Consider the following 144,179-nt stretch of genomic DNA (forward strand, 5'->3'; position numbering starts at 1 on the left):
TCTAGGTAGATGTGAAACTATAAATACTTTTGATTAAGTATATGCATTTTAAAAAATCTAATGCAAATTTTGGTTGTGATAAGGAAATATAAGATTCTATAGTTTTATATTTTGAAGCTTTTCTGGAATAGATATTAATGTCTATTTTGTAATGATTTATGTCCTTATGGAGATTAGTCATTTGTGAAAAGGTTTACATTGTGTCATTACAGTTTAAAATCCTATTGTTGTGGTTGAGAGAATTCAAATGGATAATAGAAAAAGTAAATTTTAAGTCATTTTCATTTATAGGGGTTAATCATGTGGATGATCTTGGTTGTTAAATTTGAATGGTTTTTCAATCTGCACATTCTTTTCTTTTTTATGAATTGATTGTTTAAGCTTTTCAGTACTTTTTTTGAAAATACTCATTGGGAAGGTTTTCCCTCAAAAGAGGAATTAATGAATATCTTTTTTAAAATGGTAGCTACAGCTAATAGTATTCCAAAGAAATACTAAGCAAAGAATTACTTACACCTTTGTGGGAATTCATATTTTTAGTATATCAAGGATTTCTCTCTTTATGGTTTAAAATCAAGGGAAAAAACTATTTACTAACATATACTACCAAAAAATTTCCAATATAGTACTTTAGGACTTCATTCATAAGTCTCATGAATGTAGATGGGGCATTGGATAGTCCAAATGGCATTACAAGCCACTCATACAAACCTTCTATAGTTTTGAAGGTTGTCTTCCATTCATCTCCCTCATTGATCCTAATTTGGTGGTATCCACTCTTTTGATCAATCTTAGTAAAGTATTTGGCTTCTCCTAGGCATTCCATTAGATCTTCTATCCTAGGAATAGGGAACCTATACCTAATGGTTATCATTTTTATAGCTCTTGAGTTAGTACATAGTCTCCAAGTTCCTTCCTTTTTCAATGGTAAAAAAGTGGGAATAACACAATGGATAATGCTTTTCCTAATGATTCCTTGGCTTAGGAGTTCTTGTAGTTGTTTGGAAATTTCCTCATTTTTTGATGGATAATCTTATAGGATGCCTAGTTAGGAAGGGTAGCTCTTGGGAAAAAATCAATTTGATGACTAACAACTCTCCTGGGGGGTAGGGTTGAAGGTTTTCCATCACTTACTCTACCTCCATACCTTTGCAACAATTCTTGCACTTCCTTTGGAAACTTTACCTTCTTGTCTATCTTGTATGCACTTTCTTATTTTGACTTCAACAAAAGTGCAAATCCTACTCCCTCACTTTCCTCCATGGTTTCCATAAACTCTTTTTCAGTGACCATCTAAACATTGGGACCTGATGAATTCATCTCTCCATCCTCTACCGATGATTGTATGTTGAAAGTCTCCTTGCCCTTCTTGAAAGAATAAGAATTCTTTACTCCATCATGCATGGCTTATCTATTAAATTTTTGTACTCGACCCAATAGTAGATGACCTGCATCCATAGGTAGGATGTCACACAATACTTTTTCTTTTTACTTCCCAATGGAAAACTTTTCCCATGCTTGTTCATTCACTAAGAAATGTTGTTCTTTGTTTAACCAAGTGACCTTGTATGGGTTGTTATGGGGTATCCTTGTCAATTTCAACTTGTTGACTGCCTCCTCTAACACTATACTATCAATAGACCCCGAGTCTATCATGAATCTACAAAATTTACCCATCATTATGCATTTCACTCTAAACAATGACCTTCTTTGACTAGGTTCCTCTTTTACTAGCTCCTTGATCAGTGTCCCCCTCCTCATCAAGATCTCTTCTTCTTTAGACACTAAGGGTACTTCAGGATAGTTACCTCCATGACTAGCCTCTTCTTGTATATAATTTACCCTCTTATCATCTCCATGAGAGGTAGAGCCTTTCTCTATACATCTGTATGTAGGGTGTCCCATTTGATTGCAGTGGTAACATTTCATAGTTGTAAAGTAAGATCCTCTTCCTTGACCACCATTTCTACCTCTCCAATTGTTATTAGAGTTCCTTCCTCTATTAGGACTACCTCTGTTTGAACTTCCTTCTTACTTCTTAGTAATTTTGGTCTCTCCTTGAGCCTTAGTCTCAAAAATTCTACCACCATAACCACCTCTTTGTCCTCTATTATCTCTTTCCTAACCTCTACCTCTAGTAGTTCTTGGATCTTTCTTTATCCTTCATTTTTCTTCAAACTTTACTTCTATTTGATGGCATTTCTAAACTATATCAGGAGACAAAAGACTCATCTCATCTTGTATAGTCCACTTGAGACCATTAAGATACCTTACTAATTTCACTTTCTCATCTTTTGCAACTCTTGACCTCATACACAATCTTTGAAACTCATTAGTATAAGAGTTCACATCCAAGTATTTTTGTCTAAGCCTTTGTCTCCTTTTATATAACTGAATTTCATAATCCTCAATCACATAAGCATCTTTGATTTTTGCAACCATAACCTCTTAATTTGGCCTTTGCAACTTTAAGTTTTTGAACTTCAATTATGCCATCACATTCAAAGTGATTTTCTAGTCCTTATATCCAATCTAGGAATACCTTGGGTTTCATCTTACCACTAAATATTGGAATGCCTTCTAGAGACTTGCCACTTAAGGATCTCAATTCTTTAAGGAATGGCTTTTCTACGAGTATAGGGTTTAGTTCAAGGACCTCATCCTCAATTGAAACCTCCTTACCTTTTTCTTCTCTAGATTGTTCCTTAATCTTATCCTTGACTTCTTCAACCTTCTCATCCACTTTTTGTTCCAATTGAGATAGCCTAGCTTTGAGAAAACTATTTTTTTCCTTCTTACCTTCTTAGAAATTCATGCATTGGTAAACATTTTTGATTCACCAACTAATTCTTCTCCTCCTAAAAATATTCACCACAAGCCCAATCTTAACTAGGCTTTGATACCAATATGATAGATACTCTCCAAGATGTGCTTGCACAATTGCTAACTGGGCTATTATAGACCTTGTCTCTTCTAGTCCCTAAGCTCACTTCTAGGGCCTCACAAGTCTTGAAATTTTTTTCCTAAGACTTCCCTAACTCAACACTATGAGTGATTTCCTTTGTGCTTCACCTTGAGGGATATCTATCAATAGGGTGTTTCAAGTCTTCAATCTTCCTTGGTTGATTCTAAAGGAAATTTCATCAAATGACCTTCACCAGTACAACAAGGGGTGTTTCCATCACTAAACCACTTTCTTGGCTCCCAAGAAAACTTCATTTGAATAGGGCATCTAGGGTTTTCCTATCACATTTAGGAATTGCTTTGGTTTTGGCCTAGTGGGCCTAATTGGTCAGTTAGCCCTAGTCAGTGGGTATTTCCCAATTCTTTCTCAAAACCTTCAAATAATTCCAAATATAAACTAGATATTCAGATACCCTTTTCAGAGACCTTAAGGATTTTGGTGATCTTAAGTCCCTAAGTAATTTTTATAATGGGTTCCTAAAATATAGTGCTAACATGTCTAAAATTGTGTTGATTTCTGATTTCTACTTAGAAATCTAACTTAGTGGATTGGAAAAGTCACAATCTCACTCCTAGTTGTCAACATGACCTCTAGGATTACAAAACCACACTTGGTTCAATTACCTCACTCCTTCCCCAACATAGACACATTAATTTGAATTGTCATGCACCTAGTTGGGCTTATTGATCTCACCAAGGGTAGGAGGTTAAAAATAGCTAATGTTTTTTTCAAAGCTCCTCCTTTCACACACATAACCTCCAATGGTCTCCCTAACATATCCCTTCGAGTCATACTGATTTTTATGGTATAAAACTAAAAATTTCCAACTACCGCCCGAGCAAACTATCTATTTACAAATCAATTTCTAAACCTACTCTAATGAACTCAAATCAACTTGACTATTGAATTGGAAAATGCTTGACCATTCCATAAGAAAACTTTTTCTCTTGATGCAAGAAGTTTTTCACAACAAAACTTCCACTATTCCATACTCTACCTCGGGAAATAGGATCCTAGAAGATTAAATATGCCTACCCTTGATTTTAGGTCATTATGGAAACTTCCCATAATTATTCCTGAAAGATAATCCAATCTTGTTGTTTGCTGTCATGCAATTTTCAACAATTGCAAAATGTTTGTCAAGCAAAATCCTGACAACTTTTACATCTTTTTACTATAATCATACTAAGGGTCTCAAATCAACTTAGAATGATGTAAAAAAATTCTAGGACCTATGTTAGGCATATTTCTACCCTTTCCTAAGCCTCAACATCTTTTAGACCTTCATTTCCCAATTTAGGCCTAATCTAGCATTAACAACATTTAAAGAAACCATCAACTAGTTTGGATTGATCCTAGTCTAATCCACTTATGAATACACAAAAAGGAACTTCCAAGGTAAAAAAAAATATCATTGACTTGGCTAAGGTTATTACAAAATTTGAACAAAGTTAAGGAAGGAGCCTAGGTGCTCCTACACTAGATATAGAAAATGTGTTTAAGAATTGATATATTGGAGCATTTAATTCAAGGAGGGGACTAGGTAAGATACCTAATAAATGGATTCTATTAGAATTTTCTAGAGAAGAGATAGAGATGAACAAATACAATGAATCTATTACATCAGATCATAAACCCTAAGATCTATGGTGATTGTGAGAAATGAAAATGGACCAAAATTATTTATTTAAGGAGGCTCATAGAAAAACTTAAGAAGAGTGAGATGTAAAGAAGAGAGTAGAGAATATGTTTGTGTTCAAAATATTTCCAGTGAAGATGGAACAAATCTACTGAGGTTGATACAAAAATCCAAGTAGAAGGCTTAAGTTTTTTATGAAGAGAAGGGTGAAAAATTGAAGGGTTACCAAGAAAATCAAGGATAAAGATGACAAGGAAGGATTATCAAGGATTCAACACATGAACTGAATTGAGATCTGAAGCTGCAAAGTGAGTTTCAATAATAAAGATCAAATCCTATTGTTTTCTTTCTAATAATTGTCAACAATTTGTGTTGAAATCCTTTTAATCAAAGGCTGACCTAATAGTCATTAAGCACTTAATAGTCTATATAAATCCTTTAAGTGGGTGACATTCTAATGGAATTTTCTAAAGTGCTCTAACAAGGCCACTCCTAACAGGGTGATTAAATCCTTTAACAAGGTCACATTTAATTGTGTGTATTATAACCTTGAACAATGTTGGCTCCTAATAGGGCTCACTTTAGAAGATTGAAAAAATGGTGACATGTTGCTGGTGGCTTTTCCCAAATTGGGCTTCCACATTAAATCCTAGTATCAAACTTGTGTTAAATGTTTTATGGTATTTTACAATTTAAATGTTTACATTTAGCAAGTCTATTTTATTAGGACAATAAACTACTAGTTGATATTGTTATGAAGACTACAATAGAGATTGAGTTACAATATCAACTAAAAAAATATTTTTTTAAGTGTTTGATTGTGTAAGAATTTGGTATATCTCTGATACCATGTAAGAATTTGTCTAAGGGAAAAATCACCTGAGATCAAGGAAATCAAGCACAAGCACAATAGTAGACCAAAAGAGTATGATTAGAATAATGATATCATATTCAATTCATTGTAATTGATATGAATTGATCCAAAATGTACACTAGAGGTGCCTGTATATAAAGGCCTCTATGATGCATCTAGAATGTCTAGGATTCATACAACTAGGTACATGTCCACCAAGTGTGGATTATCCTCCATTAAGCATAGTACTAAGTGTGATGATAAGAGGATAAGCCTACAGAGGTGTAGCACGCAAAATTATGTTGTATACACCATGTGCTAAAATAGGAGTGTGAATAACTATTTTGTCTACATGACAACTCAATTAATTATGCAAAATCTAGTGTTGTAGACACCATGTGTTGAATTAGAGTTGCTTACTTTAGTGTTTTCAACATGACAACTCATAAGAGTATGCAAACTCCTAAGTGTCTCACCTAAGAAATAATAAAATAATGCATAATAATAATAAAATGCATTGACCTAAGTAAACTTAAGTAAAGTGTAATAAGTAAATACTTATTTACACCAACACCCCCCCTTAAGTGCAACCTAGGGGAATGCACTTAAGCTTATGAAAGCTAGGATGAAATACAAGATGGGTCCTGGCTACTATGCCATGTTAGGTACCCATGAAAAAAATGCAATGTAATCTCTCATAAAGTGGAGAAAGATGGAAAACCTCATGGGAAAAACCCTCCCCCAAAAAGACAGATGAAAAGACAAGATGCATGGATGGATGGAGTAATCAAGACCTCCCCATTACAACATACATCAAGTATATACAATAGAGAAGTATGAGAAGGAAAAAACCCCATAAGAGGAAAAAGTTCGCCCCATAAAAGAGAAGAAGAAGAGAGACAAGGTAGTCCCCCCCCCCCCCCCCCCAAATGTAGAGTGCCAATCAGTGATAGCTACTCCAATGTAGAAGTTGATCCATGAGCATTGAATAATGTTCCTACCCTTTGGAAGAAACAATGGCAGAGGTACAAGTGAGATGCTTCCCCTATGTGTAGAAAGAATCCTGAAGATGAATGGTGTCTCTTAAACTTGCTCAAATGTCCCTGTGTCAATGTTGATGTTCACTCCTTCCAATAATGCTAAAAAGAACGAGTGCAGATCTAGCAAGGATGGATGTAAAACTTGTCCCAAAGAACCATCTCCTCAAATGATAAAGAGACCTTCTGCAATTTTTGTACATAAGGATCCACAATAATATCAACCTGTGAAGATTGATCATGTAGAGAATGGACAAGAGGGTTAAAGTGAGCCCTCATGACAACTAAAGAAGGATATGCTTCATCAAAGAGAAGCTGTATATCATAGATAATGTCTCCCAAATCTTCTATGTGGGACTCCAAAAAAAAACCTAAAATATCTATCAAGAAGTCACTGTTGATGCTAGAGCTGGAAGACAAGGTGTACCTTGTTGTTCTAGACCTATCACTATGGCTATGGATGAAAAATTCACCTCAACAAAGAGAATATGAATATCATTGATAATGTCTCTTGCATCTTCAATGTGAGACTCCATAAACAACATTGTAATGTCTGGAAGGAAGTCATCCCATGAAGTTGAAGTAGGAAGACATGGTATTTCCTACTGCACTAAATAAGAAGCATATATGGCTAGAATTGGATCAGTAGTAGCAATAGGAGCATTAGGAGGTGTGATCTCTTCTGGAGGTGAAGGAACCATAGCTAAAGTGACTAATGATAGAATTTTTTCTGGAAATGGAGGGACTCATGGATCTCCATATACTTCCCAAAGAGCCATCCAAACAGCATGAGGAAAACTTTCCATATGAAGAGGAGAAAAAGATTCCTTACTCATGTTATTATACATAAAGCGAATAAGAAGATGAAGATGATCTACCCAATTAGGATTAGGTGGTGATATCTTTGAGCAAAGATAAGGAAACACTTTGTGATGTTCTCTTAGATGATCAATGATTAAGGCACTATATTTCTGATAGTTCCTTGGTGTCAACTTTGGTCTTATACCAGACTAGCATATGTGACAAGACTCCATGAGATCAATGTATGTATGCACCCTCCAAAATGCAAGAGAGAATCAAAGAAATCTCCCCCCCCCCCAATGGATGATTCAGGCACTTTATAACCACTTGCCAATTTTGGGCTTATTTCTAAAAGTAGTATTTCTATACACACAAGCCTATAATCTGATTGTAGATCTAGAAAGTAGACAAAAAATTATGCACTTAAAAAAAATAAATCTAATTATGTGTCCAGGTGAGCCTATACTAAGCATTTGAAGTGGCAAAAATTAGGATTTGTGAGTTGCAAAAAATTTCAGGAACAAAGATCTCAAACCACCTGCACTAATGTGTAGATCATGAAGTTATACCCCCTAAAAAAAAAGTTCAAAAAAAAGAGTCTGTATGAGGAAGATATCGTTGTTTGAAAATCACCTCTATAACTATTTTCCCCTAATCATCGTTTTCACACCTCCAAAAATCAAATGACTCTAATTTTCATCTTAGATATCCAATTTTGGTGAAACAAAAGTCAATTTGGGAGTTTTTTGACCTTTTGAATATGATGCCAATATCTGATTAGCACCAACAAGCTCCAATATTTTCCTACAAAAAATCTCTCCTACAAGCCTAATGGCCAAAAAATTTCTAAAAAATAATGTAGATCTAAAAAATAGTAGAGATTCAAATGATAAAATATGTAGAACTAAAATTTAAATTCAGAGATCTGAAATGATCATACAAATTCTACAAATCAGGCCTTTAGGTGCAAGTTTGCAAAAAACAATTGCCTCAAAATCAAATATGGCCCACTATAGGAAAATTTATAATCGATTTTCACCGAATCAACATTCTGGATGTAATGGTGAGGTCCACTTTGGCTCTGGATGCTCCCAATATTTGTTGATACTCTAGATTTGGGTCAAGGTGTTGAAGCAAGAATGGTCTTATGGCTATTTAAAGAGAATCTCCCCAAGCTTTGATACCATTTAAGAATTTGGTATATCTCTAATACCATGTAAGAATTTTCCTTAGGGAAAAATCACCCAAGATCAAGGAACTTAAGCATAAGCACAATAGTAGACCAAAAGAGTATGGTCAGAATAATGATATGATATTCAATTCATTGTAATTGATATGAATTGATGTGAAATATACACTAGAGGTGCTTTAATATAAAGGCCTCTATGATGCATCTAGAATGTCTAGGAGTTAGCAACATGATAAGTCATACAACCAAGCCCATGTCCACTAGGTGTAGGTTATCCTCCATTGAGTACAGGAGTAAGTGTGATGGAGAGAGGATAAGTCTACAAAGGTGTATCACACAAAATTATGTTGTAGACACTATGTGCTAAAATAGGAGTGTGAATAATTGTGTTGTCTACATGACAATTCAGTTAATTATGCAAATTCTAGTGTTATAGACACCATGTGCTGAATTAGAGTTGCTTACTCTAGTGTTGTCAATATGACAACTCATAAGAGTAAGAAAACTCCTAAGTGTCTCACCTAAGAAATAATAAAATAATGCATCGACCTAAGAAAACTTAAGTAAAGTGTAATTAGTAAATACTTATTTACACCAACAGATTGTTCAATTGGTACTAATGGACCTTGAGTAACTGATTCACCCCCTCTCACCTTTCAGTTATTCTAAACATTATAACACTTGGTATTAGAACATTAATGCTTGGAAAGAAAAGTTTGAAGGTAGTCAAAGCTAAAGATCATGACTCACAAAAAGGAGGTACTAAAGCTAAACAAGGAGAACTTTCCTACATGGAAAATGCTAGTGAGATTACATATAGCCAGTATTGGTGATGCTGCAATTAACTTTGTGGAAAATGAATATGTGAAGACAACAACTATTCTTTTCACTACTCAACAACTAAAAGAAAAGAAAGAACATAAGAAAGAATATAATCAGACAATGTTGGAGATTGCTTCAGCCTTAAGCTCTACCGATTTCAATAACATAAAAGATTTTGATAGTGAAAATTAAATGTGGGACAAACTGAAGACCATATATGGAGAAGATGCCAATATTTTGAGAGTCAAATTAGAAAGCCTAAGGGGAAATTTTGATGAACTGAGAATGATAGAAGGTGAGAACATAGTGCAATATTGTACAAGAATCAAGGAAGTTGTAAATGTTATTCGAGGTGCAAATGGAATGATTGAAGATGAAACAATGATAAGCAAGGTACTAAGGACCCTATTTACTATATATGCCATTAGGGTTTCTACAAAACAAGAGCTAAGATGAACTCTAGATAACAAATTGACTTTGGAAGTTGTAAATGGTAGACTTGCTACTTTTGAGATTTCTAATTTTTATAATTATACACTTTCTACCATTGAATATTCTTTTAAGTCACAATTGGTTCTTAGCAAAAGAGAAGGAAAACATGTGAAGAATAACAGTGACACTTCTATTGAGCTTGAAGAACTTATTGCAAAAATATTTGGAAGAGGCAAAGGTAAATAAAAAGGTAAATTACCTAAAATTTGTTTTTCATGCAACAAGGTTGGTCATATTGCTGCAAGATGTCCTGATAAAGAAGACAAGGATGAGAGAAAAAATAGCAAGTACAAAGGAAGGAGACATGATTGAGACTACAAGAAGAACAAGGATGACAAAGGTAAGAAATCATGTTACATTGCAAAAGAAGAAACTAACATTGAATCTAAAAGTAATGATGATACATTTTGTATGTTGCTATGAAAGAATATTATGATGAAGATGAAAAAACTACTTTAATTTTATATGTGAACAAAAGTGACAGATGGATAATTGATAGTGGTTGTTCTAATCATATGATTAGTGATAAAAAAATTTGAGGAAATTGGACCATACAAGGGTGGTTGTGTTAAATTTGGTAATGATATTCCATGTGTTATGAAAGGTAAAGGGATTATTAAATTGACTAACAAAATCAAGTGTGATAATGTTGAATAGGTGGAAGAACTTAACTATAATCAATTGAGTTTTTCACAATTAAAAAAATTAGGATACAGAGTTGGATTCCATCATAGAAAGGTCAAGATATATGATGTTGGTGGTAAGTGTTAACCATTTTAGCCCCCCACCCTTTTAAAATGCCAACATTGACTAGTCTAATAATATTCAGGTGACAGTCATGTTCACATTCTTGATTATTCTTTATTTCCATGCAAGCCTAATATCAATATGACAAAAATCTTTGAATTTTCTCTTTTATTCCTAAGTCTTGAATCTTTTTCATATTTTCATGCTATATCCTTATGATGATTTCAAGTTGCAAGCTTTCAACTTCTCTTCATCTCTTAGTCATGAGTATTTAGCACTTAACCACTAAGATTGCTACGAGCATGTGAAATAGTTATCTCCATAGTCAACACAACATTGCAGGTGACTAAAGGCTTAAGCATATAAGGGTTGTGAGGTCGTGATCAAACCACACTATTTCAGATTCATTTTTTTTGCAAGATTGCAAGGAGTTAAGGTTAACTCCTAGTTCTGGTTGCAATGATGTGAAAGCCTATGTTTGCACAATTACAGGTTAACAATTTAAGTGGCGACATTGCGATCTTCCCTTTTTTGCATAGTCGCAAGAGGTTAAGGACTAACCAGAGTTCAGATTGTGAAGTGGCAATTTCTTTTGGGTGCATGTTCACAGAGTTTAAAAGATATGATCAGAGTTAAGGTATGATCATGTGATGGGCTGATGTGGTCATGGTGGGCCAAGAATATTTAAGGACACCTTTAGTCACAACATCAAAAGGGTCAATTTTGAAGGAGTTATTCATCAAAAGAAAGAGGACCAATTGAATCGATATCACTCAATCGATGAAGCTTCATTTTCAAGTTGCAACCACGTGAACCTGAACCCTAGTAGTTTAAAATTATGTGCTTTCACATAGTTGTGGGGCTAGATGTTGAACCTAGGGTTAAGGCTGCAATATGGTGAAAGATTTTAGTCACTTTGTAGCAAGGTTAGATTTCTAACCTATGGTCATGGAAGTGAAGCTGTGAAACTTATTGTTCACTCAGTTGTAGGGTTAGCATCAGAGTTAATGAGTTAAGTTGTAACTAGGTGATTAGCAGTTAGGGTGTGGTCTTCATGGTTTCATTGTGGTTTATGATGTAGTTAAGGATTATGTTGCAACCCAATGACACAACTAATTTCAAAACTTTGCATGGTCCCAATGGTTGGATGAATGAATCAAATGACAGTGATGGCTAGGTGATCATAGTCAAAGGTTGGTCATCAAATATTCCCAAGTATCAAGGATGCAATTAGGCTTTACATTACAATGACACAAATGGCAGTGCTGGTAGTTAGGGTTTTCAATGATCACAAGGTCATGAACACTTCATGCTAGCTAGAATTTAGGCTACTATAGGGTGATAAAGGTAAGATAACTACTTTTGCATCATAGCATAGTTAGAAGACTTTCAAGTCTAAACTATGGCGATGGTGCAAAGGGCCAATTCCATAATTTTTTAGGGTTGTGATAGTTAAGGAGACAACATGATTTCAATTTGTGACACAATGATCAAGCATAAACAAGGGAAGTTGTAGTTTTGCAAGGCCAAATAGTTAAAGAGAAATTCAAACTATGAAGCTGTGAACTTTGGCAAAGACATATGTCAACATAAAAATAGAAAGCTAGGTGAGGTGGAAAAATGTTGAAAGGACATTGGGCCATGTGGAAAGTTAGATGGTTGACTCTATTTGACTTGATGATATATCTAATTTGGCATGTTGAGAATAGAGGAAACCAGCTTGTTAATGGAAAATCAATAATTTTTATTGACCACAACTATCTATTGATGTTTTCCATGCCTGATAAATGAATTTTTCTTCTTCCCAGTACTTGTTTATCCATATACCCAACTAGAATAATGATGGTTGTCATTTCTATCCATTCAGAGCTAGATTTGTACGTAAAAGATTTGATTTCCTGTATGGAGGCATGCATTTGATCATGATTTCCTCTGCTTAAGAGTTATTGCTCCTCTACAATCTCAACTCTACCTAGTTAGAGTTTGAACTCAATGAAATATCAAAGTTATGCCTGAAATCTATAAAAGGCAGTTGTAAATATGTTTTAAAGGTTCTTCCATGTATGTATTTTGTAGTAGCATTACGCTCTACAACTTTTTCCTTTCATTAATGAAATCTTTATTCCTTACCTTCTCTTTTCATTTTGTTGTCTAATGCATGTATATGCCTTGTAGTAAATTTTTTCTTTTTCTTTTTATAGTTTTACATGTTGCGTTCAATCTGTTGGAAATCATTGCATAAGTGAATATTATCTTTCCTTTCAATGTTTCATTAGTTCTAGACCTGCATGTCGCTTTAGGGAATACACTAAAGTTAAGTCTAGTGTATTTTGGGTTTTCATTGATTTTTTGTGTAGTTGTAGATAGAGTTGTGACCATTCAATCTAGGTGCATAATCCCCTTTCGATTATACTAGGTAGTTTAATTTCATGCATCTCCTTCTCCATTTTCCTTCAAAGAGTAGTTAGGTGCATCCTGATTGTAAGGAAGCCGACCTTCTCTAGAGATTTCACCTCAGAATGCAAGTCCCACACTTGGAGGTCATTTCCATGTTACACAAGGTTGCTTGAGGGTCATACCTCAAGCAAGGGCGCAAACTTCTTTTTCAATGGCAAGTTGATTGGAAGTGGTGATTGGACAAGAGGTAACTTGTTATGTCTAGATTTATCTAATGAGACATGTTTATTTGCACAACAAGAAGATGTTTGGCACAAAAGGTTATGTCATGTAAATTTTTATAATTTAGTGAACATTAGTAAAATGAATAAAGTAAGAAGGTTTCCAAAACTAAAGAAGCTTGACAATGCTATGTGTAAACAATGTCAATTGGTGAAAATGACAAAGTCTAGTTTCAAGAGCAGAGCATACACATCCAGTGATATTTTTGAATTGGTTCATACTAAACTATGTGAACCTATTGATGTTAAAAATCATTAAGGATATAAGAATTTCATTCTATTTATTGATGATTACTCTAGGATGGTGATTGTTATGTTTCTAAAAAGTGATGCTTTTAAGTTATTTAAGTGGTATATGGCTAGAGTTGAAAAAGAAAAAGGGAAGAGTATGATGTGTCTAGGATTTGATAGAGGTGTTGAATTAATTTCCAATGAGTTCAATACATTCTGCAATGATAGAGGAATTAAGAGATAAATATCAACACCAAGGACCATCCTTAGAGGAGAAATAGATCAATCATGGATTGTGCTAAAACATTGATGATGGAGAATATTGTATCAAAAAAATATTGGAGAGAAGTTGTTAGTAATATTGTCTATACCTTGATTAGAGTGCAAGTTGAGAAAGGTACAAATGCTACACTTTTTGAACTATGATATTGATATGCTCCTAATGTGAAATATTTAAAAATATTTGGAAGAAAATGCTACATATTTAAAGATAATAGGAATGGAAAAAATAATGCTAAGAGTAATGAAGGTATATTCCTAGGATATTCAACCAAGAGTAAAGCTTACAAGTGTTTAAACTTTAACACTAAAAAATTTGTTGAAAGTGAAAATGTGAAAGTTGATGAATTTGTAGAAAGAAATGATGTGGAATGTAAGAAAGAACCTAAAGATTATAGTACATTCATATATGTGGATGATGGTATTGCAAGAACTCACACTAAACATAAAAATAAAGTTGTAGTTTCACAATAGACAAGGAATGTCGAGGTACAAAAATTGATTTCCAAGCAATAGGCAGTGGGTACCAAGCGATAGGAAGAGGACGTTGAGTCATAGTCAGATAATGTCAACCATCAGATAAGCAATGTTGATCATGCAAAACCTGAACCTAAACAAGAAAGAGATAATGAGTCTGAGATTATTTTTCAATATGAACCTATTGAAGAACATATAAGGAAACCACCTATGCTATCTAAGTATGTTAGAAGGAATCATAAACCTAAACAAATAATTGAGGATGCAAAATATAGTGTTATGAAAAGGAAAATAAATAGAAGTGATACATGCTTACTTTGAGAATTTTAGCCCAAATCAGTGAAATATGCTCTAAATAATGAAGATTGGATCCAAAGAATGAATGAATAAATTGAAAAAATTGAGAAGAAAAATGCTTGGACTCTAGTACCTAGACCAAAGGAAAAAAATGTTATTGGAAAAAAAGTGCATTTTTAGGAATAAGTTAAATAAAAAAGGCTAAGTTACAAGGAACAAGGCAAGATTGGTATGCAAAGGATATGCTCAAGAAGATGGAGTTTACTATGGAGAAACTTTTTTTCCCATAGAAAGATTGGAAGGAGTCAGAAATTTGGTTGCATATTCAGCCTATAAAAACTTTAAGGTATATCAAATGTATGTCAAATCTACATTTTTAAATGGTATACTTCAGGAAGAAGTATACATAGAACAACCTGAAGGATTTGTGGACCAAGAAAAGAAGAATATGGTATGTAAATTGCAAAAAATATCTATATGGATTGAGACAAGCTCCAAGAGCATGGTATGAAAGACTTCACAAATACTTGGTGAAGATTAGTATTGCAAGGACAAATGATAACATCAATCTATACTTGAAGACTAGTAAGAACAATGAGTGATGACGGGCCCTACCACCCGTACCAACTCACAACCAAAAATGAAATAATATGGAGACAAGAGAGATGACAAAATGCTTCATAAAACTTCCATTAATACTTGAAATTCATTAAAATATTCTCCAAATGGAAAAACTCCAAATTCTTACAATATAAGAGAGATTTCTCGCTAAGAGCTTCTACAAGAAATTACATCCGAAGAGCTTCTACTTGAAGAGCTTGTCTTGAAGGGCTTCTATTTCTCCAACTTCCATTAGAAGAGCTTCCATTTCTTGAACTTCCTTACAAATGATAATAGGCCTTTCTTAAATAGGCACTTACCACCCAAGGCATGATTTATCCACAACATTCTAGAATCTCCTCAACCTTCTACAATATCTACAACCTTCTAGAATTTCCACCTAAATACAACTAACCACCACTATGTGGCCCAATTCGAAAATTACATTTCTTTGTGGATCACAACAAATATTAAATGCATGCTGCCACCTACACACCTCAATTAATGGAATAACAACTATTTTTATTATTTTTCTATGCATGATGCCACCTACACACCTCAATTAATGGAATAACAACTATTTTTATTATTTTTCTATGCATGATGCCACCTACACACCTCAATTAATGGAATAACAACTATTTTTATTATTTTACTATTTACGCCACCTATGCATCTTGAAAATAGAAATTCCTCTTTTCTCCTTTTTCCCTTATTTTATTTTTAAATTATTTTTCCTTCTATTTTCGTCACTTTCTCTCTCCTCCACAAATTTATTTATTTATTTATTTATTTCCTCTCTCTCTTTTTTTTTTTTTCTAATAATTTAATTTTCCCATGCAAGGTGCTACTATCTAAAATATTTGTTGATGACATTATATTTGGAGGAATAGAAGCATTATGCAAATCATTTGCTGATGAAATGAAGAAGGAAATTGAAATCATAATGTTTGGTGAAATCAAATTCTTTTTTTGTTTGAAAGTATATCAAATAAAGTTAGGTATTTTCATTACTCAGTCCAAATATATCAAGGAGAAACTAATTTTTTTTGGAGTGGAAGAATGAAGACCAGTGAGCACACCTATGCCTATAAGATATAAGTTATCTAAAAATTATGAATATGTTGATGTGAACCAAACACTCTACATATCAATGATTGGAAAACTACAATATGTTGTTCATAGTAGACCTAATATTGCATTAGTTTTTGGAATAGTTGCTAGATTTTTAGAAAATCCTAAGGAGACACATATGATGGTAGTGAAAATGATATTGAGATATCTAAAAGGTATGGAAGATTTAGGATTGTATTACAATAGGAATGATAGATTTGACTTGAAGGTATTTACTGACTATGATTGGGTAGGAAATATTGATGACAAAAAAAAACTAGTGGAGGTGCATTCTTTCTAGGAAAGAGATTGGTGTCATGTACACACAAGAAATAAAACTATATTTCACAATCAACAACTGAAGTCGAGTATGTGGTAGCTATAGTGAACTATTCAAAGATTGTGTGGATCAAGTAATTACTAAATGAAATGAAAGAAGAAATTATAAATCTAATAGTTATCTATTGTGATAACAAAAGTTCTATAAACACATCAAAGAATCCTATGATCCACACAAAAACAAACCACATTGCTATCAAGTATCACTACTTGAGAGAACTAGTTCAATACAAAGAAGTGAAATTAGAATATGTACACACCAAAGAATAAATTGCTGACATATTCACTAAAGCCTTACCTAAAGATGCTCATGTATATCTTAAAGGTAAACTGGGGGTGATTCCCCTAAACAAAGCTACTTAAGCTACAAATAGGCATTGCATCAAATGTGCCAATCAAAATACCTTACACATTGATGCAAAAAAATCTACTTTAGGAGATGCCTAAGGTAGTGAAGTAAAGTAAGGATGAAGAACATCATAACAGATCAATCATATACAGATGTCATAATTTATCTTTGAGATGTAATTATCTACATAATCAAGATGTTTGAAGAAAATGAAGCCAAGGGAGATAGTTTCTTTGGCATTCTTGTCAAAGAGTGAGAGTATGTATAAAAGAGATAATAGGGAAATTATGCATACAAGATTACAATATGAATGAGAAAGATATAAAAGACATTGTATCCAATATGTAAGAGGGAGAATTTATAGAAGAAGATTGGCAGAAATATCTATGATAGAGGGAGTCTGAACTTAGAACTTAGAGGGAGTTTCAAAAAATTCATGAATGAGAATTAGAATGAAACTAAGGATAAAGGTTACTTGTGGAAGTAAAATCTTATGGATTTCAAGGTAACATAGGGGGAGATTGTATTCATAAAATAATATATTTGAGGTGTTATCATCAATGCCAAAGAGGGAGATTGTTGGAAACTACAATTGAAATAATTGTTATATTGTCATTGATGTCAAATCTACTAATGAATTTTTTTTTTATCTTATGTAAATGTCATATCTGTTTGATTGATGAAGAGGATATGAGAAATTGGTCATAGCAAAAGCACTTAGAGGAAAATTTGAGCTATGAAAAGGAAGCTAAAATAGACATTTGGTTAATTCAACTTTGACAAGATAATTTGATTGTTTACATTATGGAGACATGTGAAGAGACTGACAGATTGCATAAGATTGACTGAGCAACAAAGTGAAAGATCAAGGAATTTTGAAGTCTATGCCAAGTGATTCTATCATGAAATGAGCCACTATAAGTGTTGACCAAGCATCAATATCAACTAATTTATAGTGTTGATGTCAAGCTATAAGCTCTATAGTGATCAAGAAATTTAGTGATGACAAAGTGTCAGAACCTTAATGTTGGTTGAGGAACAATATTTTAATTTTTTGAGGAGACCAGAAGATGCTTGGTGAATGGACACCAAAGCACTCTGAAGGATTTTCCTAAGAATAAAAAATGATGATCATCTCATGGCACATTAGGGGCCTAAATGGTGCCCATAAATAGGAAATTATTAGTAATCTGATTAGAGACTAGAGACTTGACATTTTGATGATCCAAGAAACAAAAATGAAAAAGGATTCATTGAGAAATATTAACTTCAATAACTTGATGAGCGGGGAGGCATTGGACTTTGATGGAGCCTCTGGGGGTCTACTAACATTATTCAAGACCAAACTTTTCAGGGTGGAATTAGTCTTCAATGTAGGTAACATTCTTTTTTGTAAAGTGTTCCATATCCATTCTAATGAATTTTGGTTTTTGCTCAATATATATGCTCCCAATAACAAGAGAGATAGAAAGTCCTACTGGTCTAGAGCTAAAGGGCTGGTACAAAATAGCAACATGAAGAAAGGAATCATTATGGGAGACTTCAATACCCCTCTTCTGGACAAGGAGAAGAAGGATGGTTTGCCTTAGGATTGGGATAGCAAGCATGACCTTTCTAACTTCATCAATGGATTGGATTCTTTGGATTTGGACCTAATGGGAGGTGACTTCACTTGGTCCAATAAACACATAGGCAAGGATTGTATTTAGGTTAGATTGGATTGAGCTCTCATTTCTCCTGATTGGTTGTAGTCTTCCTCTTGCAAGTTAGCTCCTTTTCCTAGAGTTGGGTCTGACCACTCCCCTATCTCCCTCTCAATTGTTTCATCTAATCCCTTTAGACCTCCTCCCTTCCATTCTGAGAAAATGTGGACTTCACACCTTGAACTTTTAGAAAGAATTATGGTCTAGTGGAGTATGGAAGTGGAAGGCACTACAATGTTCAGGGTTTCTAGAAAACTCAGCAATGTTAAAAGGATGGTAAAAGCTTGGAATAAGTCATATTTTGGTCACATATTCTCTCTTAAAGAGGATCTCTCTGAAAATATCTCTTCTATCCAAGCCTCCATTTAGGAAAATGGGTATGATGCCTCAAATAGGGAAGAAGAGCTATCCATCCTGTCTAATTTACATGACATCATTAGCAAAGAGGAAAAGTTCTGGAGGCAAAGATCTAGAATCAACTGGCTCAAGGAAGGAGACTAGAACACAAAGTTTTTCCATTTAACTACTCTTAAACATAGAGAAAATAACAGGATTTTTGGCTTGAAGAAAGACCAACACATGCTGACAAAGGAAGAAGATATATCAAATGAAGTTGTTTCTTTTTTCTCCTCCTTACTGTCTTAGGATCCTTTGCTCTCTAAAGTGGACCAGGATGATATTGTTTCTTGTATTCCTTAGATCCTCTAACCGCACCATAATAATTTGCTCTGGGCCATTCCTTCTGATTTCGAAGTAAGAGAAGCTCTTTTTTCTCTTCTAGCAGATAAATCACCTGGCCCTAATGGTTTTCCCAACTTCTTTTTCCAAATGTATTGTCCTATCATTATGAAGGATGTTGTGAAGGTGGTTCGAGAATTCTTTGGAGCTAGAAGTATTTTGAAGGAAATAAACTCTACATTCTTAGTTCTTATTCCCAAAGTGCCAGGAGCAGACACTTTGGATAAGTTCAGACCCATTAGTTTATGCAACTCTTTTTATAAAATCATCTTGAAGGTGCTCACTTCGAGGCTGCTTAACCTTGTCCCCCTGATTATTTCTTAGCAACAATCTAGTTTTGTTCTGGGCAGACAGATTTTAGATTCAATTATTATGGTGCATGAAGTGATTCACTCTATGGAAGCTGGAAAGAGAGAAGGGATGTTACTCAAACTAGACATGTCCAAAGCTTATGATCGGGTTGATTGGTCTTTTTTGGATTTGGTGTTGAAGGCTTTTGGCTTTGATGTCAAATCATGTAAGCTAATCTCCCAGCTGGTCACCACTCCCTCTCTAACTATTTTAGTTAATGGATCCCCCTCTAATTTCTTCAAATCTACCAGAGGCCTATGTTAGGGGGATCCTCTATCGCCTATTCTCTTTATTATCCTGGCGGATTGCATTGGCAGACTCATGGAGAAGAAAAAGAAAGAAGGGAGGATCAAAGGTTTTAAACCTTCTTCCAAATGCACCCCCTTTATGCATCAACAATTTGTTGATGACACTATTATGGGTGGAGAGGCCTTAGTCAAGGAGGAAAAGGCTATGAAAGACACTTTGGACACCTATTCTAGAGGGTTGGGGCAGCTCATCAATTAGGACAAAAGTTCTATTTTCTTTATCAATACTTTGGAGGAAAGACAGAAGAGAATCTCTAGAATCCTGGGATGTCAGGTGGGGAAGCTTCCTTCTACCTAACTTGGTCTCCCCTTGGGAACAACCCCTTCATATTCCTTCTAGAATGGCATCATGAAAAGGTTCAGTAAGAAATTGGCAAGCTGGAAAGGAGCTATTCTTAGCCAAGCTGGAAAATGTCAACTAGTTAAATCCATCCTAGAAAACTTGTTGATATATTCTTTGAGCCTTTTTACCATACTGGTGAAATACGTTGAGAAGATGGAGAAAATCCAAAGGGATTTTTTGTGAACGGGAGATAAAAGGAATAAAAGGTACCCCCTTGTTGCATGGGACAAAGTTTTCCTCCCCAAGAAGAATGGAGGTCTAGGAATCAGGAAGCTCATTCACCTCAATAAGGCCCTCCTAGCAAAGCAAAACTGGTGCATTTTTAGTAGCACAGGGGAATGGAGAGACACTATAGTAAATAAGTATATAAAGAGGCCCTCTATTCAATTAACCCTCTTCAGTGAGGATATCCCAAGAGGTTCTATTGTTTGGAATGGTTTCTTAAAAGCCAGGGAATTGGCTATCTCAAAAGTCTCCTGGAAGTTGGGTAATGGGGAGGACATTCTATTTTGGTCTGACAGTTGGCTTTCTCAGGGCCCCCTTATGAACAACCCTAGCTATGGGTTTTGGGCTAATGATTGCATCAAACTTTATGGGCACAAAGTTAGCAATTACAGGTCCAAATAGGGTTGGAGGGACCTTTCCATTATCTCAGATGACCTCAAACCAATCATGATCATGCTTAATTCCTTGTCCCTTAGCAACAATAAGGATGAATTAGTTTGGAGGGATAATGCCAATGGGCTCTATTCAGTTGCCTCTAGGTACTCTACTTTATGGAGCTTAAAAGAGTCTCCCCCTTAGTCGAGGGCTTGGATCCCTGGCCTCACGCCAAAAGTCAACATGTTTTTTTGGTTGGCTCTTCAGGATAAAACTCTAACCCAAGAAAATCTCATCAAAAGAGGTCACACCATGCCCAAAAAATGTGTTATGTGTAAAGAAAGTTGGAGACAAGCAACCATATGTTCATTCACTATTCTTTCTCTAGGATAGTTTGGAGCATCCTCACCCAGGACTTAGGCCACAACTAGTGCTTTACTTCTAACCTTCTGGACTTTTTCTATCAATGGCATGGCTTGTCCAATGGGTCTGTCTTGCAAGAAATTAGCTCTTGGATCCTGTCCCATTTTTGTTGGAGCATAGGGAAGGAGAGAAACAATCAAATTTTCAGAGATAGGGAGGATCCAGCTTTAGTTGTTGGGAGAAATATTTTTAGTAACATAAAGGAAAAATTTTCTGTGAGGAAGGGGGGAGAATTTGAGATAGGAGGCAAGAAAAAGGAGAAGGTAAAAGATAGATCGAGGAAAAGACAAGAAGCCAAGTGGCTTCTCCCCTCTGAAGGCTGGCACAAAGCCAACTTTGACGGAGCCTCCAAGGGCAACCCTGGCTCCTCGGGTAGTGGAGGTGTGATAAGGAATGAAAATGGAGATAGTATTGTGGCTTTTTCTCTCTCACTCAGATTCCAAACCAATCATTTTGTGGAAGCAAACACCACATACAATGTTGTAAAACTGGCTTTTGAAATTGGTGTTACCAATTTATGGCTCGAAGGGGATTCAAATAACATTATAAAGTGCATCATTGGAAACTTACATCCATCATGGATGATTGAAAATATAATTGATGAGACACATGAGACCCTCACCAAATTTAATAGAATCCATGTCACTCATATTTTTCGTGAAGCAAACTTAGTTACTGATAGGTTTGCAAACATTGGGGTCGGTGTAGACCAAAAAATGACTTGGCATCCTAAAATTTGTTTACCGGTAGACGTTAAAAGTTTGATCAACTTGGACAAGATCCAAGGAAGTATGGAGAAAATCAAGCTATAATTATGATTATGAAGGTTTTAAGAAATAAGGGTACTTTTCAAAATGGAAGCATGGGAAATCGTAACTGCAGTGATTCATTATTGATTAATCAACACACTTTGTGGGTTGTTTTTCACACTCACTTCTGGAGCAATAGTAGGGCTATTTTTCTTTGGTTATTACTTACTCTTAGAGGTCCCTTTTAGTCATAGAGTGAGGAGCACATGAGTAAAGAGGGTGTATAGTGTGTAGAAATGGTAGGTGAAAGGTGCAGAAAGGAGCTGGTGGGAGATTTTGAGAAATGGAGAAGTAGGTAGAAAGTGTGGGAAAAGCTAGAAGAGGGTGGGGTTACCAATTATATCATGAAGTTGCATGGATTCGATCAAGAGGTGACCAAAAGTATGGTGGGGTCCTGGAAGGATGGCAAGGTGAAGGTGAATGGGGTCTACTTCCGAATAACAGAGGGGGTGATTGCGACTGTCACTAAAATCCCTGTCAAGGGTTTTAAATTCTTCAGGGATAAGAAGCTCTCGGCCAATGCAGTTAGGGACTTTGTGGAGAGTGAGAAAGAACTGAAGGTGCTAAGAAAGATTGACACTTACTATGTCCCTAACTCCATGAAGAAGCAGTGGAGGTATGTTTTGAGAGTTGTTATCAAGTACATCACATTGGAGCCTAGGTTTGATAGAGCTTGTGCACACCACTTCCTTTCCTTTCCATATTATCTGTTAACCTCTATGAGAAAGGCATTGGATAGCTTCAAAAAAAGCCCACCGTAAACCTAGCTTTGCACGAGGGGTTGCTACTCCTTATCCACGAGCACTTGAAGGCTCAGACTATAAGCATCGCTCCCCATTAGGTAGAGAATGTGGAGTCTAGTAGTTCTAGTTAATCCGCTAACTTAGATGAAATTCAGAGCCTTAGCTCTAAGGAAGGAAGGATCTCTTCTTTGGGGAAATTAGCGACTCACCAAGCTAAAAAATCACCCTCCCCCATAACCCCTAGCAAAAAAAGCCCTAGGGATCTTGGGCAGAAGCCTCCTAAGAAGGATGAGGAGGGGGACAACGATGATGAGGAGGAGCTAGAGTCTAAGGAGGTGGTTAACGAGACACAGGAGGAAATTAAGGTTGAAAGTGGAAGGAAGAAACACAAGAGGAAGAGTTTGGAGGAAGTGCGCTCTTAGTTTGAGGAGGCATCTGTGCTGCCCCTATCTCTTGTCCACCTCCAAGCCCAACCTGAGGAGCAGAAAGAGGAGAATGCAGGGTATGTGGAAGGGGAAGTGTAGGTCAATGATAGGAGGAAAGCTTGGATAAACTTTAATGTCAAGACTTTGAATATGGGCATCTTCAAGGAGGCCATGAATCCCCAAATCCTCATGGAAAATCAAGAGGAACAATGGCTAGAAGAACTCATTAACCTAGCAATAGTGGCTATTTTGGACAGAGCCAAGGAGATAGGGATGAACCTCTTGAATAATTCTCATAATAGTATGATTGACAATTTTAGATCAATCAAATGGCATTTCCACAAGCTAGAGGAGGTCAAAGAACAGGTGAGACATATTGAGGCAACAAGGAATGGGATGGATGCTAACAGGAGGACGGATTTGGCTGATAGGCTCAGTCTGGTAGAAAGAAGGATACACAACTTGGAGAACTACAATCACAACCTTTCGAATCAGATGTTCTCTTTTTTAAGCTCTATTAACAACAACATCATCTCTCTTATGGGCTGGATCAAAGATAGAGAAATGCAGGATGGTAAGGAAGGAAAAGATAGGGATGAAGCTAGAACGGAGGATGAATCTACAAAGGACAACACCATTCCTGATTAGGACCAGGGGGACCAAAGGGCGCAATAGCTGGAAGCAAAGTAGAATCAACTAGCCTTTGAGGCTACTCAAGTTATGCAAGAGCTGGAGCAAAAGAGCAAGGAATAGCTCTCGCCTATTCTTTTATTTTTCTTTGTCTTTTGGCTTTTGTTCTGGCTTTAGGCCATGGTATTACTTGTCTTTTTTTCTGGTCTTTTCTTAGAGCTTTACTTTTTGGATAGGCTTTATGCTTATTATCAGCCTCTAAACTTACACTTTTTTGGCTGGGCTTTCACGCTTATTATCAGCCTTATATGTTTGAACTATTGGATTTCAGGATCCCTGTAAAACCTGTTTATCTAATCAAAAACATTTTAATTTTTTGTGAGAAATTGTGATTTCCACCCAACTCGATTGATATCTTGGGATATGGATGTTAGTGTAGTTTTTTATTTTTCCTATTTTGCTAGGATTTTCCTACACTTTTAATAATCTCGCTTAGGTTAATAAAGCATGTCGTATTAGGTGAATGGTTGTGAGGTGTCACCTTCCTACATGTGAGCATCAATTAGCTATCTTGGGAAGATACTTTGCTATCTTTAGTCCGATAGATGGTTGCTCCTCATTGGTTGGTGTTGCCACCTTCTCCCTTCTTCCTAGCCTATATAAGCATGCTACCTGGCTTGTATTTGCATCTCTTATTTTTGCATCCTCTTAATGCTATTTTGCTTCCAGCATTTGCATTACTCTCTTGGAGACTAACTCTATGATGCTATTTTGATTTTGTATCATTTGCATTCATAGTTTATATATTTACTCTTTGAACTAGTTTTCTGGGTTATTAATCTTTTTAGATTCTAACATGGTATCAGAGCTAGCTTGCTGCTCACTGTTCGTGGTTTGTTGAAGCATTTCAGAAGCTGCATTTTTCGAAGCAGTGGGAGGCCGTACAGAGAAGCTTAAACAGACACTTCCATTGGATTCGGAAGGCCGTTTGCAGTCAAAATCTATATAAAATTTGTCCATTTTGGACACCATTGTTCTAGGAGGAAAATTTTGTCGTACAGGGCTATACGACCCCTTGCACGCATTTCGAGGCATCAAAAATCAAAAAAATAATAATTTGTGGCAGTTTTAGCCGCGGCGGTTATTTAACCGCAGCGGAGCCGCTAGCGGTCACCGCTGATGGCCATCGCTAGCGGAGCGGCCCGCAGCGGCTCCACCAGCGGCCACTGCCATAGCTCTGCCCCATGGCGGCCCTCCACCCTCCTGCTGCCCGGCCGCCGCTCCGCCGGCGGTGGAGATTTTTGTTTTTTTATTATTTTTTTACAAAAAAAAAATATTTTTTTGCATTTTCAGAGGCCCAGGAGGTTTTTTCTCCGTAACTTGAGCATACGAATGTATTTTTTCAATCTAAAAAATGCATCGAAAAGCTCTTTCTGAGACAGAGATGCTGGTATAGGTGTTTTTGAGTTTTGATGTAGTTTGGTTGCCTATTTTGGCAGTCAAAGCCAGATTTTTTTTTTGCACTCCGGGAGGCATATCTTGAGCTTTCGATCTCTGATTTTGGACTTCTTTATATTGCTGGAAAGCTCTTTCTGTGCTCTTTCCAGTGATGTTGGTTGCTGTTCCAGATTCTATTCCAGGCACATCCTATTTAGTCTTTTGCATTTTAGCATTCTGGTGGATATCTTGATTGTTTCAGGTTGAAGATAAGGATTGATGTGCTAGATCATTTAATTTAAGTAGAGGAATAGGTGAGATACCTAATAAATGGATTTTATGATAAGTTTCAAGAGAAGAGATAGAGATGATTAGATACAATGAATCAATATGTGAAAAATGTAAAAGGACCAAAATTATCTATTTAAGGAGGCATAGAGACAAACTTAAGAAGAGTGGGATGTAAATAAGAGATCAAAGAATATGTGCATATTCAAAATATTTTGATTGAAGATGGAACAAATTTCTGAGTTTGATAAGAAAATCCAAGAAGAAAGCTTAACTTTTTTGTGAAGAGAAGGGTGAATGCTTGAAGGGTTGCCAAGAAATTTGAGGATAGAGATGACATGGAAGGCTTATTAGGGATTCAACACATGAACTAAACAGAGATGTGAAATTTCAAAGTGAGTTGAAATCATATAGATTAAACCCTACTATTTTATTTCTAATAATTGTAAATAGTTTGTATTAAAATCCTTTTAATCAAAGGTTGACCTAATAGTCATTAAGGACTTAATAGCCTATATAAATCCTTTAACTGGGTGACATTATAATGGAATGCTCTAAAGTCCTCTAACAAGGCCACTCCTAATAGGGTGCTTAAATCCTTTAACTGGGTCACATTCAACAACGTGTATTGAAATCTTTAACAAGGTTGGCTCCTAATAGGGCTCACTTCAAAAGAGTGAAAAAGTAGTGAGATGTTGCTGGTGATTTTTCCCGTATTGGGTTTCCATGTTAAATCCTAGTGTCAAACTTGTGTTGAATGTTCAAATATTTACATTCAACAAGTATTCTATATTAGGATAGTAAAATACTAGTTGATATTTTTATTCAGACTACAGTAGAGACTGAGTTGTAGGATCAGTTGAACATAAAATGTTTAAGTATTTGATTGTTCAATTGGTACTAATAGACGTTGAGTAATTGATTCATCCCCCTAGTTATTCTAAACATTCTAATAGAGAGGACTGAGTAAGAAGTTACAAGCCAATTCAAGATTGCAATACACAAGCCACCCCAGACTATAGATGAACTTTTTTTTAACATTAGGGGGAGTCTAGGTATGATAGGTTTCAGATTTGTTAAGTATGATACATTGGATACTATAGATAAGGAAAAGATTGAAGAGGTAGTGCTTGAGATGATGAAAACATTTAAGTACACACCATTAGAGTTAGGTAATCTCATCCTAATGATATATATGGAAGAATTGATGAATGATGGCAATATGCCTTAAAGACTAAAAGGAATATTAGAGAAGGTACTCTAGAAAATGTTATTCCAAAGTTGAGAAGAAAAGAAGCTTCTAAAGCAATGAGTAAGTATAACAAGAAATTTATTCATTAGAGAAGAAATTTTTTTACATAGAAAGGTACAATATAGAATGTAATTGAAGAGAGAAAAATCATTTGGAAGAAATATGTTGGACTTATGATTAGTGATGAAAAGAAGGATGAGATTGAGAAAGTTGAGACTAAACATGTTGAGTTGGATAACAAAGAAGATTTCAACAATGATAATTTTCACTATTGAAGATCAAATGAAACAATCACAATTGAAGATGAGTCGAAGGTCATGCCAACTAAAGATGTGGAAAATGAAGAAAATTTAATGACTATACCTAAAAGAATTCCATGTTGACCAACTTAGAAAGGAAGGAGTAACCTCAACAATCTAAGTCAACACATGAAACTTTGTTGAATCCAAACCATATGATTGTACAAGTAAAGGACTATCATAATATTGATACACAAGTAATCACATCATAGGTAGATTTTACGCCTATTATATCTCCTATTTCTATTATTTCATTAAATCCAAAACTTCTTAAAATAGATCTAAATATTGGTGAAGCTGAGCAATAGAGTGTGTCAACCAATGAAGGTGAGAACACCCAAGAGATAAAAAGGAAAAATGATGCTACATAAGGAAATACAAATGTTAATACTAATGGAGAGAAGAATGAAAAGAGTTAGGAAGTTACAACAGATCAATTTGCTACTAGTACTAGATGGCATCCCTCAGAACCCTTACAAAGGGGATAAAAGGAGGTAGGACAATGAAGTTCAACTATTGAACTCAAACTTGCAATAAAAAGTAGAAGAATGATCAACCAACTCAAGAGGAAAGTAAAACTAAGAAGAATAATATATTTGAAGAGCCTAAGAAGGCCAAGGAGACAATAGAGGGGCCACAAAGGCTGAGTCTAGATGTTTGTATACAAGAACAATAATTTGAGTCAAGCTCCAACACACCAAATTCTAAAGGGAAGAGATTGAAGAAGAAGGTGAAGTAGTCATAACATGTCATTAAGGGTAAATGTGTTACTCTTGACGAGGAGATTGTGGTTCCTAATTGGAACAAAAATAATTTAAGTTATGATTAGATGATAATACTTAATGATTTTCTGCCAAGAAAGGTCAAACAAGAGGAGATGAGGAAAGAGCATCAACAAAGCAAAGTATTACATGACATTAGAGATATATATCTTAATACTATTGTTGTTGATCACTAGGATGAGAAAACCTCCTTAATTGATCAATTGATCAATTTTTTTGATAAGCTAAATGATCTTGCCATTGATACACATGAAACATTTATGCCATGATTATAGAGGAAATTTGAGAATAAAGTATTGGAGAAAGTTGCTAGTGAAAATTGTAATTAAGAAGGTTAAGATCTCCACTCTTGTTAGATATTTGGAGAAAATAGTTATTAGTGTCAATACATTGTTTGGAAAAATATGCAATGTTATAGGATTCACAAAGGAGATAAGGGAGAAAATGGTTAATACTGATGAAGATTTGCATAAATGTGGATAAGATCTTAACATGGATCCTAGTTCCAGTTTAGTTTATTTTTCAAAGATTAGATTTCTACATAGATTTTTTGCATGAGGAGTGTAACTCTAGAAATGAGGTCACTTCTATACAAGCCTTATTATTTCCTTATTTAGAGGTTATGCAAAGGTATTCATAGGTTGTAAAGGATCTCGTGTAAGGCCAAAAAGTGTCTATAGAAGAAAACATGGTGAATATTGCAGCTAGATTCAAGATTGAGAGGAAAGTTCTTAAGACACTCAAGAATAGCTAGGATAACAAAATATCTATGGTAATGAGATAGTACCTCCCTTTTTAAAAGAATTTGGTATTCCTAAGACCACAATTGAACATCACTACTTGGATTAAGTGACAAAAACAAGGGGGGAATGTTTATATTCTAAGTCTAAATATAAAGTAGAAAATGTATGAGGATTTTGAAATATATAATATGTCTAAGAAGAACAAGGGGAAATGGAGTAATACAAAGACAAAGTTGAACAAAAATATTTTTGGAAAAGGTTTTGCAAATAAAAGTTACATAGTATGATGACTGAGCTATAGGTATGGAGTGCACCCGAAGGGGGAGTAAATATTTTGATGTTTTTTTTTTTGTTATGTTAGATTTTGATCATGACAAGTGTTTTTTCCACTAATGCCAAAGGGGGAGATTGATGACCCCAAAGGAAATCTTAGTATTGTCAATTAGTGTGAAACACTTAGTCATTTACTAGGTAGAGTTGGTCAACCACCACTAGGACTAAGTCACTAAATAGGTAAAACTACATCAACAAAAAGTATACAAGTTTAGTGTGTGTTGAGGAAGATATAGTTATCAAGTTCATTAAAATCATCAATCATTTTAGCTATTATTGAATGATACATATGAGTTGACCAATTTAGAGGTTCAATCAATTGAAGTTGAGTATAATTTATATCGAGGGACAACATGAAGAACAAGCATAGATGAGCATCAAAAGCTATATGTGTTGAGTTATATCTTTGTATGAGTTTAGAATGACACAAAATCATATGTGAACCATTTTGCTGAGCTGGAAACATGCTTCTATGTTCAAGGAGATAATCAGGTAGATAATTAGACACGTGATTCTGCATCATTAATCTCTATGTGCTATGATCAACGAACCAAAAAAAGGAGGGACTGAGTGGAAAAAAGGATGAATCCTAATCATTGATCAAGATCTAGAAGCTTCATTAGATGATTATAAAATAAGGGTTTGAAGATAAAACAAGTTGTTGCAAGTGAGAGGAGTACATGAATGTGAGGCTGAAGGTGAATCAATGAGTTCATTGTTGAGGAGTAAGGTGAGAGAGAAGTGTAGTGAGGAGATATTGTAAATTAGTCATAAAGAGGTCATTACACATCAGATTATTATTCTTCAAGGGTTAAAATTGTTAGAATGTTTAGAATAACTGAGAGGTGGGGGTGAATTAATTACTTGAGGTCCATAAGTACCATTTGAACAGTCAAACATTAAACATTATCTACTCTAAATAAATTATTTTTTAGATTTGATTGTGTGTGTGTTTTTGCCATCAACACTTTGGATCATACTACATGATCCATCATCAGAATGAGAAAGTGCAAGAGTAGAGATATTTACAAATGGACTGTGGAAATATGATAATGTTAATTATCTACTCTGCTCATCCTATTGTATCTCGGTCTCTATTGTATATAGATAAACAAAATTACTAGTAGTTCACTATCCTATTATAACAAATTTTATTGAATATAAAAATTTAAATGTAAAACACCATAAAACATTCAACACAAGTTTGATACTAGGATTTAATGTGGAAACCCAATTTGGGAAAAACCACCAGCAATGTGTCACCACTTTTTCACTCTTTTGAAGTGAGCTCTATTAGGAGCCAACCTTGTTAAAGGTTACAATACACACTATTAAATGTGACCTAGTTAGAGGATTTAGTCACCTTGTTAGGAGTGGCCTTGTCAAAGGACTTTGATAATTTCATTTAGAATGTCACCTTGCTAAAGGATTTCCATAGAATGTTAAGTCCTTCAATGACTGTTAGGTCAAACTTTGATTAAAAGGATTTTAATATAAGCTATTTACAATTATTCGAAAGAAAACAATAAGGTTTTGATCTGTATGATTACAATTCACTTTGCAATTTCAAATCTTTGTTCAGTTCATGTGATGATTCCTTGATAAGCCTTCCTTTTCACCCCTATCTTTGATTCACTTATAAACTCTTCAAAAATTCATCCCTCTCTTCAAAAAAAACTTAAGCCTTCTACTTAGATTCTCTTATCAATCTCAATAGCTTTGTTTCCTCTTACTAGAAATATGCATAGGTTCTATGTTCTATGTCTTTGCTTCACACACTCAAGATCTTCTGGATTTTCCCTTATGCACTTTGCTCATAATAAAGTTAGGACTTGCACCTCCTTAAATAGTTAATTCTCAATTTTTTACTTTGCATGATCAACATAGATCTTAGGGTTTGTGATCTGATTCATACAGTTCATTGTATCTGTCCATCTTCCTTCTTTTCTAGAAACTTCTCACCCATCAAATTTGATCATTAGGTATGATACCTAATACTCTCCTTGAATTAAATGATCCAAATCATAAATCCTATCTTTAGTATGGTTTCCATATCCCAATACTTCAACTAAGTTGACTAGAAATCATGATTCCTCATATACATTCAAAATATTGTTACTCGGTCATTACTAAATTCAAAGAATCGGTCATCACTAAATTTTCTCAATTCTCATAGATCTTCTAGCTTGGCGTCAATACTATCACTTGTTAAATACTAATGCACAATTAATACTCAATTTTCTCAGCACTTATTGTGGCTTTTTTGACACTAGCATCGCTTGAAAATCCTTACTCTTGCACTTTTTTTCTTAGTCAAGCTTTACATAAGTGATATATCTTGACCTTTACTATAAAGACTTGAACATCAACATGATTTAAACAATCACTTTGTTTTGTTAAAATCTAACTAATCAAATGTCCATTGTAGCTTCCTTTTCATAACTCAACCTTTTCTCTAGGCACTTTTGTTGTGAGCAATCTCTCAAATCCTCTTCATCAATCAAATGACATTTATATCACATAGCAACATCCCTCATCAATAGATTTGACATCAATGACAAAACAACAATTTTTTTTTATTGTAGTTTCAACAATCTCCCTCTTTTCCATTGATGGAAACACCTCAATATCTCTTTCAAAATAATATGTTGCATTAAAGGAATACAATCTCTATTACTATTACCATGAAATTCAAAATATTCCACTTTCATGAGTGAACAATTTCCTTAGTTTCATTTTGATTCTCATCTCTGTAATTTAAGAAACTCATCTAAGTTCAAAAATCTTTCTCTCTTTCATTATGCTTCTCTTCCTCTTATATATCTCTTGCTCTAAGGTTTATCTCTCCACTTATGTAATGTATGTTCTCCCTCTTTGGTAATTATCTCCCTCTTTGACAACAATACCAAAGACACCAGCTTTTTGGACCTCGTTCACTTTATACATCTTTATTATGTAGATATTTACATAGCTGACTGAATTTTGTCATCTATCTATGACTAATCCATTATATTTTTCTCCTTCTTTAATAATCTTGACTACCTTAGGAATCTCCTAAGGTATAATTGTCTATATTAATACGTATGATATTTTGATTAGCACATTTGGTGCAATGCACCATATATCCTTAAGTTTCTTTTCTTAGGGAAATCACCCCCAATTTACCTTTAATATATTCATGAGCATCTTTAGATAAGGCTTTAGTGAAATATGTCGACAATTTGTTCTTTGGTGTGTACATATTCTAACTTCACTTCTTTGTCTTGAACTAATTCTCTCAAGTAGTGGTACTTGGTAGCAATGTGCTTTGTTTTGGTGTGCATCACTAGATTCTTTAATATGTTGATATCACTTGTGTTATCACAATAGATAATTACTAGGTCTATAATTTCTTCCTTCATTCCTTTCAACAATTTCTTGATCCACATAATGTTTGAATAGTTTACTATGGTAACCACATACTCAGCTTTAGTTGTTGATTGGGAAATAGAATTATGTTCCTTGCCTATCCATGAAACCAATCTCTTTCTTAGAAAGAATGCACCTCCACTAGTGTTTTTTCTATCATCAATATTTCCAACCCAATCGGAGCTAGTGAATACCTTCAGTTCAAATCTATCACTCCTTTTGAAATACAATCCATAACCTTATGTACCTTTTAGATATCTCAATATCCTTTTCACTACCATCATATGATTCTCCTTAGGATTTGTTGAAAATCTAGCAACTATCCCAATTGCTAATGCAATATCAAGTCTACTATGTACGACATATTATATTTTTCTAATCATTGAACTATATAGAATTTGGTTCACATAAGTAGATTCATCATTCTTAGATAACTTATGTCCTATAGACATAGGTGTGCTTATTGGTCTTGACTCTTCCATTCTGAAAAAAATAGTATCTCCTTGATATATTTGGACTGAGTAATAAAGATACCAAACTTCATTTTCTATACTTGCAAACCAACAAAAAATTTGATTTCACCAAACATTTACATTTCAAATTCCTTCTTCACTTCATCAAAAAATGATTTGCACAATGCTTCCTTTCCTTCAAATGTAATATCATCAATAAAAGTTTTAGATAGCAATACTTCATTGTTCTTGCCAATCTTCAAGTATAGATCAATGGTATCATTTTTCCTTTCAAAACCAATCTTCACTAAGTAATTATGAATTCTTTTCATGCCATGTTCTTGGGGCTTGTTTCAATCCATATAGAGTTTTATGTAATTTACATACCATATTCTTCTTGTTTGGGTCCACAAATTCTTCAACTTATTCAATGTACACTTCTATCTCAAGTATACCATTTAGAAATATAGATTTGACATCCATCTGATATACCTTGAAATTCATGTAGGTTGAATATGCAAGTAGAGTTCTGACTCCTAGTCTTGGAACAAGAGAAAAAAATTCTCCATAGTCAACTCCTTCTTCTTCAACATATCCTTTGCATACCAGCCTAACTTTTTTTCTTATAACTTCACCTTTCTGATTTAGCTTATTCCTAAAAACCCCCTTTGTTCCAATAACATTTTTATCTTTTTGTCTAGGTACTAAGGTCCAAGTATTGTTCTTCTCAATCTATTCAATTTCCTCATTCATTTCTTGGATTCAATCTTCATTTTTTAGGGCATCTTTTACTAATTTGGGATCAACTTCACAAAGTAAGCATGTAACATCTCTGAGTCTTTTTCTTGTCATAACACTTGATTCAGCATCACCAATTATTTGTTCAATTTTTTGATGTCTTCTTACATAATTTTCTAGCACAAGTGGTCTCCTTCTTTGTTTTTCAATAGGTTCATCTTGAAAAATAATTCCAGACTCATTAACTCTTTCTTGTTCAGGTTCAGGTTCGGATTTTGCATGCTCAACATTGTTAGTTTGATGGTCAACATTTTCTATTTGTGACTCAGAATCTTCTATATGTTTCTCAACATCCACTATCTAGAGCTTGATAACCTGTCATTGCATCTCATTATTTCTTATATATTGGGGAAGTACAACTTTATTTACTTGTTAAGTAGGAGATCTTGGAGCATCATCATCCACATAGATGAATGTACTATATTATTTAGGTCTTCATTACATATAATCTCATTACTTTCTATAAACTCATTAACTTTCACATTTGCACTTTCCACAACTTTTTTAGTGTTAGTGTTCAAATACTTAAAAGCTTTACTCTTAGTGGAATATCCTAGGATTATGCCTTCATCAATCTTTGCATCAAGTTTTCCATTACTATTGTCTCTAAATATATATAATTTTCTTCCAAATATTTTGAAATATTTCACATTAGGAGCATATCCATATCATAGTTCAAAAGGTGTAGCATTTGTGCCTTTCTTGACTTGTACTCTATTTAGGGTATAGACAACTGTACTAATAATTTCTCTCTAATATATTTGTGATACATTCTTCTCCATCATCAACATTCTAGAATAGTCCATTATTGGTCTATTTCTTCTTTTAGCTATCCCATTTTGAGGAGGGGTCCTTGCTGTTGACATCTATCTTTTAATTCTTCTATCATTACAGAATGTGTTGAACTCACTAGAACTAAATTTACCACCTCTGTCAGATCTCAAACACTTCAAACTCTTCCCTATTTCTCTTTTAACTCTATCCAAATACCACTTAAATAACTAAAAAGCATCATATTTATCTTTGAGAAACATCACAGTCATCACCCTAGAGTAGACATCGACAAATAGAATAAAATACTTATCTCCACAATAGCTTTGAATATCAATAGGTCCACATACATCAGTATGAACCAATTCAATAACATCACTAGATGTGCATGTTTTTCTCTTGAAACTAGACTTTATCATTTTCCACAATTAACATTGTTTACACATAGCATTTTTAGGCTTCTTTGGTTTTAGAAAACCTCTTGCTTTATTCATTTTAATAATATTCACCAAATTGTCAAAGTGTACATGACATAGCCTTTTGTGCCATAACCAAACATCTTCTTGTTGTGCAAACAAACATGTCTCATTAGATAAATCTAGATAGAACAAGTTTACTTTTGTCTGATCATCACTTCCAAATAGCTTACAATCAACATCATATATCTTGTCTTTTCTATGATGGAATTCAACTTTGTATTTGGATTTGTTCAGCTATGAAATACTCAACATATTATAGTTAAGTCCTTCCAACTAGTAAACATTGTCACACTTGACTTTATTAGTCAATTGAATAGTCCCTTTACCTTTCACAACACATGGAATATCATTACCAAATTTAACACAACCACCCTTGTATGGTCCAGTGTCCTCAAATTTTTTTTTCTATCACTAGTCATGTAATTAGAGAAACCACTATTAATTATCCATTTGTGACTTTTGTTCACATAAGAGATTAAAGTAGTTTGTCTCATCTTCATCAAAATTTTGTTTCATAGAAACACAAACAACTTCATCATCATTACTTTCAGATTCAATGCTAGTTTCTTCTTTAAAAATATAACAAGAATTCTTACCTTAGTCATCCTTTTCTTCTTGTAGTCTTAGTCATCTCTCCTTCCTTTGTACTTTCTTTCTTTTCTTTCATCCTTGTCTTCTCTATTAGGACATCTTGTAGCAATATGACCAACCTTGTTGAATGAAAAACAAATAATAGGTAATTTATCTTTGTATTTACCTCTGCCTCTTCCAAATAATTTTACAATAAGTGCTTCAAGTTCATAAGTTCATCATCATAAGTGTCACATTCACTCTTCACATGTTTTCCTTTCCTTTTGCTAAGAACCAATTGGGACTTAAAAGCATATTCAATAGTAGCAGGTGTCTAGTTATCAAAAAAGACATCTCAAAAGAAATGCATCTATCAATACACCTTCTAAAGTACACCTTCTAAAGTCAAAGTGTTACTTGGAGAACATCTCATCTCTTGTATTACAAAAACTCTAATGGCATATATAGGGAGTAGAGTTCTTAATACCTTGCTTATTACTGTTTCAGCTTTGATTTCTCCATTTTCACCTCAAATAGTATTGAAAACTTCCTTGACTCTTGTACAGCATTGTACTATGTTCTCACCTTCCATCATTCTCATTTTATCAAATTTACCTCTTATGCTCTCTGATTTGGCTCGTAGGACATTTTCATCTCCTCCATATATGGTCTTTAGTTTGTCCCACATCTTCTTTGCACTGTCATATTCTTTTATATCATAACTCTTGGAATAGTGTAGGGCTGAAGCAATCTCCAACATTGTCTAATTATGTTCTTGGTTTTCTTTTAACTACTGGTTAGTCATAGGAATAGAAGTTATCTTCACATTTTCATTTTCCATAAAGTTTATAGCAGCATCACTGATACTAGATATATGCAGCCTCATCAATGTTTTCCATCCAGGAAAGTTCTCATTGTTCAGTTTTGGTACCTCTCTTTTGTAAGTCATGATTTTTAGCTTCAAGTACCTTTAAAATTCCCTTTATAACCTAAATAGGAGAAAATATGTGTAGGGGGAAATATGATATGAGGGGAGATATAGGATCTATCTTGAACCCAAAATCCCAAAAGGAATGATCCAAATTGATTAACCACAAGGAAGTGATCAATGCACAAATGAATCAAACAACGGAGAATATGAAGAAAGGAGGAAATCCTATAATCTAATATATGAAATAAGTACTTGAAATCTTGAATGAATAAAAGAAAAATACTAACCTCAACATAGGTTGAATCTAGAAAATGCCAATTTATGATGTCTATGTACAGTTTTGGGGAATTCTACAACCTGCTTCGGACCAGAAAAGTTAAGACAGAGAAAATGCAAAAAAAATTGTTCTTCTGAGGGTAGGTCAACATTGACCCAAATAGTGGGGCACAATCTTACCCTAGGGCACAATTTTACCCCAAAAATTCAACGTTGACCTGCACTGCTCTAACAAAAATCTTGTTTGTGGATCTCACAAGTTTAGTGAAAAGGGTATCCAAATCTGCACTTTAATTCATTTTCCTGTACCTCTACCTAGAAGAAAATGGTGTTGTTGTTTGGATGAGGGGTTTGCCTTGGTCAAACCCTAGTTTGGAATCAACCTTAATAATGAAACTAAAATAGAGAATGCTAGCAAGTAGTAGAAGTAAAAATAAAAATGAAGCTATGTTATTCGATAGATATGCAATTATATTTGAAATGTAAATAAGTATGTTGATATGAAAGCTTGAACATAACATTACCAAATGTAAACCAAAACCTCCATGATTGTATGCTTGGAATCCACCTTGAAAAAGGAATGAATATATCTAGAAGATGAACAAAGGATCTTGAAGGAAGATCACAACACCATGATGGTTAGATCTATGGTTTTGAATGATGAATCTTGAATGCTTGAACCAAATCCCTTCAAAGGCTTGAATTCTTGAATCCTTGATATTCAATAAAGAACTTGAATAGAGACAATATCCTAGATGGTTCCTTGAAAATACTTGATGGAATTCTTTCTTGGAAATAATGGATCATTTGATATCTTCCCGTTCATGTGCATTCTTATGGTTAGAGAAAATGAGAGGAGAAAGCTTCCTTATATAATGATCCAGGGCATAAACTTCTAGAGAAAGACCCCTAGAAATGGACCTAGACTAAATGAAATTTAAGAGTGTACCATTCTAAAACCTAAAATAGTTGACCCAAAAGTGGGAAAATGAAACTTTTTGAAGCCCAACATCTCAAAACTCCTAGAAATTGAAAATCAGACCTAGAGTTAGTGATGAGGTCAACCCTACCCTAAGTCAAGGTTGAGCTCATCCTTGACCTAGGTCATGGTCGAGGTCAAATTTGACCCTTCAAGTCATCCTTGACCCAAAAAGTCAAAGTCTTTAGTTTAATAGAGATAATTGTCAAAAAGAGGCTTGAAATATGGAGAGAGAAGCATGACAGGGGGAAAACATCCATTGCATGCAAAGACCTATTTTAGGTGCTTGACATGACCCTAGACCACTTACTCAAAGAGATAAAAGCTCTTAACATGGAAATGCTTCCATTCTAAGATGATAAATTAAGCCCCCACTTTAGCAAGAGTATGGATTCAACGCAAAATCTTGGTAAAGGATAAGAAAGAAGAGATACAAGTGGATTCACAACAAGACAAAATAAAACTTAGCTAAGGACACAAGCCCCCAAGCTAAGGATTCTAACTCAACATACACCCACAAGGTTGTAAAAAATAAAAAACAAAACCACAACAACACAAAAGAAGGGTTAGTACTAAAAAAAACCCAAATCAACTAGCACAAGAACCCTTGCTAAGAAATATTTCTCATACTAATATCATATTTGGAAAGCTATCATAAATGCATAAATAATTACATAAGAAAAACAAGAGCAACATTATAAATAACATAGCTCCATGATCTAATCCTACCAGCATGAAAGTGAAAAGAAAGAAAAGAAAAAGTGATTACCTTGGCTAGTAAGATTTCCACATTACCATGAATCACCAAGAGGGAGGGCGAGTTCAATAGGTGTCCAAACCTAATAGTTTACCCATAAACTATGTTAGCAATCATAATGTGTCTTCTAACAACTTCTAGAATACCCATAGATCCACCTTCTTTTATCACTATGAATATGAAATGTGTGTCTCCTCGGGGTTTAGAAACTTATGTGCAATACCTTTAGAAGATTTTGCATATTGAAAATTAAAAAATGTGTATCTCTTTAGGATTTAGCAACTTATGTGCATTACCTTCCAAGATTTAGTATATTGAAAATTGAAAAATGTGTGTCTCTTCCAGATTTAGCAACTTATGTGTGTTACCTTCCGAGGATTTAGCATATAAATAAAAAATTGTAGTACAAGGGAGACCCTATATATGCCCCCCTCCATATCATAGTTTTCTACTAGACATGATAAGGAAGAGGAAGAGAATGCCTACTTCACAACATAGGGAGATATCATGTTAACAACAATGTACACTATGTTCTTAGTGAAGGGTATTGACCCTTATATCTAAGAGCATAGATAATCATGAAAAGAATATGTCACTTATGGAAAAATGATCCTCAAAGAAAGATCTTATCAACAAGACCCCCACCATAGAGGAGTTTTGTTAGATAAAATATCATCTTTCAAATATAAACTAAGCGGGAACAAAGATTCAATCATCAAGCCCCCTTATAAAGAAGAGAAAAGGAATCTTTGGAATGAGGAAAATAAATATAACACCAAAGCAAGGATAAGAGTTTCTAAAGAACATAATTTGAAACATAAGGAAGAGGTGATGACCTAGGACAACAACCTCTCACAAAAAATATTATCCATAGTCAAAACATCTATCAGAATGATGAAATAATATTGAAATATAAATAAGTACCACTAAGCTAAGGAAAGTAGTTCCCTAGACAAAGAGAAAGAAGGAAAAACCTTACCCCCCAAGGATGAAGAAAATGGATACCTTTGCAAAACAAATATCTTATAAAAATATATCTTGAATAGATTCTATAAATTATTATAAACATAATACAAAATCATAGAATAAATAGGAAGAAATGGTACCAATTAAGCCCAATAAAAGGCTTAATGGATTCTAGGAGACTAGATGGAAATGCACCTCTTGCCCCCCAATCCAGAGATAAGAGGAGAATAGATCTATATTATATCAAAATGAGGGGAATCATATATATATAAATTATGAATGAATTGTAAAACTACACGAGAGTGAGATATAATGACTAAAGAAACTCTTTTGCGAATGCATATAAGTTGAAATGTTTACAATCTGAAAGTAAGTGTGTATTATGATAATGAAAAGGACATCTATACTTGGATAAGGAATCTTTTGGTATAGGTTAAAAGATATCTTTTTTGGAATTCATTAATTCAACATATATCTTTTTAACCACCTCTTGACAAATTTCAAGGTTATCTAAGGTAGGTGTAGGAGAAGATTATGAAGAGGAGGAGGATATTTAACATCATCAACCTTAACTTGAGATTACGAACAACTAACACCATGAAAATCTAGTTTAGGGGGTATATGAAGTGGATACTTAATACCATGCTCATTAACTCCAAGACCTAAACCTCTATAACGTTGTTTAGGTATCATATTTTATCATGTAGTGTACATATCATGTAAAGCTTCTATAGGGGGTGGTTAGTTATAATGTTCATGAGTAAAGGTTGTATAAGGTGAAATAATAGGTTTTGAAGAAATTTATTTAACCTTTCCTTTAATATCGTCATGAATCAAAGGAGAAGGTAAATAAAAGAAGTCTTGTACATTTGCATCCTAAACTATAGCTTGAATTCCATCATAAGTATGGGAAAAATTAGGATTAACAGATGGATAATTAGGCATCAGATTAGGAATGATATGATTGAGATTAGAACTATTAAAAGATGGTGTATCATCTGCCAGATCATTCACATAATCTAAAAGAACAATATGTCTACCACATAAATTTTTAATGAAAGTTTTGAATGTAGGAAGACAAGTATTGACCAAATTCACAAAAGCATAAGTGAGAATAAAATGAAGGATCATGAACATAAAAAAGTGAATGATACTCTCATAAACATCATAGGTATGGTAAAGGTATGCTAAAAGAAGGTTAATAAGGAACATGTCCACACACCAAAGCATCTTATAATCTTCATAGTAATAAAATGCAAGATTTTTTTTGTATTTTATTAAATATATAGATTTTTTTGTATTTTTGAATTTAAAATGCAAGAGCATAAACTAAATCTAATCTTAATGCAAGAAAAGACCTAACAAATATGAAATGAAATTTAACAATGCAAAATACAATAGGGCACCTAATTCCACAAAAGATGGGGGTAAGTGTGTCAAGTTTACCAAAATGAATAGAAGAACATATGTGAAGGGGAAAATATGATATGAGAGGGAATAGAGGATCTATCCTTAACCCAAATTCCCAGAAGGAATGATCCAAATTGATTAACCACAAGGAAGTGATTAATGCATAAATCAATCAAACAATGGAGAATATGAAGAAAGGAGGAAATCCTATAATCTACTATAGAAAATAAGTACTTGAAACCTTGAATGAATAAAAGAAAAATACTAACCTCAAAATAGGGTGAATCTATAAAATGCTAATTTTTTATGTTTGTGTATAATTTTGAAGAATTATACAACCTAATCTGGACTAGAAATGTCAAGATGGAGAAACCTAGAAAATTGTATACTTCCAAGGGTAGGTTGACCTTGACCTAGATAGCGGGGCACAATCCTTCTCATACTGCTTAATAAATACTTGCAACTTGGGAATGAGGGGTCCCAAGCATGGAAAGTGGAATTTGGATGGATCGATCCAGCTTCTTGCCTTACCCTAGGGCACAATTGTACCCCAAAAAGTTGACCTTGACCTGCAATTCTTTGATGAAAATTATGTTCATCCACAAGTTCGATGAAAAGGGTATCCAAATCTACACTTCAATTCATTATACTATAGTTGTACCTACAAGAAAAATGGTTTTTTTTTTTTTGGATGAGGGGTTTGCCTTGGTCAAACCACAATTTGGAATCAATCTTAATAACGGAATTGAAATAGAGAATGCTAGAAAGTAGTAGAAGTAAATCTAACAATGAAGCTATGATATTCAATAGATATGCAATTGTATTTGAAATGTAAACAAGTATGTTGATATGAAATCTTGAACATAACATTAGAACATGTAAACCAAAACCTCCATGATTGTATGCTTAGAATCCATCTTGAGAAAGGAATGAATATATCTAGAAGATGAACAAAGGATCTTGAAGGAAGATCACACCACCATGATGGTTAGATCTAGGGTTTTGAATGATGAATCCTGAATGCTTGAACCAAATCCCTTCAAAGGATTGAATGCTTGAATCCTTGATCTTCAATTAAGAACTTGAATAGATACAATAGCTTGGATACTTCCTTGAAAATACTTGATAGAATGCTTGCTTGGAAATAATGGATCATTCGATATCTTCTCATTCATGTGTGTTCTTATGGTTAGAGAAAATAAGAGGAGGAGGCTTCCTTATATAGTGATCTAGGGCAAAAACTTCTAAAGAAGGCTAACATTGAAGAATTAAATCCCAATTAACCTTAACCCCTAGAAATGGACCTAGATTAAATGAAATTTAACAGTGTACCATTTTGAAACCTAAACAACCAACTAGGAAGCGGGAAAATGAAACTTTTTGAAGCCCAACATCTCAAAACTCTTGGAACTTGAAAATTGGATTTTTGGTCAAGGAGGAAGTCAACCCTACCCTAGATTAGGGTTGAGGTTGACCTTGAACCTTTAGGTCCTCCTTGACTCAAAAAGTCAAAGTCTTCAATTTTATAGAGAAAATTGTCAAACAGAGGTTGTAAATAGGGGGAGAGAAGAAAAATAGGGAGAAAACAACCAAATCCATGCAAAGACCTAGTCAAGGTGCTTGACATGACCCTAGACCACTTACTTGAAGGGCTAAATGCTCTTAACATGGAAGTGCTTCCATTTCCAGATGATACATAACCACTATGCTCTGATACCAATTGTTAGAATGTTTAGAATAACTGAAGGGTGGGGGAGTGAAGCAGTTACTTAAGGTCCATAAGTACCAATTGAACAATCAAACATTAAACATTATCTTCTCTTCTCATCCTGTTGTAGCTTGGTCTCTAATATATAATGATAAACAAAATTACTAGTAGTTTTTTGTCCTATTATAATAGAGTTTACTGAATGTAAACATTTAAATTTAAAACATCATAAAACATTCAACACAAGTTTGACATTAGGATTTAGTGTGGAAACCCAATTTGGGAAAAAACACTAGCAACATGTCACCACTTTTTCACTCTTTTGAAGTGAGCTTTGTTAGGATCCAACCCTATTAAAGGTTACAATACACACTATTAAATGTGACCTGGTTAGAGGATTTAGTCACCCTGTTAGGAGTGGCCTTGTTAGTGGACTTTGATCATTCCATTTAGAATATCACCTTGCTAAATGATTTACATAGAATGTTATGTCCTTCAATGATATAGATAAACATTTGAGTAAAATTATTTCAATACAAACTATTTACAATGATTAGAAAGAAAATAGCAAGGTTTTGATTTGTATGATTACTACTCACTTTGTAGCTTCAGATCTCTATTTAGTTCATGTGTTGATTCCTTGATAAGCTTTCATTGTCACCTCTATCTTTGATTCACTTGGAAACCCTTCAAGCATCCATCCCTTTCTTCACAATAAACTTAATCCTTATGCTTAAATTTGCTTATCAATCTCAGCATATATATTTCCTCTTACTAGAAACATGTACAAGTTCTCTATTTTCTCTTTGCTTCTCACACTTCAAATTCTTACGCATTCACCCTTGTGCACTTCACTCATAATAAAGTTTGGCCTTGCACCTTCTTAAATAGGTAATTCTAGTTTTTTTCATTTTCCATGATCACCATAGATCTTAGGATTTACGATCTGATTCATCAGGTTCATTGTATATGTCCATCTTGTTTCTTTTCTAGAAACTTCTCATCCATTGAATTTGGTCATTAGTTATGATACATGTTACCCATTTTTAGCCCTTTCCTAATTTTTCAATGTTGCTAGTCTCATGAGGCATCCAGGGTGATAACCATGACCACATTTTTTGAATTATTCATTTATTACCATTCAAGCATGTTAGGGATATGTAAAAAATTTATTCCTTCTTCTATATCCCTAAGTCTTTTAAATTATTCACATCAAATGAAAGATTTTAATTTGCAATGATGTGAAACCCCTTCATTTCCCTATCACTCTAGTTCTGTCTTAATAGTGACATAGGTTGCAAAATTGCAAAATAGTCAAAGTTCACCGTTAGCACAGCTTCACAACTGATGATGCTAGCATTCAAATCCAAGTCATGAAGGAGTGACTCAATATCAATCGTATGATCACATATTAGTTAAGCATTATGGGATCTTAAGTTGTGAAGTTGTGATTCAAGGAAGAAATAAAGTTTAATGGTCTTCACATCTTTGCTCCCAGTTAGGGTTAACCTAGAGTTATGGTGGCAATGATGTGATTTGTAATGCCTACCCCTAGTTTTATTTTTAGTTATTATTGTTGAACTCTTTTAGGTCAGCTTTATGTTTATTTTTAATGATAAGGGATATTTGTTTTCCAGATTGTTGGATATTTCGTACTCAGTTGATTATATGTCGAGTTACTTTGGTACTGCTTATTTCATGAATGCGTAATTGTTCTTTGATGATGATGATAGTATAAAATGATTCTAGTTATTTAATGATGATAGTTAGATAAACTATGTATATATTTTTTCTAAGGTTACTTACCCCATACTTGCATTTGTATGGTGTGCATGTATATTTTCTTTTATGTATGATGTTTCTAATATAGCTGAGGGAGGGAGTCGTAGTCACTTGCCATTACCTATTTAGTTTCAAATATATGTGTATGTACATGCATGGATTTTATGCAGATTGTAGGTACTAGCTATCAACTTCCCTGAATTGCTAGGATAAGTGTACCCTATCGCAATATCTCAATAGTAAGAGAGGGGAGATAACTCTCAAGTCTGAATCCTATCCTTAAGACAATTGTCCTAAAAAGTAGGACAAGTATCTAAGTTGTTTACCCTTCCGAATTCATCAAGTGATGTATATTCATGATTATAACCCTTGAGTTTGACCTAGTATTTTGTACTTTTTTATGGATTTTCATATTCAGTCTCATGGGTCTGTGATGATTTTATGTTTTTATTAAATTGATTTAAAGGAATAATGAATTATTTAATTTAATGGAAATTTTATGAAGGAAATCCAATATTTAATTATTTTTAATTAATTGAGAAATTAATTAAATAAAGGAATTAAATTTAAAGATTTAATTAAAATCTAATTTTGAGTGTAATAATATTTATTTAATTAAATAATATTATATTTAGGAGTCCATTTTAAAATAAATGTTAAATATTATTATTACTTAAGTTAATAAATTTTTATCAAAAACATCTCGAGAATTAATTAAAGAGAGAAATAATTTTTTTAATAAAGATATTTTAATTAAATGGAAAAAAGGTTGTGCATGAAAATAAATTAAATAATATAGGGAAAAGAGCTTTTCATGTGATTGCACAATCAAAGCCCTGAATTTCGGGAAAAACTCTTTTTTAGCAATTTAGAGCAATTTCGGAGAAGGGTTTCAGAAAAAGGGAATTGTTTGCATGCTCTGTCTATTTCTCATCTTAGCATCAGATCTAGGTAGGATCTTGTGGGTTTATTTGTACAGTGGTTTTCTATTCTTCAAATTCCCATCTTCTTCATTTCTGGATAAATATGTATTTTTGAGTTTTAAGTTTGGGTGTAAACCCTTGTGGTAAATTTTATTTGTTCTTCGTTTCGAGATTATCTATATATGATTTTATAATTGGAAACCCTCATTGTAAAATTTAGAAAATCGTATTTGATGTGAGTAGGGTTTGAAAGAGAAGCTCAGATTATTTTATAGATCTGATTGATTGTTTGTATTTCTTCTATCAGTTTTAATTTTGAAAAATCTTTAAAATAAAATAAAAATACATATATAACTTTATAATTATATATATGATATGATTTTTTAAAAATAGTATTTGACAAAAAAAACTTTTTTTCGAGGGGGGGGGAGGCACCACACCCGACCTCGCCTCCTCTCCTTTCTCCCCTTCTGGGCAACAATTGCTATTGTGCACACAACAGACCTATTGCAGTAGCAATAGGTATGACTGATATGATAGTGTTGTGGAAGTCGACGGGCCTTTAAAAACATAATTGAAATTATTTTAAGTTTTTTCTTTTTATTACATTAATTTTTTAATTTTTTTAAAATTTTATAATATAAATTAATTAATTAATATTTTTAATAAATATTTAAATTTAGTTATAGATTAATGTTAATTAATTTAATTAATATATATATATATATATATATATATTATTGTTAATTGTTAAATTAATATTAAATGTTATTCAATAAACTCAAATAAAATTTTTATTACATTATTATCTAATGATTATGGTAATTGATAATTGTATTATTTTATTAATAAATCAATAATTATTATTTTAATAATTTAATAATTATTATTTAAATTGTTCTATAACATTTTATGTCGATATTAGTTTTATAGTGGTAAAACTGTGTGATCGGAATTAAAAGGAAAACAAGTTTATTCATTGGGGAAAATTGTAAACTTTATCAAATTGAAAACTTATAATAGAAATGTAAATTTGAATCCTACTATTAAATGAATTGTATATCTTTAAAACCAAGTAGAAACTATTAAACTACAGTATTAGTTGTATATTTTCTTGTGCATTGGGTTTGGGGTTGACTTAGTTCTTTGACCAAATTAGGATGTTTATCTGAGGCTTGGGGGTTTTTTCTATGATGTCATGATGATGTTTTGTATACGATCTTTTATACCCAACCTTGCAATGTGTCACATGTTTCTATTATGAGTTTGATCTATTAGTGGTTATTGCTTTCCAACGCTCTTGTGTGGAATTGAGGTGAATAGTGTGACTTTTCTAATAACCTTTGAGTCTTCGATCTGTTATCTTTGCATTGCTTCCTAGTTACTTGTATACGACTAAGGTGATTATGAGTTATTATTTTTAGGTGATTTCATGGTTTTTATATGTCTACTTGATTTGGGATTAGTCTTGTAATGGTGATTGTATTGTTGAAATCTGTGATTTTGATGAGTGATGGTTTTAGTACTTTCTAGTTGCTTGTTTAAGAATTGATGTGTGATTTATGGTTGTATGGGACCTATTGCTCTTACTAAGCTTAGGGTAGGTTATCTATATGTCATGTTGGGAAGTGGCTTGCAATGGAGGCCGAAGCTCTAAAGAGGCTTCCTAGGTAACCCATTGTAGGTTAGTTTAATAAGTAATAACATTTCATTATATAAGAGTAAAATGAATTAATATGAGCCATTATTTTTACTCGTTCATGCCTCTAGTTCTAGTATAGGCTAGGATGGGAGTAGAGAGGATGCTTAGTTGCAACCTTACTTCATTAGTATGCCTTGTTAGTATGAAAGGATACTAGTGCTGCATAGAGTTACTAGAGGTTCATAGTCCAATCAGACTATCTGGGTAACCTTAGAGTTGGCTCATGCGATGACACTTACCCACTTACATAGTAGATTTCCTACGTGTCATTTTTCCCTCTAGGTTTAGATGTCATTTGTATCTTGGTACCCTGAGTTAGATTGCTTTCAAGTTTTCCTTGACCTAGATGTTAATTTTGATTTTTGGGATTGTTATCCTATTTGGGACTTGAGACTATCTCTTCAGTATGCTAGGAGTGGACCATTTAGGTTCCACAAGGTTGGGTGGTAGTTCTTTTTACTTTTACCATTGAGATCCGAGAGTTCAATGTCATGGCTAGAGTTCCATGTTCTTTATTTCCTTTCATTCTATTCTTGTGTACTATGATGGATGGTTATACCTATTGTATTGTATTTTATTTCATGGATCTTAAGAGATGGTGTAATCTATTTTATGATGTATACTCTTTTAACCTTTCATACCCTATAACCTGTACAGTGGATGATTGTGCATTCTTATTATTGCCAAGTGGCATTTGAGATAATCGTATATTATTTACATGGATTCATACTTGTAGTTATTCTTTAATGTGGATGTGTTATATTTATTGGTTTCAATATTAATTGAACTTAAATGTGATTCAACATCATGGGACAATTAAGAATTGTAATTTGTTTTAAGGTATGTGTTTATATCTATGTTATTGCTTCTGCTATATTATATATATGTTTTTATGTTATAACTCTTTCAAAAAAAATGTCTAGCAAACTTAGTGAAACTTTAGGTTAATTTATTTTGGGTTCCCTCATGGGGTGTTACACAATTTCCTTTGTTTTCTCGTTTGCAGGGTTAAATGTGTGGTTAATATTTAGGCTGTGATAGGGCAATCAATAGTTGAGGTTAGACTTTGCAACTTCATAGGTGGCAATGTAGTTAAATTTTTCTAAGTTGTGAAGCCTCAAAAAGTGTCATGCAGTCAATTTCAGATAATTGTTGCAGTGTCACAATGAGTTAATGTTGATCTAGGGTCTAGGATACAAAGTTGAAAAATTCCTATTATTGCATCTTCATGAAGGTAAGACATGAGTTAAGAATTTAAGTTGCAAAGTTGCAAACAAAGAAATGATGAAGCAGTTCAGGGTTAGGCGCAACTTTGCAAGGATTCATTTGTGATAATGAATTCAAGTTGTGAAACCACAAAATTAGAGATGGTAATCATAAAAACAATGATCATGGTGTTCTCTGAGGCCTTTTATTCTCTAAACTCTTTTGTTAATTCTTCTTTGATACTTTGTTAAATGTTTTGGGTCCTTTAAAACCTATTTTTACGTAATCAAAACAATGACCATGATATTGTATGTTCCAAACAGGCTTCATGTTTGGCAGTTCTGCTAGAGCAGCAAAGGAAAACATGACTACATCGCAACATCACTCAGTTAAATAGTAGTTAGATCCTAATCATTGCGAGGGAATGAGGTAGTCTATTCTATGGTGTTCATAGGATCACCACAGTTAGTGGGCCAAGGTAATTTTAAGCTGCGAAGCAGTGATAAGAGATGAAATGGAGATGTCACTACTTCATATGGCTAAATAGTTAAGAAAGAGAATGATTTTCAAGGCCATGAATAGGAGAAGTCAGTAGGTCAACATAACAGTTGAAGGCTGGGTGAGGTGGTAGTGTGCTTAAAAGACATAAGGCCATGTGGTGAATTTGGACAATTGAATTTAGTTGACTTGATGAATATCTGATCTAGCATGGTTGTGAACATGAAATATTGGTTCTTTGATGGCAAATAGGTCCTTTGATTGCCTACAACCAAATTTTGGTGTTCTCCATGCCTAGAAAATGTAAAAGACACTCTGTCACCACCATGGTGATCCATCTACCCAACCAGAGCAGTTATGGTCATTGTTTCTATCTCTTCAAGGCCTGAATTGCACACAAAGATTAGATTTCAATATATGAACTCACACCTAATCAAATCTTCTGAGGATCAAAAATTATTTCTCTCTGCAACTTGAAGGTAGTAGTTGAGTTTTTGGCTTTTAGTGGAAGTCTTCTTAGTTATGCTTAAAGATATAAAAGCAATTTTTGTAACCCTTTCAAGGGTCAATATTTTCTCTAATTCTATAGCAATTGTATTGTCTACTCTTCTACTATAATTTGTTTTTCTTCTGAGTGAATATAATTCTCTATTGTATCTCTTTCTTCCATTAATGTATTATGTAATATCTTCTTGCCTTATGTTGATGTATTTCTCCCATTCTGCATCTATATGATTGTATCTATCTACCCTTTGAATAATATGGAGTGAAGTTCTTTTCTTATAGAATTCTAATTGTTTCTGGTCTACATATGGTTGTTGAGTGAAAGCAAGGATTGAATATGTGTATTTTTGGATTATATTGATGAATTGTGCATTTCTAGGTAGATATAAGACTAAACATACTATTTTGGTGTATCATCCCTCTAGATTAGATTAGGTAGTTTGATTTTTAGACATTTCCTTCTCCCTTTTCCTCTCAAGAAGTAGTTAGGTACATCTTGATAGTAAGGAAGCTAGCCTCCTTCAAAGACTCAATCTCATTGTTCAAGTCCCCCAACTTGGATATTATTTCCATGTTTCACAAGGTTTCCTTTAGGTCAAACTTTTAGCAAGGATGAAAAATTGTGTAACAACAATATATAATCCTCTCTATGAATTAAATGATCCAATGCATCAATCTTATCTTCAACACAGTTTCCATATCCCAAGAATTCAATTGAGTCAACTGGAAATCATGATTCCTCATAAACATTCAAGATATGGTTACTCAGCAATTACTAAATTCTAACACTCAGTCATCACAAAATTTTCTCAGTGGTTGTAGATCTTCTAGCTCGGCATCAATATTATCACTCAGTCAATACTAATGCTTGGTCAACAATGAATTTTCTCAGCACTTACTATGGCTTGGTTGACACTAGCATCACTCAAGAATCCTTACTCTTTTGCTCTATATCTCGGTCAAGCTTTACATAAGTGATATATCATGACTTGTACTATAAAGATTGAACATCAACATGATTTAAACAATCACTTTTGTTTGTCAAAGTCTAACTAATCAAATTTCCAGTGTAGCTTCCTTTTCATAACTCAACCTTTTCTCTAGATGCTTTTGTTATGAGAAATATCTCAAATTCTCTTCATCAATCAAATAGATATGACATTTAGATGAGATAAAAATATGCCTCATTAGTAGATTTAACATCAATGATACTATAACAACTGTTTCAGTTGTAGTTTCAACAATAACTTAAAATTTTCATTGTTGGGTGTCAACCAAGTGAAACATGACTTTCCAATCTATGTGTTGATGATAAAATAATTATTTCACAAATTTTATTTACATTGAAAAATTAATTATTGGTATTTTTTCACTAGTCCATAGGAAAACAAGATATGGACACAAAAACCATGGCATTGCCACAACAATCTAATAGATAAGTTCAATAATGGTTGACTTGATAAAATTATATGGAGGGTAGATTTCTATTGAATTTTTGATCTTAAAGATTTCTTATTCTCTAAATAAAAATATTAGAAATTGAAAATAGATGAGAAATATTTGAAAACAAGATCATGGCTTATATATTCATGTAATAACTAATTATTAAAAATTTTCCTTGAGTTGACCAATGCATTGACCTTTATTAGGATTTCAAGAGAATCTAGATTTCTAAGAGAGAGTTGATCATTTTCTATATATATATATATATATATATATATATATATATATATATATATATATATATATATATATATATATATATATATATATATATATATATATATATATATATATATATATATATTACTTTCACAATTGTATGTCTGTTTAGAATCTAGATGTACTTTACATGCTTTATCATAGATAGAATGAATGATATATATAATTGATGTACAAAATAATCACAAACACCAAAAAAATGATGAAATAAGGCATTTTTTTGAAGGATTTGAAGAAATATATACATCATCAATAATTTTTAATCAACAAGAAATAGCTTTTTGAAAAATAATTTGTTAAATTTTCCAAAATATTGATTTAGGAAAAAAAGATATAAGTATTTGAAATGAATTATAGTTAGGTTTTCACCAAATAAAATAAAACTAACATTGAGAGTGTTAATGGATTAATCTTTCAAAATAAATCATCTTAACTTAAGAGCAGGTTCAGTGACAAATTATGTTGGTTGTTGGCTAATATCCTATGCAAGGAACTTTAACCAAACAACCAATAATGTGGTTGAAGCCCTAGCTTTGTACTAGGGCCTGAAGATTATTGTCAATCTAGGATGAAAATATCTTTATATTGAAGGGGACTCAAAAATAATTTTGGACAATTTCAAAGGAAAGATAGAGCGACGTTGGTCAATATCCACTACTATTGGTGACATGTGGATACTTAATTTTAGTTTGGAGATATACAAATTTCAGCACACCTACAGAGAGGGCGATGTTGTGGTAGACTCATTGGCTGGGCTAGCATTGCCCTATAGGTCTGGAAAGGTAGATTTTGGAGGGAAAATGATCCTCTACCAACATACATATAATCCCTCTTAGAAAGGGAAGAAAATTTCACACATAGGGAATGATTGTTACTTTATGGGTCTAGGTTTCATTTTGGTTTTCAAAGGCAATGCTAAATTTTAAGTGAGGTACCTTTAGGAATTCAAATTTAAATTCACACACTATCATGAAAAGATGGTGGCATTTAAAAGTGGCTTCTTATATTATGTGTATGGAGTAATGATGATCCAATTTGTAAGCATTATGAAAAGGATTTCTATAGATTATGCCAGTAAGGGATCGATTTAAAAATTTACCATTGCCCTTCCAAGCTCTTAGTATAGATTATTGATCACATATCTTAGAGTGAAGGTAAAATAATAATTGAAAGTGTGAAAGGATAAATACATGTGTCTAATTGATGGCATCTAAGTAGATAACTCATTACAATTCTAGGTAAAATTTTAGAAACTCAAAGAAAAAATTTATATTTTATTTGTAAGCTTGGCTTTTGTGGGTTGCCTACAAGCAACTATCTATTCAATCAAGCTTTTTGGGGCAAGGGCTTGAGTACTATTGTCAATATGAAGCTGTCAAAGGGTTAAGAGAAAGATATGGAGATGAGAGGGGATATAGTGAGGATTAAGCTTCCTAGAATTAAGGATTACATGTGAAAAAATCCTTGTACATGGATGGATGTTAAGGAAGGTGGTCTAGTTCTGTTCATAGAGGCTGTGGTGGGACATGATGAAAATTGCTTCTCGCACTTTGCTAATTCTTGGAATAACAAGAAACTTACCATCAATTGAATTACCTTCGAGGCTAATGAGAAAATTATTGTGATGGATACTAGCCTATCCATGGATGGTGGGAAATGGCAAAAGGATACCAAGCTTTTTGATGAGACCAACCTCAACAAGTTTATTAAGAAGGATGAAGAATTGATTAGGCACAAAGGTAGATTCATTCATGTGGACCTTCTTGAATCATGGGATGAGGCATATATTTTTCCCATGAAAAACCTACTATTGGAGGATATATATGGTGTTTTCTATTACTACATCTTTCCTCTTCTAATTCATTGTAGGCATCATGATGAAATATCAATTCCCTTTTTTTTGCTATATGATCTTGAGGCTATAGTGATGGATGTTAGGGATAGAAAAAATAATGGTAAGAAGTGTGTAATATTGCAGCAAGGGATCATTCTTTATTTCTATAATTCTCATTTATCCATTTCCCCCCTTAACGTATTATCCAAGATTTACAAGTCTTGCTGAATCCCCCCAGGAATGTGGGTGGTATCATCTCTACAACCCCCACTTCTCAATCATCCCCACCTTGACATGCCCTTTGAAACCTCTTTAAAAAAATTAATAAAAACTAGGCCTAGGTTAATGTTAATAGACTTTACATTTAACACCTTGTGGAGGTGGATTTTGTAGATTCTAAAGAAGAAAATGATGGTCATTGAAGGAGGCTTGATAGACTTTCCAAGAGTAAGGAAAGGTGTAAGTCAATGACAAATAGAGAGATGGAAATGGAATAGGAGTCAAGGTCAGGTGAAAGTGGGGGCAAAATTGAGGAGGAAGAAGAAGGTGTTGAAGGAAACATATGTTGAAGAGGATGAGGTGGAAGAAGAAGAAAGAGAGGAAGAGGAGACTTTTGATTCAATGTTGGATAAGGTTAAGAAGAAGGAAACTAGTCATAATACCAACCATGTGTCAACTAGTTTCACCATCAACACCATTTATTTTACTTCCCTTGGCCCACTTGTTGTTCAAACCACTAATAATACCTTCCTGATGATGACCAATTCCCTATTGGAAATCTTATGACAAGCTAAGTTACTGAGAGGGGAGGGGTGAATCAATAACTTCTAAAACTTTTATCCCAATTAGCAATTAATTATTTATATAAATTAAGATCTAACTTCATGCATGAGAAACTAAAAACATGAAAGCATACATAACACTTTGACAAATAGATTTGGTGACCCAGAAACCTTCCAAATAGAAAGTAAAACTAGGGTGGTGATAGTACCCACAATTTTTAGTACTGCAATATAAACTTGGCCGATCAAGGCTTACATTGATCACTTCTAATGATCTACACTGTTAGGAGAAATAAGGATTGCTAGGTCCACCTTGTGAAAGGATTCAAAAATATACAATAAAGTATGCACTCGGTAAAGAGATTTACATAAGACTATTAGGTCTACCTTGTTAAAGCATTTGACTAATCCACCTATTAGGATGAAGCAATAGCTGATCTTTGATCTATAACTTGGTTTGCTAAATGAGATTCCTTTGAGTGTACAAACCACCTTGCTATGATAGATGAATCTTTGTTGCTCCTTATATTTTTGTAGCCTTTGTAATTCACACTTTTGCTCTTTTATAATGATTACATTACTTCCTTTTTTCTGCTCCTTATACTATTGTAGCCATTCTAATTCACACTTCTGCTCTTTTACAATTATTACATTACTTCCTTTTTGATTCCATATATTCATTGGATGTGATACAATACATTACATATATATCAATCTAATTACATAATTACAAAGTTGGCCACAATACAAGTTTACACAATATATTACAAAGTAAGCCAAAGTGTTGAAACTTAGGCTCTAAAGATTGACTCAATGAGGTTCTGATACTTGGATTCCATTGTCACTACTTGGCATCATCATGCACTTGGTAGACATAGAAGTTTGGTCCATACTGATCACTTCCAAGTAGGCTTAAACTCAATCTACATTGGTGACTCAGGGAATATTGTAAAACTCATCATATAAACTGAATCACTTGGTTACCACTGCATAGCTTGGTAAACACTATCACCTTGAGCTCGGTATAAACTAGGTCTCTTGGTTAACACTGAGTAGCTCAGTCAACACTAGACTTGATTCACATCAACTATGAACTCAGTAAGCATTGCACAACCTAGTTTGCACTAGTAAACTCAGCATACACTGAGATGCTTGGTTTACACTGTTGATCTTCACAATAGTTGTATCTACTCAACATTCACTAGAACTTGTCCAAAGGACTCGGTAGAAACTGTAGAACTTGGTAACAAATGAAATGCTTGGTTAACACTATTAATTGTACAATAAGCTTGGTATTAACTTACAATCTGAATAAGTAAAAACATGATTGGAATGTCAACAATCTCCCCCTTTGGCATTAGTGACAAAAACACTTACCAGTCAAAATTGAATTATCCATCACTTTATATCTCCAACTTAGTAGAGTGTACTCTTTTTGAGATTTTTAAAAATTATTCTTGTAAAGGATGCATTTTTGTACATGGTAATCTTATATAGTATGCTATACATACAATATTTCTTTACACTTTCTTACAATTTTCTCCCCCTATCTTTTTACATATTTCTCCTCTTTATATCATCTAATCTTTCCCCCTTTTTATCTCCTTATAATTTCTCCCCCTTTTTGACATTAATGCCAAAGAATTATGCTATATGTATTTACATAGAAATGCCAAAATGAGACAAGAAGTCTAAATTTACCTTCAATATGATTGCCAAAGTCTTGTCCCAATTCTCTTGCAAGAGCCTGCTTGTGTGTAATGCACCCACACTTCTACTAAAAGTTCAATCATATGGTCTACAATAGAGAAATTATTATCATGGATGAGATTTTTTGAATAAGAAATGTTCTTTTGCAATGCATCCATGTTTGGGAGTATCATAAATTGAATATCTACCAATGTAGACCTAATTCTTGCTTCTTCTCTAAGCAATTCAGCCTATATATCTGTCAAAAATATGATCTTCTTGAAATGTGCAAAGCTTGAACTTGGGTCAAGCTGCAATTGTTGAGCACTTGCTTTGAGATCTTCATCAATCTTGGAAAACTTGTCCTTTATTTCTATACTAAAGCTTGGAATATCACATAGTTTACCAAAAAGTAAAGTTACATTTGTACAAGAAGTTTCCAGAGAACCCAAAATAGTAGATAACTCTACTTGGTAAATGAAAATTTGTTGAGTAATGTGCTCTAAAATTTTATTTTCAAACTTCTTCTCTGGCTTTTGTAATAATTTATCTTGTCCATCTAGATCTTCATTATACTTTTGGACTACTTCTACCAACTGAAACAAAACTAGCTGAGAAGAATCAATCTCTATGCCTATAGCCTCTACCAAAATATTCTTGCCATCCTCAATGATTTTAAATTCTTTATCTCTTTCTTCTCTTAGTCTCTGCTGCATGGCTTTTTTTTGGAGTAATTCTCTGAAGGTTTGCATTTGATTAGGAGTAAGTTTTGAAATATCGCAATCTAGAATCACAATTTCCTCATCAAGATCAACATCCTCCTCCTTTTCTTTATCTTTGCTCAAAAAATTTGTGCTCGGTTGAGGTTTGGCCTCAACTTTCCTTGCACTTATTGCTTGTGTACTTGGAATGGAAAAAATAGTAGAAATAGTGGGGCTTGCTGCAAAAATTGACATTGCACTTATTATAGAAATACTAGTAGAAGTACCTATTAAAGCCAAAATTGATGTATCCAAAACTATTGAAGATGGAAGAATATACAGCATGGTAGATGAAGTAGTTGACACTTCATTCAATGATTTGCTGAGCTAAATTGTTGTAAAGATTGATTGGTTGGTTTTTCTTGGAGTGTTGGACACATTCAATCCTACAAAGGTTGTCTCTATGCTTGATGTTGTCAATAATTTGCTTCGAGAATGAGGAAGTGAGGCTATAACTATTGCAACAATCTTAGCTAGGTCAGTTTCCTCTATATCCTGAGTTTCTTCCTCAGTATCCTCTTGCTCATGTTCCTCTTCATTATCAATGTTATCAAAATGTGTTGTCTCTTCATCATTTTCCTCTTCATCTTTTTCTTCTTTATCATCATCATCATCATCTTTGTCACTTATAGTGACTGGAAAATCACCTAATTTATGAAGAAGATATACATTCTTCCATGTATTTGTTGCATTCTTCACAACATGCTCTATGTCTTTCATCAATACAAGACAAGTGTTGAATTTCAAGGTTAGTTTTTCTTCATTCTTCTTCATGAATTCCTTCACCTCCTTGTTAGTTAGGCTTGGCATAAGCTACCTTAGGGTTTGCTCATATATATCTTTAGCAGTTTTCTTTGTAGATTCCCATCTTGGCTTGATCTTATCCATCAAAATACTAGGAATCTGAAGTGTAAGTTGATCAGGTGAGTATTTCCACCTACCCATTTTATCCATCACCAGATCTTCAATCTGCTTTTGTTCTGCTTTAATCCTGATCATATACTTTAATGCCTTGAAGTTGGTTATGTTGGCCCCCGACTGCAAATCCTTCAATCTATCCTAGAAGGTAGGTGAAGGTTTCCTAAATATTATGTCTTCTTCTTCCTTGTCTAATTGCTTCCTAGAGGATCTCCTTGTGAACACTACAATGGATGGCTTAGTAGGCTTGGTAATCATTACCTTGCCCTTTTTCTTTAGTGGCTCTTCCTCCTCTAATATTTCCTCATCCTCTACTTCTTCATCCTCACCTTTTCCCTTGATTAACAAAAGAGCTAAAGTTGTTTTCAGTTTTGTAATTCTCTTCTTACCTTTATTTATCACCTGAGGGGGTTTGATCTTTAGTTCTATCCTACCCTTGGCTTCATCATATGTACCAAAATAGGTTGCCTTAGGATAAACTGGTTCATTAATCAGTACCTCAATAATATCTTTTGTTTCATCGATATTAACCTCATATCCAAGAGATTTCACCCATGCAATTCTAGGCCTTGCTAGTGTAAATTATTATTATTTATGATTTACTTAAGTTTACTTAGTTCAATGCATTATTTATTAGTTTTTCATCTAGGATTAAACGTACTCTTACATGTTGATTTTTTGACAACATAGGAGTTTGCACCTACCTTGTCATACTTATCCTCTCATCTACATGAAGGATAATCCACTTTTCATGGATGTATGCTTAGTTGTCATGCTTATCTGCTAGATCTTTCTTGCTCATTCTAGAAGCATCTTAGAGGCCTTTATAAATAGGTTCTCCTATTGTATTTTTGTACAACAATTTCATTTTTCATTGTTGGAATATATTTTCTCTCACACCGTTGAGATTCTGAACCCTAGCTTTCCTTTGGTTTCTCTTTAGTTATTTGCATGCATGTAGTCTTGGCAATCAGTGAAGTTAGCTTTCACAACTTCTACATGGTATTAGAGCATCCCTACTGCTTCCTAGTTTGAAGATTTTTGAAGGAGTGATTTTCAAAGTTTGGATTTGGGGAGGCATTTTTTTGCCAACGGACCATTTTTGCCCTTGCACATAGATCAAGGCAATTTTTTTCAAAAAAAAAGTTTTGTATTTACACTTTTTTTTTGAAAATTTTGTAAAAATATATATATATATTTATATATGTGTTTTTCACAAAAAAAATTCCAAAACAATGTAAGTTTACCTGCTTGTTAATTGGAGTCGCACAGATTTTTCACCCCCAAAATTTATTCATTTTTCCACAGGGGTCACCAAAACACCATGGGTCATAGAAACCACTACGGCCAATTTTTTTACTACCTTTGTGGCCCTACATCTACCTCCCATGACCTTCCTAGCAGCCGATCTTCCTTCTACTAGTGGCTACCTCTGTCCACTCCAATCTACTTCCACGCCCAAATCTACCACCCCTACAGCCCTCTACCCCTACAGTCACCAAGCCCTCACTTCTAGTTGCCATAATGTTTTCTCCCACCATATTTTTTTCTAGTAACGATCATTTGATGGTCATATGACTATCAAATTTTTTACAGTGACTTTAATTTTCTAGAGAGCTTGATTTTGGAGTAGTAGTTGGTATTTTGGCCATAACTTGAGCATGCAGATGTCTTTTTCCAATCTGAAAGAAGTACCGAAAGGCTGGTTCTAAGATGGAGATGATGATGTTAGTTTCATTTTATTTTAAGTCTAGTTTAAGCTCCTATTTTTGGCATTGAAGTAGAGGCTTTAGTTTCCTCCCTCTCTGCATTTGGAATCCATGTTCTTTTCTCAGTTTGTATACTTTGCATATTTGTTTCTTTGGTATTTAAGGGATATCTTTATACATTGTGGGGGGGAGCATTTTCTTTCTATAATTTACTTTAGAATAGACCCTTCTACTTATGTCTTCTTCTCTCAATGTCGAACCCTTCTGTGACTTAGCTAATGCCGCACAACTATCACACCTAGAAAGCACAAATGACTAGGCTTCTCATGTCACGAGGCTTATAATCATACCTAGATGAAAACTAACCTATTCTATAGTTCCCTTTTGAGGTTCTTCAATACAGAAAAAAAATGGATGGAGCCATGGGATTGATTGCATTGAACATCTTAGATAGTCTCCTATTTTCCTTGGATGGTTTGACCACTCCTTGGGCTATTTGGACCAAGTTTCACAACTTGTTTAACATAGTCAATGAATTTTGGGCACTACAACTTGATGCAGAGTTGACCTCTTTGACACCAGCCAACTTCCCCACCATTGAAGACTTCTTGATGAAGTTCAAATCTATGCATAAAATACTATAGGGATGTGGGAAAAACAAAATAGATGATGAGTGTATCTTTTTTATACTCTCAAAGTTGCGAGGATAGTATTAGATCTTCTCTTCCACTTTCTACTCCACTATGGATACCTTGGGTAACAGACATCAAATGCATTTTTTTGAGACATTTTGTGATTGGTTGACATGGGAATAGGAAAAGATCCAACAGGTGGATGCCTCTAGCTCTTCCAGCCAAGTATTGGTTTCTCAATCTTCTAAAGGGAAATCAAAATAGAAATCCAAACCAAAGAAAGATACACCAAATATTGATTCTAAACCTCTAGCTAACCCTCCCAAGGGTAAAGATTCTTTGAAGTCTACTGAGTCTACCTCCAAGACCAAGAAGAAATCAAGTGAGACCTGTAGCTTTTGTGGCAAGGATGGACATCCTATTTCTAGGTGTTGAAAATTTTTGGAGGCTTTAGAGGAAGCCATGAAGGAGCATCACATTTTAGCTCCTTAGTTATTATCCCCCCTGAAGGAAAGGTCACACTCTTACTGCTTGAGTTGTGACTTCTAGGTCTACCTAGATTCTTAATTCTAGCACTTCTCACCATATGAAAAACACTCCAAAGTTGGTCACCTCACTTGTTCCTTGTGCTACCTCACATATTACTATTGGGAACTCATCACATCTTTTAGTTATAGGTTTTGGTTCTATTGCACTAGCTAGAGGTTCTCTACAAGATGTTTTTGTTGTCCCTGACATTTCAATGAACCTATTGTCCATTTATTAGATTTTCCACTCTAGCTCTGGTAAGATAGTTGAGTTCTCACCACATGATGTAGTTATTCAAGACTTACATGACTCTAATATGATTGTGGCTAGTGGAAGTATTGAGTCTGCATCTTGCCTCTACATATTTGATGTATTTGAGTCTTTTGATTACATAGGTTGTCTGGTTGTACATGCAAATTTAATAATTAGACTTTGGCATGAGTGTTTTGGCCATGTCAATTATAGACACCTTCAACAGATGAGCACATAGGAACTTGTTCTTGGGCTTCCCCAGATTTCCTGTACAGATGGTGTTTGTTAGGGTTGTGCACTTGGCAAGCAACATAGGGATTATTTTCCACATGGACGAGCCACTCGTTCTTTGGTGCCTTTGGAGTTGATTCATAGTGATCTCATGTCATTTCTCACTCCTCTTTTTGGTGCTAGATATGTGCTTACTTTCATTGATGAATTCTCTAGATGTACATGGGGGGTACTTTTTGAAGTACAAGTCTGATGTCTTAGATTCATTTCAAATTTTCAAGATATTTGTAGAGAACCAGTCTATTCTTTCTATTCAATGGATACACATAGATAATGGGGGAAGTATGTGAACAAAGGTTTCAAAGATTTTTCTTTGAACATGGTCTTCAACATCAATTTCTAGTGCCCTGCACCCCTCAAAAGAATGGTGTAGTAGAGAGAAAGAATAGAACACTTCAAGAGATGGCTAATTGTATGATTCAGTCCAAGTCTATCGATTTGTATTTTTGGGCAAAGGTAGTCAATTGTGAACACTATATTTAGAATTAGATGCCTCACAAGGTACTTTGACATATGACTTGTGAGGAGGCTTGGTCTCATGTCAAGCTTGATGTATCTTCATTCTAAGTTTTTGGTAGTGCAGTGTGGGCATTTGTGCCTGATGCTCAGAGGAAAGCAATGGAGTAGAAGAGTTGACCCCTAATTTTTGTTGGCTACTGTGCGGATGTTAAGGCTTACAGGTTATTTGATCTTGATTCTAGAGAGGTCCTATTTTGATAGGATGTCCAGTTTGATGAGAGCCTTCCTACAGTTCATACCCTGCCTCTAGCGCATACTTCACCTACCACTACTCCCTTATCTCTTCCAATTTCTTTTTCAGATGATGAGGATGATACTTTTGGTGATCCCCATTTACCTCCACCACAAGATCCTCTATAGATGCCTAAATGGGCTCAAGCTATAGTTGAGGCTGAAGGATGTCTAGCTGGTGACTCTTCCACTTTCCATCACAAATGTTCTCATACTATGGGTTCTAGTCTTCTCAGTCATGCTATTTGTGATGATCCTTAGACATTTGCAGCAATGATAGGACATCCAGAGTGGGACCATGCCATGGAGGATGAGTATTCTTCTTTGATGAAGAATCATACTTGGGATCTTTGTACTCTTCCCAAGGGAAGAAAGCTAGTGCAATGCAAATAGATCTATCGTACTAAGTTTGTTATAGATGGTTTGATTGATAAGAACAAGGCTCGTCTTGTTGCGAAGGGTTTTTTGCAAGTTGATGGTATTCACTACAATAAGATATTTGCCCCTATTTCCAAGATGAACTCTATTCACCTTGTCTTATCACTTGCAACTTCATAGGGATGGCCCATTTTTTAGATGGATGTAAAGAGTGCCTTCTTGCATGGTGATCTCACTAAGGAAATTTACATAGAGCAACCTCCAAGATTTGTGTAGGATTCCTCCTTGGTTTGTAGACTTCAACACTCATTATATGGTCTCAAGCAAGCCCCTCAAGCTTGGTATGAGAAGATGGACTCCTTTTTGCTTTCTATAGGCTTCACCCACTGCCATTCTGATCCTACAGTGTATATTCAACATCTTGGAGTAGAGATTTTGATTCTTGTCCTATATATTGATCATCTTATCCTCATGGGCAGCTCATCATCTATGCTTTAGGATGTTAAGCATGCATTGATGGACTAGTTTGAGATGATTGATCTTGGCCTACTACACTATTTTCTTGGTCTCCAAATTTTTCAATCCTCTACTAGGATTTTTATTTATTAGTAGAAGTATGCTCTTGACATGCTTCACCGCTTTCATATGCTTGATTGCAAGCTTGCTCCAACACCTTTTTAGTTGGATGTCACCTTTTCTATGTCCTACTCTTTGTCTACAATGGATACCACTTTATACCGATAGTTGGTTGGTAGCTTGTTGTACCTAACACACACTCATCTTGATCTCTCCTTTGCAAATGGTCTTATCTCTCAGCTTTCCTAGAAGCCTCATAAGAGTCATTGGCAAGCTGCCAAGAACATTTTGAGATACATTCAAGGAACACTTATGTATGGCATTCATTACACATTAGGGACTCACATTGTTGGCTACACTAGTTTAGATTGGGCCGATGATGTCGATGATCAGAAGTCTACTTCTAGCTTTTTTTTTTGTATTGGCTTTGGTCCTATCACATGGTCATGCAAGAAGAAGCATGCTCATGCACTTTCATCTATAGAGGTTGGGTATAGAGCAGCAGTGCTAGCTAGTTAGGAGACTTTATGGCTTCAATGGTTGATGACTAAGTTTGGTTTTCCTCCTAATCGTCCATCTATTTTTTGGTGCGATAATTAGAGTGCTATTCACATTTTTCGCAACTCAATAGAGCATCAGTGCACTAAACACATTGAGTTGCATATGCACTTCATCTGTCAGCTAATCTAGGATGGTGTTATCTCTCTCAAGTACATTCCCATTGACGTGTAGGTTGTTGACATCTTCACCAAACCTTTTGCATTGCCATGCTATCTTCAGTTGAAGATAACATCCATAATACTATTATAATTTTCACCTATCTTGAAAATGTACTCATTAATTTGATAGAGTATAGGCACATCTTTTCTACATACAATAATGCCTTTTGAAGGAAAAAAATTTTGAAAATAAAAGAATAAGCATTTCAAAAAAGAGCCAAACTTACATGGATTCTTCTTTGATTTTTTGATGCTCTCCATGCTCTTGTTGAATTGTTTCAACAATAGCTTAGCAAGGTCAAAAGATAGGTTATTGTTAACTATCTTGAATGTCAAGTCTACTACCTCGCACAGTACATTATTCAATATACTTGAATTGTAGATCTTGTGTGGAATGATATGGATGCCAAACTTCAATTGCATATTAGTTATGTTGCTTATTTTCATACCTCTTTCGTCCCACTCTGGTAGGGTTTTCTTCTCTAGTTCAGGCCGACCTAGGGTTTTGGTCATCTTAGCTTTTGCCAACATGGGGAGACCGAAGATCCTATGAATCATCTTTTTCATGATAAAAAATGGTTGCTCCAACCATAGCTATCCATTGTGCATTCAATTAAGAATAAACCTAATCCATTTCACTTGGAATTCATGGGGCATGTGAGGAATATGGGTTAATCCTTTAGCCTCGAGATGTTGATGTTCAAGTTTTAAAATGCCATTCACAAATAGCCTTTCTAAAGTTTTTTCCATTTCTAGTGTACCAATTTCTTGAATTACACATTCAAAATGAGAATGGATTTCATTGATTAACAATACCTTGGAAGGGATTTGAGACTATTCTCCACTCAGGTTGAGGGTTTCAGTGATTGTAGGAGTGAGCTTGAAGTTCGGTGCCTTCCATTCTACACCATGAACTAGCATATCTAAACCTCACTTTTCCTTGATGCTACTAGATACCATCTTCACTTGGTAAGGTTTGAGAGAATTTGAAAAATGTTTGGTGACAAATTCCTCAAATCACTTGAATGCCCTTGAAGATTGCACTATGCAATAGCTCTTGAAATTTCATGGTAAAAAATGACTTTGATTGCATTCCTTTTATCAATTTTTTCCATAAACACTTGGTATGAATGTTAGATCGAATTGACAAACTATCATCCACTTCCTTTTATTGAACACTTCATGAAGTCTTCGTGACTCGGTAACCATATGTATCTTGATTACTCTTGATCTTGCTTGATAGAGTCTGTAACCTATCCTTACTTGGTAATAACTTTCATTTGTTACTCGGTGATCCCTTTTGCATCTTGAATGTTAGTTTGGATCTTTTATTCTACTTACTAGAACTGATATCTGATGTCTCATTTAGTATCACAATTCTAACACTCCTTTGAGAGATCAAGTAGAAATGGTGGAGTCACTCAATTCTTGAGTGACTTGTTCACCATCATTTGGATTTTCATTCTCAGTAGACTTTGGAACCCATTGTTCTCTCATTTGGTTTTTAATGTTATCAGTCTTTTCCTTCTTTTCATCTTCAATTCTTTCAGTATTCATGTAGTTATTGGCAAGATAACCAAGTTCAATACAAATGAAACATCTTTTAGTAGTATCTCTTTTCCTCAAATGATGTTTTACACAATTCATTCCAATGTTTCCAAATTCTCCACAGTAATGACATCTGCACTAGGTGTTGTAGTCTCAACCAAATATAGCTCTCACAATTTGTTCTATTGGATTCAATATCTTAGTTTTTCATTTTGATGATTTGTGTCCATATTTCTTACATTTTTGACATTTTCCTTCAACTCTTGGTTTCTCTTTGCATTCATTTTCTCTATGAACATGTTGATTACAATTGTTGCATTTTCCATTGAATTTTTCTTTCCCATTGCTCCAACATGTGTTTGAAGTATGGCCTATCTTACCATAGTGATTGCAAGTAGGTCTTTGATTCTTTTGAGCTCTTTGCTTGGATGCTTCACCTTCTTCTATATATCCAATTCCTACTTTTCCTTTTTGTCTATAGAGATTTGCTCACTCAACTAATTTATGTCTACTTAGGATTTCATCATTCTTTCATTGGTTTACCTTTCAGAGTTTAGATCATTCTATGATCTTTCATTTTATGACCTTAGATGTAAGATTTCTTCATTTGCATTGGTGAGTTTATTTATGAAGTCAGCTTGTTGAAGGGATAAATGTTGAATCTCATTGTCTTTTCCTTCTATTTCTTCTTTTATCTTGTTTTTCTCTTCCATAACTTCACATAGTGATCTGGGGGATACTTTCGTCAAAATTGAAGTATCTCCAAAACTCCAACAATTAGCATCAGATTAAACTCCTTGAAATTTTGGACCCAATGCAATTTGAACAGACAAATACGGAGTCCATATGCAAAAGTTATGGTCAGTCAAAGGTTGGTCAAACCGAGAATGGAGGTCATCAAAAAGGTAAAAAATAATCATCTCCAAAGTGCACAACAATGGATTTCAAAACAAAGAGCTCATCGAGAGCTTTCGATGGTGTTTATTTTGTCAAAAAAGGAGCTTGTACGTGGAAGTTATGACATTTTAAAGTTCGGCATGAGAGATGAATATTAATGACGTTATCATGATGTCAGCGAAGTGGGAAATAAAAAGGTTTATGGTCGAATTTGAACCCATGACCATTTATTCCCAAAACTCATGCTTCCACCACTATGCCATGCATGGTTTTCAAAATTTGTTGGCGGCAATTGATATTTAACCATTAACTAGCTCCCCTTTTTAAGTAAGGTGACTACCGGCAGGATTGGAACCCCCGACCGGCGGTAACCACAAAATTTCGTTAACCGTTGCACCATTTTAGCACTTAAAAACTATTTTGCGTGAGTTGCTATTTGACTTTATTCAGAAAACCACCAACCTTAGTAAAATAAGGTTATTAGTTATTTTTGACCCCAAAATTGACATGATGCCGAATCTTCAAGAATGGCTAAAGGTTAATTCGAAGGGGGGAATTAATTAAAAGGTTATTTTTGTAAAAAAAATTTATAGCCTTATTTTGGCTAATTTCATGTATAAAAAGGGGGTTTAGGAGACTCTTGGGGCATTCAGAAAAAGGAGAGAACGTCCAAGTGCTGAGTATAAGGGAGATCTTTGAAGTGCTCATTCCTATACTTTAAAACAGCGTGATGTTGTTGTACTTCAAAGGAATGACTTTGTAAACATTTGTACCTAATTTTTGGACATAATCGGGTCAGTCCCCCAATTGGAGCAGGACCTGGAGACGTAGTCCATATAGATGAACTCCGAGATCAAATTGTTTGCGTCTTCTTTCTCTCATTGTCTCTTTTATTAGCTTAATCTTGTTGCTCTCTTATTTCATTTACGTTAATTTGATTCGTTAAAAGTTTTAAATTAATTCTATGTAATCAATTAGCATTCCTCTGTAATAGTCCTAGATCCTAATCAGATCAAATTTGGTATCAGAGCTTTTGTTGGACTAGTATTGTAGATTTGAATGCTAACAAGATCCAGGATTGAGAAAGGCGAAGGAAAGCTTGAGGAATACAATCCTGAGATTGGAAAATGAAGGACTAAACCATCAGCACAAATGGTAGACAAAGGTGGAAAAGCTTTTCAAGATAAGAGTATTCAGAAGACTCTTCAAAATTTGCAGACAATGGTAGAAGTTTTGGTACAAGAAAGAGAAGAGAAGATGCAAAGACGTGCAGCTCGAAAGGACAAAGGGAAAAAGAAAGGTGATGATCGTGATCCGCCAAAGACACCTCCATCTTCTCCTTCTTCTCCCTCATCTCCTTCTCCCCCCTCTTCTCCTTCTTCTACCCATTCTAATTCTTCTAATATTTTTAAGGGTGGACATAAGCCTCGAATAAAGTTGGATGTAAAGTTTGACTTGCCAAAATATTGTGGAGAGTTAAATGCTGAGAAACTAGATGACTGGATTCAACAATTAGAAGTCTACTGTAGAGTTCAAAACCTTGTAGATGATGTTGATAGAATTCAGTTAGCCACTCTTCAGTTAGGTGGTGTAGCCTTAACTTGGTGGGAGAGTAGGTCTCGAGATGAAACTTTACAACATGGTAAGTTTAATTTGTCTTGGTTAGAATTTGTTACTGCTTTAAAGAAGCAATTCTACCCCCTAGGCCATATGCAACAGTTAATGATGAACTGGCAACATTTTAGGAAAGGGAAAGGTCAGTCTGTCCAGGATTACACCCATGAATTTCGCAAAAAGGCTATTTCATTAAATGTCCCATTGTATACCTAGGACACCTTACTCAAGTATATAGGTGGTCTTCATTCTTACCTAAGGCATTCTATTCTCGTCCTAAATCCTTGTAATTTGGATGAAGTATGTGTCCAAGCAACACATTTAGAATCAAGGGGTAAGGGCACTTTCATTGATAAGTTTGATAAAAAACCATCTAAGTCTGAGGAAAAGTCCAAAGGTAAAGGAAAGGGTAAAAATATAGCAACACTAAAGAAAGAGGGTGAGAAACCCACATGCTCACATTGCAAGAAAGAAGGGCATGATTATTCTAAGTGCTGGAAGCTGCATCCTGAAAAGAGGCCAAAGCGATATGGTGGAAACAAAGGCAAACAAAAGACTGCTACTATAACTCAACAAGATCTTGGATCTGACTCCGAAGATGAGACAAAGATTGTTGCTACCGGGATCCAAGGTAAAGGAAAAGGTATATCTCTTTCATCAGCTACAAGTTCTTCTAGTATAAGTGCAAGTACAAGTAAAGAATCTTCTCCTAAGAATGATAAGCAAAGGAATGAATTATTTCACATCTGAGTTGTTATTAAGCATACTAAAGTTGATACACTATTTGACACGGGTTCTCAAGTTAATTTGATATCTGAAGAAGTTGTTAAAAAGCTTAACTTGACTACAACACCTCATCCAAAACCATATCCTCTTGGATGGGTTTGCGATGATGCACAGTTACAAGTAACTAAACAATGCAAGTTAAGATTTGCTATCACTGCAAACTTTGTGGATGAGGTAGAAGCTGATGTAGTCCCTTTAGATATTTGTGGTCTTGTACTTGGGAGTCCCTATTTGTATGATCAATAGGCTATCTTCTATCGGGGGGAAAATAAGTATCATTTGTTTAAAGACAATATTGAATACATTGTACGGGCACATAAGGTTAAGACTAATCTAGCATTAGTCAATGCTGGTCAAATGAAAAGGTTAGTCAACTCTAGTAAGAATTTTGTGTTGATGCTTGTAAAAGCCAAAGAAGATGAAACATCTGAGGCATTTAAGGGATGTGATCCAAAACATAAGGCTGAAATAGTCAAATTTGTTTCCGCTTACGATGACTTGTTTCAGGAACCGAAAGGATTGCCTCCTAAGAGAGAGATACAACATGAGATTCAATTGCAGCAAGATGCACCACTTCCTAATATCGGCATGTACCGTTTATTAGTCTTGCAAAATGAAGAAATCAAAAAGCAAGTTCAAGATCTCGTTGAGAAAGGAGTTATCCGTCCTAGTACTTCTCCTTGTGGTTCTCCTATTGTGTTGGTTCCAAAGAAAGATGGGACTTGGAGAATGTGTATTGACTACAGGGCTTTGAACAAGATAACGGTAAAGAACAGGTACCCTCTTCCTAGAATTGATGATTTACTTGATCAGTTGAAACATGCAATCTATTTCACTAAGCTAGACTTACGTAGTGGATATCATCAAATAAGAATTGCAGAAAGTGATCTTTGGAAAACTGCTTTTAAGACAAAACAGGGACTTTTTGAGTGGTTGGTCATGCCATTTGGGCTTTGTAATGCACCAGCTACATTTATGAGAGTCATGAATGATGTCTTCCATCCCTTTATAGATGATTTTGTCATAGTCTATTTAGATGATATTCTTGTATTTAGTAAGTCTTGGGATGATCATGTAATTCATGTAAAGAAAGTATTTGAAATACTGAGAAAAGAAAAACTATATGTAAAGATGTCAAAATGCGAATTTGCAAAGACATCTTTAGTGTACTTAGGCTATGTTGTAGGGAATGGTCAACTGAAAGTAGACCCTACAAAGGTCGAATGTATTGTAAAATGGCCTAAGCCAAATACAATTACTAAAGTCAGGAGTTTCTTAGGTGCAGTTCAATACTGGAGGAATTTCATTGCAAACTTCCCTTACTTTGCATCACCATTACATGCATTAACCAATACTAAGGCAACTTTTCAGTGGGGAGGTCCGCAACAAAAGGCTTTCGACACTTTAAAAGAAAAGTTGAGCACTGCACCAGTTCTAGCTTTACCAGATTTACATCAACCATTTGAGATTGAGACAGATGCGAGTGGGTTTGCCATGGGAGCTGTAATCATGCAAGGAGGTAAACTAGTTTGCTACCACTCTGAAACTTTTTCAGGAGCAGTAAGTAACTATCCTACGTATGATAAAGAACTTTATGCTTTAGTTCAGAGTGTTAAAAAATGGAAACATTACTTAATGGGAAAGGAAACTGTAATCCACACTGATCACCAACCACTACAATATTTGCACTCACAATCTAAGTTGCAACAAAGTAGACACTTTAGGTGGATGGGTTTTCTACAACAGTTTCATTTGGTAATTAAGTATAAGAAGGGTTCCCATAACAAAGTAGCAGATATGCTATCTAGACCTCCTATTTAGAATGCTTTGATAATCCTTCAAAATAGTTCTATGGTTCATGAAAGTTTTCAAGAACAATATGCTAATGATGAGAACTTTAAGGATATCTATGCAGCTTTAATCCAGGGTAAAAATGTAGAAGAGAAAGATTACTATGTGCAGGATAATTTGTTGTACCACTTGGGAAAATTATGTATTCCTAGAAATGAACAAGCACATGTAATCTATGAAGCACACACCTCATTGATTGCAGGACATTTCGGGGTAAGTAAGACATTAGCTCAATTGCAGAAATATTGTTACTGGCCTCGTATGCAAGAAACTATCACCAAGTATATAAAAGGATGTGTAATGTGTGCAACCAGTAAACCAAGCAATAGGAAATTAGGTTTGTACACACCATTACCTATACCATCCCGTCCATGGGAAAGTGTATCTATGGACTTTGTGGGAGGTTTACCTATTTCTAGGAAGGGTCATGATTATTTGTATGTAGTAGTTGATCGGTTTAGCAAAATGTGTATTTTAATGTCTTGTAAAAAGCATGTTAATGCTGAACTGACTGCTCATTTGTACTTTCAAAATGTATGGGTTCATTTTGGGTTACCCACTTCTATTGTATCGGATCGAGATTCTCGATTCTTAGGGGAATTTTGGTCATCTTTATGGGGACTCATGGACACCAAGCTGAAGAAGAGTACAGCCTTCCATCCGCAGACCGATGGACAGACAGAGGTAGTGAACAGGACAATTGTGCATCTACTTAGAGGCTACTGCAGCAAACATCCTAACTTGTGGGATGAAAGTCTTCATTATGTGCAACATGCTTACAACCATGCGGCACACTCTTCTACAAAGAGGTCTCCTTTTGAGACTTGCTTCGGTTACTTGCCTAAGACACCAATGGATTTTGCTTTTGGGAAGGACGATGTTGTAGATGGATGCCATGATGCAGAAAAGGCTTTAAAGTTCATCCAGAAGGTCCAAGCAATCCATCAGGCAATAGAAGCACAATTAGAGCAGAGCCAAGCAAAATACAAGGCTCGCCATGATAAGCATCACATTGATCACCAATTCCAAGTTGGTGACAGAGTTTGGTTACATATCAGCAAGGAAAGAATACAAGGTGAAGGAAGGAAGCTCAAAGCTATCAGGTATGGTCCTTTTGAGATCTTGGAAAAGATCGGTACTAATGCTTTTCGCCTTAATCTTCCTCCATACATGAAAATTTACTCAGTTGTCAATGTTGAGAATCTGAAGTTATATGAGCCTCCAATGATCTTGGATGAAGACATCAGTGTTCAGGTTCCATCAGTTGACGATCTTTCACCAGAGTATATGTCAGAATTGCTAGAAGATGTTATCCTAGACAGGAATGTCAGAACTTCACGAAGAGGACCAGTTGAATACCTCCGAGTGGGATTGAAGGGGATGCATCCAAGCAAGGCAAGATGGATGGAGATTGGTAAAGTGAGGGAACTATACCCTCACCTTCTTTCTGAGTAATCCAAACTTTTGGTGGTCTGAAAGCTCCTCAGTGGGGAGGCTTGATCCGGGGGATACTTTTGTCAAAATTGAAGTATCTCCAAAACTCCAAAAATCAGCATCAGATTAAACTCCTTGAACTTCTGGACCCAATGCAATTTGAACAAACAAAAACGGAGTCTATATGCAAAAGTTATGGTCATTCAAAGGTTGGTCAAATCGAGAACAGAGGTCATCAAAAAGGTAAAAAAATAATCATCTCCAAAGTGCACAACAATGGATTTCAAAACAAAGAGCTCATCGAGAGCTTTCCGACGATGTTTATTTTGTCAAAAAAAGAGCTTGTATGTGGAAGTTATGACATTTTAAAGTTCGGCATGAGAGATGAATATTAATGACATCATCATGATGTCAGCGAAGTGGGAAATAAAAAGTTTTATGGTCAGATTTGAACCCATGACCATTTATTCCCAAAACTCATGCTTCCACCACTATGCCACGCATGGTTTTCAAAATCTATTGGCGGCAATTGATATTTAACCATTAACTAGCTCCCCTTTTTAAGTAAGGTGACCGCCGGTAGGATTGGAACCCCCGATCGGCGGTAACCACAAAATTTCGTTAACCGTTGCGCCATTTTAGCGCTTAAAGACTATTTTGCATGAGTTGCTATTTGACTTTATCCAGAAAACCGCCAACCTTAGTAAAATAAGGTTATTAGTTATTTTTGACCCCAAAATTGACATGATGCCGAATCTTCAAGAATGGCTAAAGGTTAATTCGAAGGGGGGAATTAATTAAAAGGTTATTTTTGTAAAATTTTGTTATAGCCTTATTTTGGCTAATTTCATGTATAAAAAGGGGGTTTAGGAGACTCTTGGGGCATTCAAAAAAAGGAGAGAACGTCCAAGTGCTAAGTATAAGGGAGATCTTTGAAGTGCTCATTCCTGTACTTTGAAATAGCGTGATGTTGTTTTACTTCAAAGGAATGACTTTGTAAACATTTTTACCTGATTTTTTGAGATAATCATATCAGTCCCCCAATTGGAGCAGGACCTGGAGACGTAGTCCATACGGATGAACTCCGAGATCAAATTGTTTGCGTCTTCTTTCTCTCATTGTCTCTTTTATCAGCTTAATCTTGTTGCTCTCTTATTTCATTTACGTTAATTTGATTCGTTAAAAGTTTTAAATTAATTTTATGTAATCAATTAGCATTCCTCTGTAATAGTCCTAGATCCTAATCAGATCACATAGTCTTATTGACTAAATTTCTTGTTCTCTTCTTAGTTTTCTTACTTATACTTGTAGTGAACCATTCTTTTCTAGGAGTTCCTTGATTGCTTCATTGGCTTCATCTGGGTTTCTTGAATGAAGGTCTTTAATTGTTTCTTCAATGTAAAGATGATCATTCATTTGAATTGCAAGGTCTTTTCTTCTTTTTAGGGATTGAGAGAGTAGCTCCTTTTCTTTCTTGAGTTGGACAATAGCCATTTCCAAATCTAGCTTCTCATTGTCAATAGCCTTGTCAAGTCTGAATATCTTTATGGTCTTTGATCTTTGTTCAAGCTATTAAACTTTTCTCTAGGAACCATAATGCTTTGATACCAATTGTTGGAAATATTATGACAAGCTAAGTTACTAAGAGGGGAGGGGTGAATCAATAACTTCTAAAACTTTTATCCCAATTAACAATTAATCCTTTATATGAATTTTGATCTAACTTCATGCATGAGAAACTAAAAACATGAAAGCATACATAACACTTTGACACATAGATTTGGTGACCCAGAAACCTTCCAAATAGAAAGTAAAATTGGGGTGGGGATGATGCCCACAAGCTTTAGTATTGAAGTATAAAGTTGGCTGGTTAAGGCTTACATTGATCCCTTTTGATGATCTACCCTGTTAGGAGCAATAAGGACTGCTAGGTCCACCTTGTGAAAGGATTTACAAACATAGAATAAAGTATGCACTTAGTAAAGAGATTTACATAAGACTATTAGGTCTACCTTGTTAAAGGATTTGATTGATCCACCTATTATGATGAAGCAATAGCTGATCTCTAATCTGTAACTTGGTTTGTTGAATGAGATTCTTCTGAGTGTACAAATCACCTTGTTATGATAGATGAATCTTTTCTAGTCCTTATACTATTTTAGCCTTTATAATTCAAACTTTTTCTCTATTATAATGATTACATTACTCCCTTTTCAAATCTATATATTCATTAGATGTGACATAATACATTACATATATATCAAACCAATTACATAATTACAAAGTCGGCCACAATACAAGTTTACACAAAATATTACAAAGTCAGCCAAAGTGTAGAAACTTGGGCTCTGAAGATTGACTTAGTGAGGTTTTGATACTTGGCATCCACTATCACTACTTAGCATCATCATGAACTTGGTAGATGTAGAAGCTTGGTCCATACTAATCACTTCCAAGTACTCTTGAACTCAGTCTACAATGGTGACTTGGTGAATATTGTGAAACTCGTCATATAAACTAAATCACTTGGTTACCACTGCATAGCTTGGTAAACACTATCACCTTGAGCTCGATATAAATTGAGTCTCTTGGTTAATACTAAGTAGCTTTATCAACACTAGACTTGCATTACATCAACTATGAACTTGATAAGCACATCACAACTTGGTTTACACTGGTAAACTTAGCTACACTGAGATGCTCGGTTTACACTATTGATCTTCACAATAGTTGTATCTGCTTAGCATTCACTAGAACTTGTCCAAAGGACTTGGTAGCAGTTGTAGAACTCAATAACAACTGAAATGCTTTGTTAACATTATCAACTATACAATAAGCTTGGTATGAACTCACAATCTGAATAAGTGTGTCACTAATAACAAACATGACTGGAATGTCAACATTCCCTAGAAGGAACGAGGAAAAGAAGAAGGTAAGGTTTTTTCTAACCCCAATTTGTTGCAAGTTTGGGATATTGTTAATCCTAATGAAAAATGTGTTGGTTTCCATGTCCTAAAGAAAATCATGTTAGAAAGTAAAGTCCACCAATATAACTTAGGGGGTGAATCATTTATGCACTTAAAACAACTGTAAAAATATTTATTAACTCTAAAACATGTAAACAATAGATGCAACAACCATAGAAATATAACCCAACACAATTGCACTAGATGTGTTAACTAGGGAAACCCTTGATGAGAGGGAAAACTCTGGTGGAATTGTGCCCACAAAATGATGTACTAATATAAAAGTTCCTTGTTAGATGATAGACCCTATTAGGAGCCAATGAAATATAATCAATACATATGAGTCCCTATTAGGAGACTTTAAGTCTATTTTAGGAGATTCCAACCCTATTAGGAGTTGTGTCAACCATGTTAGGAGTTGAAAGGAGGAAAACTAAACCCATTTTCCAAATAGCCTTAGTACCTTCCAAATAATACAATATAAAAGAACTATCCAACCAACAACTTGTCTTGCCAACTACAACTCATTGTAAGCTCACCATGCCTCAACCAAATCAAACTCTATTATGATCTTCATAAGTTCAAATATAAAGCTTTTTGAGCCATCCTTGGGCTTTCCTAGTTTATAATAATAAGATAGGACCATATTAAGATATTTCAATACATGTTACATTACAATTTTATATTTTATCCAAGATTACAAACAAACTATCGACTCATAGTCTTCCTAACTTTTCACTCCATGATCTTTTGATTATGCCCTCTAAACCAAGAAATCTATAACATGTCTTCAACCTCTATCTTGGTCCACTTAAGCCAATTCCATCTCCATGAGGAGATATAATCAAAACAACTATACCTGCTTTTCAAAATTTTTATCTAAAAGTTGCCTTCACTAAAATCTTCATAACAATGTCCAATCTTCATATTTTGTATATGATCTTAGACATAGAATCTAGACATACTATAGAACATCTCATCAAGTGCACATAAGCTAATATTTAATCCATGAACCATTCCAAACACTTCGTCCTCTGCAACTCTAACAATCTTCATAGAAGAAACATTACATTGACATCAATGAAAAATAATATCATGAATGTAAGATATAAGCTCTAAGCCACTTCTTTAGCAATATTAATATAATCCTCCATAGGAATATCATCAGCACTAATAGACTAGGGGTGATTTTGATGCCTTCAAGGTGCAGTTCAATTCCCTAGATGAGTGCTTCAATATCTTATCAAGATTTCCTATAAGAAGTTGGTGTGTGCAACAACTACTACGTTGTAATTTCTCCAATAGGAGAAGAGGGAGGAGGGGATAGGCATGGAGGACTTAGAGAAACTTTAATTATTCTTTCCTAATGAGTGGGAGAAGGTTTTACTATCAAGGAAGTGGTAGGAAAAGGCTACAAATTAGGCCTTTGGTTTTAAGTGTTTTGTTTTTTGTGTTGTGGATCTGCTAGGAAGACTCATCAATTAATTTTGGCCCTATGTGGCCTTATTTAACTTTAAAGACTTTGAAAATAGTGTTAGATCTTATATTTATATTATTGTTATTATCATAGACAATGCTATAGATATGATTAGCATAATGGTAGATATGTTAGATAAGAACTAGATCTAGTTATGTAGACATTATGGGGATGGTTTTTCGATATTATTTGTTGGGGTTGTGAATGTGTTGGTTATTTTGTACCTAGTAGTTTTTTGTTAATGTTTTTTCTATTATTTTATCTTAGAGGGCCTGTTGGATAATGTTGTCCTTGATGTCACACAAATGTCATATCAGTCATTAGTCTCAAGTTCACCAAGCTCAAACAGTCTGCAAATGCAATCTACAGTGCCAACCGAGCTCACTCGATCATCGAAGGAAATGTGGAAGATAGTGTTAACCGAGCTTCACTCGGTCTCTAAAGGGCAGTTTCCACCGAGCTCACTTGGTCATCAAAGGAATCATGGAGAATTCAGTGTTAACCGAGCTTCACTCGATCTCCAAAGGATAGTTTCCACCGAGCTCACTCGGTTACCTCAGGAAACTCAGTACTTACCAAGTTCTCTTGGCGATTGAAGGATTGTCACAAAGTTCGCTGTATTAACTGAGCTCAGTCGATTAACACAGGAATTATTTTTTGAACAAAGTTTACTGTGCAGGGTCAGCCAATATAGAGATTTGCAAATTAATTACTTCTAGCCGACTGTTGTAATTGTTTGTTTAGTCAGTGATTCGAGCTGACTAAGATAATCTGAAAGGTATATATAGTCATTCAATTTATGAATTAAAAGTGTGTGAGATTGTGAAAAAGAAGTTATGAATGCGAATTATAGTATGAAATCATAAGGTGAATGTTGAGAAAAGTCTGATGAAGGATCAGATGTGTTGAAGGAGTTGTAAAGTTGCATTTGATCAGTGAGGATCCAGCCAAGCATAATAGAGATCTGTAATCAGTAAAGATAAGTTGTACTTTATATCAGGTCACTTCATTGTTGCTTTCTAACCATTGTAATAGTGAATTCAAAATCTCTTAACAGAGATGGTTTAACAACCATTCAATAAATCCTCTAACAAGGTGACAGTTTAGTTGAATTGTTCTAAAGACCTCGAGCAAGGCCACTCCTAACAGGGTGATTAAATATTTTAACAGGGTCACACCTAACAGTGTGTTTTTGTAACCTTTAACAGGGTTGGCTCCTAACAGGGCTCACTTCAGAAGAGTGAAAAATAGTATCTAGTTACATTGGTGGTTTTTCCCATATTGGGTTTCCATCTTAAAAATGGTGTCTCTTGTGTTCTTAATTGCTGAATTACTTTGTGCATGATAACATATCAGTTCTTAATATTCATCATTTACTGCTTTATCAAGTTTCAACATTTTATATTAAGATTGTATTCAGACATCTTAGGGACTGTGGAAAGTTTTGTAGTAACTGATTCACCACCTCCCCCTCTCAATTACTCTATTCTCATTTCCAACAATTGGTATCAGAGCTTTTGGTGCTTGCAAGAAGAGATTTCAAGGATCTAATCCAAAGATCAAGATGTCTTACAAAAGAAAAATTCCAAAACTCAACAAAGATAACTTCTTCACATGGAAAGGATTGATGAGACTTCATCTGGCTACTGTAGGTGATACTGGACTAAAATGCCTTGAAGAAAAATATGAAGAACCTCCTGGCACATTGCCTATCAATGACATTGCTGAAAAGAAGACTCACAATAATATGATGATAGACATAGCATCTGCTCTTAGTTATGAAGAATTTGATGACATTAAGGACTGCAAAACTGCCTTTGAGATGTGGAACAAGCTAAAAGAGATCTATGGAGGAGATGATAAGGTGAGAAGAGAAAAAGCAGAAAGTCTAAGAGGAAAATTTCATCAAATGAGGATGAGAGAGGATGAAAACATTGCAAAGTATGTTGAAAGAGTTAAAGCATGTGTGAGTGCAATCAGAGCATCTGGAGGTGATATCAAAGGAGAAATAGTTATAAGCAAAGTTCTCAGAACCTTGCTTCTCATGTATGCAATCAGAGTTTCTGCAATTCAGGAAAGAAGGTGTGAAGCAAATCATCAGATAAATCTTGAGGCCATAGTTGGAAGACTAACTACATTTGAACTAGATAACTTTGACAACTATGTTCCAGCCTCCAAGAACATTGAATCAACATTTCAAGCTAAGCTCTCACTCAAGGAGAAAAACAAAAAGGAGAAGGAATCTCAGTTAGAAAGTGAAAATGAATCAAGCCAAAGTTCAGAAAGTGACCTCGAAGTGATTGAAGCTCTACTAGCAAAGAAATATTCTAGAGGCAGAGGAAAATACAAAGGTAAAGTTCCTCTAATCTATTTTTCTTGTGAAGAAATTGGTCATATTGCAGCAAGGTGTCCAAACAAGCAAAACCATGATGAAAAGAAATGGAATGTCAAGAAAGACTTCAAATCATCCAAGAACAAAGGTAAGAAATCATGCTTTATGGCTGAAAATTCTAAAGATTCTGATAATGGTGAGGATGAAATTGTTTATATTGTCGTTAAAGATGATTCTGATAGTGATGAGGAAGATAAAATGGCACTTGTTTCTCATATAAGTAAGAATGATACATGGATTATAGACAGTGGTTGCTCACATCATATGACTGGTGATAAAACTAAGTTTGATCAGTTTGAAGACTATGATGGTGGCAGTGTAAGGTTTGGTAATAATGAACCTTGTTTCATAAAAGGAAGAGGAAGAATCTGTCTAACCAAAGAACTTGTATGTAATAATTCCTATTGGGTTGAAGGTCTTAAACATAATTTTCTAAGTGTGGCACAGTTACTCAATACTGGATTCAAGGTGGAATTCATGCATGGAAAGGCAAAATTGTTGAATGAGAAAGGAAAGCTGATAGGATCTGACACCCAAACTAAAGGTAACTTGTTCTATATAGAACTTGGTGAATGCTCATGTTTTATTGCTCAAATTGAAGAAAGTTGGTTATGGCATAAAAGGTTGTGTCATCTCAATTTTGATAATCTAGTAAAAATAAGCAAATTCAAGAAAGTGAGAGGCATTCCTAACATTAAGAAACCTGAGGTTGGTCTATGCAAGAATTGTCAGATTGGTAAAATGGGAAAGACTAGTTTTAAAAGTAAGAACTATCAGTCTAAAGATATCTTAGAAATTGTGCATACTGATTTATGTGGACCCATTGGAATAGAAAGCTATACTAGAGAAAAGTTTTTCATTCTCTTTGTTGATGACTACTCAAGAATGATGACTGTCATATAGAGGTCAGATAGAGGTGGTGAATTCATCTCACATGAATTCAACAACTTTTGCATTGAAAAAGGTATTAAAAGACAGGTCTCAGCACTAGGAACTCCTGAACAAAATGGAATAGCTAAAAGAAGAAACAAATCCATCATGGATTGTGCAAGAACCCTGATGATAGAAAAGAAGGTTGCTATCAAATACTGGAAGGAAGCCATCACTACAGTTCATACCTTAAACCGAGTACAGTTGAAGAAGGACTCATTCAAAACTCCCTATGAATTATGGTATGGCTACAAACCCAATGTAAGTTATCTGAAAGTATTTGGAAGCAAATGTTATATTTTGAAAGAATCTAGAGAAGGAAAATTTGATGTAAAAGGTGATGAAGGAATATTTTTAGGATATTCTTGCAAAAGCAAAGCATATAGATGTTTAAATCTATCCACTCACAAAGTCATAGAAAGTGCACATGTGAAAGTTGATGAGTTTGCAGACAAATCTGAAGAAGAAAGCAAAAAGGTACTTGAAGATTACAGAAGATTTGTTTACATTGAACTAGATACTATACCAAGCATACCATTCACTCAAGAATCCTCAACTCCTGAGTCATCAGTAACTGAGTTACAAAAGGTTCAAACCGAGCCTCAGCAACACTCAGACATTTCCGAGCAAGTATCTACCGAATTTGAAGCACTCGAGCCAATTCTTACCGAGCCAGAATAGCCTAAACATGAAATTGAAGCACAAGGAGATAGCAATGAAACTCATTCAAGAGGCAAAGAACCTGTATTAGCTAAATATGTCAAAAGACATCATGCACTAGATCAGATCATTGGAGACAAGTTTGAAGGAACCTTGACAAGAAGCAAGCTGAAAAATACTTGCTTACTTACTAATTTTGAACCTAGAAACATTAAAGATGCATTGAAAAATGATAGTTGGATTGAGGCAATTAACAAGGAAATAGAATAGATAGAGAAGAACAAGACATGGACTCTAGTACCCAGGCCTAAAAATAAGAATGTAATTGGAACCAAGTGGGTATTCAGAAACAAGTTGACTGAAGATGGTAAAGTATCCAGAAACAAAGCCAGATTGGTATTCAAAGGATACTCTCAAGAAGAAGGCATAGATTATGGAGAAACCTTTGCTCCTATTGCAAGATTGGAAGGAGTTAGAACCTTACTTGCATATGCTGCTCACAAAGGATTCAAAGTTTATCAGATGGATGTCAAGTCAGCATTCCTCAATGGAATACTGGATGAAGAGGTTTACATAGAGCAACCTGAAGGTTTTGTTGATCTAGATAAAAAGAACATGGTCTGCAAATTACGCAAAGCACTGTATGGTCTGAAACAAGCCCCTAGAGTATGGTATGAAAGATTGCATAACTATCTTATTTAGATTGGTTTTCAAAGAACTAATGATAATAGTAGCTTGTATATAAAGGAAAGACCAGATAATAAGATTGTCTTGGCAGAAATATTTGTAGATGATACTGTTTTCACAAGGCATGATGATCTTTGCAAAGAATTTTCAGAACAAATGAACAAGGAATTTGAAATGTCTATGTTTGGTGAAATAAAATTCTTTGTTGGTCTTCAAATTCAACAAAATAAGAATGGCATCTACATCACTCAATCAAAATACATCAAGGAGATATTGAAAAAGTTTGTTATGGAGGACTATAAACTTGTTGGAACTTCTATGTTTACTAGATTGAAACTTACCAAAGATGATGAATCCAAAGAGGTAGATCAAACATTGTATAGATCTATGATTGGAAAATTGCAATACATAGTTCATACCAGGCCAGATATTGCCCTTGCGGTTGGTATTGTTGCAAGATTTTCAGCAAAGCCAAGAGAAACTCACCTGATGGCAATCAAAAGAATAATGAGATATTTGAAAGGAACTGAAGATTATGGCTTATGGTACAAATTTGGAGGTAATTTGGATTTGAAAGTGTTTACTGATGCTGATTGGGCAGGAAACCTTGATGACAGAAAAAGCACAAGTGGAGGAGCATTCTTTCTTGGAAAAAGATTGGTTTCTTGGACAAGCAAAAAGTAGAATTGTACATCCCAATCTACAGCAGAGGCAAAGTATGTTGCTGCAGTAGTAAACTATTCAAATATTGTTTGGTTTAAGCAGTTATTGCAAGGAATGAAGATGGAGATCAAAGAACCAGTTGTCATGTTCTGTGACAATACTAGTGCAATCAACATATCTAAGAATCCAGTGATGCATTCCAAGACCAAGCATATTGCAATAAAATATCATTTTGTCAGAGAATTGGTGCAACACAAGGATATCAGATTGGAATATGTCCATAGAAAGGAACAAATTGCTAACATATTCACAAAGCCTTTACCTAAGGATGCATTTTTGTATCTCAGAGGTAAGTTAGGGGTCATTCCCCTATCTGAAGTCCACTAAAAATGAGTTCTAGTGATGCATCAATGCATACAAGATTGAAGATATATCTGTTGATGCAGTTTAATTAGAAATCATTGCATATGAATCAGTACTAAAGGTACATTACAATTCACTTAACTTCTGTCGTCTTTGGCATGTGTTGTCAAAGAGGGAGAGATTTATTGTCATATCCTTATGAAATTTGTGAGATTTGAAAAGTTTTCCATGAAGTCCCTTTAATAGAGGGAGATTATTGAGAGAGGGAGAAGTCTGTTATCTTGTTGGACTTGTTTTCAAAATTTCATTCTATTATGACATGTTGTGTTTCCATCAATGCCAAAGAGGGAGATTGTTGGATAATGTTGTCCTTGATGTCACACAAATGTCATATCATTCATTAGTCTCAAGTTCACCAAGCTTAGACAGTCTGCAAATGCAATCTATAGTGCCAATTGAGCTTACTCAGTCATCGAAGGAAATGTGGAAGATAGTGTTAACCAAGCTTCACTCGGTCTCCAAAGGGTAGTTTCCACCGAGCTCACTCGGTCATGAAAGGAATCATGGAGAAGTCAGTATTAACCGAGCTTCACTCGGTCTCCAAAGGATAGTTTCCACCGAGCTCACTCAGTTACCTCAGGAAACTTAGTACTTACCGAGTTCTCTCGGCGATTGAAGGATTGTCACGAAGTTTGCTATATTAACCGAGCTCAGTCTGTTAACACAAGAATTATTTTCTGAACAAAGTTTACCATGCAGGGTTGGCTAGTATAGAGATTTACAAATTAATTACTTCTAGCCAACTGTTGTAATTGTTTGTTTAGTCAGTGATTTGAGCCGACTAAGATAATCTTAAAGGTATATATGGTCATTCAAGTTATGAATTAAAAGTGTGTGAGATTGTGAAAAAGAAGTTATGAATGTGAATTATAGTATGAAATGATAAGGCGAATGTTGAGCAAAGTCTGATGAAGGATCAGATGTGTTGAAGGAGCTATAAAGTTGCATTTGATCAGTGATGATCCAGCCAAGCATAATAGAGATCTGTAATCAGTAAAGATAAGTTGTACTTTATATTAGGTCACTTCATTGTTTCTTTCTAACCATTGTAATAGTGAATTCAAAATCTCTTAATAGAGTTGGTTTAACAGCCATTCAATAAATCCTCTAACAAGGTGACAGTTCAGTTGAATTGTTCTAAAGACCTCTAGCAAGGCCACTCCTAATAGGGTGATTAAATCCTTTAATAGGGTCACACCTAACAGTGTGTTTTTGTAACCTTTAATAGGGTTGGCTCCTAACAGGGCTCACTTCAAAAGAGTGAAAAACAGTATCTAGTTACATTGGTGGTTTTTCCCATATTGGGTTTCCACGTTAAAACTGGTGTCTCCTGTGTTCTTAATTGCTGAATTACTTTGTGCATGATAACATATCAGTTCTTAATATTCATCATTTACTGCTTTATCATGTTTCAACATTTTATATTAAGAGTATATTCAGACATCTTAGGGACTGTGGAAAGTTTTCTAGTAACTGATTCACCCCCTCCCCCTCTCAGTTACTCTATTCTCATTTCCAACAATGCTATAGATATGATTAGCATAATGGTAGATATGTTAGATAAGAACTAGATCTAGTTATGTAAGCATTATGGGGATGGTTTTTCGATATTATTTGTTGGGGTTGTGAATGTGTTGGTTATTTTGTACCTAGTAGTTTTTTGTTAATGGTTTTTCTATTATTTTATCTTAGAGGACCAACCCCCTTGTTTTGGCTGCTTTAATATTAAAAAAAACTTAAGAGAAGATTCGACAAGTCTATCTTTTCACATTAATGTGTAGAGAGAGTTCAAAGATATTTTCTAACGAGAATTACATAACTTTTTATTTGAGAATGTATTTTTTAATTTTAATTTTAATTCATAAGTTTTTTTTAGCTCTATGCCAAACAATTATTCATTAAATATATGTTTGCACACACCTAATAACACAAAAAAAGGAACATCATCTTGCATGCATATATAAGAAGAAAAAATAACCAAATGTAATTGTGAAACTAAAATGGTTGAATTTTTAATAAATGCAAGGATCTAGATATTATTCCCAACTTTAGTAGCACTAGATAACAACCCATTTTGTGGAGCAAAAATAGGAAAAAGTAAAAGATGGTTCCAAAACTTCATATGAATTTTTTAATAGACTAGTTTTGCAAGCATTAAATTTTTTTGAATGTGTAATATGAAGGTACTACTATTGTATCTAATGTAGTAGTTATTAGTAGGCTTTGAAGGTAACTAAGAGTGAATCCAATTTATTTAAAATTATAAAGAGTCATAATTTTGATTTCTCTTTGTATGAAAATGGGTTAGAATAACATAATAATTGAAAGAAATAAACATTTAAATTTATAACACAAACTTGAAAAATCATAGTGATACACAAGTAGAAATTCAAATATCTATAATTAATGAATGTCTTACAAAATACATAAGATATCATATACTCAAAGAAAAAAGAAAATATTACAAAATCAATGGTTAGTTATTTATTTATGTAAAGACTAATGAAATATCCATTCAACTCAACAATGAACTAGCCATTATCATGGCTTTGAATTTATATACAATAGCCATTAAAACTTAAAATTATATTGCACAAACACTGGGAATTTTTTATTATCCATTACAACATCACAAATAGCGGATGATAAATATTCAAAATAGAACAAAAAAATGAGTTACATCAATTATTAGGGAGTTAGGACAACCTCATCCCCCATTTGAAGCTAGACATGGGAATAAATTAAAAGAATGGCATTACTCTTAATATACTTAAGGCCCTAGATTACTAAGAGAGGGGTAAATCAAATAATGATAAAAAAAAATAGGCATAACCACTTAATCATTCATTGAATGTAAATTTGTGAAACTATAAGTAAGACACTTATAACAATATCCATACAAGGACACCAAAAAATTTCATGTGAAAATGCTTGGTCAAGGAGAAAAACCATGGTGGGAAATAGTACCCACAAATATTTGCACTCTTTTGAAATTCAATCAATTAAAGGCTTGACCCTGTTAAGAGCTTAAAGTAATACCCTATTAAGAGAAAACCCTATTAGGAGTCACTTGTTGGTAGTGGACAAGCATCACTCACGAGGCTTGTAATATATATTGATTGCCTCCTATAATTATATTAGGCTATTGGTTTAATCATTCATTTATAGGTAGATCTTGTGGTGCAATGAAAACCCTGAGTATTCTAACAAGTGGTATTAGAGCTTGGTCATGGGTTCAAATCCATGCAAGCTAGGAAAAGTGATATTTTGAGGGGAATATTTTGTAGTGGGCCATTGTCCCTCATGGTTTTCATGACATGGCTTAACTACATCATGTGGTCCTATAAGATTGTTGGTTGCACTAGGTATTGATCAATCAATCTTTTGGTGCAATAGAAACCTTAACCATTCTAAATTCATCTAGTAAATAGATTTTTTGCCATCCTTATTAGAATCTTTAACCTATTAGCAATAACTTCATTAGAGGATTTATAACTCAAGTTAATGAGCCACTCAATTAAGGAAATTAATTTTCAGACCTATTAGGATCATTCTCACCCTATTAAGAGTGAACCAATTAAGGGATTTATACTTAAGAACCATATTAGGATTCAACAAGAAAATTGATCTATGTAAAAAACTTCTCATTTTCTCATATAGATCCAATTCATCTCAACATCTACTTTAGTTTGAAAGAATTAAACTATTGGCTTGATTGCACACACTTATCATTGTAACATTCTACCATACAAATAAAGACTTCAATTTCTAGAGTGGCCACAATCATAATCAAGATGTTTTAAACTTCAATTTCACCTCAAGACTACCAAAACATATTACCAAACCCTAATCTATCATTTACTAGATCCACATGATCATTAATCTGAACCGCACATCAATTCAATAAAGAACATCTCGTCATTTGCACTTTTTCCAATGAAATGCATAACTTTGATTAAATTTGATCACAACGAAAAATGTATGGTCAATTCATCATAACTTATTGATGCCACAACATTTCCATATTATCAACCAACTTTACAACACAAAAGATCTACTAGAGTCAACCCAAACATTATTGATTAGGGATCAAACATAAACTATTCTAAGTGTTCTTGCACTTTTTCCTAAATATACTTCAATCAATCCAAAACATGTCTTTATGTAAAAAAAAACTCATGCACTATTATAATGTCAATCATATAATTTAGTATAGATCATAAATTATGAATTACATCATTTGAATCATCATAGATTTGATAGACCAATCAAAGCATTCATTGTTTGTCACTAATAGTTCAACCTGATTACCCTATCGCTTTTAAATCCATCATAACTTTTGTCAAACTTATTTTCATCTGGCATGATGGTAGAAAATGTATCATGATATATCCCTTAGTCATCCATAGCTACCGCACACCTTAATTCCTACTACATAAACAATTTCAAGTTTCTTTCCACTCTATACATACTAGAATAATTCTCCTGATAAACAATCAACCAACAACCTTCAAGCTTACATCAATAACAACACAATAATAGATCAATGGAACATCAAACTTGTAATGTAACATCTCTTCAACATAATCTTTGTCAGTTATGGAAACAATTACAAACACATAGAGATTCACCCACGTAATACACATTAGAGAATAAACCAACTTGACATACAAAAATGAGTTGGATTATTTCTTTCATAAGGAGTGATAGTGTCACTTTAAATCCAAAGCCAAATACATGATGAAATTAAACATGAGCATAAAGTAAACCTCTACATTCTCCTCATATTATTTTAATGTATATTACCTAATTATCTTTGTGAAATCCCTTCAAATGAACCAAACAAGTAGAGCAAAAGAAAATTTTAAAATGCAAAAGTGGAATAAGATTTAGGGAAGAAAATGACTTTGGGAAACAAGTTTTTGTGTTTTGTTTTTTTATACTATAGAATTAGAAGTTTTGTCATTTTACATCTTCTAGATTTCTTACAAATGAATGGATTTGACTAAGTAAATGTAGTCACATGAGGAGTATCGAATCATACTAGTTAGATACCATCACAATTTCTTATAACATGTTTGGTTGCATGTTGAAAACATATAGATGTTAACATATGGTGGATTTATGGTTCTCTTCAATTGATGGCCCACATAAACCACCTTTAGCCAACCATAATTTTGACCCCTCCCCACCCCCACCCCAGAAAAAAAAGGTTCCACTATTTAGTCTTATATGCATGTATAATGAGTCATATGAACCTAAAAAATAAACTTAAGTGTAATGTGGTTATCAAATTTAGTGCTGGTGTATACATACAAGGACATATCAACCCCAAAAGTTCAAGTGTATCATTTTTTATTCATCCCCTCTACAACACTCAAGGATATGACACTAGCTAGGTTTGTCTAGCAAGGCATCAATCTACATATCAACATATGTAGAATAAATCTCATAGATAGGCAAACAAAATTTAAACCCAATGATTTTTCACAAGAATTATTAATGAAAAAGATCCAACAAAATAAAATTTCCAATTTTAGGCTAAAACAAAACTCTAAATGAAATCACAAATAACAAGATTGCAGAGAAACTAAATTATTGCCTAATGTTGTAGATTTAAAATAGTTTATTTAGTGAATTTAAAATGTTATAATAATAGATGATAGAAATGTGACTTTGTGTAAAAAATGAAATAATAAATTATGTAGATTTAATAAAATACATAATATATTTTGTAAAAAGACAAGTTGGTTTGATTTTAAAAAGACAATACAAAATAATCATATAATAAAGAAGACAATTAAATTTTAAATTCATTAAAAAAAAGTTTGTATGAAAGACATAATACATTAGTCATATAGTAATTGGCAACATATTTAAAATTAAAAATATTCATATTTGTTTTTAAGAAAGCTAAACTTAATATTGTAATTTATAATTTAAATAAACTCATCCATATTGTCTTGACTTTAATTGTGTTATAATTTAAAATCTCAAATATATGAAACCATCTAGGTAAACTTAATAGAATATTGAAATGAAAAATAACCATTTCCTCTAACAAAGACTACATAGTCATACATCCAGGAGGCTAGAGTTTGGAGGACCCTACTCACCAACTATGAGAATTGTTCAAGTCAGCAAATTAATCTAGTAAAGAGCATGGTTTTTTTTTAACACCCCTAAGGTTTTGCAGGTTAAAGTTAAAAATATACTAGGTTGTCATTCTCAGAACCTCTCAAACACTTACCTTGGGCTTCCCCTGACAATCAAGGATGTCTCTATGACCTATTAGAATGCTAAACTAGAAAGGATGCAAAAAAAGCTTTCTAGGTGGAAGGGAAATTACTTGGCAATGTGAGAAAACTACAATTCTTGGTGATGGCTCTGCAAGCAATACCTATCTATTTTCTCTCCATATTTAAGATTAATTGGAGTATGGTGGAAAGACTTGAAAGACTACAAAGGAATTTCCTTTGGTCTGGCATAGAAGAGATAAACAAATGGAACCTTGTCAATTGGGATACTATTTGCAAACCCAAGGATAGAGGCAGGTTGAGAATGATAAGAATAGCTAATATGAATAAATCTCTACTCACTGAAATGGGTTGGCAATTGGTGGAAAACAAGATTGGTTGGGGAAGAATCATGAGGGCCAAATACCTAGCCAACACCCATTTCAAATGCAACCTCCTCGATCATGATCTCTTCAATGGCTCTAAGGTATGGAACAACATCCTCAAGAATAGGTCACTTCTAAGGAAAGGAGTAAGATGGCTGGTAGGCAATGGTAAAAAAATAAGATTGTAGGAGGACAAATAGTTAGTGGGGGAAACCACTAATTTATAGCAAATTCAGCAGCCTTTAGGAACTTTTTAAAAAAATGGTGGGGTGAAGGTGGAGGACTACATTAATGACCAAAGGAAGTGGAAACATTTATCTATTGCAAATATTCTTAATAGTGAGGACCCATTGGTTAAATAATTGGAGGTTATGATTAGTCACCATCTACTTCCTTAGCATACTCAGCTCGACGAGGTGGTTTGGGATAGGAAGACTAATGGTTGGTTCTTAGTTAACTCTACCTACCAGCTTATTTTTGAAAATAGTCAAACGTCAATCAATTGGAGAAAGATCTAGATTTGTCAATTGTTTCCAAAAGTTAATTTCTTCTAGTGGATAGTATTGCATGGCAAGATCCTAGCTACTGACAACCTAAGAAAGAGAGGCATACCAATTACTAATAGATGTTACCTTTGCAAGGAGGAAGAGGAAAGCATTGTGCATCTCTTTCTTGAATGCCCATATACTTTAAAGGTTTTCTCCTACATCTATAACAAGTTCCTATTGGCTTGGGCCATGAATAGAGGCATGGAACAATTCATGGAAAATTAGAATTTCCCATTCTACCACCCTCATCTTAGAATCCTTTGGAATCTCCTCCCCCCACATGTTTGTTGGGGTGTCTAGAAGGAGAGGAATAATAGGGTCTTTTGGGAGGAGGAAAGGGGAGAGGAGGTTGTGGAAGAGATATTGAGAAAACTCATTATGGAGAGTATTATGGTGGCTAAGTTCAAAGTGCCATAGGAACCCCTGAGCAGGTAGGAGAAGGACATTGTTGGGAATTGGAATATTCTCCCCAACTTCTAGAAATTTTACAACTCAAAATTGTTAGCTAGAAAAAGTACTCATTGGATCCCTCCCACATTGTCTACTATCAAACTCAACTTCAATGGTGTGATGCATGGTGGTTTTGCGATAGCAGGAGGTGTGCTACGAAATGAAAAGGGTGATGTCTTGTTATCCTTCTCAAGGAATATGGGCTAGGGAACCAATAATGTGGCAGAGCCACTACCTTACTTTGGGGCCTAAATTTTGGTGTGGAAATAAAGGTATGAAGATTAACTATATAAGGTAACTCTAAACACATCATAGACTCTGTTAAAGGGCATGCTAAACTAGGTTGTGCTCTGCACGACATCATGGGGGATGTAACACCCCACTAGGAAACCCAAGTGAAATTAACCTAAAGTTTCACTAAGTTTGCCAAACATTTCTTTTTAAGATAAAGATAATAAACAATGACAGATAATATAGTGGAATCAATAACAATAAGAGATAAAATAATAGCAGAAGAATTATCTCACATACATAGCAAGCATCATAAACAGATTAAATCTCTTAGGGTTATATGACATTGAATCACATTTAAGTTTAATTAATATTAAATCTAACCCATAACAATTCCACATCATGGAATCACTACAAGTATGAATCCATTTAAATAATATACAATTATAAGATGCCACTTGGCAATAAATAGAATGCACAATCATCCACCATACAAGTCACAGGGTATGAGAGGCTGAAAGAATAAACATCACAAATAAAATACATCATCTCATAAGACCACTGATAATCAAATACAATATAACAGGATTATATAACCAACATGATATAACCATCCAACAGAAATATAAGATCAAAAAGAAAGGAACAACTACACAGGGACATCCAATAATGACATCCAATAGTTGGATCTCAATAGTATAAGAAAATGCACTACCACTCAACCTCATGGAACCTAAATGACCCACTCCCACTGCGCTAAGAAGATAAACTCAAGTCCCAAATTGGATATCAAAACATAAGTCATAACCAACATTTAGGTTCAAGGAATCGCCTAAAAGTAAACTATCTCAAAGGGTACCAAGACCCAAGTTTCAACTAAACCCAAAGGCAACAAGACATGTAGGAAGTCTACAATGTAAGTGGGCAAGTCTCATTGCATGAGCCAACTCTAAGGTTACCCTAGAAGCCACTATGGACTCTAGACCCCCTAATGCCTCTATAAAACATCAATATCCTTTCATACAGATAAGGCATACTAACAAGTCAACTCTAAGGTTACCTTGGCAGTCCCTTAGGACTTCGGACCTCCTAGTGACTTTATGTGGAACCTTATTGTTGGGCCCATTTGCCGTTGCACCAAAAGCCATGACTATTAGTGAACATGGAACACCACATAATTAACCACCTGTGGGCAGGGGAGCGTGTCGCATCACCCAACAATCTCCCCCTCGACGCGCATACCAGGTGCTTACGCGGGTCGGGATGGCACCGGGGAGATTTGAACCCATGACCAAGCCAAAACCAGGCTCTGATACCAATTGTTGGGCCCATTTGCCGTTGCACCAAAAGCCATGACTATTAGTGAACATGGAACACCACATAATTAACCACCTGTGGGCAGGGGAGCGTGTCGCATCACCCAACACTTATCTTATTAATTTATTTTAACCCATTTAATGAAATGTTATCAATTATTAAAATAACCTAAAATGGGTTACTTAGGCAACCTCTTTAGGGTTCTAGCCTCCATTGCAAGCCACTTCCCCACATGACATACAGATAACCTACCCTAAGCACAGCAAAAGTAGGACTCATATGACCATAAACCACACATAAGTTCTTAAATAGGAAACTAGAAAGATATTGAAAACATTATAGATCCTAACCATAGATTTCACCAATACAATCATCCTAACATGATTGATCCAAAATCAAGTACACATAAACCAAATCCATGTCATAAAATGACATAATAAAAAACAAATCATTTACCTCAGTCTTATAGAAGCAACTAGGAAACAATCAAGGGTAATTGATCAAAAACTCAAAGATTATACCAAAAAGGTCATACCATTCACTTCAGTTCTACACAAGAGAAACTAGAAGGCAATAACAAAACATCTCATCAACTCAGCATATAATACATATGACACATTACCATGGTTGGGTATAAAAGATTAGATACAAAGCATCATCATGGCATCATAGAACAAACCCCCAAGCCTCTAGTAAACATCCTAACTGGTCAAAGTACTAAGTTAACCCAAACCCAACATCAGTAACCCACACATCACATACAATGCAAACAAAAGTATCTTCCATAATTCATTTGATTTTGAAAACACATAAGTTCAATTTTCACCATAGGTTTCCAAGTTTTCAATTATGTTTATAAATATAACATTTTTCGCTAAAGTTCTCGAGTCCACACGAGTCTCAACACTGAACAAATCATAACATGTTGTTTAAACATAGTTTTCATAGTTCAATTCATTTTCAAGATGCAAGATTCAATATAGAAGTAGAGTTTTTAGTTTTTGTCTTTACAAAGTAGGATAACTACTAAGGTTTTTGAATGTCAAAATATATAATAAAATTCTCCTAATATTAGAAAATGTTTTCATATACAATTTGAACTATCAAAACTAATTTGAATTTACTAAATTAATCACTTTCCAAATTTTCATTTTCAAAACTAATATCCAAAATATTAAATTAACTATTATTAAATTATTAATACTAATAATTATTGAATTAATAATAATATATTATTTATTATTTATTAATAATAATAATTATCAAATTAATAAAATAATAATATTAATATTATAATAATAATAATCTTATTAATAACAATATTAATATTCAATAATCATTTTAATATTATTAATATCATCAATATAAAGTAAGTTTATTTATAAAATTTAATATATAATAAAAATTTTTAATAATAAAAAACATTTTTAAAAATCATATTTCGAAATGATTTATAGCCTCTCAGCTTCATGCAGCAGCGTGGGCTACTGCAAGGTAGTGCTCAATGTTGTCATGGTAGCGTGAGCTATTGATGAGCATCACTCAACGCTGCTAAGACAGTGCGAGCCACTGTGGCAGTAGGCTACGTGCCAAGCAAAGGAAGGATGGCAAATGGGTGGGGGGGTCATGGCCCCACTCTCCCTCCTTAATAAATTTTATATATATATATATATATATATATATATATATATATATATATAAACGAATGGAACATGCACAGCTCCCATAAAAAAAATGCAATTTCACCATTCTAATTATATTTTATCATCATCATAGTAATTATAAATTAATATGGTAACAATATTTTGTGTGTGTGTGTGTGTGTGTGTGTGTGTATTTTTTAATATCCTCCCAACAAGATTTGACATGAAAATCAGATTAAACAATCAAAATCCATTAAAAAAAAAATCATTTTCTTTACAAAACCCACAACTTGATTTAATAATTCAAAATAACCCTTCAAGTCCATCGAACAAGGGTTTAAAAACTAAATTCATCCACTGATATTATCAAGAAATGAAGAGCAATTATTTCAATACGAGGGTTTTCAAATCATATACAAATATTTCTCAATCAAAGAACAATAAATTCGCATACAAGGGTTTCAACCCAAATAACATTTTGAAACCAAAATACACAATAGACATAAAGAAGATAGAAGTTTGAATAACAAAAACTATTGTACAAATAAACCACGACATCTTACTTGGATTTGATTGTAAAACAACAATCGCATAGAGCATGCAAATAATCCCTTTTTTCTGAAACCCTTCTCGAAAAATTCCTCCTCCAAAACCCAGTTCTTGTAAAATAAGCTCTAGATCTCTAATAAAAAGTTCTCCCCTAAATTTAGGGTTTTGATTGTGTAATCATGCTAGAAGCCTCACTGATCTTTAACTTTTATTATTTTATTATTTTAATTTCATGCACAAGCTTTATGCAATTTAATTAAAATAAACTTTATTAAATTAATGCTTTCTCTCTCTTATTAAATCACAAAACATTTTTTAAATAACATATTTATTAATTCAACTAATAATTTTATTTAGAGTTTATTATTAAAATAAAACTCTTAAATAATAATTATTAAATTAAATAAATATAAATATGCCAAAATTAGAACTTTAACTATATCTTTAAATTTAATTATTTTATTTAATTAATTTCTCAATTAATTAAATATTGAATTTTCTTTATAAAATTTCCATTAAAATAAATCATTAAATTATCTTTTAATTTGATTTAATTATAATAGAAAATCACAACAAACCCATAAAACCAAATATGACAACTCAACTAAAGACAAAGAACACAATCAAACTCTAGGGTCAAAATCATGAATTCATATCACTTGACAAATTCAGACAAGTAAACAACTCAGATACTTGTCCTACTTTCTAGGACAATTGGCTTAGGTTAGGATTTGGACTCAAGAATTATCTCTCCACTCATACCATTGAAATACTATGATAGGGTACACTCATCTTGGCAATTCAGGGAATTTGATACCCAGTACCTACAATCTACATAAAATCCACACATGTACATACTCATATGTTCTAAACTAAATAGGCAATGGTGAGAAGTGGTACATCGTGCAGATCCTGACTAGCAGTTGACTACGACTCCCTCCCTCAACCACATCAGTAATGCCAATCATAAATTAAAATAGAAAAGTACGCCATACACATGCAAGTATTGGGTAAGTATCTATAAAAACTACATGTAAACAATCCATCTAACTAATGTCATGAAATAATTGAAATCACTAAATGAACATAAATATATCATCATTGAAATAATCATGAACACATTAAATAATTGATTAACTCAACACATATATCAACTAAATATGAAATACATCTAATCAAATCAGGAAACCAAGTACTGATAATCATAAATGTAAACGTAAAACAGGTCTAAAAGTATTTGACAATACAATCAGAAGAGTCAACTAGGGGTAGGCATTACATCCACTCCCCCTAGACTTAGGCTTACTCCTAGAAGCCTACAAGAAAGATAAAACTAAACTAGGGGTAGACATTACATGAGACATTTGGCATCTCCTAATGACCCTTGACCATTATGACTTACAACACATTTATAGTGAAGGCAATGCAATGGATGATGCTCTGGCTGGGTTGGGTATTGATCTCGCGAGCACAAAAAGCTAGAAGAGTACTGAATTGTTACCAAAATATATAAATTCCATTATTAGTAGGGAAAAGACTACTCTAAACTATGCTTCATGACTATCCAAATTTCAACAATGGGAAAATTTGTTGTCCTTACTATTATTATGATGGTTAAGATTGCTTTGAATTTAACAAGACATTTTGTGAGGATCAAATATGTGGTTTGCATCACGTGAGGGCATGGAAAAGGGGAAGAAATTAATAACCCCAACTTTAAATTTAGCGCCATCATTTTTTGGTGTTATAGGATGATTACGAAAAAAGTTGCCTTCATTATTAATGCCAGATCATTAAAGTATTGTGTAGATTATTTGCACTCCTTGTAATGATGTTTTAAATTGGCTCGTACATTATGGATTCTACATCCCCATGAAGAGTAAGGAGAAAGGTATTTTAATAATTAGATACAACATTTTTAGCCCTGCCTTTGTGATTTTTTGGGTGCAAATGAAAATTACCAAGATTGTGGAAGAAGAGATTGTTGAGTAGAGAGTTTCCATGGGTGGGGACCTTAATAGACTAGAGCCCATGAAGATGGAAGATTTTTCCAAAAGATGGGCTACTTGGATAATATTGAAGGAGGGAGGGTTTGTCCCTTACATGCAGGCCATGGCTAGCTACGATGAGAATTGTTCCCAACAAATTGTAGCTAGAAGGAAAGGCGGGTTACTATCACTGGCATCACCTTTCAGGTGAATGAGGAGACCAAATATATGGGGATGGACCTACACATAACTAGAAGGAAATGGTAGAAGATTATGAAGGTGACAAATGAAGCTATCCTATCTAGTTTTTTCAGAGGCAATAAGGCCCCAGACCAGTACTGTGGTGGTTTTAGGAGAGATAAGCTTTTGAAACCTTGGAATGATGTATGCCTAGTCATAATGAAGTATCTCACCCTGGAAGGCAAACATAATGTGTATTAATTTTACCATTTCCCTTTGCTTAACCAGTTTCGCAATAGGGAGTTTATTTGCATTCCCTTTTTTCTAATGCATTCCCTTGAAGAGATTGTGATGGATGTTAGGGAGAAAAAAACAAAGGGTCTAATTTCACTATTTTATAACAAGCGCTAATGTTTCATATTTTTCAGTTCTACCTGGCCCTTTGCCCTCCCCGTGTGATTACGATTGATAATATCCTTCCCTCTGGGGCCCCCCTTCATCTAAATTTTGTGGCGGGTAGTTATTCTCCTACTCCTCAACCTTCACCAAGCCAAACCCCAGTTAAGGGTAGGAAAAAAAAGACCCTGGCCTTGGAGCTAGCTACCAATATAAAGATTAAAACAGATAAGAGGGTGGATGTGGAAATTAGGGATTTAGATGATGAAATAAGTTGGAGTAGAAGAACGTCAGTAAGAATAGCTAAGACTCATGGTAGATACAAACAAAAGGTCAATCACTCTTAGGAGGAGAAGGATGAAGACACCAATTCAAAGGAGAGTGATAAGATCTTGGGGGATGGTCAGGAGAAGGGGAAGGATGAGACTGATAAAGAGGTGGAGAAGTGGGATGACATTGTTGATGGCAACTAGGATTTTGAGGCAGAGAACCCCACCAATGACCCCTCCCAGGACCCCACACATATTTTTGCTACCATCACCATGCCTTTTATTGATAACCAGGATAACCCCAAACCTAATAAAGCCTCCCTAGACACTATCTCCTCCCCTATAAGCAAAGATGAGCTGGAAATTTTTAGGGCCCCCACTAACAATTTTGATGTGTAGGACAAAAGGAACTCTCAGGTGAATTGTAGCAGGGCTCTAAACCTCGGTGCTTCAAAGGATGGGGTTGTTACTTGTAAATATTTATAGGAGTTAAAGAATAGGTGCAATGTGCTAGAGGGCTTCACCCTCTTCTCAAAGTTCACTCCAAAGGTGACCCATATGGCTGCGATGACTCTCTAGCTTCTAGCCCATGAGTTAGAGGAGGTCCTAGGGAAGGAGAACTCGAAGTTGCTCTACAACTTCTTGGTCAAAGATTGGGCTAAAATCCTCCTAGTTGGTAAGGGAAAGAAAAAAGATGCCAATTAGTGGCCTCCCAATGCCCGGTGTTTTTTGGTTCTACTACTGGTTTTTCTCTCCATCCTCTAGTGATGGTTTTTTTTTTCTGATAAACTTGGATATCGGTTGTAGGTGGTACGATGAGATGACCACCTACATGCATTTTGTTAACTTGATCAACTTTGTTGTTTTTAATATTAGGAACTCTGGTGCTGATAATTGCTATTATGTTGATACTTATGTTTTTGATGTAAATTGTTAGGGGTCTGTGTGGTTGTCTGTTGGTTTTCTACTAGTTGTTTCACCACTATTGTAAAGGGCTAGCCCCCTAGTTTTGGTTGCTTTTATATCAAAAAAAGACTACATAAAGTTTAGAAAATAATATTTTTATCTAGTAAACACAAAGTATATAACTACTATGAGTCATTTCACTGATTAATCATAATTTTAATTTCAAAGTAATTGAAAACTACTAAATTTAGAAAAATATTACATCCATAATTTAAACACTAGATTTCTACATAACCGGCCATACTAATTGATGTAGATACTTAAAGACTAATTCTTATTTTTTTAAATAAAAAATTAATAGAATTTATATTAGTGAGCATCATTTACTTAATTAAAAATTTATCTACACTTTTGATTTTAATGTACTTCCTTTCCTAATTGAATTGTTATTGTTTTATAATATTACATCCAAACTTTATAATACTAATGTTTAAAAATAATTATTAATATTTTTAAACTAAAAATTTAATAAATTTTATATAAGCCAACACCTTTTACTTAATAAATTTTATATAAGTCAACAAATTAGTTATTTTGTACTAATATATTGAAATAATGTCTTAATATTCAAAATGCTTTATATTGCTGAAAATATAAGAAAAATTAAAGCATTTTATAACTTTTAAAAGTGTATCTAAATGTTTATATTGGACATATCTTCAAATAAATAAACTAATTGGACATGCTAAAAAATTATTTGCTAGTTTTATTATATATATATATATATATATATATAGATTCATAAATTGTATTAAATTTTATAATATTTAAATTAAAATTAAGTAATATATTTTCAATATATAATGTTTTAAAGTAATTAATGATATTATAATAAAAACTTTTTAAAAATCTAAAATTTACACCTTTTTACTATATATATTTGATTGATATAAATTAAAATATTGAATAGTGAGCTAAACATTTTATAGTTTTAACATTATAGATATATCTAATATAATATATAATAATTATTGTATAACACAATTGTAGTTTTGATTGGATAGACTTACATACTTTAATCACTTGTTAATACTTGTTCAATGTATATAGTTCAAAGCCTGAAATACAGATTAAATATATTATGTCTTTTCTTTTAATATATTCCTCTTCCTAAATTTGCATGGTTGAATTATTCTATAAAAAAATTAGTAGGTTTATTTTAGTTTATTTATATAATTTAAAAAATTATAATAATAGATGTGAGAAATATGATTATGTACAAAATGAATTAATAAATGTAATGCCCCGCCCTGAGATCCTTGAACAAAGATAAATATAAGTCAAGATAATTTTTGGTTTTTTAAACAAGTATGGATGCACATGTAATATAACATACAAGGATAAAAAAGATAGCAATGGAAGACTAACCAAAACATCTCGACACCAACAGATCTCCAAATGTCAATACTGACCAAAATGACTAACTATAGAAGTCGCACAACTGAATTTGAATCTAAACATTCCAAATTCAAAATGCAAAACCAAAGGATTGAAGAGCACCTAAGAGGGTAGCCAAAACACTTCCCAAAAAGTTTGGGTCAAACCGAAAAGTACCCGTTGTCTGCTCAGATAGGTTTTTACAAATACCATGTGATACATTAAATCAGCCCTATGCGATACTTTCTAGTATCATATGACCTTTCTCAAGAAGGGGGGCGACACTTTTAGGGTATGGGTGACAATTCTCTAAAAGGCATGTGATACTTTAGAAGTATCGTATAACATTTCTTCAAAGGGGGTGCAATACTAGAAAGTATCTCATGATATTTCTCTAAGAGACGTGCGATACAATCAGGGATCACACAATAGATCTCTTTTGGGTGTGCGACACTTTAAAGTATCACCCCATGCTAACACACGGTTGCCCAGGAATACAAGAAAAACTCTAAGGATGAAATGCGGGATAAACAAGAACTTAAAACCTCCACATTGAGAAGTACCAGATCTACAATTTGAGGCATAAACACTCGAACACAATACTAAAAGATGAAAACTCCATCTAACCATCTAATCAAGTAGTGAAGGGAAAGTACAGAAGGAAACATTGCAGTGAACTAAAACAACATCGCAAGAAACTAAAGCAACATCACAATGAATAGTACAACCAAACTAAGTATGCAGTTCCTCCTAACTATAATAGCATCATAAGACCATCATGGGTCCTAGTCATTCCCCACGCATAACATCCCAAACTACCGATTGGATCATCAATACTATCTTATGAGGACATCACTACTGAAACATGCTACAACATAAGAATAAAGAAATCTAACATGCTAGAAGTAAAGCATAAGATAATCCTACAAATAGATAACATCATCTATCATATGTTAATCATCATAAAGAGGAAATGCATCAGTAAACTAACATCATCTAAACATGATATACAAGCATTCCAATTAAAGCATAAATCAATGCATACTCTGAAACCTGAAGTACCAAGTGAAAACATCTAGCAACAGTCATACTAGGATAGTAGACCATCTTTTTACACTGATCCCCAATAGTGGTATATGTAGTTATGCCTCCCAACCACATGGAACGTGTAGGCCCACTCGCACCGTTCTGATGGAGATAATGTTCCAACCACAAACACACATAAAGAAAACATCCATGGCTAACACTCACGCCAAAAAATATGATGACTAAAACCAAGAACATAGACAATGCATAAATTATAGGTCCTAGTTAGACACTTAATGGACCACTAAGTAGGGTTTGACATTATGGAGAGTCTCTTGGCATCAACAAGCCCAAGCTAGTATTGGCAACTGCTCTCCCCAACAGAAGGTGCACAATCCAATTTTAACTATCTTAAATTTATTACCATCCAGTATTTTTATTTATTTATCACTTATATTAAACTCCCTCTACCAACATGGAAATGAACACCAGGCTATGAGATAGAAGCCCCTTCATATGCTACCCTACCCTACCCATGCTCATCCAACGATGAGTGCCCATAAGCATGTAAATTCCCAACCCAACCCCAATGATCATAGCTCCCAAAAATACCACAGAAGATCGAGACTCGCAAGTCACTTGACAAATGTACGCACACTTACTCATGTGTGGTGCACCATCATCATGAAGATCATAACACAAGGACTAGATGAGAACACAATACAAAATACCACTCAACCAAAAATAGTCTCGAGAGGAAAGATGTGGCATGCATCCCAATGCAACATAAAAGTGCAACAATAGTCTGACTAACATCCAAATAGATGATCGAGGTCCATAACCAAACTCATGCCAAAAAAAATGAGAAAATAGGGTGGCACAAAAAACAAGGTAAAAACCCCTAAAACTGGAAAATTTCAAAATTAAAACCCATTTGATCTTTGGGTACCAAACCCTCAAAAATCCAATAATATTTGGGTTCAGACATCATATGCAAAAATGGCCAGCATAACGGTGCAAAACCCCAAACCCCCATCCCAAAAATAGGGAAATGTTCATACCCGACCAAACAGGTAGAACCAACAAATAGAAACGAAGGGGAACACTAATTATTAGGCTCCTAACAAACTACTAGAAATAGAAGCCAAAAAAAATCAAAAACAAGAAAATGAGAAAGCCCTACCTGACAACAAAAGGGGAAAAAATTGAAATCGGCCTAATAAAATAAATAACTTGCCAATACTATCGAAAGTGATGGCAAAGCAAGGTCTCCTTGAGTCGAATCCAATGAGACTGACCTCGCGGAGATTCTATGCTCACAGATCTCACAATGAATAGAAAACCAATCTTTTAGAAAGAGGATTCCAGAAAAGCTCTCCAATTTCTAAATTGCAAAATTGAAAAATGAGAAAATAATTCCCTTTTTCAATACTTATTCACTCTTCGAGTGAATAACCAATTAGGGAAAATAGCCAATTAGACTAGCTAGATGCCGAATCAACCCAAACAAAAATAGGTTATTCCTTGCAATGGGAATTCACCTAAGGCAAAGCTGCCAAAAATTAAATCCAATAAAAATTAAAGCCCAAAACCCAAAATCACATAAATTAGCTTAACAACTTTTGCAACAATGCGAACCTGTAAATGCACAAACACACTTACTACTCTAATCACATAATGCAAATGAGTTCGGATTTAATAATCACCGAAGGTTTAATTAAACAATTAAAATAAGGATACATCGACCATATAGGGATGACATTGGTAAAATATGAATAGCTGAATCACTAACTCCATAGGCCATTGCCAGGGATATAATTCTTGCACACTAAAAAACATGATTAAATGTAATTGCATTTAATATCATAGCTGAAGCAATAATTCATTAAATACCTAATTGATCCATTTACATTACTCATGTTCGCATAAAGCATACTGAAGCAAGAATGAAGTAAATCAACATAGCATAAAATCCATCATATAACATAATCATAAAATATGTCCAAATACCAGATAATTAGATATCCTCATAGGCCTACTGCCATCTCAAAATGATATCAACATACAAATATGATAAACTGAACAACATAGCAGTAAAACATCTATGGTATTGAAATCACAGTATAACATCAGACCCTCAGGTCATCTCAAAGTACATATAATAAGAGTATGAAATATCTCTCGAATCAAAATGAACAAGGTACAAACTACAAACGCGAAAGACACTACAATAAATATGTACATTAAATTTATTTAATTTTAAAAAGATATTATAAAGAAGAAAGTAAAAAATTCAATTTGTTACAAACAAAGTAAATTAAAAAATAGTCATATTTCTTATAAGAAAGTTAACATTAAAATTTATAATTTAAATAAACTCATCAATATTTAGTGTTTTGTTTAATTGTGTTATAATTAAAATCTCAAATAATTGTCAAACATATTTCAATAATTTTTTAAATAATTATAATAGTTCAACTTTAGCTATATAGTGGACATTTCCAAAAAAATTGTCCCCTAGGAAGAACTAAAAAGTAACCTTTAACAAGTTATTAAACTAAGAATTCTCAACTAATCAATTATTTTCATTTTTATTTATAAAATCATATTTTTATATTTCATATAGTGAAGATGCAATTTTTTTTAACAAAATGAATTAAGAAATTGGTTTTCTTACATTTGATTAGCTAAATACTTACCCTTTTTTCAGAAGAAACTTATGACTTTATAATGTTTATAATATTTATACTATTTAATATATGACTTTATATTGTTATTTATTAATTATTACTAGTATATATATTAACCTTTTTAAAAAAAATTATTTAACATATTTTTTCAACATATTAGTTATATTAATATATTATGAGAATTACAATTTATTTATTTTTTTTTTTAAAAATTTTATTTCTTATTTTATATATTTTTAATTTATTTCATATGCTAAAATTATTAAATATTGTATAATATTGATTGAAAGTTAATCACTTTAAAAAATTTATATAATTTGATTTACTTCAAACTAATTATTTATTTTAAATTCAGATTTATTTATAAAAAGCTTAAGAATTATAAAGAAATAATTTCTTATAAAAGTTATTGAATAAGAAATTTATTGAATTAAGATTTTATATATATATATATATATACACACAAAAATAATAATTTATATTATTATATATGTTAAATTTAAATGTGAATATGTCAAAACTTTAGCATTCATTTTTTCATTTTCTTTGTAAAAAGTATTCTATTAAATATCACATGTATTGAATAAACAATTAGTTTTTAGTTTTTATTTAAATCAAGATATGTAATGAAAAAATATATGGAAATACAAAATCAATAAAGATTAAATACATATAAGATATAAGATAGTATAAGAGGGGTCTAATCCTAATTTGATCAAACTAGTGTAACATTTGTGACAAAATACTTTAATTGTCTTTCCCATCCATGTCACTAATTTACAATTGAGTGTTCTTCAACAATCTTTTGAAAAATGCTACAATTGATAACATTAATCTACACTTACAAATAACATTTGCAATGTTTCATTTAAGCTTTCCAATTCATTTGCAAAGCTTAAACAACTCTTCCAAATTTTAGACAGGAACTTCGCTGCTACACTTTTCATTATTTATTCAACTAAAACCTATAATAAAGTGGATGTAATAAAGATAATGAATGATTTTAAGTCTTTAAGTGACTTTGGTTTGAGAAAGAATGTTCCATTCAACTTTCTTTTATATTTGAAAATAGTGCAAAGATATTCTACTAAACTCTCTCTCCTAACTCTTATTCATTGAATTTTATTTTATTTTGATATAAAAAAATCTATTTTAACACAAAGAAAACACACAAACTCATTGTCTTGAAAGTTCTTATTCATTCACAATGAATATACTATAGTAATCTTATACTTAAATATTTAAAAATAAATAAATAAATAAAAACTATTTCAAATAAGAATGGACCCTACTTTTTTTTATTTCCATACCCAAATTCTCATGCTCATGATGAAAAATTGAGGCTTGCAAGGGGAGTTGAGTAAGCTCATGTAGAAACTTGAATGCACATCAACAATTTGAATTATACCTTGCTCTATAAGTCATGTCCAATGCCCAAAAAAAAAAACAATTCCCAATAATTGTCCAAAGTAAAAAGAAATAAAATAATCCAATAATGGAAAAAAATGATTACTAGTCGGTGACTCTTGAATTAGAAGTGACGTAACTAAGAAAATAAATTGCAGCTCCCCATCGTGTAATAAAAATTGAACACATCGATGGTCGAGACTTTTACTTTCTCATCATTAACAAATACCAAATAAAGAGATTCATGAGTTGTCACAAGTGGCATCACATTTTACTTTTTAATTATTTCTTTTATTTTCAGCATGAGGATTTCCAAAGTCATTTATGACTTTTTTAAGAGGTAGATGGAAAAGACAGGTTTGGAACAACTGGAAAAACAACACATAGAAATCATACTTGGCTTTTCCTTACATTGGGCCATGTCACATCATCATGCAAGAAAGCTCCAAAAACATGTCTCTCAATCCTCTTCCATGAGATAATTCAAGGAAAGCACATCTTCACCTAACATAGCATTGGGGGACAAGACTAGAAGGAACTTTCATGTTGGGAGGTTAGTTGAAAGAGCTTAAGAAGACAATCTCAATAAAGTTCAAATTTTGTTAACCTTTCTTGTTTAAGATTGTTTAAGATCTTGAAGAAGGGAATCTCATCAAATTTTAAATTTGCCTCTATTTTTTATTTGGAGACAATTTTTTAATATAAAGACTCTTGTTTTTATTTACAAATTAGTTTTGTAAGTTCTTATGATTTCTTAAGATTCTTATTTTTTTATGTAGAAGGTTTTTGACTTTTTATTTTATTCTATTAAAAGATATATCTATTAAATAAGATTGTATTAGATTTTTGTATTGAATAAATATAGATTACATAAGAGAATAACAATTCAAAAGAATTGTAGAAGAAAATGAATAGTTTATATACAATTTAGAGTTTTAGAACGTTCAAAGGGATGTTACAAAGAGGAGTGCAAATATTTCAACAAAGAGAAATCAATAGCCTATAAAAACTATGAGTTATTGGACCATCTTAAAAAGTGTAAACTTGCTCTGTAAAAACTTTTAGCCCTTCTTAGTGTGGTTTGGTAAATTAGGGCCTCCTTTTGCATTTAATAACTCAAATCTTGGGCCTGTCTTCTTCCAATCTTGCTCAATCTCTAAGTTGGCATCAATTTCTATGAGAGAATTTTATTTATTCCTCCAACCACATAAATCATGCTCCAAATCTATTTATGGTCATTTTCCCTGCATATGTCATTGTTTTTCCCCAACACCGCAACATTTCTTAGTTTTAAAGCCCATTTATGGGGCTTTACACCTCAAGATCAAGGATGAATACGTCCCATGCCTAGGAAAGGGACAATATTGTCCCTTACTAGAAGGTAAGGGACAAGGTTTACTGGAAAGGGATGAGGTTGTTCCTTACCCAAGTACAAACCCCATGAAATCTCAACCCCGATGTAAAAAATATTGTTGTTTTCCAAACCCCTTTCTTTTTTTGGTTCTGAAATCACTAAAAAATGAGGCTTTCTCAATTAATTTGGGCATCCATTCCATAAGCAAGTGCTTCATCCATCATTCATGCAAGCAATCTATGCTCAAACTCTCAAGGTACATTCAAGGAGTTCTCAAGCAAGCAAGCACAACATTCTTCTTCATCCATCCAAGTATTCAAGATCTTCATCCATCATGAATTTCTTCTCCTATATCTAGCTTCTTTCTTCATTTTAGATAGTAGAGTTTGGTTATTAAAGAGGAGAACCACTTCCTCACAAGTATTCAACATTGAGGCATGTTGCAAGCACATACATACATGAGGTTTTATTTTACATTATTTCCTTTTGATTTTGTATTGAGTCAAGGCTATTGCATTAACATACTCAATACATATCAAATATAATTGCATTAACATTGCTGTGGTATTCTTCATTTCTAAATTTACTTCTATTGTATGTTAGCATTTCTTTATCAGTATTTATCTCAATTTAAGGTCAATTCCATGATTGGGGTTTGACCAAGACAATCCACTTCCCACCAAAAAAACTCCCTCTCTTTTGTATATTGGTGTAGATGATTTATAGGTACTCAGATCATATTTGCAAATCTAGGGATTTAGCTTCTAATAAAAAAAAATCAGTTTGAGATTCTTGTGTGAAGTAGGTCAAAGTCAACTTCAACCTTAACCTAAGTCATCCCTTACCTTGGAAATCAATAATGTCCTCAGGCTTCCATATTTCTTGGGTTTGCATATCTAGGCTAATACAATGCAAATCGTGGACAATTTAGTTTTAGACTCAAGATGACGACCCATTTTCATGTTTGTATCTTGGTAACACTTTTTGCTCTTTGTCATTTCATATCTATTTCTTTCATAAATTAGATTGCATAAACAACTTAGTAGCACTTGTTTTCATCATAACATTATGATTATTTCTCTTACAGAAAAGGGGAACAAAACCCAAAGTATCCTTACAGTGAGAGGTTGTTGATTGATGGAAGTATAAACAAGATAACAAGATATTGAGAGGGGAGTGAATCAGAATCTTAAGAACTTTTACTTTTCAACAATTTGTTCACACATTCACCAGTTGTCTTATGCATGTAAAACTTGTAAGAGTAAACTTGTTGTAACATTTAAATCTAATCTATCACATGCATGAACATAAACACATAACACAATATTTGTTGACCAGAAACCCTCTAAGGTGAAGGTAAAACTGGGGTGGGGATGACACCCACAAATCTTCACTACTACAGTAATAAAGTTAACCTGTTAGGGTTACAATGTTTGATCATAATATATGATCTTCACTGTGAGGGGTATGCCCTGTTAAAAGCATTTGAGATTGCTAGGTCTCACCTTGTTAGAGGATATAACAGTTACAATAAAGTAAGGACTCTATTAGGAGATTTACAAAGATCTATTAAGACCACTCGGTTAAGAGATTTACCCTGATTCAAGTTGATTAGAACTAATTCAGTACCTAACTCTTGATATGTTCAGTAAGTTTCTTTTGAGCCTTCTCCTTGCAAACTGATGCTCTCTTCTGATCTGATAAAAACATTTCTTCCCTTTCACTGCACTAATTTGGTCACTTTCTCTGCTAAGAGATTGTTGGAAATAATCAAAACTAACAAGGTTACTGAGAGGGGAGAGGTGAATCAGTAACTCTAAAACTTTAACTTAATTCTGCATAATAATATTTTTACCATTCATCCATATAAACTATCGTATGCATGAAAAGATAAACATTTGTAACACATGAACACACAGATTTGGTGACCCAGAAACCTTCCAATTAGAAAGTAAAACTGGGGTGGGGATGATACCCACAAAACTTCAATACTACAGTATAAAGTTGGCCGGTTAAGGCTTACAATGATCACTTCTGATGATCTTCCCTATTAGGAGCAAGTAGGATTGCTAGATCCACCTTGTTAAATGATTTACAAACATACAATGAAGTATGCACTTTGTTAGGAGATTTACAAAAGACTGTTAAGTCTACCTTGTTAAAAGATTTAGCAAACTGATTCACCTGTTAGGATGAAGTAGTGGATCTAATTACAACTGATTGCTGGTAAGATCCTTTGCACTCTGATCACCTGATGTGATGAATATATCCTTTCTGCATCAATGTTGACCTTGCTGTATTCCTCTGTTCTACTGGTGATTCACTTTCTTTCTTCTCAAATTATTGCTTCACATCATCATCCTTCACTATCTAACATCTCATCATTTCACATGATATATACCAATCCAATATTTACACTGGCAAGGTCGGCCAAATACAAGTGAACAAGTATTACTGAGTCAGCCAGGTGGTAGAAAACTCGGGTTCCACAAACTGACTCGGTGACCTTCTGATACTCGGCATCCACTACAATACACTGCATCGTCATGCACTCGGTAAGAGTAGAGGCATGGTCCATACTAATCATTCTAAGTAGCTTGGAACTCGATAACCATTGGTGACTCGGTGAATATTGTGTCACTCGGTAAAAACTAAATCCATTAATAACCTTCTTCACTTGGTAAATACTAATTTCTTCATTTACCTTGGTCACTCGGTAAACACTAAGTTCTTTGTTTACCTTGATCACTCGGTAAACACTAAGTTCTTTGTTTACCTTGATCACTCGGTAAACACTAAGTTCTTTGTTTACCTTGATCACTTGGTAAACATTAAGTTCTTTGTTTACCTTGATCACTCGATGAGCACTGACTGCTTGGGGAACACTATTCTGCTTGGTAACCACTAACTGCTTGGAGAATACTGTTCTGCTCAGTAACCACTGTGAACTTGGTAAATACTGTTGAACTGCCCATATGCTCGATTTCCAAAGGAATGCTCGGTATCAACTGTTTTCTTGCAAAATTTATAAGGTAACTGTTGAATGCTCGGTGTGAACTGTAGACTAGGTGATGAGCTTGGTAAGCATTCAGTATCGAATAAGTGTTGTGACTAATGACAAATATATCATAATTCCAATAGAGATAACATAACACTTCCAATGAATTCCAATCTATTCTTTAATTTTTTTGCATATCCCTTATCTTCCTCTCTTGCTCTTATGCTCACTTTGATCTAGGTTAAAACCTTCTCTGTTTAAAGATTTTTATAAAGAGTTTTCTAGATGCTTCCCTATTTTGCCTCTCCATTTGAATCATTGATCACAAAACATAGGGATTTGTGATCCATTTCATAAACTCGTAAAACTCTTTGTAACAACCCCTACAAATATTAAATATTCCTTCGATGTCAGCTTGAAAATGATTTACCTCAAAGTCTATATCATTTCTGACTTTTATGTAAACTCTAAATTGCTCCACACTTACTATTTTATGATACTAGGCATTGTTGATGCCCAATCTGTATTATGCTTGGCACGTACTATGGGTAAAAGCATAGATCTGTGTCACCATTTGTGATACAAAAACCTATGTTGGTCAAATCTCATTTCTCTATCAAAACTCAATCTTTTTCAAAAGCTAAAAATACCCTTTTATAAATATTAATGTTATAATCTCAAAATATTATAAGTCAATATTTCAACATTTCAGAAGATGCTCCCTCAAAAAAGGAAAAAAAATAGTAAATCATATCAAAAAAATAAAAAAATAATATTTATCACTAGAGGAGAGAATCCTCTTTAGGAATATGTAATTTTTTTTCAAGAAGGTATAAATTTGATAGGGAAGTTTTGACAAGAGGTAAAAACTATTGGATTTTGACAAGGTCGAACTTGAGTAGTTATAACAAAGAAAATATACATCAAAAATAATTATTTCTTTTTTTGCTCACTAGCTATACATGTCATCTATAAAATATTTTCAAATTAGAACAAAAAAAGATGATTTGCACATACTTGTTTGACGGGCACTACATTCTATATTTTTTATAATTTAAAAAGGGACTTCAAAATAAAATAAAATGAATAAATTCTTAGTCAAAAAAATTATAAAAAATTATAGGCATAAAATACATTTCTACACATTTCATCAGTTTACATCATCTTCATATTTTAAACACAAATACCATTTTTTTTGTCATTAATGTTGAACTATCACATTCTGATATCACGTTTCTTTATAAAAGGTGACACAGGTTTGTGCTTTTACCCCTATGTAACTCAACACTTATATGCTCGAACTACTTGGTAGGCATTGAGCTCAGCTTGTATAGAAAATACTCAATGACCACACACTTGCTCAACTCCTATAGAGCTCAGTACATACATACTTATGTACATGACTCAGCCTATATAGAGTAGCTTGATCGCAGTAATGACCCTCTAACTCTTCCTAGTACATGATTAAGTGTTTAACACTAATAGACAATAATAGTTAGAGATACCAACAATCTCCCCCTTTGACATTAGTGGAAAAAACACTTTGTCGTGATTACATCGTTATAAATACAATCTGATATGAGTACTCCCCCTAAATCTTATATGAATAATGAATAAATGATATATAAATGAATACTTATCCACATACTGTGGATAGTCCGATATCACCTTCTAAACTTTACAATTTATTGCCCATTCCATTGTCAATTCCTCCTTAATTGTTGCATGACAAGAATAATTCCCCCTTGTTTTTGAACACTTATGTCATGGTTGCTCAGGTTGAATGGGTGGAAGAAAACCATACTTATCAATGAATCTCTGATGAACGTTGGTGATCATGGAAAGTGCATGAGACCATATGGTTCTTGGTGCCTCCAAAATGTGATTCATCAACTATAATCAATTAGCTAAGCAAATTAAGCTAACAACCACTAAAAGATTGTAATGTTCTTTGATAAGATCCTGGGTTGATTGCAAGTCCCTTTGCATGACCTTTAAATGAGGTATCAACATGGCTTGAATAGAGATCAATTTAGATCTCATGTTGCTACCATTTGTCTAAAGCTCGACCAATGTGCCTTGAGCATTCAATAACTTATTGTAATGGTCAATACTAAATTTTGTTGACTATAAAGTGATAGTGCTAGATATGTGTATCTCTTCTTGAATTTGTTGTATTTGTGCTTGAATATCATTTGTAAATCTTGGAACATTTGACAAAATGATGTACAAATGTTGTACTCTCTGTATAAGTTCTGTCATAATCTGTACATGTTCTTGTAACTAAACTTTTTGGTCTAAAATTGTTATGGAACCTTTATCCACAACCTTATTTTCAAATTTTCTAGCTGACCAATCCATTAATTTCTCATTGGATTCCATATTACCAACATTTACTTGTTCAAAAATATTTACAAGTTGGGTAATAATTGGGGCTTCATCATCAAAATTTTGAATATCATAAGCATCTAAAAAATGTTTTGAACATCATATACTACCTACTTTTGTTTGTGCTCTCTTCTTAGCTCTTCTTGTCTTTTCATTTTTGCCAAAATTTATTGTAAAAAAATTGTCTTCTCTAATGTAAGATTTGCCAAATCTAATTGTGGCATTTCAATTACTTCATCCAGATTGACTTCAATATCTAGTGAAGTACCTTTTATTTGTTTACCTCTACTTAGTAAAGGAGTGTTGCTGTTTGACACTGCTTTGGGAGTCAGTGAGGGGATTTCACCACTTAGTCGTGTTGGTGCATCGATGCTAGAGACAACAAGAGTTGCACTCATTTCAACTCTACTCACCTCTTTATTTACCTCAATGTGAGGTACTGATATAGTTTTTCTATCTATACTTGTGTCCTTCATCTATGTTTCTACCTCTTTAACTATGTGTCTTGATTGCTCGGCCTCGAGTGTGTCAAGGGTGTTAGCATATATTGGTGACATGTTGCCTTATAGACTTAGCAAATCTAAACTTTCTCCATTATTGTGATCATCTTCAATTGTCACTATCTTAGTTTCTTTCTATATATCTTCTCCCTTGGTGGATAACCCAAAAATGCTTTTCCAAATCAATTCATCTTGTTATGCTACAACTTTCATTGTATTTCGTAAAACAAAAAAAACTCTACACTTAGGAATGAATCTATTCATGTACTTCACCAAAAAAAAAAATTTTTGATCTTTGGATAGATCAAACATAACTTTGACTATAGTGTCAGTTCTTATCTTTTTCTCTTCTTCTTCTACCTGCTACCATCTTCTTTCAATTCTATCATATAAATTTGTGGGTATTTTATTCACAATTTCACTTGGAGCTAACTTATGATGTTTAGTCATATCTACCATAGCCTCCTCAAATTTGGTTTTGTTTGTATTATCCAATGTATCATATTTTACAAATCTAAAACTAGATAATCCTAAAGATCTTCTAAGATCTACACATACCTTGTCAATAGACTTTTTTTCCCCCTTTGGGTGGTCCTTTGACCAATCTCCTTCTCTTTGATTTAAATGCACTAGGCTCGACAGTCTCTACTACTCTCTTTTTTGCAATCTACTCGACACTAGCAATTGCCCTGGTCCTTGGCTTTTTTGGTGGTGGAGGAGAGAGGGGTGTCACTATTGGCTTATTTTTAGTTCTTTTAGCCTTCTTTCTTGGTGGAGTGACAACAACTAGGGTTTTACCCTTGTCCCCTTCTTCTTCTTCCTCTTCCTCATCACCACTTTCCTTTTCTTTATCCTCTCCAAGACCTTGTGTAATCTATAATGGTTCCTTGCCCTTGCCTAGGGTGCCTAGTTTTTCTTCTAGGTCTTCAATCATTCTTTTCCTTTTCTTCTACTTAGAAGTTATCTTAATATTCATAGTTATTTTGGCATTTATATTCCTCATATTTTCCAAAGGATTCAACCTTAGTGTCTATTTCTTCTTTCAATAGTGCAACAATGCTTGCATTCACTAAGTCGCTATCAATTTCATAATCAAAACCTTGTAACCAAGCCTTTCTCAGCTTTACTGCCTATACAAATGTATTATCTGTATCTATAAGAAAACATATATCATTGTAATACCTTGTTACCAATTCTTTGGGTTTTCTCATTCTCATCTTCATTCTCTGCTTGAATTCCTCAAAGTAAGTATCCATGACATTCTCAAAATTTTCTCCTAATTGAGTAATGTATCTACTTGATTATCTTGTCACTAGTTTGTTTTGTTCCCAAAAAATATCATCAATACTAGGAAAATGTTTCTAGATATAAAATAAAATACATATAATGAGGGATCCAAACTTACACATTGAGTTCTTTTCTTTTCTGATAGATGACATATTTTCTGCTAATTATAGTCTTTGAAGCTTGGTAAGGTCATATTCATGATCTTTCATTACTATTTTTCATGCTTGATCTACTTCCATACATGACACACTATTCAATCTACATGATTGGTAAAATTTGTGAGTTATAACCCTCACAAAAAATTTTATTAGCAGATCATAAATGTTTGTAATGGATAAATTTCATCCACTCCACTCAGCACCTGTGTTTGCCTCAATTTCCTCTCGACTCAGGCATCACATGGTTTTCTTCTTATCTAAGGTTGGATAGCCTATAACTTTGTGAATCATTTTCTTCATGATCTCTACTGGTCCATTCTGTAACCAACACTTCATGTAATGAATCCTGCTTAAAATAATTTTGATCCATTCAATCTTGAAATTCATTGGAAACTCTAGGGCATGAGTCAACCCTTTCCCTTCAACAACTTTGAACTCATCCTTCAAGATTTCTTCATTACATAGCTTCTCATATACTTCTCTTATCTTATAATCTCCTATTTCTCTAATCTTACACATATAAAAGCTCCTTACATAATGGATCATAACTTTGGGTGGTTTTAAAGATAGAGCACCCTTTGAATCTCCCTTCATTATAATTTCTAGAATAGCATGAAACTGTGGTGGAGGACAAGAGCCACTCTTCTCTAATTGAATTTTACTAACCTCTTGGGTAGTTCCAATAGTAGCTGAAGCTGCCATATTCTTTGTTAGGGTTTGAAATATTTTCTTTCTCCTCTGAATTACTCGACATAGTTCATATCTTCACTTGTTCATCTTCTCATCCAAATTACTCTTGAAATGTTTTGCTAGTCACTCAAATCACCAAATTGCTCTACTCTTTTGAAAACTATATCCAAGGTGTGAGATAATGTCTTCAAAATTTGATATATACCTTCTTTTGGTTGATTTAGGGTCTCCATTAATCCTATGTGCTCAAGTAGGTGGAAGTCGACCATCTTAGTTAACATTGGTGCCTTTGAACTAGGTATTTATTTTATAGCTCAGTCTCGTCCATTTTACTTGGCCTCTATGCTAGTTTACTTCTAAATTGCTTAGTCCATGTTTCAATGCTCAATCAACATAGAAAATTTTACTGATGTTTGGGATCCTTTCATAAATATTTTCTTATGCATCTTCATATATGCAAATATGAACTTTGGATATATCAATTAAATTATAGTTCCATACATACCTTTCTTGCTTAGTTTGAGATGATATCATCACCTTCTCCATTGGATTGGGTGACCTCAACTCTATTTTCTCCACTATTTCCATCTTCTATTTTCTTTTTCCATTTTTGATTCATCTCCTTCTTTACTTATTCAATGTCTACTTTACCTTTACCTTTTCTTTTATTTGATTTGTTGATAATACTTGAGTCCTACAATTCTTGCTTATGTGTCCAAACTTGTGACATTTGGAACATGCATTGTTAGTTACATAATTTTTCCCTTGATTTTTCCAATAAGGTTTTATCTATGACCTACATTCATATGCTCTATGTGCATGCTTTTGACAATTATAGAAAAATCCTTCAACCCTAGGTGTGGTAGGTGCATTCCTCATCTTGACCTATACTTATGTATTTAATGCCCTTGTTTCTTGCAGTAAAAATAATAACTAGTAAATTTAGGTTAAGGATTTTGCATACCATGTTTGCTTTGAAAAAAAAATTTAGTATGACCAAGTTTTTCGTAGTGATAATATGTTTGTTTTCCTTTTGACTTTGTATTCCTCGGTTCTCCATTCCTAGATGATTCTCCTTGCTTAATACATGAATGTCTTGAGCCATCAATACTACTAGATGACTTCATAAGTTCTTCAAATTATTTAATTGCTTCATTTGGCTTGTTGAGGCTCTCCATAAATTATTTCTTAGTTTTTAGTTCATTCTTCAGTATGTCCTTCTATGATCTGAGATTTTCTATTTCCACATCCTTTTGATTCAATTCTTGATTTGCAAGCATCAGTTTATTCATTGTGTTTTCTTGATTTGCAAGCATCAGTTTATTCATTGTGTCCAATTGATTTTTTGTGAGCTTATGCACATATGATATCCTTTCTTCAAGCTTGGTAGCTATCACCTTTTTGTCTTCTTCAGCCATAGCCTTTTCTTCTTCAGCTTTCTTCTTTTGTTCGATCACTTCATATAATCTTACTAATTAGATTTCATGTTCTCTTTTCATACTACTTATTTCTTCATTCAGGAGTTTTTTCTTTTCAAGTATATCTACAAATGCTTTACATCATTTGGATTGATTGATTCAAACACTCCTTCAATCTCAACTTATTCATAAGAAAATTATTTATCCTAGATAGCCAATTTCTTTCTTCTTTTTAGGGATTTCTTTAGATCTTGACTTGCTTTCTCAATTTTCTACAGTATGAGTTGGATTTCAATAACCTTATCCATTTTATAAGTCTCCATCTCCAAGACCTAATCTCCAAGTTATTAAGCTTCTCTTAGAGAACCAATACTCTAATACCAATTGTTGATTGATGGAAGTATAAACAAGATAACAAGATACTGAGAGGGGGGGTGAATCAATATCTTAAGCACTTTTACTTTTCAACAATTCATTCACCACTTATCTTATGCATGTAATACTTATAAGAGTAAACTTTTTGTAACATGTAAACTTAATCTATCACATGCATGAAAATAAACACATAACACAATATTTGTTACCCAGAAACCCTCCAGGGTGAAGGTAAAAGTGGGGTGGGGATGACACCCATAAATCTTTACTACTTTACCTGTTAGGGTTACAATGTTTGATCATAATATATGATCTTCCCTATGAAGGGTATGCCTTGTTAAAAGTGTTTGAGACTGCTAGGTCTCACCTTGTTAGAGGATTTAACACTTACAATAAAGTAAGGACTCTATTAGGAGATTTACAAAAATCTATTAAGACCACTTTGTTAAGAGATTTACCCTGATTAAAGTTGATTAAAACTTATTCAATACCTGATTCTCAGTATGTTCTATAAGCTAATTTTGAGTCCTCTCCTTGTAAACTGATCCTCTCTTCTAATCTAATAAAAACTTTTCTTCCCTTTCACTACACTAATTTGGTCACTTGCTCTGCTAAGAGATAAAAAAACACTTCCAATGAATTATGATCTGATCTTGATTTGTTTGCATATCCCTTATCTTCCTCTCTTTCTCTTATGCTCGCTCTGATCTAGGTTAAAACCTTCTCTGTTGAAAGATTTTTGTAAAGATTTTTCTAGATGCTTCCATATTTTGCCTCTTCATCTAAATCCTTGATCATAAAACGTAGGGATTTTTGATCCATGTCATAAATTTGTAAAACTCTTTGTAACAACCTCTACAAATATTAAATGTTCCTTCCATGTACTCTTGAAAATGATTTACCTCAAAGTCCATATCATATTTTACTTTTATTTGAACTCTACATTGTTTAGCACTTACTATTTTATAATACTCAACATTGCTAATGCGCAATCTATATTGTGCTCGACATGTACTATGTAACTCAATACTTATATTCTTGAAGTGCTTGAAAGGTGTTGATCTCAACTTTTATAGAAAATAATTAGCGATCACACACCTTCTTGACTCCTATAGAGCTTGGTACATACATATTTATGTACATGACTTGACCTGTATAAAGTAGCTTAGTCATAGTGATGACCCTCTGACTCTGCCTAGTAAATGAATAAGTGTTTGACACTAATAGATAATAATAGTTAGAGATACCAACAAGGGGTGTCATGTATTGGCACTTCTCCTTTATACAAATCAGGTTTACCTTGTGGAGGGATATTGGTATTGCTCATCGTAACATACATTTGGTGAGTGATCCATCCAACCTGATTGCTACCATTTTGTATGTTATATTTTTGTGAACCCGTCACACTTACATTGCATACCTTTTGAATGATTAGTTAGATCCTCCTTTTGTGGTCATTCTTTACATTTTTATATTGCATTCATTCTTGGACATCATTGTTTCCACTTCTAATTTTGGTAATAGATCTCCTTTTTTGCATTTAGAGTATTTTCATATGCATTTTTTCGATCAACACTTTTTATCCATCTAAAATCTCTACTTTTTGTTTACATTTCATGAATTGCATTATTTCATTTACTATATTTTTATTGGGAAAAATACAGAAACAAAATGCATCCTACCTCTAGTTTATTATTAGATTGAATTGCATTTTGTTGAAGAAAATCCAAAAACACAAAAATATTTCATTTTCAATGGGGTTGTTATCTTCATTTTCAAGTTTTCTTCAAGATATCAAAAAATGTCACATTTCATGCATGTAACGACTTACATTTCCTTTCATTTCTTCCCATAAAGATCATTCTACTAAAACCAATCTCACTCATGGAAACATTTCTTCAAAGCATCTCCATCAAAAGGATAAGATCTTTAAAGATGATGTTGATCAAGCTTTAGTGATTCATGATGTTCCTTATACTCTTGATGATTCTATTGTTTGGGATAAGCCCTTTCATAGGGATGTTGATTATTCTCTCCCTTATGAAGCCATTTTTAGTCATGATTATTCATCTCCTAAAGTTTCCATTTTTTGACACAATCTTCCTTCCTTTAATTATTTTCCATTTGGGGTGAACCCTTGGAAAAGGACACATATTGTTCCTTCCTCATTAAAACACCTTTATACAACTAGATGATAACATGAATATAGTTCCTAATGATAAACTACTTCCTATGATCTTCATTAATATTCCTTCTATAGATAAGGCATTGATAATTTATGGTTTTCCTTCTCCTAATAATGTCTTAGAAGTTTAGAATCACATCCTTGATGTTTTTTCTTTTTCCTTTCAAGATACATCTCAAACTAAATTAGGGCTTGTTTGAAAAGGTGATCATAATGACTTTATTTTCACAAATTCAACCTTTTGAATACAGATCCTTATCAAACTTAACCCTATTCCATCTTAATTTCATTCTCTCAATATTTCTCCAATACATATAGGTGACCTATAAACTCTTCAAGATGATTACATGCTATAGAAAGAACAAGATCCTTGAATTTTAAAATTGCATGCCTTCATTTGATGCATGCATGGGTTTTTAATGACTCTATTTTTATTTCAATCCACTTACCCCTAAAGAATATTCAAATATGTCCAACGTTCCTACTAAGCATCTACATTTCCAACCCTCTAAACAACCCATCTCTTCCATTTGAAATTTTGCATCCAATGCATAGCAATAAGGCTAGGGAATGTTATCATTTGTAACATGTAAAATATTAAAATTCATTGGTTATGGTATGCTTCAAATGAATTACAATAATGAAAGGTATCTTTTCCATGATCATTTTACTTGTTAGGATTAGTAACAGACATAAATAACAATTACATGCAAATATAACCAATATCTTAAAATAATAAATCACATAGAAGATAACACAAAACACAAAGATTAGCGTGGATCACCCAATCCCTGGGCTACATCCACCAAAAACAAGACCAATATTATTATTATCAATTTATTACAATATGCAATCCCTTACAACATAATATCACCACAAGAAGATACAATTTCATCATACATTGTGAAATCCTTAACCCTAAGATATTTTATTTTTCTCTTACAATATTAGAGCTAGAATAAGTCATCCAATACAAAATAATAATAGCTGACACCTTTTAGAATAATAAATTTGGTTGAGCTTTTGGGGGACCTACCCTTGAAAACCCCTACGAGTGTGTTTCCCTTTGACTCCACCATGTACTATGACAAGGAGCACACCTAGGGCTCTTCCCTAGGACCCTACAAGTGGCACTACTCCTTGATCCCATCTTCAAGGTACTACCCCAAAACTCCTATAGTAAAATCTATGGGGAAATCATGTCAAATATAGTGGGAAAAAATTAACCTTTGAGTCTGATTAGGCTTCACATCACAACATTACTAATACATCTATATTCCTATTATGTTTCTCATCATCATGTAATATTGAAAACTTAATATCCTTGAGCTCATTGTCATCATTTTTCTACAATATAATAGATCATTCCTCTATCTCCTCACTTGGGGGGCAAGGGACCTATTTAATTATCCTATCTATATCAAAAGCTTCATTTTCTTCCTTTATTGACATATTTTATTTTTATATGACGACATCCTTTCTTTCATTTATTTATTTTGTTAGATAAGAATTAACATTTCAAGTGCAATTTTATGTTTTCTTGAAGCCGCATGTCTAGTATAAATTTAAACTACTTTGGGAGATATAATGTTTCCTTCTTCTCTTCTTTTCTCATTATAGACTTGTGTTATTTTATATCTTGATTTTTTTTGCATGGATTTGTTGCATAACATGAAGATATTTATATCCTATGTGGTAACCTTATGCTTTATCGACATCTTGGTTATAAAATATCTCTCATCTATGGATGTTCTTTCTCTCAATGGTCTATTATCTCTTTGGTTTTTCTCTCTTTTATACTATGATGTCCTTCTTATTTTGAATTTTGTATCTTGTACACTTGAGATAATCAATGAGTAGGTATAATTCTTTCCATCTTCTTTTTCATTTTTCTATAGTTTTTTATAATTATATGATACATTCTTGGTTTTGACATGTAATACTTTGTTTCATGCAAGATATGATTGGCATTCCCTAACAAACTATGTGTGCCTTGGAATTGTATGTTTTTCATTAAATAACCATATTGGTATAATAATTTCCTTATTGTTCCATATGTGATATATTTTCAAACATATATGTTACACCTTACATTGTTTGGAATTTGATATCCTATGAGGTATCATTCCCTTACACTGTAGGGGGAGGGTTTCTTGTCTATTCTTTCTCTCTTGGTCTAAGGGTAAAATTTCCTTATTACAATGGCATTTTTTATCATGTAATATTAGTTTCCTATAATGAATTATTGTTTTTATTGGAATTCTCTCTTACATACAAGAGTCATACATCCCCCATCATCATCTCTTCCTTATTTGCAATATTATGCTCTTAATAAAAAATTTAACTTACTACAAGTTTGTCATCCTTTATCAAGAATCCCTATTCCATATGGAAAAATGGAGATAAATGGGTACATTTTTTTCCTCCTCCCCCACTTTTGTCTTGAACTTGTCATCTTTTTTCTAACACTTCTCTTGAAGGTAGATGTCTTGTAAACAATATCTCTTTCTTAAAAGGATCTCTTCTCATAAATGAAATATCATTTCATGATAACAATTTGTTAACTTGTAAGAGTCATCAATCTTAGCTAATTTTGTGGCATATATTATTGTTTAAAGATATATCCTTATTTATAGAGTTAGGTATTATTTACTTTCTTCCTTATGAAGCATATAAATGTTGGAATACTTTAGAATAACTAAGGAGCGAGGGGGGGGGGGGTCAGTTATCCAAGGTCCAAATGTACAAATAAAATGTTTTAGTACTGCAACTTATGCTTATGCATATATTGACTATTCAATATCTTAAATATATACATATTGTTGTCCTATGTAAAAATAACTTCATAAAAATGTAAACATGCAATACCACAAAATCAATCACACATTTTGACACAGGGATTTTATGTGCAAATCTAGTTTGGGAAAAACCACCAGTAACATGCTACCAATTTTCACTCTTTGGAATGAGATTTATGAGGAGCCAACCTTATTAAAGGATATAATGCACACTATTAAATGTGACCTAGTTAAAGGACTTTAATCACCCTATTAGGGGTGAGCCTTGTTAGAGGATTTTAGAACATTTCATTAGAATGTCACCCTATCAAATGATTTACTTATGAGTGTTAGGTCAACCTTAATCCAAAATATTTATCCAGACTAATACAATTGTTAGAGAGTAATAGTAGGACTTGATCTGATAACAATAACAACTCACTTGCAGATTATAGATCTCACATTCTATCCTCCATTCTTCTTGGCATTCGTCCTCTTCATCTCTAATAGCTTGTTCACCCTTCAAGCCTTCATCACCTTAAGCCTTCATTTATTGTATGCCAAATGCATACTCTTCTATTCAGCCACCATATGAAGCAACACCCTAGACTTCTTATCTTCCTTAGGTTCTCACCTGTGATGATTGTTACTTCTGGCCTGCTATCTCCTTATATGGAAAATTTAGGTCTTTTGTCACTTAACCACAATCATCCATTCTAGGGTTAGGTAAGATTCAATGAACCTGCCCACTTTTCCATTTTATCCTTTCTAGAAACTTCCTCTACAATCCTCTTTGAATTTTTCTCATAATGGTTTATCTTGAATTTTGTGCCACTAGCTCATCATAGTTATCTTCCACATACTTCACATAATTCAAGAAATCAACTTTTTCGAACTCAAATTTGTTATATCTTCGATCTAACTCATTTTACTAACACTTGGCAATAACACTTTCTTTTCTCAGAAAACACTATCTTCTGATACTCGACCAACACTAGGTTTCTTGGCATCCACTAAGTCTTTACTAGTTCTCAACACATACTAACTTTATTCACTTGTCACATACTAAACTTATTGCTTGGTTTCAACTAATTTTCTACTCAGTCTACACTGTCTTTGCTTGGTTTGCATTATTTTCTTAGTCAAACTTGGTAGACACATTTCTTTACTTGTCCTTCTTCTTGTCTTTTCTCAAGTATCCTTTCATTATAGCCTTAAGTAGATAAACAATACACTATATCATCAATTTCTTTCTTGGTCTTAGTGCTCTTTTTATACACCATATAACTCAACCTTTCTCTAGGTTCTCTTGTTATCCTTTCTTTTCAAATCCTCTTCATCAATCAAAGAAATGATAGCATTTAGATCAAAGTAAGCAATTATCTCACTAACAATTAGTAGGTTTGACATCAGTGACAAAATAATGATTGTTCCATGATAGGTTTCATCAATCTTCTTCACTCCAGCAATCTCCCTCTTTGTCATTGATGACAAACCAATACCAACAACAATACCAAAAAGAAACTTTATATCTTTTATTGAAATCTCTTCTTCTATCAATATGTGTGCCTTCCTCTTTATATTTTGATCTTAGATTTCTCCTTCATCTGATCTTGTCCCTCTTTGACAATCTTTCTCCTTGCTTCTCTAATCTGATTTCTCTAATACATTCTTTATGTTTCAAACACAACTCTATGTTATATTCTCCCTCTTTCTCTTATATCTCCCTCTTAATTGTATATTCTCCCTCTTTGACAAAAATGACGATGAATTATTATCTATACATCCAGATATAATCAATTTAGGTTCTCCCTCTATCACCTTGAATGTGACTGTGAATATTTTATTTTTAGCTCCTTCTTTACTTCACACAGGTCCTAAAGTAAGATCCATTGCATCAATTTGTAAAATATTTCATTCAGCTCAGTTGATGTAGGGCACTACTCTTTCTTCTTAAGTAGCATTGGATAGGGGTATCAGCCCTACTTTACCTCTAAGATAATCATGTACATCCTTAGGTAAATCCTTGGTGAATATATCAACTATTTGTTCTTTTGTATTCACATATCCCATTCTCACTTCTTTATCTTGAACCAATTCTCTCAAGTAATGATACTTTATTGGTATGTGTTTTTTCTTTGTATGCACCATGGGGTTCTTTGATATGTTTATAGCACTTGTATTGTCACAGTAAAGTACCACAAGTTTAGTAGTTCCTCCTTCATTCCTTTGAGTAATTGTTTGATCCATACCACATTTGTGCAATTCACTATAGTAGCCACATCTTCAGCTTCAATAGTAGATTATGATATACAATTTTATTTCTTACTGGTCTAGGTGGCCAATCTTTTTTCTAAGAAGAATGCTCCACAAATTGTGCTCTTTCTGCCATAAATGTTTCTAACCCAATCAACATTTGTATAGGCTCTCAATTCAAACTTGTAATTTTTCTTGTAGTATAGACCATAGTCTTATGTTCCTTTCAGGTATCTCATGATCCTTTTAACAACCATTAAATGACTATCCTTAGGATTTGTAGAAAACCTTGCAACAATCGCAACAACTAGTCCAATATTAGGTTTTCTATGAACTACATATTGCAATTTGTCAATCATAGACCTATACAATGTTTGATTTACTTTAGTAGAATCATCAATTTTGGATAGTTTATGTCCTGGCACCATAGGAGTACTAATAGGTTTTGAATCCTCCATACCAAAATTTTTTAGTATTTCCTTCACATACTTGGATTCTGTGATGTAAATACCATTTTTCATTTGATATACTTGCAATCCAATAAGGAACTTTATTTCTCCAAGCATAGACATCTCAAACTCTTTCTTCATTTCATTTGCAAATGTCTTACATAATGAATTTTTTCCTCCAAATATGATATCATCAAAAAATAATTCAGCTACTAAAATTCCTTTACCTCCTGTCTTCAAGTATAGATTGTTTTTCTCATTAGTCTTCTCAAAACCAATCTTCACAAGATAGTTGTGAAGCCTCTCATACCATGCTCTAGGAGCTTGCTTCAAACTATATAAAGCTTTATGTAATCTACACACCATGTTCTTGTTCTTTTGGTCAAAAAATCCTTCAAGTTGTTCTATATAAACCTCCTCTTCTAGTATACCATTCGAAAATGTTGACTTAACATCAATTTGGTAAACTTTACATCCTTTGTATGCAGAGTAAGAAAGAAGAGTTCTTACTCCTTCCAATCTTGCAATTGGGGCAAATATCTCTCCATAGTCATTTCCTTCTTCTTGTGCATATCCTTTGCAAACTAATCTTGCCTTATTCCTTGTGACTTCACCATTCTCATCCCATATTTTTATGTACACCTACTTTTTTCAAATAACATTCTTGTTCTCTAGTTTGGGTACTAGAGTTCATGTTTTGTTCTTTTCAATCTGATCAATCTCTTCTTTCATGGCTTTACTCCAATCTTCATTTTCTAATGCACCCTTCACTGACTTAGGCTCATGCATGCTTAACAAACATGTGTCATTTCTCAACCTATTCCTTGTCATTGGTTTATCTTCTTTATTTCCAGTAATTTTTCCATCAGGGTGATGTCTATTGACATACTTTGACAACCTTGGTTCATCTCTTCTTTCTATAATGGGTCTTTCAAATTTAGATTCATTGTGCACTTCTCTATTAGGTAACTCAACATTCCATTCATGTAAACTAATCTTAGTATCATAATGTACCTCATTTTTTTATTGCAACTTGGCTCTTGAGTGCAATTCAGCTCCTAAATGCATCTCGACATCGATTGTATGTGACTCAATGATCATTAATTCTTGTTGATTAACAACTTGGTTTATAGAATTATTAGCATCATCATACATGTCTTCATAGTAGTACATAAAGGTTTTACAATTTTTAGGTTCCTTCTTTGGTTCGTCTTCATGTACTTCTATATACTCATCAAAATTTACATTTGCACTTTCCACAACTTTGTTAGTGTTAGTAGTTAAACATCTATAAGCTTTACTTCTTATGGAATAGCCTAGGAATATACCTTCTTCACTTTTAGCATCAATTTTACCATTTCTATTGTCCTTAAGAATGTAATAATTACTTTCAAATACCTTAAAATATTTGACATTTGGTGAGTATCCATACCATAATTCAAACGGCGTGGAATTTGCATCTTTCTTGACTTGTACTCAATTCAAGGTATAGATAACTGTACTTACAACTTCTCTCTGTTGGAAATTTGATTGAAAAGGTTTACTATCAAAGAGGGAGATTGTTGTTAAAAGAATGTTTTCAATCATTGTTTTGTCATTGATGTCAAACCTATGTGTAGGAATGACAATTTCTTATAAGATCAGAGTATTATCACTTAGTTGATTGATGAAGAAGATATAATCAACAAGATGTAACAAAAGCACCTAAGGGAAAGGTTGAGTTATGGTTTTGTAATGAAGTGCAAGGATCAGCAAAGACAATGGTTAAATGATGTATCGATAACATATTTGAAGATACAGAGGTTGATCACACTTAGAAACACTAGAAGTATAAGTTGAAATAAGGTTGACTGCAAAGCTTAAACTAAGTTCATCAGTGGGTGCCGAGCAAGCTAGCTTAAGCCAAGCAAATTTTTAGTTGGAGCTAGGCAAATTTTTAGTTGAAGACAAGAAAATGAAAAATCTAGTGTGTGCCGAGTGAACTTTAGGTGTTGAGTGAAGTTCAAGTGCTAAGCAAAGTAACAGGTGTCTAGCATCAAAAAATCTTAGTAGGTGCCAAGTGAACTTTAGGTGTTGAGAATTAGTAAAACATAGTTGGTGTTGAGTAACATAGTATGTGCCAAGCATCAGAATTTCAATAGTGCCAAGCTGTTGCATTATTTTAAAAGTCAAAGATTCACCAAATCTGAGCCAATAAAGTTGTTACCTTGAATTTTGTGAACTAGTTGGAGGATAAGGATGATGAGCTAGTGGCACAAAATTCTATGTAAACCATTTTTTAGTGAATTCAAGAGGATTCTTCATGATGTTTCTAGAAGAAAAAATATGGGTTAGATTCAATGAATCCTACCTAATCCATACGAATTGAAATTAAAAGAGGGAAGAATTGAGTGGGAAAAGAAATTCCAGACTTCTATTTAAGGAGTCATAGACCAAGAAACAAGAGATGCTGAAGTGCAAAAATTGTGAAGTGTTAGAAGGGTGTCAAGGTGAAGACATCTAGGAGAAGGAAGAATAGATCATAGATAATCTACTTTGATAAGTGGTCAGAGAGAGGATTGCACTGGTACATTGAGCATGAAGACTCAAGGAGACTAAGCTTGAAAGGAGGGCAAGCTATCAGAGTTGCAGAGACTAAAAGCTAGGAAATGTCATGAGCTGAGAAGTGATTTGAGATCTGCAAGTTGAGTTGTATTCTATAATTAGGTCAAAACTCATTATTGTTACTCTCTAGTAATTGTATCAATTAGGGTAAAAGAAAATCCTATGGACATAGGTTGATTTAATAGCCATTTGTAAATCCTTTAATAGGGTGACATTCCAAGTGAATGTTCTAAATTCCTCTAACCAGGCCAACTTCTAACAGGGTGGTTAAATCCTTTAACCAGGTCACATTTAACAATGTGTTGTAGCCTTTAACAGGGCATCACTTCATAAGAGTGGAAATTGAGTAGCATGTTATTGGTGGTTTTTCCCAAATTGAGTTTCCACGTAAATCACTGTGTTATGTGTTGATCTTTTTATGTGTTTTGCTTGCATGTTGATTTGCAGTAACTTGTTGAATAGGAAAGTTAAAGCTTGGATGAACGAATGGTTAAATGGGCACACTTTACTTGATGAAAATTTTTAATATGAAATTTTGAACCTTGAATTATTGATTCACCCCCCCCTCTTAATTATTCTAAAGCAATTCTAACAATTGGTATCAAAGCCATCTATTGATTTAGTTTTAAGGTACTAGAAGCAAGAAGATCAAGATGTCCAAGAGAGAAGTTTCCAAGCTCAACAAAGACAACTTTGTTGCATGGCAAAGTCTGATGAAATTGCACCTTGGATCAATAGGTGATTATGCAAAAACCCCAATTGGAATAGAACATGTAGACCCAGCTGGACCTCTTACTACAGATGATTTAAACAAAAGGAAGGAGCACAATTAAGCAATGCTAGAGGTTGCCTCTGCACTCAGTTATGCTAAATTTGATGATATCAAAGGTTGTGACACTGCATTCAAGATGTGGAAAGCCTTGTCAGATATCTATGGAGAAGATCAGAATGTTCAAAGAGGAAAGAGAGAAACTCAAAGGAAAGTTTGATGACATGAAAATAGAGGAAGGTGAAAATGTTGCTCAATATGCTGCTAGAATGAAAGAAGTGGTTAGTGCAACAGGAAGTATAGGTGGTCAATTGGAAGAAGAGACTATCAACAAAAAATATTTGAGAACCCTACTCCCCATCTATGCTATTAGAGTTTTAGCCATTCAAGAGCCAAGGTGTATACAAGGAAACACACTAACCTTTGAAGGAATAGTAGGAAGACTTACTGCATTTGAACTGTCAAATTTTGATAACTACAAACCTGAGAATCTTGAATCTTCTTTCAAGGCCAAGCTGATATTGAAAGACACTAAGGAGGTAAAAGGAAAATATGTATCTAGTGACAGCAACACAGATGAGGAAGATGTGGGATAGTTGGAAGCACTACTAGCTAGAACATTCCATAGAGGCAAAGGTAAATTCAAGGGTAAGTTGCCTATCACTTGTTTTAATTGCAATTAAGTAGGTCACATTGCTATAAGGTATACATAGAGGAAAAACTACAAAGAAAAAAAAAGTACAAGAACAAATGAGAAGATGATAGCAGAGATTACAAGGACAAAGGAAAAAGATACTACATTGTTGAAGAACATTCTAATGAGAATGATGATGAAGTAGTCTAAGTAGCTATGAAGGATGAATCAGATGAAGATGAAGCAACAACATTGGTAACCTATGTGAACAAGAATGACAAGTGGATCATAGGCAGTGGATGCTCACATCACATGAAAGGAGACAAAAGTAAGTTTATTACCTTTACTCAATATGATGGAAATAGTGTTAGATTTTGAAATGATGCTCTATGTCAAATCAAAGGAAAAGGCTCAATTAAACTTAAAGATAAAATTTCATGTAATAATGCATACTATGTTGAAGGATTGAACTACAATTTTTTGAGTGTATCATAGTTAGGCAATGTAGGTTGCAAAGTAGAATTTGGAAACAAAACCACCAAAATCTATGGCACTGATGGAAATCTAATAGGAAAAAGTGAACAAATAAGAAGTAATCTATTTTACCTAGATATGGAAGATACACCTAGTCTTGTTGTTAGACTTGATGATGTATGGTTATGGCTTAAAATATGGTGTCATATTAACTTTTACAATCTAATTAGCATTAGAAAAAAGAAGAAAGTCAAAGGTTTGCCTAAATTGAAGAAGCCTAAAAATACAATGTGCAAACAATGTCAACTAGGGAAGATGACTAAGTCTAGTTTTAAAAAAAAAACATACACTTCCAAAGAAGTACTAGAGTTAGTCCATACATACTTATGTGGTCCAATAGAAGTGCAAAGCTACCCAGGAGATAGATACATAATCCTATTTGTAGATGATTATTCCAAGATGATGACTGCTATGTTCTTAAAGAAAAAATCTGATGCATTTCAAATGTTCAAGTGGTATTTGGCTAGAGTTGAAAAGGAAACAGGTAAGAGTCTGAAATGCCTAAGATTAGACAAAGGAGGAGAGTTTACATCCAAATAATTTGAAATATTATGCAATGACAAAGGTATCAAAAGAAAAACATGAACACCAAGAACTCCACCTTAGAATGGTATTGCTGAAACAAGAAAAAGGCCAGTTATAGACTGTGCAAGAACCTTGATGATGGAGAAAAATATTGCTCTAAAATACTAGAGAGAATCTATAAGTACTATTGTTTACACCTTGAATAGATTTCAAGTCAAGAAATGTACAAATGCAACACATTTTAAAATGTGGTATGGTCACTCACCTAATGTAAAACATTTCAAAGTATTTGGTTGTAAATGCTATATTCTTAAAGATACTAGAAATGAAAAGGTTGATGCAAGGAGTGATGAAGGCATATTCCTTGGATACTCCACTAGAAGCAAAGCATATAAGTGTTTGAACACTAACACTAACAAGATTGTGCAAACTGCAAATGTAAATTTTGATGAGCATGCAGAAGTTCAGGTTGATGAGTCCAAGCAATCAAAAGATTATAGATCATTTGTATACTTCTATGAAGGAATGGATATTGAAGATGACACTACCAATCAAGTTAGGAATCAACAACAAATCTTAGTATCAGCTGAGTCATAGCCAGTGAATGTTGAGCTACATTCAGAAGCTAAGTTGTAGAATGAAGAAAATGCACATTCTGATTATGCAAATAGTATGCATGAAAGAGATGATGAAGTACCAGATGGAGAAGAACAAAATGAATTTGAAGCTAAAGGTTCAAACATGGAAAGTAGGATAGAACCAAGGTTAGCCAAGTATGTAAGAAGACATCACCCTACAAATCAAATCATTGGTGACAAGGATGCAAAACCAATGACAAGGAATAGACTAAGGAATGAATCATGTCTGCTGAGAAAAGTTAAGCCCAAAATAGTGAAAGATGCACTATAAGATGATGACTAGTATAAAGCTATGGAAGAGGAGATAGATCAGATTAAGAAGAATAAAACTTGGACCCTAGTTCCTAGGCTAGCTGACAAGAATGTAATTGGTACCAAATGGGTGTTTAGGAATAATCTTGATGAGAATGGTGAGGTAACAACAAACAAAGCTAGATTAGTGTGCAAAGGCTATGCAAAATAAGAAGGACTAGATTATGGGGAAACCTTTGCCCCTATTGCAAGAATGGAAGGAGTAAGAAACTACTTGCATATGCTACTTACAAAGGTTTCAAAGTCTACCAAATGGATGTGAAGTCTGCTTTTTTGAATGGTATACTAGAAGAGGAAGTCTACATATAAAAACCAAAGGGATTTGTTCATGAAAACAACAAGGATATGGTTTGCAAACTACATAAGGCACTTTATGGTTTGAAGCAAGCACCTAGAGCATGGTATGAGATACTGAACAAATATCTTGTGAAGATAGGATTTGAGAGAACAGATGACAACATCAACATGTAAATCAAGGCTAAAATAGGTAAAGACATTTTGATATCAGAAATCTTTGTTGATGATATAATATTTGGAGGAAAAGATGCTCTAAGCAAAGATTTTGCTGGTCAAATGAAACATGAGTTTGAGATGTCAATGTTTAGAGAAATCAAGTTCTTTGTTGGATTGCAAGTACATCAATTGAAGCATGGCATATTTGTGACCCAATCAAAATACATCAAGGAGATACTCAAGACATTTGGATTAGAAGACTCAAAACTAGTTAGCACCAATGGTAATAGCACATAAGTCATCCAAGAATGATGAGTCAACTAAAGTGAATAAGATAATGTATAGATGAATGATTGGAAAGTTGCAATATGTTGTACATAGTAGACCAAAAATTGCATTAGCTATTGGAATAGTGGCATGATTTTCTACAAATCCAAGGGAAAATCATCTAATGGCAGTAAAGAGAATACTCAGGTACTTAAAAGGAGTTGATGACTTTGGTTTGTACTACAAGAGGAGTAAAAATTTTGAACTAAGAGCCTACACAAATGTAGACTAGGGAGGTAATATTTATGATAGAAAAAGCACCAGTGGAGGAGCACTTTTCTTGTGAAGAAGATTGATTACATGGACCAGCAAAAAGCAAAGTTGTACCTCACAATCCACTGCAGACGCTGAATATGTTGTAGCTGCTATCAATTGCACCAATATTGTATGGATCAAACATTTATTGCAAGGTATGAAGGAAGAGGTAAATGAGCCTGTGATACTTTATTTTGATAATACAAGTGCTATCAACATATCAAAGAACCTTGTAATGCATGCCAAAACCAAGAACATTGCAATCAAGTATCACTATGTAAGAGAATTGGTAGAAGACAAATAGGTGAAGATGGAATATGTTAGCTCAAAAGAATAGATTGCTAACATTTTCACAAAAGCACTCCCAAAGATGATTTTGAGTATCTTAGAAGTGAGTTAGGTGTGATACCCCTAGTTAAGGCTACTTGAAGCAAAAGAAAGACTATCCTACATCAAATGAATTGATTGTTGAAATATTACACATTAATGTAGAGGATACTTACTTTAGGATTACTCTTGAAGTAATTAAAGTTATGAAGTTCCAAATCAATCAAAATCAAGGTGATAGGGGGAGAAATTGAAAGAACCTACAAATACTACTTTGCATGACACTTTGGCATTGGTGTCAAAGAGGGAGAAGTAGCGAGAAACTGATTAACAAAATTCAATTGGATAAAGGGAGAAGATGAGAAAAGAATGAAAAAGAATGAAGCCTGAGGGAGAAGTAGCAAGAAACTGATCAACAGTTGAGGGAGAATATGAAGAAGTTAATTAGGATAGAGACAACAAATAGCAGGAGATGAGCAGTGCATATAGAGGGAGAAAATGTAAGAAGGAAGAAAGGAAAGAAAAAGGATACAACAGCTAAGAGGGAGAAGTCAAGAAGTAGAAATTGTGTAATCCAATTTTCTTTTTGGCATTTGACTTACTGTTCTAACCTAGTTAACATGTTGATAATTTGGTTGAATAGTTTAGAATGATGATTGATCAATTTGGTTTTCCATCAATGCCAAAGAGGGAGATAGTTGGAAATCTAATTGAAAAGGTTTACTATCAAAGAGGGAGATTATTGTTAAAAGAATGGTTTCAATCATTGTTTAGTTATTGATGTCAAACCAATGTGTAAGAATGAAAATTGCTTATAAGATCCAAGTACTACCACTTAGTTGATTGACAAAGAGGATTTAATCAACAAGATGTAACAAAAGCACCTAAGGGAAAGGTTGAGCTATGGTTTTGTAATGAAGTGCAAGGATCAACTAAGACAATGGTTAAATAATGTATTGATAACATATTTGAAGATACAAAGGTTGGTCACACTTAGAAATACTAAAAGTAAAAGTTGAAAAAAGGTTGACTGCAAAGCTTAAACTAAGTTCATCAGAGGGTGACAAGCAAGCTAGTTTAAACCGAGCAAATTTTTAGTTGGAGACAAGAAAATTTTTAGTTGGAGCCAAGAAAATGCAAAATCTAGTGTGTGCCAAGTGAACTTCATGTGCTGAGTGAACTTTAGGTACTGAGTGAAGTTCAAGTGCTAAGAAAAGTAATAGATTTGGAGCATCAAAAAATCTTAGTAGGTGTCGAGTGAACTTCAAGTGCTAAGCATTAGTAAAGCACAATTGGTGTCGAGTAACACAGTTTGTGCCGAGTATCCAAATTTCAATAGTGTCGAGCTGCTGCATTATTTTGAAAGTCAAAGATTCATGAAATCTTAGCCAAAAAAGTTGTTAACTTGAATTTTGTGAACCAGTCGGAGGATAAGGATGATGAGTTGGTGCTACAAAATTCTATGTAAACCATTTTTTAGTGAATCCAAGAGGATTCTTCATGATGTTTCAAGAAGAAATAAAATATGGGTTAGATTCAATGAATCCTACCTAATCCATATGAATTGAAGTTAAAAGAGGGAAGAATTGAGTGGGAAACGAAATTCTACACTTCTATTTAAGGAGTCATAGACCAAGAAGCAAGAGCTATTGGAGTGCTAAAATCACAAAGTGTTAGAAGGGTGTCAAGGTGAAGACATCTAGGAGAAGGAAGAATAGAGCATAGATACTCTACTTTGATAAGTGGTCAAAGAGAGAGGATTGCACCATGAAGACTCAAGGAGACTAAGCTTGAAAGGAGGACAAGATGTTAGAGTTGCAGAGACTAAAAGCCAGACAATGTCATGAGCTGAGAAGTGATCTGAGATTTGCAAGTTGAGTTGTATTCTGTAATTAGGTCAAAACCTATTATTGTTACTCTCTAGTAATTATATCAGTTAGGGTAAAAGAAAATCCTATGGACTTAGGTTGGTTTAATAGCCATTTGTGAATCATTTAATAGGGTGACATTCCAAGTGAATGTTCTAAAGTCCTCTAACCAAGCCCACTTCTAACAGGGTGGTTAAATCCTTTAACCAGGTCACATGTAATAGTGTGTTATATCATTTAATAGGGCAAGGCTTTTATAGGGCATCACTTCAGAAGAGTGAGAATTAACTAGCATGTTACTGGTGGTTTTTCCCAAATTAGGTTTCCACATAGATCATTGTGTTATGTGTTGATCTTTTTATGTGTTGTGCTTGTATGTTGATTTACAGTAACTTGTTGAATAGGAAAGTTAAAGCTTGGATGAACAAATAGTTAAATGTGCAAATTTTACTTGATGAAAAGTTTGAATAGGACATTTTGGACCCTGAATAATTGATTCACACCCCCCCCCCCCTCTCAGTTATTCTAAAGTAGTTCTCACACTCTCCAGTATTTCAAAGCATCACTATTCTCTATCTTCAGTATTCTACCATAATCCGTTACATATCTATTTCTCCTTTTAGCAGTCCCATTTTGTGGAGGGGTCCTAGGAGTAGAAGTTTGTCACTTGATTCCTCTATCATTACAAAAGTTTTCAAACTCATTTGATGTAAACTCTCCACCTCTTTTAGATCCCAAACATTTCAAGCTTTGACCAACTTCCTTTTCAACTCTTGCCAGATACCACTTAAACATTTAAAAAGCATCAAAATTTTCTTTTAAGAACATTACTGTCATCATTCCTAAGTAATCATCAACAAATAGGATAATGTACTTGTCATCTTTGTAGCTTTTCACATCAATTGGTCCACATAAATCATTATGAACTAATTCCATAATTTCTTTTGAAGTATGAGTCTTACTTTTAAATCTAGACTTTGTCATCTTGCCTAACTAACTTTTTTATAAATCACATTATTAGGTTTCTTTAGTTTTGGTAAATCTCTATCTCTTTTCATCTTACTAATACTGGCCAAATTATCAAAACTTACATGAAATAACCTCTTGTGCCATAGCCATACATTACAAAATTGTATAACAAGACAAGTAGCATCATTCATATGAAGGTAAAATATATTACCTTTAGTTTGATCTCCACTTCCAATTAGTTTTCCATTAGTGTCATAGATCTTAGCCTTTTTATTATCAAATTCAACTTTACAACCTAAACTATTCAATTGTGACACACTCAATAGATTATAGTTAAGTCCTTCCACATTGTAAGAATCATCACACATGATCTTATTTATCAATCTTATTGATCCCTTTTCTTTAATAAGACAAGGTGCATCATTACCAAATCTAACTCAAGGGAAGAACTTACTTTTGTCTCCAATCATGTGATGTGAACATCCATTGTCAATGATCCATCTATCACTTTCGTTCACAAAAGATATCAATGTAGTTACCTCATCTTCATCAAAGTCATCCTTCACAATGACATAGACAACTTCATCATTGGATTCTTCTTCAACAATGTTACAAGCCTTCTTTCCTTTATCCTTGTAGCCTTTGTTACTGTCATCTTTTCTACCTTTAAATTTGTCTTCATTCTTGTTGTTTGACTTATCAGGACATCTTGCTACAATATGACCAACCTCATGACAATTAAAGCATATCATGGGTAACTTACCTTCATATTTTCCTTTGCCTCTATGAAATTTCCTAGCCAGCAATTCTTTTAGCTCTTCTAGATCTTCATCATGTGTATATAGCATGTTTGACCTTTTTATTTTTCTTATCTTTAGGTTCTTTTAGTGTCAACTTAGCTTTAAAGTAGATTCAACATTCTCAGATTTGAAAATATCAAAATTTTTAAGTTCAAAAGTAGTGAGTCTACCAACTAGTCCTTCAAGGGTCAGATTACCACAAGGGGTACACCTTAGTTCTTGTATAGCAAAGCCTATAATAGCATAGATAGGAAACAAGGTTCTCAATGATTTTTTTGTCATAGTCTCATCTTCAATCTATCCATTAGATCCTCAAATTGTATTAATAATATCTTTGATCCTTGCACAATACTAGACTATAGTCCCACCATCTTGCATTCTCATTTCATCAAATTTTCCTCTGAAGCTTTGAGCTTTGGCTCTCAAGACCTTCTTGTCTCCTCCATAAATCTTCTATAGGTATCCCATATCTTCTTAGTAGAATCACATCCTTTGATGTCATCAAACTTTGAGTAGCTTAGGGTAGATGCAATCTCCAATGTTGCCTGATACTGTTCCTTCTTCTATTTTAATTGTTCAATTTTTGGGGCTTAGTTGGATCAACATGATCAGTGGTGATAGTTGACTATGCATAATCTCCAAGACCTCCTAGACATAGCTTCATCAAAATTTTATATGCAAGAAATGTTTCCTTGTTTAACTTGGGCACCTCCTTTCTATACATCTTGATCTTTAGCTTTAAGTACCTTCAAACTTTTCTCTTAAGCACTTGGTGCTTTGAGACCAATTTTTCAAATACTTTAGAATAACTAAGAGGTGGGGGTGGGGAGGTGAATCAGTTATCCAAGGTCCAAATGTACAAATAAATTTTTTTAGTACTACAACTTATTCTTATGCATGCATTGACCATTCAATATCTTAAACATATGCATATTATTGTCCTACATCAAAATAACTTTTTAGAAATGTAAACATGCAATACCATAAAATAAATCACACATTTTAACACAAGGATTTTACATGAAAATCCAATTTGCAAAAAACCAGTGGTATCATCCTACCAATTTTCACTCTTTTGAAGTGAGCTTTGTGAGGAGCCAACCCTATTCAAGGTTACAATGTACACTATTAAATGTGATCTGATTAAAGTATTTCAATCACCCTGTTAGGAGTGAGCCTTGTTAGAGGACTTTAAAACATTCCATTAGAATGTCACCATGTTAAAATATTTACTACTGACTATTAGGTCAACCTTAATCCAAATTGATACAATTGTTAGAGAGTAACAACAAGACTTGATATGATAATAATAACAACTCACTTGCCAATTATAGATCTCACATTTAGTCCTTCATTCTTCTTGGCATTCATCCTCTTTGTCTTTGAAAACTTATTCACCCTTCAAGTCTTCATCCCCTTAAGCCTTCTTGCTTTGTATGCCAAATTAAAAATCTTCTATTTGGCCACCATATGAAGCAACACCCTAGACTTCTTGTCTTCTTTAGGTTCTCCCATATGACAACTATTACTTCTGACCTGTTATCTCCTTATATAGAGAATTTAGGTCTTTTAAGCTTAACCACAATCATCCATTCTAAGGTTTAGTAAGATTCAATGAATCTACCCACTTTTTGATTTTATCCCTTTTAGAGACTTCCTCTATAATCCTCTTTGAATTTTCCTCATAATGGTTTATCTTGAATTGTGTGCCACTAGCTCATCATAGTTATCTTCCACATACTTCACATAATTCAAGAAATCAACTTTTTTGGCTTTGATTTGTTAAATATTTGAGCTAACTTATTTTACTAGAACTCGGCAATAACACTCTATTTTCTCTACAAACACTATCTTTTGATGCTCAGCCAACACTAGGTTGCTTGGCATCCACTAAGTCTTTATTTGTGCTCAAAAAATAATAATTTTCTTCACTTGACATATACTAAACTTACTGCTTGGCTTCAACTAATTTTCTACTTGGCCTACACTGTCTTTGCTCGACTTGCACCCTTTTCTTGCTCAAGCTTGGTAGACACATTTCTTTACTGAGCTTTCTTCTAGTCTTTACTCAAGTATCCTTTCATTATAGCCTTAAGTATATAAAAATACAATATATCATCAATGTCTTTCTTGGTCTTAGTGCTCCTTTTATACACCATATAACTCATCCTTTCTTTCTTTTCAAATCCTCTTGATAAATGAAAGGAATGATAGCATTCAGACCAAAGTAAGCAATTGTCTCACCAACAAGTAGTATGTTTGACATCAGTGACAAAATAATGATTTTTCCATGATAGGTTTCATCAATCTTCTTCACTTCAATAATCTCCTTTGAAAAATAGATACATAGTCATCGTAAGGAGGGGTTCATACATATGTCCTCCCTTGTATTGTGCATATGTAGTTTTACTATTTTTTTGGAAATTGATCTCTAATGAGTATAAATGGCTCTTGTACATATATTGGATTCATATTTACATACAAATATCTACACAAATAACATACCTTTATCCATCCATTGACAATATAGATACATGCAAGCCCTGTGGTGAAGACACGCCAATCCACGGGATGTGCACACAAAAAATTTTTTAGGGATAATGGAGCCGAATCCATTTATGAGGAGCACATATACGCATGCTATTAAAGTTTCTAGAAGGAACAAGTTTTTTTATGGGATTGATTAACAAGTATGCAAACCTAGTAGACTATTCATCCATATCTTTCATGGTTCATAGTAAGCCATGCAAATATAACTAGCAAGGTAATCACAAATCTCTTCCCATTTCTTTCTCTCTCATGGTAGTAGATTGGATCATGCAGTTTGTATCATCTTTTTTGATGCTCTTATTTTCCTATGTAATAATTTATGTTTTTGTAGTGGCTTTCCAAAATTAAAATTAGTGGATGGGGTATTTCTTCGTTGAGGTATATTTCACTAGTTAATTTTGAGTTTGTTCTAGTACTAACCCCTTTGTATATGTCCTTTGATTTTATCCTTTTTTTGGTTGTTTGTTTTTTTTTCGCTCATGCATGGATGTGGAGTTAGGATCTTTAGTTTGGGTGCTTAAATCCTAAGACATAGTAGTGTTCCATCTCTTTGTAGTTTGTTACCTTATTCATCATCTATCTCTTCTTATTTCTCTTCCTTTACCACAAACATGAATTTGCTCATGCTCCCACTAAAGTGAATGATAAATGGATCCTCTTAAAAAATATTGCACTCACTTTGTAATACCTTTTATCTCTCCTTAGTGTGGCTTGTACTTTAGGACCTCCTTTTGCATTTGATAAGTTAAATCTAGATCCTTTCTTCTTCCAATATTGCTCAAATCTCTAATTTGGAATTATTTTCTATGAATGGGTTTCCATTTTTACCTCTAACCACATAAATCATACTTTAAATACATTTCTAGCCATTTTTCTTCCATATATCATTGTTTCCCCTAACCCCACAATATTTATTGAATCTACAACCAATTTCTAGTGTGTTAAACCTCCAGGTCAGGGGTGAGATCATCACATACATGGGCAAAGGGATGAGATCATACCTTACCGAGGAGTAAAGTATGAGGTCATCCATTGTCCAAGTGATTTTTCCCATGAAATTATAGGCCCAAAGTAAAATATTTTTGTTTCCCATTTTGTGAAGTTGAACCTTTTTAATTAGGTTTCAAAATTACTATAAAAGAAGGCTTGCTCACTTAATTTGGGCATCCATTCTAAGAGATTCATTCATCGTTCACACAAGTAATCTATGCTCAAGCTCTCAAGGAGCATTCAAGAAGTTCTTAAGAAAGAAAGTGACGAAGTCTTCTTCAATCATCCAAGTATCCAAGATCTTCCATCACACATTTCTTCTCCTAGATATAGTGTATTTCTTTATTGGAGATAGTGGAGTTTTCCAATCAAAGAGGAGAGCTATGTCCATACAATCACTCATCATTTATGCATGTTACAATCACATATGTATATGAGGTTCTATTTTTCATTATTTTATTTTGATTTTTTGTTGGGTCAAGTTTATAACATTAACATACTTATTTACATACCAAACATAATTACATTGACATTATTATGATATTCTTCATTGTTACATTTTCTTCTACTACATTTTGCCATTCCTTTATAACTATTTATATCAATTTAATGTTTCCTTATCAATAGGAGCTTGATAGAGGTAGGACCCTCCCCACCAAAAATAAATATTTCTATATTGTATGCAGGTGCATATTTATAGGTGCTCATATTAGATTTGAAAACCTAGGGTTTTAGCTTCTGAAAAAATTTATGGGTTTCAATTTTTTGTGCAAAGAAGGTCTAGGTCAACCTTGACCTTGATCCAAGTCATCCCTAATCTTAAGTCACTATTGACACTGGAAGTCCTCACTATCCTAAGGCATCCATATTTTTTGGGTTTGTAAATCTAGACAAGTACAATATAGATCTTATATAGTATTAGTTTCATACTTAGTTTAATAGCCCATTTTCAAGTTTATATATTGGTAAGTACTTTTCCCTCTTTTTCATTTTATATTTTGGATTACATAATCAATTCCATATCACTCATTTTCATCATAACATTAGGACTCATTCTCTTAGGGAAATGAAGAATAGAACCTAAAACATCCTTACATTTACTGACATCATGTATAGGTACTTCCCCTTTGTACCAATATTGTTTCCCTTGTGGAGGGGTCTTCATATTCCTTCTACTAACATGAATTTTGTGAGTGATCCATCTAGCTTGATTATTTACCATAGACCCATCCTTGAACAAAAGTTCTAGTCATACAAGTGGCATGGCCATACAACCTTTTAATGAAAGGATTGATCCCACCTTTGTCATTTATAAACTAGATAGTGGATTATTCTCCAATGCATTACAAATCATGAGATCAAATATCTTCGTATTACCTCCCATGATTAACAATTGTAGAGCTTAATGATCACTCATAATAGTAGAGAAAAAACAAAAGTTGAGATGTTGCCTATAGAAGTTAAACACAATACTCCACAAAAGCACTGATAAAATGTGTGAGGGGACAATATTGGTAATTATATAATTTCCCTCCAAACTCACACACCCCATCTTAATAAGTTGTAGATGTGTAATATGGCCTTCGACTATGATTCCTACAAAATTAATGGAAAATTCTCTGTGACAAAAAATAAACCTCCCAAATGGCAAAGCCGGGGTGTCACTACCCGATTCTGCTAGGTGCTCGAAGGGCGAAAAAAATTCCATAGATTCTAACAAAAATAAATAAAATTGGAGAGAATAATTATAGATCCAAAAATTAATTAAATTGCAGATCTGAAAATGACCATACCTGAACTATAAATTGGGGCCTCCAGGGTCTGATTTGCAAAATAAATTTGCCTCACGGTCGACTTTGGGCCAAGGTAGTCAAGTTTATAGTTGATCTTCATTGATTCAGCATTTTGGACACAATGGCAAGCTCAGATATGGCTCTAGACACTCCCAATTTTTCTAGTACTCTTGATTTGGGTTGAGGTGCTAAAGCAACAAATGGTCTCAAATGGCTATGTGATGAGAAAATCTCCAAGCTTTGATACCATGTAAGAATTTTCCTAAGGGAAAAATTCACCCAGGAACTAAGAACTCAAACGCAAGCACAACTGTAGACCAAAAAGAGAGAGTATGGTCAAAATGATGATATATTCATTCAATATGCATTGTTAAGTACACTAGGAGTGCCTGTATATAAAGGCCTCTGAGATACATCTAAAATTTCTCAAAATTAGCACCATGATATGTCATACAACTAGGTACATGTCCACCAAATATGGGTTATCCTCCATTAGGCACGAAAGTAAGTGCGATGATGAGAGGATAAGCCTACAAGGGTGTGACATGCAAATTAGTGTTGTAGAAACTATGTGCTAAAATAGAGTTGCATACTTCTATGTTGTCAACATGACAACTCAAAAAGGTGTGAAAACTCCCAAGTGTCTCACAAAATGAAATAATAAAATAATGCAATATAATAAAATAATGCATTAACCTAAGTAAACTTAAGTAAGTGTAAATAGTGAATACTTATTTACACCAACAATAATCAAGGTTTTTAGTATTATAATTCAAGTCCTCATCCCCTTTCCATGTAAAAAAAAATTCATCCCTAGTCCCTAAGATAGCTAGGTAGTTAAAAATACTATTAACCTCTCTATATGCACAGATGATATGTTAATTAGTAAAGGATTCAATGATATCCTTAGAAGAGTTGATGATATTTTTAATAAAACAAGAGGTGTTATCATCCTCTTTTAGACATCTAATGATTTTATTAGAGTATTCTTCAAGCCAGATATTTTTACAATCAAGCTCCATTACAATTTTTTAGGATCTAGAAAGCTCCCATGGTCTTAGGAAGATGGTTTGACTAGATACCCAAGGGGAGAGTTTTTATTGCTAAACACATACCATTTGAATCCCTTATCACTCTTCCACACCTACTTAGCCCCATATTTCCCTTGGATTCTACCAAAATTAATCTTAATCTAGTTCTCAGGAGGGAAATCCAAACCAAACCCTCCTTGCAAGACTTGAGCATAGATTGAGGTCTAGAAATATTGACTTTAATTCCCTAGTCAGTGGCAGTACCGAGATCATACTCTTTTTAATCCACCTTGGATAGAGTATTTTAACATTGTACTAGGATGTTAATGTTTTCCATAGTCACATTACAAATCTTGTAATGAACCTCCTTTAAGCGTAGGCAACTATCCCTAAAGATCATATTGTTATATTCTTTCAAAAAATACCAAATAAGATTAGGGACAATGAAAGATCATAAGTAGTTGAGCAACCTAAATGGAAGATGGACACCACTAGTGAGAGAAAACATTAAATTATATCAGCAAGAAGACCCAATGTAAATTCCACCTGGAGAGTACTTTGGACCAAATATTCTTAATATAATCACATTGAATTGGAATATGAGAATATTTCTTAGCATCTTTGAGGTAAATATAGCATCTAGTAAGAATTAGAAAACCTTGTCTATTGATATTTTTAGTAGTGGGAACCCTATTTTGAAGAAGAATAGAAAAGAAAATATTGATTTAAGGAGTAATAGTGTACAAAGTCAAGTCCACCGAGATAACTTGTGGGGAGGGGATGAAACAGTTATGAAATTAAAACAACTCTCAATATTATTTTTAATTTTAAAACATGTATATAGTACATGCAACAACCAAAAAAAGATAACCACACACAATAACACCATATCTATTAACTAGGGCAACCCTTGATCAAAGGTAAAATCCAAATGGGTATAGTACCACAAAATGATGTACACATATATAAGTTCCTTATGAAAGGATGGACCCAGTTAGGAGTCAATGAAATACATTTAGTACATATTAGTCCTTGTTAGGAGACTACGAATCCATGTTAGGAGATTTCAACCTCATTAAAAGTTGTGCCAAACCTGTTAAGAGTTGGTGGAAGAGAGATGGACCCACTATCCATACAACTTTAGTACTCTCATCCCTGAATAATACAATTGTACATCAACACCATCTAACAACAATTTCTTTACCAAATATATGTTAGAGTAATTATTTGTTCTAACTTATTAATTAAATCACTTTGATTTAATTAATTAAGTTGCCTATTACTCTAGTTTGCTTAAGCTATCTTTTAGGTGCATATAATTAATATTTTATTAATTATATTGTGCAACCCTAGCTTTTTTAGGATTTAGTTTCTCTTTTCAGGTTTCATGATTCCTTTATAAGGATTCACCTCTTTGTATTTTACACATTCACTTATTGGATTATATGAGATATTTCTCTTTGCATGTCCATAAGATGGATCTAGCTTTTTGGCCTCCATAATTTTTTCTTGCTTCTATTCTTTGCTTCATCCATGCGGCAGTTTTATGCATGCAGGTGTTCTTGGGAGATTAGTTCTTCACTTAATCTAACATGGTATCAGAGCAAGCTTGTTTCTTGTTGTTCGTGGTTTGTTGAAGCATTTCAGAAGCTACTTTTTTCAAGGGTTTCAGAAGCTTTTTATGTGGATTTAGGGGGGACCTTTCTTTCTGGTCACTTTGGGCTCAAATGGACATCACTGTTGCGCTCAGAGCACCCAAAAACCCTAGAATCCATTTAAAATTTGTCCATTTTGGACACTGTTGGTCTGGGAGGCAAAAAAAATTTGTTCGACAGGGCCGTACGGCCCCTTGCACGTGTTCCAAGGCATCAAAATCAAAAAAAATTTGCAACAAAATCATTATACAGCTTGTTTTTTGCTGTCGTGGTTATCTAACCGCTAGCGGCTCCGCTGCGGTTACCGCAGCAGTCACCACTGGCGGTAACCGCTGGTGGCCTGCTTAGTAGCCACCGCTAGCGGCTCCGCCGATGGCTCCGCCAGTGGCCTGCAACGGCTCCACTGGCAGTTCCTGTCGTGCCTCACCCATGGTGGCCTCTGCTCTCCCACCACCCCGGCAAAGCAGTGGTGGTGGAAGTTTTGTTTTTTTAATTTTTTTTTTATTTAAAAAAAAAAAATTTGCATTTTTCTAGAGGCCCTAGAGGTTTTTTCTCCGTAACTTGAGCATACGAACGTATTTTTTTGATCCGAAAAATGCGTCAGAAAGCTGGTTCCAAGAAAAAGATGTTGGTATAGGTTTTTTTGGGTTTTGATGTAGTTTGGTTGCCTATTTTGGCAGTCAAAGCCGGATGTTCTATTTTGCACTCTGGGAGGCGTATCTTAAGCTTCCAATCTCTGATTTTGGACTTCTTTATATCACTAGAAAGCTCTTTTTGTGCTCTTTCTAGTGATGCTAGTTGTTGTTATATATTCTATTCTAGGCACATCCTATTTAGTCTTTTTCATTTTAGCATTCTGGTGGATATCCTGATTGTTTGAGGTCCGGAGATCAATTTTGTTGCTTTAGTTGCTTCGTTTTGGGCTTTACCTTCTATTGTTTCAGCCTTATGTTTTTTTTTATCATTGTTGATATTCATTGTAAGCATCTTTATGCAATGCACTGAGATAAAGTGCCACTCTTGCGTTTCGGGATCCTTTTCATCATTGTGATTCGTTGTACTCGCACTATTTTATAAAGTCTCGTGGGGGGGATAGTTGTTTGCCACTTATAGGCCCTCTTTCTCTTATTTCTCATGCAGTGTCAATGACACGCACCTTTATTGGTGTTTGTACCTCACTCTCGATGTGTTTGGCTCCTGTGTTTAGGAGATTTTTGGCCCATCTTTTCAGCTACCTGTCACCTCACCTGCCTTAAGGGGAGGTTATATTGCTATTTTATGCTTCTTTGGTTGATGGTTTGTGCCTTCTATTTCCATGGAGGTTCTACATATCAGCATTTTGACAGAGTTTTGCGGTTCTTCATGCTTCAATGATTCTCTTCTAATCTCTTTGTTCCTTCTTCTGGAACATTCTCTGCTATCTCTTTTTGGAGTAGGGTTTTTCCCATGTGGTTTTCTCTATTTCTCCTCTTTATAGAGATTTTTTTGTGATTGGGTACCTGATCAGGCCTTGTTGCTGGGACCCAATTTTGCTTTCATAGCTGTGCTAGGTTAGCTTACCTCCTGAGCTTCGCTTAAGGGGGGGTGTTAGAGTAATTATTTTTTCTAACTTATTAATTAAATCACTTTGATTTAATTAATTAAGTTGCCTATTACTCTAGTTTTCTTAAGCTATCTTTTAGGTGCATATAATTAATATTTTATTAATTATATTGTGCAACCCTAGCTTTTTTAGGATTTAATTTCCCTTTTCGGGTTTTGTGATTCCTTTATAAGGATTCACCTCTTTGTATTTTATACATTCACTTATTGGATTATATGAGATATTTCTCTTTGCATGTCCATTAGATGGATCTAGCTTTTTGGCCTCCATAATTTTTTCTTGCTTCTATTCTTTGCTTCATCCATGTGATAGTTTTATGCATGCAGGTGTTCTTGGGAGATTAGTTTTTCACCTAATCTAACAATATAGTTCATTGTAAGCTCACTATGCCTCAACTACACTGACCACTTCTTTGATCCAAAAGATATTTTCATGTAAGTTCACATAATACAATATCTCACTAATCACACAATATCAACACTAGATGATTAAAACCAAGGAAATCATCCTTCCTTTACATCAATCCTAGAATATATTATTGAGTTAGCCTTGAGGATTTCTCAATTTACAATGATAATATAGGACCAACTTAAGATATTACATTTACGCTTTATATTACAACATTAAATATTTTTACAAGATTATACCCAACTATTGGCTCACAATATTCATAACTCTTTACTCATTACTCATTTGGATATGTGTGCTTAACCACAACATCTTTATTATGTCTTATACCTCTAGCCAAGTTCTACTAACTAGATTCAATCTCTTTTAGGAGATACAATGTAGACAACAATGTTCACTTTTTAGAAAACTCTATCTGAATGTTGTCATCACCAAATCCTTCATATCTCTATCCAATCTTCATATTTTGATACACACTCTTAACTATAGAACCAAGATTCTTTTTTCTAACTATGTATATCTTTAACAATCTTAAAACATGCACATGTAATTAAAATAAAAAGTAAACATAGAAATAACACAGTGCAACTCATAACACCATTATTTGTTAACCAGGGGAAAATTTTCTAAGGGAAAACCATGGTGGGGATGGTACCCACAAAATGATCCACTAATCAAAAGTATTTTGTGAAATATATTGACCATGTTAGGAGTCCATTACATATATATATAGTGTCTCAATCCTTGTTAGAGGACTAGGCCTTAATAAAAGCCTTGACCCTATTAGGATTTGCTATTAGAATTTAAAAATGTATGCAAGATGATCCGACTGCCCAAACATGAAATTACATTGATGTATGTTGTACATAAAAGGAATAAATATATAAACCTTTTGATAATGTTGGTATTAACAATATCTTATTTTTAATTTATAGCTCTCTATACACTGCTTTGCATATATTAATCTTTCTTTGCTCTAGCATCAATTTTGCATCATAATACAATAAAATCTTAGTATCTAGGATATCACACAACTTCACACATTCAATTATGTCCTTTATTCCAAGTAATTATGACCAATTAGCCTTTGTGTCTTCACACGTGTCCCAAAATGAAAACTTACTCTTTCCCACTTAGGGTTAATATCTACAATGTCATTCCTAAATTAGAGTACTTTTTTGGTAAAAAAAAACAATTCCTTAACTTAAATTACCAAGTTCCTTAACTTTGTCATGTTCTTCCTGTGTGAACATGTGACTATTAAACCTTCAATATATTTGTTTTTATTGCTTATAGTGATCATGCACATAGGTAGAGAATCTTGGCACTCTATACTTCGTTTAGGTAACTGTGTATGTGCAAAAACTTCTTATATGAAGTGCACCAACCAAAAAGGTTTTTGTGCTAATAGATAAACTCTGTGATACTTAGATAACTTTCTAAGTCTTCAAGCCAAAACTCTATCTTTATAATATGTTGACTTAATAGGGATGATATATTTCCATAAATGAAAACCTTAACACATTTCCATACTTA

Source organism: Cupressus sempervirens, chromosome 4 (genome assembly GCF_028749045.1).
Source record: "Cupressus sempervirens isolate cs-2001-9-10 chromosome 4, ASM2874904v1, whole genome shotgun sequence".
Lineage (NCBI taxonomy): Eukaryota > Viridiplantae > Streptophyta > Pinopsida > Cupressales > Cupressaceae > Cupressus > Cupressus sempervirens.